The sequence below is a fragment of the Bidens hawaiensis genome, unplaced genomic scaffold, assembly GCF_021521415.1.
Source record: "Bidens hawaiensis isolate Kalapana, Puna unplaced genomic scaffold, B.hawaiensis_p1.1 tig00419403_1, whole genome shotgun sequence".
Classification (NCBI taxonomy): Eukaryota; Viridiplantae; Streptophyta; class Magnoliopsida; order Asterales; family Asteraceae; genus Bidens; species Bidens hawaiensis.
In genome coordinates, this window is record NW_027504850.1 from 484 (window position 1) to 144,662 (window position 144,179).

The 144,179-nt window shown below is 37.9% G+C and overlaps 2 protein-coding genes and 3 pseudogenes across 5 annotated transcripts; all 5 read right to left on the reverse strand.

The window, feature by feature from the left end:
• Positions 1 to 14,594: 14,594 nt before the first annotated feature.
• LOC143608692 (18S ribosomal RNA) lies at positions 14,595 to 14,777 on the reverse strand (annotated as a pseudogene).
• A 6,045-nt stretch (positions 14,778 to 20,822) lies between these two features.
• Positions 20,823 to 23,043, reverse strand: LOC143608689 (putative pentatricopeptide repeat-containing protein At3g25970 pseudogene; annotated as a pseudogene).
• A 4,151-nt stretch (positions 23,044 to 27,194) lies between these two features.
• On the reverse strand, positions 27,195 to 40,334 carry LOC143608682 (uncharacterized protein At1g03900-like). Of its 4 annotated transcripts, none has more exons than XM_077083651.1 (4): positions 39,504 to 40,334; positions 37,406 to 37,897; positions 36,888 to 37,211; positions 33,404 to 33,695 (listed from the first exon to the last, which is right to left on the reverse strand). In XM_077083651.1, exons 2-4 carry the CDS (start codon positions 37,892 to 37,894, stop codon positions 33,621 to 33,623), a joined length of 888 nt encoding a protein of 295 aa, XP_076939766.1. In that variant the 5' UTR covers positions 37,895 to 37,897; positions 39,504 to 40,334; the 3' UTR covers positions 33,404 to 33,620. The 4 variants fall into 4 exon arrangements, with proteins under 4 accessions (XP_076939767.1, XP_076939766.1, XP_076939764.1 ...); XM_077083649.1 differs by lacking the exon at positions 39,504 to 40,334 and adding an exon at positions 38,016 to 38,159; XM_077083650.1 differs by lacking the exon at positions 39,504 to 40,334 and adding an exon at positions 38,016 to 38,148 and having other exon boundaries at positions 37,406 to 37,910.
• LOC143608680 (putative pentatricopeptide repeat-containing protein At3g25970 pseudogene) lies at positions 27,829 to 30,734 on the reverse strand (annotated as a pseudogene).
• Positions 40,335 to 49,661: 9,327 nt separating the features above from the next.
• LOC143608681 (laccase-7-like) lies at positions 49,662 to 53,167 on the reverse strand. The gene is made up of 6 exons (XM_077083648.1): positions 52,839 to 53,167; positions 52,610 to 52,761; positions 52,180 to 52,424; positions 51,937 to 52,068; positions 50,852 to 51,802; positions 49,662 to 50,269 (listed from the first exon to the last, which is right to left on the reverse strand). The coding sequence occupies exons 1-6, from the start codon at positions 52,935 to 52,937 to the stop codon at positions 50,139 to 50,141; spliced, it is 1,710 nt and encodes a 569-aa protein (XP_076939763.1). The 5' UTR covers positions 52,938 to 53,167; the 3' UTR covers positions 49,662 to 50,138.
• Between the last annotated feature and the right edge of the window lie 91,012 nt (positions 53,168 to 144,179).

Sequence of the window (144,179 nt, forward strand, 5' to 3'; positions counted from 1 at the left end):
GCCCGAAGCATCTTTTGATTGGTGGCCTGGTTGGACGTTCCTTGTAAGATTTGAGACGGTTGAGAGTCTCATTTTTCATGTGGTCCAGTTTCACCACATCACCTTCGTTTTCTTTCAGTAACCCTGGTGCTTGAGTATCGACAATCATTTGCACGAACCGTGGGAACTGTAGAAACTTCTCACTTTTCCCTTGCTTCAACGTGATGTTCTCGACCATATGACCGAAAGTCATCTGAGAGAAGTTGTATGGTCGGTTCATCACCAAAGCAGCTACAGTGAACTGCATGCTTTCCCTCAGCTTGTCAAAGCTGGTTCGTTGAGGGCCCAAGCAGTGCATCACAACGTGTGCCAAATATTTGAACTCGGGGCACAAGTTGGCCTTATGAAGCAGACCGGCATTGAGGTCGCCGTCATACTTCATACGTGCGAAACATCCTCTTGTTGCAGCAGGATGTAGGGAGGTCGGGTCTGATTCATCATCTTCAAATCCACAGACTTCTCGAATGACCTGGGCAGATATAACAATTGCATGCCCTCTAACGGTGGAGCGAATAACCGACGGCACGACTGTTTTGTCGTGCGTGGCATTCCTCCAAAACTCTTGTTGGATAGACATGATAGGCTCAATAATCCTAGAGATGGGTCCAGAGATCCTCGACCTCTTCAGAAACTTTATCACCGTTGCAAAGTCTTTCCCGTGGCTCGACTTTTCGTCTAGAAAAGCCACGATGTTGTGCTTGATGGACGTTTTGTACGGGACAACCACTTCTGCAACTTCAGCCATTTAAATCTGTAACCATAAACGTGTTAGAACAAACAGATATCGAAACGACTGAATGCGTTTAAACTTTTCAAATTTTCTGGACTGGTTCGATCGAACGAGTAACACATTCGATCGGATGAGCTATTCATTCGATCGAATGAGATCTGGTTCGATTACAGACAATCGAATGAGATAGAATTTCCCATTGACTTCTGATTCGATCGAACTAGTGATCGAATAAGTCACATTCGATCGAACAAGAGACTCGTTCGATCGAATCAACTGATTCGACTCATTCAAGCAAAATCCAGAAATGAAGAACACCCGAACCCGGAAAACTTAAACGATCAAGAACTCGATCAAAACACGGTTAAAAACATGTAAAACTTACATTTTCGTGATCTACGTGAAAAATCGAATAATATGATCGGATCAAAAAGAGGGTTTGAGGAAAATCAATTTGAGAGCAAAAATCCGTAAAATATTTCGAATAAAACTGATCGATCGAATGAGTTTGAATATTTATACTATTTTTGGACTTATTCGATCGAACGGACTTGTTCGTTTGGACCATTCGATCGAATGAGATTCTATTCGATCGAATGAGTCTCTTCGCAACTGTTTACATTCCTCAACCACTGATTCGATCGAATCTGTTCATTCGATCGAGTTATTCGTTCGAATAGCAACCTATTCGATCGAATGAGGGAAAACATTTGAAAAATAAATTTTTAAATTTCTTATTTCCCGTCCATCGATCGTGATGCCTTTGAACCTGCACGAAAACATAAACTTTTGACACTTGGTTAGTTTTCGTAGACATTTTCCAATCCTGAGAGCTTCGTTCCTACAGAACATATAGATCATAATACATTAGTAACAAATGGAAAAATATCAGGCTCAAACATCTTTGGGTTTTCTTGTCACTTCATTCTTTCTTTCATGCACAGCCTGTTGCACAGATGAACATTTAGCAACCTGCATGAAGTTTTCTTTCATTCCTACACACTGGATAAACATTTAGTAGGAACAGACAGAGATCAGACTACCTGTCATGATGATTTCTCATCGATTCTTAAACAAACAGAAAAAAATAAAATAAATTAAAATAAAACTAAAATCTTTTTGGTTTTTATCAAAATATTTACAGAGAGGGACAGGGATCAGACTACCTGTCACGAGAAATAAATAAAATGAAAAATAAATAGAAATAAAATCTTTTTGGTTTTTATCAAACTATTTACAGAGAGGGACAGGGATCAGACTACCTGTCACGATGATTTCTCATCAACATTAAAGCAGAATAAAATAAATAAAAATAAAAAGATTAATTCAGAATTAAAATTTTTTTTTTTTTTTTTTTTTTTTTTTTTTTTTTTTTTTTTTTTTTTAATATTCAAACTGAAATAAACAACTGTACAAAATTTTAAAACACATTATTTTTGGTTGAGAAGGATCTATAATAAGAAATCATACAGACGTATATGACTGTCTACTGAGATTTTTTTTTTTTTTTTTTTTTTTTTTTTTTTTTTTTTTTTTTTTTTTTTTTTTTACGAATAAACGAAGTTAAACAAGACATAATGAATATTCTTTTTGTGAGAAAGATCCGAACAGGAATCATACTAATTACGTGACTGTCACACAGATCCGTGTTTAGCTGTATTATGACATAAAGAAACAGGTTGTGAGCATGTAAATAACTTAAAATGGTTTTCATCGTTTCTGTGATACGAGTTAGGTTCAATTATGTCTCAAAATTTAAGTGGGTATCAACTCAGAGATTATGATGCCTCCTATCTATTCTCAAAGCGTATTTGGCTTTCCCCAAGTCACCCCGAATTGACCTTGACCCATAGTGTCTGATTAAAGTTGTAAGTGTCTTCATCTGCTTCCCGTTTTCTTTCTTTCTTACTCCATGATTGAGAAGTCTTGACATTGTTAACTCTAGAATGTTTCAATCACTCATAATGTAATTTTTTTTTTTTTTTTTTTTTTTTTTTTTTTTTTTTTTTTTTTTTTTAACATAGACTTCAGAGTAGTAAACAATTGCAAGTCCCGAATCTGGATCACTGCAGTTTCTTCACACACTATCTTTACGGGAATCAGAACACTTATGGGCTCGTGTATGACTGGGTAATCGCTTTTCTGCCTATCATTCGGAAAGATATATATGAAGACATACAAAACTCTTAAGGAGTTTCCACGTAAAATCGAGTAGATTTAGTTTGTATCACATCTACTTTTACGCACCATAAAAAGCTACCATGACACACAATGACCGTTCTAAAGCCTTTTAAGCCTAATAACTTCACTAGTTAAGCACACAGAATCAGTGTATCTATCATTTTCCAAGGTTGGATCAATTTCTCATTTTCTGAATATATATGAATGTCTTTTAAAACATATAACGTTTAAATTATTTCGCCCCGATCAAGTCAAAGTCTTCAGGTAAACGGCTATCCTGAAGATCCAATGGATCAACTGGACCGACCACATACGAGTATGTGTCCTTCTAACTAAGTATAACCGACTATTTTTCAGCGAAAGAATAAAGACCCATCAAAACCCGCCCCGATCACTTTCAGTCATCTGGTTAATGGCTATCCTCATAATCTACTAGTAGAAGTAAGGACCAACACACATCCGAAAATGTGTCCATCAAACTGAGGTAATCGACATAATTTTAAGCGATAGTGATGTATAAAAATTTAATATTTGAAAAATGAAAATAAGCTGTACAGACATAACAAATCTTTTTGATGTCTCAGTATGATAGCGTCTGTGTACTATCACCTTTCTTGTAACAAGATCAACTTCTCAAAATTTTGAAATTTTTTTTTAATGTTTTTGGGTTTTTGTATTTTATATTGTTTTTGGTTTTTCTTGAAACCTTTCTCCCCCTAGAATTTATAAAAAACAAAATCTTTTTGGACTTTTTCAAATTTTTAAGAAAAGAAAAAATGAAAACAATTTAAATGATATCTTCAGGAACATCATCTGATATACGTTTAACGCCGTTGATCTCTAGTAAATATAAAAACCGTGGTTTATCAAATGCTTTAGTGAAGAGATCAGCGCGTTGTTCCTGAGTGGGGATTTTTATCACATCGATTAACTTCTTTTCGTAGCAATCACGAAGGAAGTGATATCGAATTTCGATGTGCTTCGTTTTGCTAAAATGGACCGGATTTTTGGTAATTGAAATTGCAGCAGAATTATCAATATATATGGGAGTAGTAGAACATTCAATACCGTAGTCACGCATTTGTTGCTGAATCCAAATAACTTGAGAACAGCAACTGGCAGCCGCAATATATTCCGCCTCAGCTGTTGAAGTGGAGACTGACGTCTGCTTTTTGCATTGCCACGTTACTAAACGACTTCCAAAGAACTGACATCCTGCTTTTGTTGATTTGTAATCGAGTTTACAACCACCATAGTCCGAATCACTGTACGCATGTAGATCAAAGTTATCATCATGAGGATACCAAAGACCCCAATCTGGAGTACCCTTCAGATAACGCAAAATTCTTTTGACTGCAATCAGATGGGAGACCTTCGGCTTTGACTGATAACGTGCACAGAGACACGTAGCAAACATTATGTCTGGCCGAGAAGCAGTCAGGTACATTAGAGATCCGATGATCCCTCTATAGTGAGTTGGATTGATCAATTCACCCTTCTCGTCAGGATTAATCCCGTGATTAACCTCTAAAGGAGTTCCCTGTGAAGAAGAACTCAACATCTCAAACCGTTTCAAGATGTCATTGACGTATTTTGTCTGGTGAATGAAGATACCGGAATCTTTTTGATCAACTTGAAGTCCTAAGAAGAACTTCATCTCACCCATGGAGCTCATTTCAAATTTTTCTTTCATCACTTGTTCGAACTCCTTACAAAGTGTTTTATTCTTGGACCCGAAGATGATGTCGTCCACGTACACTTGTACCATAATTAGATCTCCTTCTTTTTCTTTTGAGAATAGTGTGTAGTCAATGGTTCCCCTTCTAAACCCGTTGTTCAGAAGGTGTTTGGATAGTTCTTTATACCAAGCTCTCGGGGCTTGGTGAAGACCGTACAAAGCCTTGTTGAGCAGATAGGCTTTGTCCTTGTGATATGGGTCTTCAAAACCTGGAGGTTGTGCCACATATACGGTCTCTTCGATGTGACCGTACAAAAAGGCACTCTTGACGTCCATTTGATATACTTTGAATTTCTTGAAAGATGCATACGCCAAGAACATCCGGATTGCCTCCAAACGAGCAACCGGAGCATATACCTCATTGTAGTCTAGGCCTTCGATTTGCCTAAACCCTTGGACCACCAGGCGGGCTTTGTTGCGAACAATCACTCCACGATCGTCACGTTTACATTTTAGTACCCACTTAGTGCCAATTTTCTTCTGTCCTTTGGGGAGATCCACCAGCTTCCACACACCAAGTCTTTTAAACTGCAATAATTCCTCTTGCATGGCTGAGACCCAGTTGGAATCTTTCAGCGCATCGGTGGTGCTGTGTGGTTCTTCTTGTGCTAAGAAGCATTCATGGGCATTAAGAGCAACTGATCCTGACTCCATCATTTCTGTGTAGAGACCAAAATTCAGCTGTCGCCGAGTTTTGACACCCTGTTGAAAGTCCCCTATAATGTTGTCTTGTGGATGATCACGTTCAGTCCTAACAACCGGATTGTCAGAAACGACAACATTTTGTTCCAAGTTAGTTAAGTTCGGCTCAGGAACTGGAGCGGATTGTGGTGCCTCTGAAGTAGACGTTAGAGGCTGATCTGCATTCGGCACTTCTTGATTTGACGATGAAGGTTGTGACGTAACCTGAGTTGGTGCCGATTGTACATCATCTGCTGGAGATTCATCTTCAGATTCAGATTCGGAAGATTCTTGAACTTGATCGCTAGACTCTGTGGAGGAAGATGATGACGGACCAGGATGAGTTGAAGATTGCAAAGATTCATCAGGAGGTGCATTTTGCGCCTCATACATCATTTGAATAGCAATCTCATACAGATTGAATGACTTGAACAGTTTGTCATAATCAAACAACCAGTCTTCTCCTGTCCCCTTGGCTGGTTCTGTGTAGCGTTGAACATCGACATGGTACCATTCTTCAACTAATTTTGTTGTTCTGTTGAAGACCCTTTTGAGAGGTATGCTGTAACCCAGAAAATAGCCGTTGATGATCTTCTCCTCGAACTTATTATCGACTTGCCTTTTAAGTAACGTGCAAAGAGCCCCGAATGGTTCCAGGTGCTCTAAGTTAGGCCTTCGTCGTTGAAGAAGCTCGAAACTTGTCTTGCCGTGGCGCTTGACGATGCCTACCCGATTTAATGTGAAACAGGCGTTGGCAATTGCCTCACTCCAAAACGTAACAGGTAACACTGAGTCGGCTAACATTGTTCTTGCTGTCTCGATTAACGTACGATTTTTCCTTTCAGCAACCCCGTTCATTTGTGGAACATATGGGGCACTGAACTCCTGAACGATCCCTTTTTCTTTGCAGAAATTTTCAACATTCGCATTTTTAAATTCTGTACCGTTATCTGACCGCATTCTTCGAACCTTCAGATTGTATTGAGACTCAATAGTTGTAACCAGCAGTTGTATACACCCAAACGTTTCTGATTTTACTTTCAAGAAAAACACCCAAGAGAATCTAGAATATTCATCAGTAACCACTAGACAGTATGAGTGCCCAGAGATACTTTTGACGCTTATTGGGCCAAAAAGATCCATATGAAGGAGTTCCAACGGAATATCAATTGAGTGGAAACTCTTAGACTTGTGGGACCTTTTTATCTGCTTTCCGGCTTTGCACTTCACACATGAATCAGGGAGACGAAAACTTCTCAGATTAACTCCCTCAACTAGTCTGCGGTGCACAAGCTTGTTCATGTTCCTGACATTTATGTGTCCCATCCGTCTATGCCATAAGACAGTATCACGTTCGGATGCCTTGGACACGAAACATGTCGCCGTTGGAGACGTTGACCCTGCCTTAGCCATATCCAGAATGTAAAGATCACTCTGGCGTGCAGCTGACATTAAAACCTTGTCTTCAGGAAAGTTGAAATCCTTAGGCAAGATGTGGCAATCTCGGTCGTCAAACATAACTTTGAAACCTTTGTCGCAGATTTGACTTATCGACAACAGGTTGTTCTCCAACTCTTTGATGAAATTTACTTTCTCAAACGAAATTCGCCCATTAGACACCATTCCTTGGGCCGTGATATAACCTCCTTGATTTCCTGCAAAGGAAACTGCACCTCCTTTTATTTGTCTGACACTTGAAAGGAGATTCATGTTTCCAGTCATGTGCCTGGAAGCTCCTGAGTCTATGATCCACATGTTGAATCTTGGATCATATAGAGCAACCTGCACACAAAAACAAAAGGTTTAAATATCATTGGAAACCCAAGCCCTTAAGGTCTTGGGTTTTCCATCTTCATCACGAATGAACAATTCAATCCATTTACCCTCATTAACACTGTTTTCAGATTTGACGTTGTTATCAACAGTGTTAGTTTTCTTAGGTTTCCAAAAGTCAGTCTTCTTCTCAGCATGTTTGAGATAGCTGGTTGAAGACTGAGTTTCACTTGTCGAAGTGGAAATACTTGGATCTGAGGGGTTTGGGGATTGGTGTGGTGAGGTTGGCTGAGGTTTCCGAGGAGAAACCGACCTCGGTGTGTGAAACCGTTCTTGACCTTGAATGTCAATGGTCGGTCGCCTCCTAGGAGGTGACTTGACATACCTCGGATCCGGAGTCGATATGTACTGCTTAGGATCCGTGTACTTATAGCAAAATCTTGCTATATGCCCTACCTCTCCACACGAAAAACAGTAGTTTCTCCCCCTTTGACTTGGTGGAGAGAAATAACTCTGGTTTTGTCTGTTATCATAGTACCCCCTGGATTTGACATTTTGGGGTGAAGTTTGTCTAGGAGGGTGTTTTGGGAAATTATGTTTTTCATTAACGTTACCCTCCTTTACAAACTGGGTACTATGTTCCACATAGACTTTCTCAGATTTAGGATTAAACTTTTTCTTCTGAGAACTTCTTGTTGTTGTTGCCTTTGACTTAGATGGTGGTGGGCCCGATTTAGTTGTGGAACCTAAGTCTGTGGCATCAACATTTTGTTTGGACTCAGGAGCCGGGTCAATGACTTCTTTACCCTTAGACTTAGAAATTTGGTTTGTGTCCTCGGGTATATAATCATTTGATTCATCATCCGGCACAGCTCCTGGTGTGCTTGAAAATTGATTCAGGATCGGGGGTGGGACATTGTTATATCCCACGCCTCTTTCCTTTTTGCCTCGGAACTCGGGAATGATGTGTTCTAATAAATAAGATGAATTTGAGTAACTTTTTAATTTGAAATTCAATGATTCAAAATCAGCTTTCAAGTTTTCCAATTCTTTTTTCAAAACATTATTCTTATTTATGTGAAAATTGATAGAGTCTTGTTGATTCAGAACACATATTTCAAGTTCCTTGTTCTGACGCTTAAGGCTATCAATCTTTTCTTTAAAAACAGACTCTTTCTGCTTCCAAGCCTTATTCTGTGCAAGCGCGTCAGTCAGTTCCATTAAAGATCTTGAGGCTGCTTGTTTGTAAGCCTCGAGATCTTCAATTCTCTCTTTTAGAGATTGAATTTCTTGTTCATACAATTCACATTTTAAACATTTAACATTTTCTGGTTTGGGAGTTGATGGGTTAGAACTTACCTTGGCATTTGATGTCTCTGCCATGAATGCAAAGCAAAGATTCCCAGCTTTTTCCAGAAACGATGCAGAAGTTGCTTTAGACTCTACTTCGTTGACTTCTTCAACTTTAGCAGCCTCTGCGGGAATTGTCGAACATGGAGATGTTTGAGGAACATTTGACTCTTTTTCGTGATCCTCCTTAATCTCCAAAGATACCACTTCAACCTCAGGTTCTCCTTCATGGACTTCAGCAGCTGGTTCATCGACAGTATATTCTTCATTGGTCGAGGAAACAACAGACTCTGTTTCAGAGTTTTCATCTACTACTGTGACATCAGCCATGTTGATGCTCAAGTTCCATGTCTCGCCTTCATCCCCTTGAACTGCAAGAGCAGTTTCGTTGTTGATGTCGACGTTGTTTGCTGCGGTTTGATTTTGAGGGACCAGTTGTCTCTCAAGGTTGACAGTTGCAGCTGCTGCAGCAGGAGTGGATGATGATGAAGTGGTTCGGAAGGGATATTGGTGACCTTCCCTTCTTGGCTTCGAGCACTCCTTGGCAAAGTGACCAAGTTCGCCACAGTTGTAGCATTTTACTTTGTTTTTATCAAAGCCGAACTTGGATTTGTTGTTTATTGAGAGGGCCTGACCTGTTTTCTTCGTCCACTTTCTGGCCCTTCGGAACGCACTGCCAAGAGCCCACATAATGTCTATGCGTTCCATATCATCTTCGTCAAGCTGTTCATAGTCATCGCTGTCCAGATGACTATTTCCTAGCTTACCCGCCACCATTAAACTGTAGGACTCAATTATCGTGCCTAGAGTTGCCATGTGTTCTTTGGCAACCTCCACTGTTACTGTTCCCAAGCCTTCAGTATTCAACGTTGCTTTCTCCGTTGACTTGGGTCCGGAGTTAGTACTTGAGTTTCCAGAAGTTGATAGTGGGACGGAAGATCTCGTTTCAGTCCCCTTTGATTGATTTGACGTTGAGGAGACAAAAGCAGTCTTCATCGGAGCATGATCAGTTGAATCTGACAAAGGAGGTTTTGACATGTAAAGTGATTTGTCAGAAGTTGATCTCGGTTTTCTGGAAGAGGCTCTTAGTTCAGCCTCTTCGTGTCTGATTTCTTTAATAAAATCAGACAGGAGAATCGTCTCCAGCTGATGACTTCTTCTCATTACTGTCAGGAAGGTGCTCCAGCTAGGTGGAAGTCCTTGTGCAAGACATCTAACTTTCTCAGTCCCTGTAGTTTTGACGTTATAGGACTTGAGTTCTGACATTAGATGGTAAAATCTCGACAGTAACGACTCAATATCTTCTCCCGACTCTGGACTAAACAGATCAAATTCACGCTTGAGCTCCCGTGCGTGAATTTCTCTAAGGGAATCAGATCCTTCACATCGGTCAACCAGTGCGTTCCAAAGAGTTGACGCTGTAGTAAACTGGTTAAACTGATGAAAAAGATCAGTGGAGAGTGCTTGTGATAGTAAGGAGAAGGCTTTCTTCTCAGCATCGAAGGCTATCTTTTGTTCTTCAGATAGCCTAAAGTAGCTCAACGACTCACCATCATCATTCGTTGGATGCACCCAACTTGTCTGGACAGCTTCCCAAAGTCCAGGATTTACACCTGTTATATGAATTTGAAATCTTGTCTTCCAGGTTGTAAATTCGTTTAAAGTCATTAGCTTTGGTGGCTTGTTATAGCTTCCCGATTCAGAATCGCTTTCGAGAATCGATTGGATCCTCTTGTTGGTACTCGAACTTGAAGCCATTTTTGATCCTTTGGTTAACTTTGAACTGTTGATCGAATGAGTCTGGTTCGATCGGACGAGTGCCTTATTCGATCGAATATGTTCTGATTCGATCGAATGTCTCTCTGGAAAACCGAACTGATCTTCTGAAAGTTATTCGATCGAATGTGTAACTGGTTCGATCGAATGGGTTAACAGATTCGATCGATTGAGTGTATGGTTTGATCGAACGGGTTCTGACAGTCGAATAAGACAGTGATCGAATGGACGGATCGAATGTGTGACTTATTCGATCAACTGGAGACTGGTTCGATCGAATGAACGAATCTGGTTCGATCGAATGAACTTGGAGTATTTCTAGGCGGGAAAAACTGATTCGGTCCAAGTTCAAACTGGTTCGATCGAATAGGAGGGCTATTCGATCGAATGAGTTCCAAAAATAGACTGGTTCGATCGGAAAATCTGGAAATTCCAAAATTAGGAGATTTTGACGGATTTTCGAATTTTGAACCACAAACACGAATCTTAGAAGATCAAGGAGCAAAGTAAGATCAAAATGAGACTTTTAACACAAAAACAGATGAACACCAACCAAAAAACGGATCAAACACACCAAAATATGACAATTTTAACAGTTTTTGACAAGAACACGACGAACACCAAGATCAAAAACACCAAAAATTCGGAATTTTCCGGCAAAAATAACGATTTTCGCGAGAAAAACACGAATTTCACCACGAATCTAACGTGAATCAAGAACCAAAGGCTCTGATACCACTTTGTCGGACCGGTGCGGGACACGGTTTCCCAACGATTCACGGGGCAACGTGTTAGAGTGCGGAATCCTCTAACACGGCGATTCGGTGGTGATCAACAACGCGCGGTAACGATTCCTAAGACGGTTTGACACCTAGGGACGGAGGAAAGGACCGACACGTGAAGAACGGGCAGAGAGTATTTCAGCAGAGTGGTGGTTCGTGACTGTGTGTAGAATGTGTGTTCCCTTGTGAAATTTCCTAAGTTTCGTTTATATATCGAAAACTGGTTCGATCGAATGAGTCTCTCATTCGATCGAACGAGACCTGGTTCGATCGAATCAGTCACTGATTCGATCGAATCAGTTTCTTTTGACATTTTCAGTCCGTTAACTTAGTTTCACGATCGTTATCTTCATATCGAACCATCCTGATAGAACTGGGGACATACACATGACATTTCATGTCCTAACAGTTTCACTCCACCAGCACTATCCTGTATGACAATGGTTCCCTCATCCCTACAGGTTACAAGGCCAAGCGCTACGGGTGTTCCAGTGGTGGCTACCTCATCTACATTTGGCCTCCCACCCACTACTTTCCGACTTTCGGCTCCTGTGATCGTTTCGTTGCCGCCTCCGACTGTTACTCCATCGGAGGTCGTGGCACGCTTTATTGAGTCGACTGTTGTGGCCACTGCAGGGTTATCAATGACGATACCACCTGCGGTTACGTCTATTTCTACTTCTGAGGTCCCGGTGACATCGGAAATCCCTCCTCAGTACACTCAAGACATTTCACATATGAGGTTCGATTTCGATGCAACCCTCTCAGACTCAGAACGAATAGCAGCACTTGAACAGGTCGTGGCAGAACAATCAAGGGTGAATCTTATCCAGACCCAGGCTATTCAACGCCTAGTTGCAGAGAATCAGATGCAGTCGTCCCTGCTGGTAGAACATGGAAAGATCATAGATGCTCTGAAGGAGTTCTTGGCATCTCAGGGGGAGACGAGCTGTAAAGGCGATGAGTTGAGGACCAAGAGAAGGAATGATAGAGACGATGATCCCAATGCGCCGAAAGATGCAGGTGGTGAGCTACCAAGAACTATTCAAGCTCTTGGAACTTCCACAACTCAGGGGGAGTCGACATCTGCAGCTGGTGGTGATGATGTGGTGGTGGTGGACGTAGAGGAGATGGATGATAGCTTGGCTGGTGATGATGATGTATTGCCAAGTGATGTGATAGAAAAGATTGGTGGAGATATTGTGATTGATACAGAGATTGAAGAGGGAGAGATAGTAGAAGAGAATGTGGAGCATGACATTCCAGATGTTGAGAAAGCCGATATGGGTAAAGAGATGGCAAGTGATGAGTCTGAATGGGAAGAGCAGCCTAGGTGGAAGGAAGGCTATGCTCAGTGGTTCGTCAAAACGAAGAAACCGGCGGTCCCTACAATGTTTAAGAAGAGTTACAACATTAAAGGCTATGCTGAAGCGAAGAAAGGGATTATATGTTGGATCTATGATGAGCAGTTGAGGCTCTTCGTGATTAAAAGGTATGACGGTGTTCAGTATTTTAAAAGAATGTTAAGATCGTTGAATACACTGCCGGAATGTGAAGTGAAAGACTTAGCCAGATTGGGGTTAATCAATCGAAGTGATGATAATATGGCTAGAGTCATTGGGAAAATTGTATGGAAAGAGAGTATAAAAGAGAAGAAGTTTGAGCTGTTGAAGCCACAGAAGGGAAAACTTGTTGAAGACAAGGATAGAGGTTTGAGAGCTGATGGAAAGCCTTGGATGGTCATGAAGTATAAACCGATCTGGTGTTTGAAAGAAGTACCTATGAAGCTTATGCCCAAGGATGTGCTTAAAGACCTAAAGTGGTGGTTTGTAGATTGTGAGACAGCTGAGGCAGTGATGGAAGACGAGGATGAACAAGAGGTACTAAGAGTTTACGATCCGATGCATTTGGTAAACTTATCGCAAGCTGATCTGCAGGTGCTCAATGAGAAGAAAATCTTTTATATTCCTGCTTGGAAAGACGAAGCGCGGAAATATCAAAGAGTTGTATCTGTTTGTGTTCGAGAAGGAGTGCATGAGTGAAGATACAAGGTTGAAGATTACAAGACACGTGTTTGAAGCTAAAGAGATGAAGCTACTGCCAAGGGGGAGTCTGTTGGTGCATGATGTCAGTAGTTCAGTGTCTAGTGTCTGTAATCGCGTTTGTAATGTTTTATGTTTTGTATAAGCGAAGTTGCTAACAAGTTCGCTGATATGGGCGAACTTGTTAGACAAGCGAAGTTAGTGACAACTTCGCCTAAACATGCCAGGCGAAGTTGTCGTGATTATATAAGCCATCTGTTACGGCTTATTCATTAATTCATTCAGTTTTACAGTTTTCGTGTATTCGAGTTAGAGAGAGTCTGTAATCAAGTGATCTTCGTATCACGTGTTTAAGGTTGGTATACAACGTGTTTGATTATATTATCGTGTGTTAATCGTATTGTCTTCTATACTCGTAACGTCTTACGTAGGGATTCCGCACCTGCGTAGTACGCGATATCTCGTGTAGATCCGGCTGGGAACCTACAGATATTATTAGGGTCTGGTCCTTTTTTTCCATACAACCATACATACATTTCTTTACACATACATTTTATTATATACTTTCATGCATACTCCTAACCTTATACATATATCATTCACATACGTTCACATATCATAAACTTACCACTTAAGGTAAGTGTATTAACTAATCACATCGAGTATGCACACAGCCCCGAAAACATAACAAGAAAATTGGGCTAGAAACTCACCTGGGTCCTGTTCTTCTCTGAGTTAATGGTAACACCCTTCCTTAGCTGTGCACGACTAACTGTGTGATAAGTTTAAGTATTAATTAGCTAACTATAACTTTATCAAACTTCTATGTTAGTGAAACCCAAGGCAGGGGTCATTGTTGTGGTTACATACCAGATTATTCAAAATCGCCAACTGACTTGGAATTTTGCATAGGTTACAGATGTTTGGATGAATGGATGGGATCACTAACATGGGGAATACGAAGTCCTAGCTTATTCGGAACTAAAAATCAAGAAACAAGAATTCTAAATACTTCATCATCTAGGGAAGAAATCAAGAACATCCAACAACGATGTTCATTTCATGATTATTGCAGTTCATTTGATATTCTCCTTACTAAAGTAGTTATGAGTGAGGATTATGCTACAAGTCTATTCGTGGAGGGTCTCAAACCTGAAATTAAGTGGTGGGTTAAGTTTTTGAGACCAAAAACACTTGGAGAGGCTTATGAAATGGCAAAGAAACAAGATAAATTTCTTGCCGCTTGCTTTAGCAATAAACAATTTAAGAAGGTAGATGATGATTTGAGAGAAAATGGAAATTATAATAAGACTGCATTAAAGGTGTTTGATGAAATGCTTGGCTATGTTAGTAGTGAAATAAAGGAAGTTTTGGGTAATGATTCAAGAAAAGATGTGAAAGAAACTGATACGAACCGTGAAAGCGTGGCCTAACGATCCTTTAGACCTTCGGAATTTGAAGCTAGAGGTGTCATAAAAGTTACCACAGGGATAACTGGCTTGTGGCAGCCTTGGATGTGGTAGCCGTTTCTCAGGCTCCCTCTCCGGAATCGAACCCTAATTCTCCGTCACACGTCACCACCATAGTAGGCCACTATCCTACCATCGAAAGTTGATAGGGCAGAAATTTGAATGATGCGTCGCCGGCACGAGGGCCGTGCGATCCGTCGAGTTATCATGAATCATTGCAGCAACATGCCTTGGACGTGCCTTGGCCTGGCCATGGGCGTGCCTAGGCATGCCTTTGGCTTGCCTTGGCATGCCTTGGCCGAGCTTTGGCATGCCTTGGACGTGCCTTGGCCTGGCCATGGGCGCCTTGGCCTTTGGCTTGCGGTTCATCCAATGCCACAAAAATGGCACGAGACGAAATCAACTGTAATCAACCAAGACAATCCCATTGCTTAGGTACGCAACGGAAGGCAGCAGGCGCGCAAATTACCCAATCCTGACACGGGGAGGTAGTGACAATAAATAACAATACCGGGCTCTGGTAATTGGAATGAGTACATTCTAAATCCCTTAACGAGGAGCCGAGTTTTGCATGCCTTGGCATGCCTTTGGCCGTGCCTTGGCCGAGTTTTGCATGCCTTGGCCGTGCCTGGCGGGATCCCCCTAGCGGGGTGCACCGCCGACCGACCTTGATCTTCTGAGAAGGGTTCGAGTGTGAGCATGCCTGTCGGGATATAGCTCCATTTATGGTTTCTATTGATAAATTGAATCTACACTCATGGTGTGTGACAATGCTTTGTATACCGATGTTCCATCTGTCGTGTCTGAAATTAGAGCTATAACAGATGCTCCTTACAACCTAAACAATTCAAAAGATTTGTTCCAGATTGAAGTGTGCAATGGTATGCATGGAAACGATGTTTTGAATCATGATACAAGTGTCAAAGTGGTAGTGCTTAATAATGCGAAAGAATTGGTTCCCATGAATCTCTTTGATGTAACAGACAAGGATCAAGAAGAAACAGTGTTGCGAAATACAATTTATGAGAGGGTGCAATTCAGCCCTAGGTTTGATGATAATCAAGTTAAACTTGGTGAAAAGGTTGGAATCTTGGGTTTAACAAAAGAGTTAGGTTTATGGAAAAGGATGAAACAGTTAGATTGGTTAGATACCCGCTAGGTTTGCAACATGGAAGGTAAAGGTAGAGAGATATCCTTCTATAATTGTAGTGAAGATGATGAAGTCATGAAACTGAAGATGGGTTAGATTTGAAACCATCTTGGTATCCACCTGTCAATTCAAAAATAACGGATTGCATGTTGGGTTGTTTCCACCAAGGTAACACGGGTATTTCAAATAATGTTTGCAAACAAAACTATTTTGTTAACAAGTCAGAAGAGGCCGCTATAATCAAAGTGGAGACACCGGTTGCATTGACGTTTGCACAACATATGAACTTTTCCGCCTCATTGGTTCGCCTAGTGGCATTGAGCTTGTCTTTCGATCTACTAAGTGTGGTCGAGTACTGTAGGGGTATGGTACTAAACCCGGCTTACGACCTTAATTTATTATGTTTGGCTTATTTTAGTATATGGACTAATACAATATTATTGGGCTGATGGGGTTTTGTGGAGGTAACCCTAACTGGGCTAGGCCCATTAGGGTACCATGATGGTGGCCATGAGGCTCCCTATATAAGGAGGTCTCCACCTCCTTATTAAAGGTTGTTCTCAAGAAGAGCCACCACCATAACCATTTTTGTGTCTGTAAACAAGAGATCCTCGAGATTTCTTAGCAGTCACCTCCACACCCCCAAAAACCATTGCAGATCTGAGCGGAGGAGAGCGAGATTTGGTTACATCATCCCGTAGAAGACGATCCGAGATTTGGTTAGATCTCAAGCTACCGGAGAAGAAGATCGAGTCGTGGTTCGTTCATCTCGAAGACCGGGGAACATCGTCATGGATCAGGTCAGATTCATTTCATGTTTCTTCATTGGCGCCATCCGTGGGACCGGCAACGAACCACGTCTTGATTTTCGTCTCGGTTCTCAGATCTATCCATGAAATATTCCAAATCTAGGATTTTTTCCTCTCTAGAAAAATCCAGATCTTGAAGTATAAAAAAAATATATATTAAAACTACCTGATTCGGACGGTCAAGCCTCCGGATCTATGATGGTTTTAGATCTTCTCTACTCCAAGCTTCAGATCTGTTTTTACACGATTACAAATCGAGAATTACAGATCTGGGTTATAGATCTGAGTTTTTTGTGTAATGGAGACCAGATCTGATTCAGATTTCTTCATACGCGAGTTTGTTTGAGCAATAATCACGTTTCAGATCTACATTTTTGAAAAAACCCACTGAACTTTGAGTGGTAAATATTCTCGGAGCTAGAAAAGAGGTGTCACCATCAGTATGAAGATATTTTAAAAGGAAGGGTACAACTCGCATAACACATAGTACAACATGCCTATGCTTTGTATCCTATTAAGGGGACAACCTCTGAACCCTTCATACTTTTTCTGCATCGTGACTCCGGAGAACTTTCCCTAAGTCGTACACATGAAACCAACAACGGCGGAATACTCCGATGCCTTGCATGCGCGACCCCGCGGATCAACGACCCGCCATCATGCATGGGCGCCGCCTCGGATGATGTATTCCGCCGCCATGCACAGGCGCCCGGTGGAACAACTAGCCGCCATGCATGTACGCCCACGGATCACCTTTTTGCTTCCATGCATGCGCCGCATCGGAGGAACACTCGCCATGCATGCGCCGCCTTGGAGGAAGCCGCATCGGAGGAACACTCCGACGCCATACAAGTGCGCTGCGGACGAACTCTACCGGCCATGCATGCGCCGCATCGGAGGAACACTCCGACGCCATACAAGTGTGCTGCGGACGAACTCTCCCGGCCATGCATGCGCCGCATCGGAGGAACACCCCGACGCCATGCATGCGCAGTGCCGAGGGTCAAGACTCTATTGCCATGCATGCACGCCACCAGAGATCAAGTCTCTGCTTCCATGCATGCGTACTGCCGAGGATCATCACTCCACCGCCATGCATGCACACCACCTCCGCCGAGGAACCGCGCCTCCCGCTTGTCAGATCCACAAAGTCCGCTATGACCGAAAAAGTTTATACACATGCGAAGGATAGACCCGCTTGTACGCTACCGTCAGCCGCGGGTCATAACCGAGATCCGCGTATCAACACCTGCGGGTTGGCAATGCCACCCGCGGGTCGTAACCATGCTGCGTGCCGCCACGTATCAACACCTGCGGGTTGGCAATACCACCCGCGGGTCAACACCTGCGTGCCACCATGCATGCGCGCCGGCGGGTCCTCTCTCCGCCGCCATGCATGCGCACGGCCGAGGATCAAGACTCCGCCGCCATGCATGCGCGTCACCGGAGATCAAGTTTCCGCTTCCATGCATGCACACTGCCGAGGGTCACTTAACACGGGTCTCTTATGAACGTCGCGGGTCTTTATGAACGCTAAGGGTCACTTACCGCGGGTCACATGTGTGTTCCTTAGAATAAATTCCAAACAGCTGGAGGTCACCCACACACGCATATCGGTGCTCTTCCATCACCAACGGAGCAACTAAAGTTAACAGTCTCGGAAAAACTCCGCCACCGCGGAGATATCCATGCTCCGCCGTGATGCATGCGCGCCCGCGAGTCATCACTCCGTCGCCATGCATGCGCGCCCGCGGAAACCACCATGTGGGTCGGAAGACGACTCCATGCCTTCGGTTTTACGCAGAAGACTCCGCCTCAATGCATGCGCGCCCGCGAGTAACCGCTCCGCCGCCATGCATGCGAACCGCGGATCAAAACCCCATGCGGGTTGGAAGACGACCCCATGCGGGTCAAAAATAGTACAATATGAGCTTGGAAGACGACACCATTCATGGACGTCGTGCTCCGACATAACGAACTCTGACCAAGGCGGGTCACCTGCAAGTTCCGCAGGTAAACACCCGACCACAGTTCATGTGCGCTGATGGGTTTCAACAATACGTCACCATGCATGCGAGCTAAGGATCATCGCGTCACCGTGCATGCATGCGTGTCCCGCTGATCAACTCTGCGCCGCCATGCGTGCGCTTCCGCAGATGAACAATCCGCCGCCATGCATGCGCGCCATGCACATGTTGCACTCCACCGACATGCTTGCGCGCCGCTGCTGATAGTGCACTACGCCTTCATACATCATGCGCGCAGCCGCGCGTCAACACTTTGCCGCCATGCCGCGTGCCGCCACGTATTAACACCAGCGAGTTCGCAATGTCACCCAGGTCACAACCGCGATCCGCGTATCAACACCTGCAGGCCTGCAATGCCACCCGCGGGTCATAACCGCGATCCGCGTATCAACACCTGCTGGCTGGCAATACCACCCGCGGGTCATAAAAGCGATCCGCCTATCAACACCTGCGGGCTGGAAATGCCACCCGCGGGTCATAACCGCGATCCGCGTATCAATTCCTGCGGGCTGGCAATGCCACCCGTGGGTCATAACCGCGATCCGACATTCTGGTGAGTTATAGTTTCGCCAACTTGCAAGCTTCATTTAATAGTGTATCAATGCCCTTCAGCGAGCCAACACAAATTACCGAGGGTCAAGTGTAAGCACTACCGTCGCCGGTCACGTGCACGCCGCGGGTTTCTTATGAACACCGCGGGTCGCTTACGCTGGCGATCCAAAACTAATCAGCGCGGGCAGGTCAGCACCAACTACCGCGAGCTTCATTTGTGCTCTGGCGGGTCCACGCCGACAACCTCGGGTCTCTGACGCACGCTGGGTTAACACTAGCTCCCGCGGTCTACATCCGCGCCATAGCTGAACAACCCCGATTACCATCGGACATCCTTCTGTTGTGTTCGCCATGCTCTGTTTCAACCTTTCAAAGGCAAGTCTGGCTACAGCTGTATTTATATTATTCATATGGATGGCTTGAAGTTGGTGAAGAAGAATTAGTTTTCAAGTTTCATAAACGACCCTCTAAATTTCATGCTCATTTTTTTTTTTTTTGAGGAATAAGTTATCAAAGCAAGGGTTTGATTTATTTACACTCCACCCCTTCATCTTTGTAACAAGATGGAAGTAAATTATGGAAGCCTTCCTCGATCAGATGGTGTCGTTTCCACAAAAAAAAAAAAAAAACGAAAAGTATGAGTATATAGGATTTGCATGAAATGGCACAAAAAGTGCTTATATTAATGCAAAATATATGGTTACGCGCCAAACTTAAAGGTTGGGAATCCTAATAAACCCGCTCGGCTATGCGTCGAATATTAGGTTGGGCACACCTCATAATTCGCCTAAGGATGGAAGACATCCGAATATATAGGTTGGGAATCCTAATAAACCCGCTCGGCTACGCGCCGAATATTAGGTTGGGCACACCTCATAATTCGCCTAAGGATGGAAGACATCCGAATATATAGGTTGGGAATCCTCATAAACCCATACGGCTACGTGGCCACACTTAAAGGTCGGGAGCCTAATAATATCCCACATGGCCACGCGCCAAACATAAAGGTCGGGAGCCTAATAATATCCCAAACGGCCACGCGCCAAACATAAAGGTCGGGAGCCTAATAATATCCCACATGGCCACGCGCCAAACATAAAGGTTGGGAGCCTAATAACATTGCATAAATGGGTTACTTAATGATTCCTAAATTCCATCTAATAACACCAAGAGTAAACTAAACTGAAATACTCATGAATGTATGGAGAATTATATGCAACCATATAGACCTTCAGCAGACACAAAATTATGGGATGGAACAACTTTTTTTTGTCAACGGATCAATTTGTAAATGGGGTGGTGTTCACAAAACTGCTTATTGAAGAACTTTCTCAAGATAATTACACTGCATATATTCACTTTCTGTTAATATTGCTGAAGTATTTTAATTTTGTTGGAGATTATAGTGGTGGGAAACTTGGCAAACTAATGTTCAAGTACAAAAAGGAAGCTGCAAAATAATGGTTAATCATGTGGATTTGGTTATCATATTGCGCATCATACTATGTTCAATTTGATTTTGATACTTTTGATAAGGAATTTAGTTTTTTTCTCTTTCCTATTTTGGATTTTTGAGGACAAAAATCTTTTGACGGTGGAGTAATGTTAGGTATCAACTAGTAGAGGGGGTCAATAGTAATAAGATATATTATAGGGGTTGTAAGTGTAATTAGTATTTGTACTTAAAACAACGTCTCCTTGAATGAAAAAGTAGCTATTGATTTGTGAGTTTAACTCCTTCTATGATTCTTCTTCTTCTTCTACAATTCTTTATCTCGATTACCTTTTATATCGTAACATTGATCCAATGTTTCAGATGTAGACTTTAGAATTCCATACAGCATGTTCCAAATCCATAATATCATTTGTTAGTGTTCTCAGTATTTGGTGTATATCCGAGTTTTGAGTATGTGAATGGCTAGCAGCATTAAACGGATGCACCCGGTTCCCGACCTCTATCCAGCTCCAACCCGGTACCTTCTTCACCCCCTTTTCTTTCATTATTCTCTTCAAACCAGCAATTTCATCCCACCACTTATTATGACCATACAAATCACACAATAGAACATAAGTACAATGCTCATAAGGTTCCAATTCCAATAATAACTTCCCCACACGCGTTGCCAATTCAACATCACCGCACAATCTACAAGCCCCTAACAAAGTTTTCAAAACCATTGCATCAGGTTCAAATGGCATTGTTTCAAGCACATTTTGTGCCTCTTTTAGAATGCCCGCGCGTCCAAGTAGGTCAGTCACACACGCATAATGTTCCATCCGAGGTGAAATTCCATACTTTTCAAAAAAACTGTAACCTTTTTCAACCAAACCGTTGTGGCTGCATGCAGTCAGAACCGCAACAAATGTTATGTGATCCATTTTCACGTTTATTCTTTTCATCTCAGAGAAAAGATCCAATGCAACCTGACCTTGACCATGTTGCGCGTATGCAAACATGATGGAGTTCCAAGTAACCGCGTTTTGTTTACATGAAGTTTCAAAGGTTCTTCTAGCAACCCCAATGCTCCCACACTTAGAGTACATCACTATTAAACTACTGGGTACAAATTCATTAGATTCATAGCCTGATCTTAGCGTCAACCCATGAATATGTTGACCTAACTGTAAGGCTGCCACGTCAGCACACGATCTAAGTACCGCAGAAAACGCGTAATAATCCATCTCCACATTTCCAGAATTCCCGGATTGCATTATCTGAAAAAGCTTCAACGCATTCTCGCTAAACCCATGCTGCGAGAGTGCGGTTAGCATCGAGTTCCAAGAAACACGGTCTTTGAACTCCGTTTTATCAAATATTCTTATCACATTATCCATATACACACCATTAGATCCGCTATACATAGCCATTAGCGAATTAGAAACCGGAGTCAAATGGTCAAAGCCCTGTTTGACCACCAATGCGTGTAAAGATTGTCCTTGGTTTGTAACTTCTTCTTCAAAGAAATTACTTATCATGCTAGTGTAAGTATAAATATCCGGTTCAAATCCCAAAACTTGCATCTCGGAGAAAAGGTTAACCGCGAGGGCTCGTTTATCATGTTCTAGACAAGCCACGAGCATAGCATTCCAAGAAACAACATCCCGCTCACCACTCGCATCATTAAAGACCCTTTTTGCATCTTTAATTGACCCACATCCCGAGTAAGCACTAATTACGGCATTAATCACATAGATATCAAATAATACACCGTGTTTTATAATCACGCAATGAAGTTGCACTGTTAGCTTATATAAATCAGGGTTATCTAGTAATGTCAAAAGGGGTGAAAACGTGCCATCGTCAAGGTTTACGCCTTCTCTATGCATAGATTTAAACAATAACAAAGAACTGAAACGGTCACCGGTTTCAACATATCCCGAAATCAAAGCGTTCCACGAAACAGTATTTCGATCAGGCATCGAATCAAAACACTTATGTGCATCCACGACTCGACCACATTTTGCATGCATGTCCAAAAGCGCACTCATCGAGTAGACATTCCGTTCTTCCCCGTTTTAACAATGCACGCGTGCACTTTTTGTCCAGCAAACAAACACTCATTAGAACCTACACCCTTGAGTATGCTACCAAACGTGTACTCGTCAAACCCGAACTCGCAATGCTTCATACGCGTTAGGACCGCCCATGTGGCTTGGAGAGTCCCGTGGTTGGCGTATCCAGCGATTAACGAGTTCCACGAGACGGTGTCTCTGTGAGGCATTTCGTCGAACAGGTTGTGGGCAAGTTTGAGTTTTTGGGTGGTTTTCAGGTAGCATGTTAATAGGTTGTTGGCGGTGTAAGTATGAGTGATGGTTCCTAACTTGATCAACTGACAATGGGTTGACTCACAAGCGTTGATGATGGTGCGTGATTGCGTCATTTATTTAGTTTACAGAGATGGAGTTTAAGCCACCTGATCATCTGTAATGATAACTGAAACTTGTCAGGGGAAAATTCTCAACAATGTCCATTTTATTAAACGAGCCGAGCTCGAAACAAGCTAAGCTTAGAATTGTAAGCATGATATATTTTTTCATTTATTCCCTTAAAACGGGTCCGCAACAACATCCACAATAAGCATAGATTTGGCTAATGGGTCCTATAGATAGTTTGGTTAAATTTGCTCATTTTCGGGTCAGATTTTAATCCATGGCTAATTAAGTCAAAACAAACATTACTTGTTAACATATTTTAAATTAGGAACAAAGGGCAATATAGGAAGTTCAAAGCTCAAAAAGCATATTTTAGTTAACTAAATGTGCAGCGATTATTCCTTTAACAATCTGGTTTTGTTGGTTATTTGCAAATGAATAGTCCTTTGTTATGAGTCTTGCAGTTTTAAGAGGCTGCCACTCAAGCCTATGAATATTCTTTACATATAGAGTAACAAGATTACGATGATTTTTTTTATTATGATTTGTTGTTTTGATTTATGTTTTTTATTTATTGGTCCTGATGGAGGCTATTTTTGCAATCTTCAATTTAATTCACATCTTAGTTCTTAATGGAGGTATGATTTTTTATAGCTATTTACTTTTATATGCTTGTATGTTGTTTTCAAATCATTTGTGTTTGTGTTTTGAATGAAGCCAAAACAAATTCGTGTGTTGTTGTGTGTGCGTGTTCAAGAAACGACCACTAATGTGTATAAGCTTATGTCTTTTGATATTATCTGATTTGGTCAAATGGAAAAAGTTTAGATTATAATTGAAGTTTTTTTTAATATTAATCATAGCCATATTGAAAATTTAAAAGTTTAAGTTTGACATGAAATGTCAACAGAATAATATTATAGCCATCATAAATGAATAAAAGAGATGTGTTTTTTGTTGTACGTGTGTCTTATGTGCTCTATGTGTGCTTAAGAAATAACTTTCACTCATTTTTAGGGGTGTAAACGAGCTGAATAGGCTTGAGCTCGGCTCATGAGTCATTTTTTGAAGCTCGAGCTTGGCCCATGAGTCGTTTTTCAAGCTCGAGCTTGGCCCATGGGTCGTTTTTCAAGCTCGAGCTTGGCCCATGAGTCGTTTTTCAAGCTCGAGCTTAGCTTGTTATTTATTAATTAATTTATTGATTTTACAAATATATTAGCATGTAAGCTGTTTTATCTGACCACATCTAATGTTATTTTATTATAAACTATGAACATGATATAACTGCATATCTATTTTTATTTTTCCCATCGTTGCTACTAAAGCTAAGAACACAAATTTAGTCTTAATGCTTTCCTGCATTACCTTTACAGATTTGCCAAGTAGACATTTGTCCTTCTATATGCAATTATTATGTTTATTGTTTTTAAATATACATTAGTGAACAAATTTGCTACAAGAGGATAACTAATATGCACTTTTTAGGCATAGCTACTATTTCTCTACGCAACATTAGCTTTAAGAGAGAATATTTTGAGAGTTAATGGAACCAATATACATCCATGGTAATTTACTAATTTTACGTGATTCTCTTCATGTTCTATTAACATTTTATTCTGCAAGTGATGTCATCCGTATTAGTTTCTAGGCATGTAAACTAACTGAGCATGAATGGATTATGTAATATGAGCTGGATTGGAACAATGTATCTATAAAGATCACGTGTTTAATTTGAACAATGTATTTGTCTTTTTTTAATGATTCAATTATTAAAAAAAACAAAGACTAATTAAGATGACGCGGTAAAAGAGACTGCATCAACTATTATTCGGTTTTTCCATTCTTGCAGGTTGAAGGAAAATGCATTCTTGCTCTACGTGAAACACCTTCTGGTGACGTATTCAAGCTACTCGGTTCATCATCTCTAATTCATCCAGTTAGGTACAAAATCGAACTTCCTGTTTGTGTGAATTTATCATATGTGATTGCTCGCCCTGGTCCGTTTAATATACATTTTAACCCGGATAATGTAAGGTTTATAGCTTGTAGGTGAGCCACTTATTGTTTTCTTTTGTTTTTCTCTGTTTTTTAGTTTAGCTTTTTCTGACATTCATAAGTTAAGTATGCGTATCTTGAAGTAGAATAGAGATACCCTTATGGCCTTATTCTTGATTTCATATGTTTTCTAATTATTTTTAGATGCATTTATCGTTTACAGTATATTCTTCGATTTCGAACTCTGTGTTTAACCATGGAGCTACTGTTGAGGTTCAAACAACAATGCAGAGAGGATCCATGTTAAAATCATCATCTGGTTGGTTGTTTTACCTCAAAATATTGCTAGAATACACTCATCTCATTATTGGAGATTTAAAATTTAAATTTGTATATCAAACACACATTGGAATTGACTTGAAGTGATAGCTAGAAACGTCTATTCTGTAGAGTTTATAGTTCAAGTGTTTGTACAAATTTTGTCTGTTAGATTGATTTAGACTCATGACAAGTATATATATTGTATGCCTGGTTGATCTACAAAAAAATGTTCATAATAGATCTTTTATGTACAATTTCCCAAAATTGTCATAAACATGTTGATGTGGTGATAATATTTTCTATATAATGATAAAATCAAATAATTTTATCATCGTATTTTAGTTATTGCACTGCATCAATAGTTTCTCGAAGTAGTTTATCATAATAAACCTTTCTAAAGTATTATACGAATAAGAAGACTAACAAATATGAGTATCACGTTGCAACTTGTCACCCCCGCATCATCGCGTGGGTGCCCTACTAGTATATATATATATGGAAGGGTTATCTTAAAAATAAGTAGTTACCTATGAAGACTATGAATAAATCATAGCCATTGGATCATGTTGATCAATGGTTGAGATTTAAAACTACCAAAAACCGACATAGTTTCCTAGAATTACTCTTTCACCATTATAACCGATATAGTTTCCTAGATTTATTCTTTCACCATAGTTTATAATGCAAAATGTCAAAAATTTGTTGGTTTTTACCATTCCTAGGAAACTCCTTATTCTTATTTGAACCCTTTTCTATACATATATATGTCTGTGTGTGTAGTTTTGAGTGGCAAAAAAACATAGCCACCACCATACCAGTCCCACCTTGGGTTCCTAAAAGATGAAAACCAACCTATCAAAATATATGGTCCGGGAAACAAACCTTAATCACGAACCCGAAGGCGATGGCAGGTCAAAAAACGGCGATAGTTGATGGTTCTTCTCGCCAAAGAAATGGTGTGGGCAGGTGAGGCGGTGGATTATTATTGCCCAATGACATTAGGTTGGGATTATCAAAATCTATTATGTCATACAAATATTTGAATAAATTGATTTAAGAGGCTGTAATTATGGGGTCTTCACGGTCTGGTTTGTCCGGTTCTTATGGAATTCTAGGGTGAACCCCTAACTACGGTTTTCAGAAAAACTAAGCTGAACCAGCTGAGTTGGGTGGTTCGGTCAAAACGATTCGGTTTTGACGGTCTGGAATGTTTTTTAAGCACAGAATCGTACCATTAAATTTTCAAAAGTTTGATACAATGGTAGATTTAGAAAAGAAGAAATGCTTTTATCTCAGGGTATTGAAGGTTTTACGGAAAAAGAATAAAAATAATAATAGCACAAATTTTGGTTAAACTAACAACATGCACAAATTATAACTAAAAATACTAATATTTATTCTAACTAAAAGTATTTATACATATTATGACGGTTAGATTCCTATACGTGAAAAAATTGTATTATTTTTATTAAAATTAAATGAATTAAACTATACAACTATTTATTTATTTTATTAATATTCCAGCCGGTCCAGTTTACTTGCCTGGTTAACCGAACCGTGGAACCCGCTTTTATTTAGTAGTAAACAAAGCTGCTTCACTTCTAAACCGGCCAAACAGGCAGATTTTGCTTGGTCCGGACAGTTCGAGCGATTTCAATGGTTTTTGAACACCCTAGGCTACATGCCTAAAATTTGGTGGACTTTTAAACCTATTTGACCCCTTCCCAAATCGCAAAAGATTTTTTATTTGACCCATTTGAGAGAGAACACAACCTAAAAATAAAACCGAGCATAAATCTTCTCTTGTTTCCAAAAAGTACATATAGATATCCACCATCAATCACATTCTGGTCAGTAAAGAAAACATTTCAAAATAGTTATTCTTAAAAAGCTTGAAGCAAGATTTGAACCTTTGGAGAAAATGTAAAAGAAAGATAGACTGGCCGTACACCATATATCACTTTTGGCTTTATTCTCTGTTAATTCGACTATAGGTGTCATTGCCAAAAAAACCTAGGGTGTTGCTCGAGTTTCGGTTCTATATATTTTACATACACTTTCTTATGAGGGTGGGTCTAACCTTGAGAGCAATGATCAACAAGCTATAACTAAAATTTTTTATAACAATAGTACAAGACACCAAATGATAAACATACCTCAATCTGAGAAAGATCAGTAAAAGCATCTGCAGAACTCCTTGCAGTTTCCTTGTGACTTGTAGATGTCATCCGAACAGCAGCAGGGTCATTGGGTGGTGGCGGGATAAGTGACCTTGGCTTCCGAGTGGCAGCAGGTGGAAGCGCAAGGCTTAACAGCTTAACATTCTCAGTTTCAGGTCGACTTTTTGTGGTGGTAAAAGGCGGTGGAGCAAGGCTTAGTGGCTTAATCTTTTCACCGCCACCAGATAATCCAGCAGCCGAAAGCATCCCAGCTCCACTAGCAGGTTTGTTCTTTACAGTAATCCTAATTGTTTCACCTTCCTTGAATTTGTAACAATTGACATTAGCATTTATGACATTAGGATTTTTATGCCACATCAAAACAGTACGTAAACAGGTTAACCGCGCAAGTAATGTGTTGACCGTTTATGAACTGCACACAGTTACCACAAACACTAGCCCGCTTAACTTCGTATCAAGTTGTATGGCGTTAACAGGCCAAGTTATAGATTGCCAGCCCGAGAAGTACTGTAATTTATGCTCTCAAACAGTAGCTGAAGAAGATTGAAGGCAGAAGTACACAAACAAATGAATACTTATATAAAAATAGTAATCATGTACCAATACAATCCATAAAGATCAGATATTTTGATCCAATGTTTCAGATGTAGACTTTAGAATTCCATACAGCGTGTTCCAAATCCATAATATCATTTGTTAGGGTTCTCAGCATTTGGTGTATATCCGAGTTACGAGTATGTGAATGGCTTGCAGCATTAAACGAATGCACCCGGTTCCCGACCTCTATCCAGCTCCAACCCGGTACCTTCTTCACCCCCTTTTGTTTCATTATTCTCTTCAAACCAGCAATTTCATCCCACCACTTATTATGACCATACAAATCACACAAAAGAACATAAGTACAATGCTCATAAGGTTCCAATTCCAATAATAACTTCCCCACACGCGTTGCCAATTCAACATCACCGCACAATCTACAAGCCCCTAACAAAGTTTTCAAAACCATTGCATCAGGTTCAAATGGCATTGTTTCAAGCACATTTTGTGCCTCTTTTAGAATGCCCGCGCGTCCAAGTAGGTCAATCACACACGCATAATGTTCCATTCGAGGTGAAATTCCATATTCAGATTCCATATTTTTCAAAAAAGTGTAACCTTTTTCAACCAAACCGTTGTGGCTGCATGCGGTTAGAACCGCAACAAATGTTATATGATCCATTTTCACGTTTATTCTTTTCATCTCGGAGAAAAGATCGAATGCAACCTGACCTTGACCATGTTGCGCGTATGCAAACATGATGGAGTTCCAAGTAACCGCGTTTTGTTTACATGAAGTTTCAAAGGTTCTTCTAGCATCATCAATGCTCCCACACTTAGAGTACATCACTATTAAACTACTGGTAACAAATTCATTAGATTCATAACCCGATCTTAGTGTCAAACCATGAATCTGTTGACCTAACTGTAAGGCTGCCACGTCAGCACACGATCTAAGTACCGCAGAAAACGCGTAATAATCCATCTCCACATTTCCAGAATTCCCGGATTGCATTATCTGAAAAAGCTTCAACGCATTCTCACTAAACCCATGCTGCGAGAGTGCGGTTAGCAACGAGTTCCAAGAAACACGGTCTTTGAACTCCGTTTTATCAAATATTCTTATCACATTCTCCATATACACATCATTAGATCCGCTATACATAGCCATTAGCGAATTAGAAACCGGAGTCAAATGGTCAAAGCCCCGTTTGACCACCAATGCGTGTAAAGATTGTCCTTGGTTTATAACTTCTTCTTCAAAGCAAGAACTTATCATGCTAGTGTAAGTATAAATATCCGGCTCAAATCCCAAAACTTGCATCTCAGAGAAAAGGTTAACCGCGAGGGCTCGTTTATCATGTTCTAGACAAGCCGCCAGCATGGCATTCCAAGAAACAACATCCCGCTCAGCACTCGCCTCATCAAAGACCCTTTTTGCATCTTTAAACGACCCACATCCCGAGTAAGCACTGATTATGGCATTAATCACAGAGATATCAAATAATACACCATGTTTTACAATCACGCAATGGATTTGCGTTGTTAGCTTATATAAATCAGGGTTGTCTAATAATGTCAATATGGGCGAAAATGTGCCATCGTCAAGGTTTACGCCTTCTCTATGCATAGAATTAAATAATAACAAAGAACTGCAACGGTCACCGGTTTCAACATATCCCGAAATCAAAGCGTTCCACGAAACAGTATTACGATCAGGCATCGAATCAAAACAGTTATGTGAATCCACGACTCGACCACATTTTGCATACATGTCCAAAAGCGCACTCATCGAGTAGACATTCCGTTCGTACCCCGTTTTAACAATGCACGCGTGCACTTGTTGTCCGGCGAACACACACTCATTAGAACCTACACCCTTGAGTATGCTACCAAACGTGTACCCGTCAAACCCGAACCCGCAGTGTTTCATACGCGTTAGGACCGCCCATGTGGTTTGGAGAGTCCCGTGTTTGGCGTATCCTGCGATTAACGAGTTCCATGAGACGGTGTCTCTGTGAGGCATTTCGTCGAACAGGTTGTGGGCAAGTTTTAGTTTTTGGGTGGTTTTGAGGTAGCTTGATTAACTGACAATGGGTTGACTCACAAGCGTTGATGATGGTGCGTGATGGTGTCATTTAGTTTACAGAGATGGACTTTTTGCCACCTGATCATCTGTAATGAATACTCAGACTTGTCAAAATATTCCCACAATGTCTATTTTATAAAAAAGATTCAAAAACATTCATTCAAAGTCATCGGTGGAGAGTGAAGACAAGTTTTTAACCAAATATGTTATATAGACGAGGTTTGTCCGAGCCAATGAGTTTCAAATCCGTCCTTGCCCCTTCCCTTGCTTCTTCGACCCCCGGTCGAGGGATCTCGGCAACATTCACATAAGGATTCTCGTCTTCGTTGTCGCTTAAGTTGAAGTTTCGAGCATCGGAACTTGCCGTTTCTGGATCAACCGAAGACGATGCTTTAGACCTTTTGTTAGGCCTAAAACTTTCAGTGCCGGCGTCCTTAACGGGGGCCCATTTGGGATGAAAGCTCAGGTGATTTTTCCAACAGCTAAAGTAATTGAAGTTCCCCGACTTATGTTGATACTTTACCAACGCCATTTCCATGATTTTCGCGTCAGAGACACAGCTACGCCACGTTCGAGTCATCCGAGAGTGAACCGCATGGTAACCCGTGCATTTGGTGTTTATGTCGGTCCATTTCGACATTACCGAATCTTTTTCCCGGCACGAGTCCCCTCCAAGTTTGTGGAACAACTCTTTAATTTTGTTACAAAATACGTCTGATGCTTAAAAGTTCGCTAAAAAAATAAAAATATTACAAGTTCAATGTTTGTTTTAAGAAATTTAAAAAAAAATTAAAAATCTTTCCACACTCGGGATCTTCTAATATCATGCACCAAGCGCGAGCAACTAGTTCACACTCATCGGACCCCCACGGTACAGTGGTCTTTTTAGTCTGAGGTTCGCCGGCGGGTTTCTTTACGTGTTTTCTCCCACGTTGGCTCGAATCGCCGCGAGTCTCCGGGACGGGTTGTGGCTCCGGGTTGATTTGTGTCTTCGGCGCCGTCTCGTCGTCGGGTTGGGAACCGGAACCGGCCATCATATTTGTGGTTGGTTTTTGGAAACCGGGCACCGTATTTGGGTTAGGGACTCTGGAACTTAGATATTGTATGTACGAGACCATTTGCGGGTTGAACGGATACGGGGTTTGAGGGATAAGGATTGTTGGCATCGGGATTGTAGATGGGTTCGATTGTGGATTATTTGGGTCGGGATTGTTTGCGTTGCCTTGTCGGGCGTATGCGGCAAAACAGAGTGTTTGGTTGTAGGGAAACATATTGGTTGTTGTTCTTGAATGTATATGTGAGTTATGAGAATTAGTAGAAGTGTGTATAAAATTGAAGTTTGAGTTTGTTTCTATAGGAGATTTGTGTTAAAATTTAAAAAATGGATTTTTTTAATCAAACGATAATATTTTAACGGCTATATTTTTTTGAACGCTGTGCCACTCTTGCATCATACACAAAACGCTAACAAAAAAATACCCAAAAACGTGGGGGGGGACTTATGGGCCATAATGCGGCTATACCGCCACCACTACGGATGGTCTAAGTATAATAAATTTTAATAATGAACTATTAAAGAAAAAAAGAATAGCTAACTTTGGTCGTCCAAAACATATTTCGATCAAAGCTTGTCGGCGAAGACGGATTTAGAACACTTTTGATTGGCTCAAACAAAACTCTTTAGTGAAGCCGGATTTGCTTCAAAACTTTTCTTCACCCGAAGGTTGTTAAATGGTTCTTTTGAAAATATTTAAAAAGTAAGAACATTTTCAGACTCTCTCTTTAAAAGAGACATTTTTGAAATTTTCCCAACAATCGGCGTAAAGGGTTATTCAAAATCCTAAGAACAAGATTTCTGCAAGTTCAAATTGGAAGAAATATAACCTATGTTTGAATGCGTGAAATAGAAGTATGAAAGGAGATGCCATCTAGGCCCTCTCCTTTTTTCAGACTCTCAAAATGGCCGTCCCAAAAGAATTGAGATAATAAAGTTGAACTCAAACTAGTCAAAGGTGAATTTTAATCTCAAATTAGTCGTGAAGATGGGTTTTGATATCAAACCAAGCATGAACATGAATTTTGAAAATTTCATCTAATATTTTTATTATTATTATAATTTACTTTTAACTCTGTTTTTCTTTTGTGATTTTTAATATAACTAGTTTTACAAAATTTTAAATATATTGTTAAGACATGGGTAATTTTATCTACGGTCGGCATAAGTTTTACTTAAATCCGAGCCGGGTCAAGTTTAAATTGAAATTTATAAATTTGACCAAACGTATTATTGAAGAATTTATTTAATATAGTAAATGTTTCATATAAACTAGACCTAACTCAATTTTGAGTAAAATTCATGTCGGCCCGTAGATAAAAGTACACATATCAACAGTATATTTGAAATTTTGTAAAACTTTATATTAAAAGTAAAAAAAAACAAATAAAATATGAGTTAAAATAAATTATAATAATAAAATATTATATAAATTCTTCAAAACTCACCTTCACGGCTAGTTTGAGATCAAAACTCACCTTCGCGCCTAGGTTTGAGATCGCAACTCAACTTTACGCCTAGTTTTGATGCCACGTGTCAGATTCTTATTCGTTGTTGAACCTCATTGTATTCTCAAGCAACTTCATCGTCACGCTTAGTTTGGAACGGGTTTTTTTGGGAATTTGACAAAAGAGAGGACTTACATGGATCTCGCTCCTCCCTTTGGTCATTTTGGGAATGTTCGCTTAAAATATTTAAACGACAACTTAGTTTTCTGATTTTTGTTATGGTTGAGAATTGAGATGGTAGGTTTATGGGGAAGATAGTTTGGTATATGAACAATGGTGAATTCAAGAAGACTCGGTGTTGTGTATATGCAAAAACAATGGTGCTTTGTTCCAGGTCACATCTGGGCCTTGAGCTTAGTCTGGTCGTTTTTTTTCCTTTTTTTTAAAAATAATCCGTAATGAAATCTCGTACGTGACCACGAATTAGTTTGACCGCAGCTTGCAATTGACTCTTTGACCATTTTACAGTCAAAAATTTTGAACATGGCCGAAATGCCTCGTTTCGGCTTTAGACCAGCTTCTTGGAATCAGTACCTCTTAACACTCAATTTTATAACTTAGGAGTCAAAACTATTTTCATAATTTATCAATGAATTATCGGGAAAACCCAAACTAATAAAGAGCCGTCTTAACAGTTTTGGTGCATCGAGTGGTTCAAGTTGATCGTCAAAATCTATACCCTTTACAACAAACACATTGGATTAGTGAGTGACTCGGCTGCTATGATGCAGCATTTGAAATACAGTATTCCTTAAAACACCCGGATATTTGAAATGGAATTACGGTCAAATATTACAAGGATCTTAGGCATGAGTGAAATCGCAATTGCACGTATGTATATGAAACAAGAAGATGAATCAAGTGTACAAATCGACATACTTAAGGTACAATTATTAGTAATAATAGACCGTATTTTGTATTTTACCAAACATACCACAAGAAAAGATTACCGAGTATTACAACCTCAAAATGCAGCCCATCCAGCTGCAGTGTTTTTACTTTGAGTTGATCCAGAACCAATTATGGAAGGAAGATTCTTCTGCATTAACAGCAAAGTGTAAGTAGAGAAATCTAAGAAATTATATGTGGCATGTTAGGCAGGTCAAACTTAATACATGCGAGAGCGGATCAAGCTTTAGTGCATCGCTTTTGTCCCCTTTGTATTGTTTTATGTAACTAATGCTTTAATTATGATTGCAAAAACAATATTATTGATAGAAATTAGGCATAATAATCTCAACTTAATGTCATTGGCATCCCAACTGAGAATAGTCCGAAATTTTAAAAAATCTACTCTAATTAGACCTCCATTAAAAAAACTTAATGGCGTTAAGTTTTTTCTGAATTTTATACTGATGTTTTAGGGTTTTTGATTGGAAGGAGGATACGAATCAATTGATGTAAAACTTCACGACATAAACGCCATTAAGTTATTTTAGAGGAACTCCAGTGAGAGTAGATTTTTTAAAATTTCAGACCACCAGCGGGAATACTCTCAGTTGGGATTATTATTGGCGAATGACATTAAGTTGGGATTATCAAAATCTAATATGTCATACAAATATTAGAATAAATTGATTTAAGAGGTTGTAATTATGGGGTGTTCACGGTCTGGTTTGTCCGGTTCTTATGGAATTCTAGGGTGAACCCCTAACTACGGTTTTCAGAAAAACTAAACTGAACCAGCTGAGTTGGGTGGTCCGATATCGCAAAAGATTTTTTTATTTGACCCATTTGAGAGAACACAACCTAAAGATATAATCGAGCATAAATCTTCTCTTGTTTCCAAAAAGTACATATAGATATCCACCATCAATCACATTCTGGACCTTTCTGGTTATAAGATTGACGATGGGCACACAACTGCTGTCATGTGATGTTATCATAGTCACATGGATCGTGGTACGGTCCGGTACGCGGTACGGAAACTGGTACGCGGTTCGTGCATTTCAAAAATTCGGTACGAGAGGGGGTAGGTTCATTCGGAACGCCAATTCGGTACCTTATAGTCGGGTACATCGTATCATATACAAAACACTTTAAGTAGATTTTTTATAATAGTTTTTATGAGTTTTTAACTTAACTAAAATTTAACTTTAAATAAGATTTATTAATGATTTAACATATTAATAACATATATGTAGAAAATGAGGGGTAAACTTTAATAAAAAATCAAACTTTAAGGGCAAAAAGTGCAAAATTTAAATATAAAGTAACAGGCCATAACCCTAAATCTTGATAACCGCCGTCTTGTTCTCAAATCTCCACTCCGGCAGCCTCTAATCTCCCCTCCGGCAGCCTCAGTCCATAAAAAAATATGGCAAATTTTGTCGGATCTTTCATCACCGATAACTTGGTAACTCTTTATGCACATCTGTTTCTCCGATTTGAGTAACAAAAGTGCTCGATTTTCCCCTGTTGCTGCCGGAACACGTTTATTCACGATCCCAAACACCGATTTCGTTAACCGGAAACGTGAATTTGATGAAAATTGTACGATTATTGCAACAATTGGGAACGGTCAATTTCACCGATCCAGATCGCGTTTCCTTAGCGATCAGTACGATTTTGTACCCGTTTCCGGTACGGGCGATCCGGAACGAAGATCGCGGGAGGTATCACGAATCCTGTGACTATGGATGTTATATATGATGCAAGATAGTACTTAGTTTAACAGGTATTGCTAAATGTATGGTTAACAGACATACATTATGCAAACACCAGAGAATTCTATGATGGGTTAAAACTTAAAATCTAAAAGCTTGGGAAAAGTTTTCAAAAGTGGAGCAAAGGGCAACTTCTATTGTATCTATGAGTGTTTCATGCAATCTTTTTAACATGTTAAAGACTAAATCACCAAATGACACGATCAGTGGCGGACATGAAACGTTGTCACGGGTATCGTAATGTTTGGTGGTTGGATATCTATCAACTTGATCACATATTATTTGGTAAGGGTCGGGTTGGTTCAGACTATTTTGGAAACCAAAACCTAGTACTATTTAAATTCAAGATCCTAACCAACTGTTTCATGACTTCAACTATGTAAATAAATTTAGTTTATAGTATTATAACAATTTTTGGACCACTTCTTTAGTTGATTTTATATTTGGCTTTTGTAAAACATGTCATACGTAAGAAATAATTAACTAATTCGAAAATTTAAATGTTTATAGAATCTTTATACTGATAATAACAAGGAAAATTGGATTGTAATAATCCCAACTTAATGCAGTTGGCCGATAATAATCCCAACTTTAAAAATAGCTGTCACTGGTCCCAACTTTCACACTATTTGTTTTCATTGAACTTCCGTTAAAAAAAAATTAACGACGTTAAGTTTTTTCCAAATTTCAGATGATTTTTTAGGGCTTTTGATCGGAATGAGAATGTGAATCGATTGATGTAAAACTTAACTTGAAATGGTGCTTCAAACAGCTTGATTTTTGTTAATTAAAAGTTTAAACACCGGAATTGAAGCATCTTTTAGTCGTTTGGACCACCGTTTGGAGGTAAGTTTTACATTAATCGACTCGTATCCTCATTCCGATCAAAAGCCATAAAATATCAATTTGAAATTCCGAAAAAACTTAACGCCGTTAAGTTTTTTTTAACGGTGGTCCAATGAAAACAAATAGGGTGAAAGTTGGGACCAGTGACAGCTATTTTCAAAGTTGGGATTATTATCGGCCAAATGCATTAAGTTGGGATTGTTAAAATCCAATTTTCCTAATAACAACAATTCGTATTAATCTGGATGAACTATTAAAAAATAAGATTAAAACAAGAATTTGTAACTAAAAGAAAAACTAAGTTTGTTTAAAAATTAGTGAGTTCAAATAAAATAATAAATAGCTAAAATAAGAGATTAGATAATAATTTGAAAGAATTTGAACAATTTAAAATTGGAATTTGAAATACTTAATAAACAACATTTCAAAATAGTTATTCTTAAAAAGCTTGAAGCAAGATTTGAACCTTTGGAGTAAATGTAAAAGAAAGATAGACTAACCCTACACCATATATCACTTTCGGCTTTATTCTCTGTTAATTCGACTATAGGTGTCATTGCCAAAAAACCTAGGGTGTTGCTCGAGTTTCAGTTCTATATATTTTAAATACACTTTCTTATGAGGGTGGGTCTGTCCTTGGAAGCGATGATCAACAAGCTATAACTAAAATTTTAAATAACAATAGTATAAGTCTACAAGACACCAAATGATAAACGTACCTCAATCTGAGAAAGATCAGTAAAAGCATCTGCAGAACTCCTTGCAGTTTCCTTGTGACTTGTAGATGTCATCCGAACAGCAGCAGGGTCATTGGGTGGTGGCGGGATAAGTGACCTTGGCTTCCGAGTGGCAGCAGGTGGAGGCGCAAGGCTTAGCGGCTTAACATTCTCAGTTTCAGGTCGACTTTTTGTGGCGGTAACAGGCGGTGGAGCAAGGCTTAGTGGCTTAATCTTTTCACCGCCACCAGATAATCCAGCAGTCGAAAGCATCCCAGCTCCACTAGCAGGTTTGTTCCTTACAGTAATCCTAATTGTTTCACCTTCCTTGAATTTGTAACAATTGACATTAGCATTTATGATAAGTGACAAAACCAGAAAAGTAACTAATGACATTAAAAAATGATACCATATAATGTTCAAACTGTCTATGTTCACCCATGGTTTCTTTTTAATAACATACGTGATGCGAACGTTTCACGTATGTTATTAAAAAGAATACTAAAAGCTATTAAAAATACCTTCAATCTATGATTGACAGCAGGATGAATATTAATATGACTCTCATCACTTGATTCACCAGCATCCTTCTCGGTCTCTCTCTTCACATACTTCTCATGATCCGACAGCGCCACATTAAAATCAAACGCCTCATTGCGCTCACTAAACCCAAGCCCTATAAAGGCGTGCTTCCCAGTACCATCCTCAATCTTCAGCACGAAATACCTCGAGGAATCGAGCACGGGCTCCACCGCACTCTCCCTCTGCCCGGGGTTAATAAAACAGGCGGCGAACAAATCGCCCGAATTGGGATCTTCCAAGCGGATATCGCAGCGGTCCTTGCAGGAAACGACGCGGAGCCTCCCGGACCAGATCTTGTCGGAGTGGAGCCACTCGCCGCACTTGTACCCGCCACTGGTGGACCGAGGTGGGATCTTGAAGACGGAGACTTCTCGAACGACGAGCAGCGTGTGCTCGAAGGAGTCCTCTTCGTCTAACTCGATCGACATAGCCTAGATTCAATAACTAACTTCAAACATAAATGTTGTAAATTTAATATGGGCATTTCATTTGGGTGTTGAGATCAGATAGATACCTAGGGAGGGTTAATGGAAGGAAAAATGAACTTACCGTAATGAAATGGAAGTGATCCGAAGAGCAAAGTGAATGAAGAATCAAAGAGACTGATTTTGAAGTTGAATCTATAGCAACAACAGCAGCAGAAGCAAGCGTACGACTGAAGGATATGAGATCGAGAAAGGAAACGGTGGTATATTATTATTCCTAGGTTGACGCGGGTAGCTCTTGAAAATACAATATTTAATAAATAATTAGTATACAAGAAACAATAAAACCGTTAAACACTATTAATACAGTCGTTGTACAATAGTCTTTAAAACAATTTTAAAGTAAGAAATAATTATAAATATCAAATTTTTGAAAAAAAAATCGGAAGTAAATATTAAATTAATAAATTTTGAAACATAAATTTTAAAAATGGTAACTATCATTTTACTATTATAAATTTGTTATAAAAAATGAGGTTTAATGTGAGAGTGACAAGTGGCAAAACTTGTAGCTTTTTATTAGACAGTATAGATTATTATTACTATGAGTGGTTTTCGATAGATTTTGGCCTTGGTCTATAAATATGTAACCAATAATATTATTTAGGGAAAATCACTTACTCTACGATTTAATTAAACTTCCTAACTATGGTAAAGATACCGGAGTCAATGATCGCTAAAAGAAGAAAATTTTTGTGGAGGAATGAAAGTAAGATTTTTTTGGATGGTTTGGAATAGTGTGACAACAACGGTTAACAAAATTAGGGGGGTTGAATTTATTGTCACGGATCAAATATTTAAACTCGAATTGCTTGAATGTATTTAAACGCTTGTTGAGGTGTGCACGGTTTGATTATGTTCGGTTAATGGCAATAATCGACACCATAATTGAACGCTTCCGCTACTTCAAAAATAGCCATTTGGTTTCGGTTAATCGGTTATTAGAGGTTAATTCGGCTCCTAAATCCAAAAACTCCGTTTTTAGCAAAATTGGCTTTGCTATTCAGAGAGGGGTTGCTGTGCAGTTTATTGTCCGTTTACCTGCCATTTTATTGTAATTATTTTGAGTTTAATGAGAAAACTTTGGCCAGTTAATTAACCGCAAAACCCAGACTTTTAACACAGCCTAATTTTGTTGACTTTTGTTAAGAATTTTACTAAAATCAAAACCATGAACATTATAAAAAATTAATTTATGCATATTAGTTCCAAAATATACATAAATGATTACTCGTGTACTCAGTTTAAGTTTTAACAAGTGAAGAGCTAACTATCAAAAGCATTGTATAAGAGAATAAATGCAATTCAAAGTTACCGGCATTCGAAACAAATTAATATATGTTAATAATGTAATGAATATCCAAGATTAAGAATACTATGGTAAAAGAAAATTGGATAAATATAATTTTGAAGTATTCGAACATCGTATCATTAGAAGAATGATGATTGTTACGAATTAAAGTATTGGTTAATATGACATTTCGATCTTCAGATCCCTAGGGTTTAAAGCTCAATATGTAACAAATTCTCGTTAATGGAAAAATCAACTTACTGTGATGAAATGCAATTGATCTGAAGAAGAAAGTGAAGAATGAGAGGGATTAATTTTGAAATTGAATCTAAAACAATAGCAGCACAACAATATCTTGACAGCAAAGATTTCAACCCCTTTCTTCTAACTCTTGAAATTCAAATAGGTCTTGGGTAGAATGATGTTGAAATCTTGAGATCTTTGTTAAACTGGGTTAGTTATGTTTCGCTAATGATAAGATTATGTTGAATTCTTGTAAAATCTCACTAATGATGGAGACGTAAAAATGCATGTTTGGGTTAGAATCTAGTGTCCAAATTGATTATATTAATTTATGAATATATTAAGAACTATGCGAACAAGTAGAGCTTCTTTGTATACTATAATTGTTGGTGAAGAAACACGGGTTCGACCTGGGGTTAAACGAGTCTCTTCTTAGGGTTTGTCGTCGTGGCCATAATCCTTCCTGGGAGATATCTGTGTATGGTCTGTAGCTGAAATGACAAGAAACAAACTATGGTGTGGATTAGAAGGGAAAGATGCTCTAAACTTAGCAAAGCATCATCGTCGCCTTCATCGAGGTCTCTCCATGCATAACTGTAAGCATCTAGAGAATGTAATGTATGGGGATATTGAGAGTACTTTGTATCGTGGTGTGGAGCTCTTATTTATAGTCGCGGTCGTCTAATGTCGATGATCCGCCATTCATCCATGTGTTAGAGTCCGGTTGGGCGAACACTACCATTGCAGCCACAATGGAGATCGTGAGTGCCCATTTGCAACGGTCGCTATCTATCGTACCTTTTGTCTCATGCACGGATGTCAGTGCACCGTTTGGGTCATCTCGAGTCTTTGTAACTTATGTAATTTATATTATATTAATGTAAGGGAATTTTGGTAATTACCAGACCCATTCGTTAAGTTTATCAGCTCATTCGTTAAGTGTGTTTAACAAAAGCTGCTATACGTGTTTATTAGTGTCCATTCGTTAAGGATGTTTAATGAATGGACCTTATCGTTATTATTTAGTCTTCATTCGTCATTGAATGTTGACGAATGAGGTATAACGAATGAGTCATTTGTTATACTCATTAAGTTATGTATTGTATGAAGACGAATGAGGTCGTTTGTTACGGGCTGTATAACGAATGACATTCATCTTCTATATATAGGCTGTTAGCCTTCATAATTTAAGTTAAGTGTTCTAATATCCTCTTTGCAAGCCATTACTTTGCCAATATATTCTCTCAAACCTTTGTTCTAATATATCTATCACCTACACATATCAAATAACTAGATCCTATATATCAATATCGATATGAATTGATTAAGGTAATAAGCTCAATCACAAGCTCTCTCAAGTGGTATGAGAGCGTGGTGTTAGATTGTGTTCGTGAGCTAAGGTATTTCAATGGTAACTGATTGAGAATTCACTAGTTAATTGGAATCTGAAATTGTTTTATCGAAATTTGGTTCAATTGACATGATGAGATGTTTAATTGTTACTGAGTTGATCAATAAATGATTCATTATCATATTTGTATGTTTCGTTGTGAATTAATTGTGTTATTGTTTGAGATTGGAATGGAATTGGATTGGACTTGTTTTCGATTAAAACAGAGGTTTCTGTTTCCGTGAATTTTGGTTCTCGAACTTGGTTTGGATTGGAATTAATGGTTTGGATGTGTTTGGGAATGTTCGCGTGAATGATACGAGTGATTTGAGCTATAGATTGTCAAGTTTGGTTATGATTCGGACGAGTAATTCAATTTTGAATGTTCGTCTGGATTAGTATTTGTATCTAAGTTTGAAGATCTGGAAATTTTATTTTGAAGATTTGAAGATTCATAAGAACCATTTGTTACGATATAACAGATCATTTGTTATACTATAGATAGTCATTCGCTATCAAGTTATAACCGTATTTCGACACGTGTCAAGTTTGTTACAACTGAATAACCGCCCATTCGTCACTTTAGTTTATTCATGATCAGCCATTCGCTACAGAAACACATTCGTGCTCATACATCGTCATCAAGTTTCTGATTCATGAATCTTCATTCGTTACGAAAGCACATTTGTGACAAGATCATTCGCTACAGAAACATTATCCCATACCCTATTCATCATGCCATACGCTTGATCATTCGTGTGTTGATTCGTCATCATTGAATCTTCATTCGTGATAGTCATTCGTTATAGTCATTCGTAGAGACTGTGGTGTCAGTCATCACTTGATAAGGGATACCCATTCGTTACCTGATTCGTTACATCATTCGTGACCATAATCTTCAAACGCACTGGCATCTCAAAATATGTTGATGCAACAGATGATTTACCTAGACGCAGAAATCGGGTCACATTCTAAATGTCCCCGATTGATGAAGTTTAGCAATTTTGCAAAATGGGAACCAAGATTCCGAGCAAATCTAGGGTCCGTACACCTTGATTGTTCGAGATGTCTTGATGATGTGTATATTGCACCTATGCTTGGTGATGTAACGACTGGTTTTGAAGCAAAAGCTTTTTCTGCATACACTCAAGAAGAAAAGAAGGCTTTGGAAATTGAAATAAAGGCTTATTCCACTTTAACTATGGCATTACCTGATAACATTTTTCATCAAAGTGGGAAGTATAAAGATATGCGCATCTTTGTTTCAACACATTAAGATGAGAAGTATGGGAAATACCGAAGAAAGCAAGAAAGTTATGCTGAAGTTTTAATTCAGAAACTTTAATTTATTAAAGGGTGAGACTGTCGAGGAAATGCTGACTAGGTTTAATCATCTCATTGCTGAGATGAATAAACTGAAAATGGAACCATATGAATAAGATAAAATTGATTCTGTTAAGAATGCTTTACCAAGTTCTTATTCAACTACCATGATGGTGTTGAAAGAAAACAGTTTCTTCAAGAATGAATATCTCACTGCTATGGAGTTTATGCAGAAAATGGAAAACAGGGAATATGACCTGAAGTGTCAAAAGTCTTCAAAAGAGACTCAAGATCCAACTTTGTATAGATGTTCTTTACCTTTGAGCAGCACTACAGCTCCAATTAATGCGATCCTCACTCAATCATCTCAAGATGTGCCATCTTCATTTACTGAACCAATGCCAAATGTGTGTTTCATGGCTCCGGCCACCGCTAAGATCTGTCATCGTCAAGCTCCTCCACCGTATTTGCAAGCTCCAGCCACGTCAACCACATATCTTCAGCACCACACAAACCACCGTCAAGCTACGCCATTGTACGCCGTGTTTGCAAGTTCCGACATTTGTTCTATATCTTGTAAATTTAGGAGAGATTATGTTTGTAGAAATCATGTAATGTTAGACTAATTTTAATGAGAAATTAATCTTGTTTTGTTTGATTTTAGACTTTGTTTTGATTAATTTCACTGTCAAGTTCACTTTTTTTAGTATAAAATCTGGAAATAGTCTATGGCAAACTTTCCGGCAAAGCATTAGCGGCGACAACTGGTATTAGCGGCGACAAAAAGCAGTATCAGCGGGGAGGAACTAGTGACGACAGGTCACCGCATTTCTTTTAGCGGCGACTTTAAGGGTCTTTAGCGGCGACTAAAACTCAAATTTCTTGTAGTGTAAGCTTCTTTTATCATTTGGACATATTCTGTTTTGATTCTTTAGCCTGTCTTCACTGATATCTTCCTTTCCCTGCTGAAGCTTCAGCCTGCTTTGTTTTATTTGTCATGCCATGTTGAGCCTCTTGAGACAAATGTGTCTTTGGCCCTTTCCCAGGTCAGGTGCACAGTAGCCCTAAGGTGCTGTTTGTTTTTTCTGATGTAAAACATCTGCATTCTGCAGACCATATCTGCAGGCATCTATAACAGAAGAGGTGGACCAAACATCTGCAGTCTGTAAAAGAAGACTGTTTGTTTTTTTAACGTCTGCAGACTGCTAAAATAAACTGAAATTTAAATAAACTGAAACTTAAATAAAAAAGGTCTTCAACGTCAAATTTAAATAATAGTCAACAACACTGAAATAATATTTATAATACCACAAACATTTTTTAAATCATTTATTTCATACTTTGCATTAATTACTCAGCAATTTCATCTCGTAACTGAGCCATATATTCTCGATCTGATGCGGTGCCAAGTGCTTCAACCTCGTCTTCATCAGCATCAATGTGCCCACGACTATTTCCAAGCAACGCATCGGGTTGATCGTATTGTGTAAACAACTCATCGTCCAAACCCAGTTTCCTAATAAAATTATGTAGCGCGAAACATGTAACGGCAGGGCCGGCTCAACGTCCTCGGAGGTCTAAAACTAACAAAAATGTTGAGGCCTTTTTATTTTCTTTTCTTTGTGCGTATAGCGCTAGAGAGTATACAAGAATTACAAAATATGGATGATATGCCGTGATAATGGATATGAAACAATCATCCTTAGCTTGTGGCTCATCGTTGAGTTACTAATTCTAAAAGAGCTCTACTTTCAAAATCTCAAAATACATATTTTATTTAATATGGAGGCCTAAAGCCGTTGCCTCATTTAGCTTACCCACGAGACGGCCCTGTTTATCGGTAACATTCCTTTGTGTTTCCAATGGAAATGGTGCCATTCTCTTCAATATAGGGAATCTTGCTTTCAAGACCCCAAAAGCACGCTCAATAACGTTTCGAAGTTTTGCATGTGCATGATTAATTTTTTCTTTATTGGTTAATGCGCGTCTCCAACAAAAATCTCCAAGCCAATACCTCACATTACGATATGGAGCCAAAAATCCTCGTATGTGTGCATACGCGGCATCACAAAGATAGTATTTCTCTGTAAATATTTACAATTAATTACAATATTAAACTAACATAGGAATAATTAACAAACAATAAACATACCTGATGGTGGAAATGGGAATGACGCATGTGGATCTGATAATGCCTCTGATAATATTCTAGAATCATGTGCTACCCCTTCCCATCCGGCTACAAGAAAAGTGAAAATCATGTTAAAATCACAAATTGCTAATACATTTTGGTAACAATCACCCTTTCCCTTTCCTCTATATAAATCTTGTTGCCTAGTAGGAACAACAACATGTATCAAGGTCCCATCTAGTGCACCAACCGCTCATTTAAAAATCTTTCGTAGCCTCTTCTTATGTTCCGGAATGTTTGGATTCGGATTGAAAGAAGTTGGTACTATCATATCTTTGGCGAAAAACATCATTTTATCCAACACTTCATAAAAAATTTATGAATTGTTTGCTTTGAGTGTTGAAATCTACGCTTGATAACCACGTAACGTTGATTATGGCTGATTATCATAAAAAACATAGCCATATTCTCCTTAACCGAAACATGTTTACTATCCTTTAACGAATAATTTGTTCTAATATGTGCACATAGTCGGACAAATGATTCACGGGACATGCGTAGCAATTCAATGCATTGTTTGGAATTTCCTTGCAATAACTCTAACGTGTATTTATGTCCCGTCATTTCCAAATCATTGTCTCGCTTTCGTTTCAAACCATTCTTCCAAAAACAACGGACATACAAGTACATAACAACCATTAGAAGTATTGTCTCATCATTATTCATTATGAACCTGTTAATAAAACATAAACAACCTTGTTACATAGCCATAAAAAACAACCATTATCATAAAACATAAATAACCATGTCACATAGCCATAAAAAAGCATATCAAAAAAACCAAAAAGCATACAATGTTTTCAACATAACTAAAAAAATAATGTTTTAAACAAAACAAAAAAAAACATGCACCAAAAGCAAATAATGTTTTCAACAAAACCCATGTTCTTCACTACTTCATAAGTCCTAAATTTTTAGCTGTCATCTTGATCCACCCTTTTAACACATTGGGAATATTTGGCTAGGGTCGTGCAACGGTTTATAACCGCGAGAACCGAACCGGAACCGAAAATGACTAAAAATTAGAACCGGAACCTTTTATAATAAGCCGGTTCGGTTCCAGGTTCGGTAAAGTCGGTTCTCGCTAATCAGTTCTGGCCAGAACCGTTTTCGTTGTATATTTTTCAAATACGTTATGCAAACTTTGCAAATTACAAAACAATTTTATGTAATTGTATGTCTTCTTTCACAGTAAAATTAATTTAGATTACGATATGAACATCCGTTATATTTTTTTATTAAAACATAATTGTTGAAGATAAATAAATCATTAGCAATGATAGATTAAAGGAATATCATATCATTTTATATTAAATTACCTTGAGGCTTAAATCAAAGTTAATCATGGTTGCTAGGTCTTGCACGCAAAAAAGAAGATTTGAATTAAATAATGATTAAATGGATGCGGATTAATAAGTTACTCTATAAAAATGGGTATTGGTAAATTTAGTTAAAACATTTTTAATATTCCGGTTCTTCGGTTCCAAGTCTAGAACCGTCAGTTTTACCCGGAACCGAACCGAGAACCGTAATGTAACACAGGTTAGCGGTTCTGAGGCACCGGTTCGGTTCCAGTTCCGCGGTTCTGACGGTTCCGAACCGTTTTTTGCTCACCCCTATATTTGGCAATGCCATCCACGCCTCTCTCATGTCTGAGGACACTCTAAAAATATGAAAAGCAACTAAATATAGAAGGTCTCTCGGATCTAACCCAACCAAATTTAACTTCTCAGAACATTCAACAACTGTTGTAACTGTTGGGCGTTTTTTTGAAGGTTTTTCTATAGTAAAATGTCGCAAAGCATTTTGCATTTCAAGTGCTAAATCCTCAAGAGTGACAGATGATGATGATTTCAAGGTTTTAGCCCTTTTGGGAGTAGGCTCGGGAGTATGCTAGGTAGTATGATTAGTGCCGGCATCATCTTTTGTGTCGTGAAAAATGTTGTCCATAATCATAAATGGTTGGACCGGTTGGAGCCAAATGACAAGAGGATGATCCAACCACTAATGGTTGGGTTGAGGTCCACTTGTGATTCCTAGTGGCAGTATTACTATCAAACAGTTGTGCACAAAGTTCCGTAAATGCTAATGGAGTTGTTTTTAATGATGCAGCTTCCGGATGCCCATAAAAAATAATGGTAGATATTAAAAAATAAACTAGGGGTGGACCTTAAGGTAGAGGTAGATGTTAAAAAATATAAATATATGAACATACTTTCTTAAAATCTTCCCATTACTCGTTCGTTAAGGTAAAGGTATTTGTTTGAGAATTGTATATGTTGCCGGTTTTGTTTTTCAAATACATCCATCCTACGTATTTGGCTTTAAGAATATCATAAGCGTTTTTCACTTGTTTTTGAGTCAAATTCAACCCAAACTTTTCCTTAAGAACACTTCTTAACTTAACCCATGAGTTTTTATGCAAACTCAACCCTTTTATTACCCACGGTGTTTATCTCTTCAATGCGAAATTCTAATAAACATTTTAGATGCTCAATCGACCATTGTTGTTTCTCTCCCATTTTAATGATAAACTAACAAGAAACAACAATTCTATTAAAACAACAATTCATCGAATCTAAACTTTCTACAAACATTAGTCAACAACAAACTCATAAAAATATTCAACAAACCTAAACTTTCTAAAAACTAATAACAATATAACAAAACTAACAAAAACCTTCAACAATTAACAAAAAACTACAAACTTTATTCAACAACAGACTAATAACATTATTCAACAAACCTAAACTTTCTACAAACTAATAACAATCTAACAAAACTAACAAAAACTTTTAACAATTAACAAAAAACTACAAACTTTATTCAACAACAAACTCATAAAATATTCAACAAACCTAAACTTTCTACAAACTAATAACAATCTAACAAAATTAACAAAAACCTTTAAAAATTAACAAAAAACTACAAACTTTATTCAACAACAAATTCATAACAATATTCAACAAACCTAAACTTCTAAAAACTAATAACAATCTAACAAAATTAACAAAAACCTTTAACAATTAATAAAAAACTACAAACTTTATTCAACAACAAACTAATAACAATATTCAACATACCTAAACTTTCTACAAACTAATAACAATCTAACAAAATTAACAAACTCCTTTAACAATTAACAAAAATTAAAACTTTAACAATCTAACAAAATTAACAAAAAAAACTAACAAAATCTAACAATCTAAAACTTTAACAATCTAACAAAATCACTTATGAAAGAGAGAGAGAATCAAACCTGGACACACAGAGAGAGAGAGAGAAAGAGAGAGAGAGAGAGAGAGGCCGGCGGTGGAGGAGTGGAGGTGGCGACGGTGGAGGAGTGGAGGAGTGGGGGAGGCGGTGGAGGAGAGGAGGCGGCGGCGGTGGAGTGGAGGCCGTTGGTGGCGGTAGAGGAGTGGAGGAGGAGAAGTTAGGGTTGAAGAGGAAAAGTTAGGGTTGAAGTATCTGATGAAGGAAAAAAAGAAGAGGAGGAGAAGAAGTGAGAAGTGATATGGACAAGACTTCTAGAAGAAGAGGACACGCAAACGTTTTTAAAATGAATTGTCTTATAAAAACAAACACACTACAGATCATAATGTTTGCGCGTGGTCTGCGCGGCGCAGATAAAATAGGTGGGGAAGTGCTTTTAATAAAAAACAAACACCCCTAAGATTCTCTCCTATGCTTGGGTGACCCTTATCTTTATTATTGGGCCTCGTTCCTTGGGCCACCATCAACTTTCTTTACTTAATAGGCCGTGGGCCACCTCGAGGCGCCTGAATCTGAAGTAGGCTCTTCAAAGAGAAAGCAATTCAAAAGCTTCCTAAGGAAGCTTTAAATAACCAGCAGTGTGGACCAACTCTACATCAAACACAATAGCAAATTCAATTTGGTGGTTACATGTTTTTAAAGTGAACCAGAGGAGGACACGCAGCAACATGTTTTCATTTATTATAGACAGAATTACAGAAATTGTCCTTTATATTTACACCAGATTTCAGTGGCTGTCCTTTATCTTTAAAAAACGCAATTTGTCCTTTACGTTTCCAAATGTTACACCGTTTGTCCTTTGGCCCTAACCAAGTTAGTTTTTCTCGTTAACTCAGGTCACATGCCTTGCACATGATGGCAACTTAGTAATTTTACCATCTAACTAAAATACTTAAATAAATAAAAAACTAATTAAAAAACTTAACATATATAATATAATTAAAAAAACAAAATATGGAAATCTCTCTCTCTCTCTCTCTCTCACACACACACACACACACTTATTCAAGTTTCATCTACCAGAACCACCACCATTACCACACACCCCCACACCACCACTGCCGCTGGCAAGGTGGTCGGCCACCACCGCCCATTCCAAATCCTAACCCTAGCTGTTGTTTCACAACCTCCATCATCAGCAACCATCCAAAACCCTAACCCAACCAATCTTACATATACATATAAAATCATGTTTATGATAAAATTAAACACCAGTCGATCCCCAATTCAAATTTTATTAGACGGGTCTTCTAAAATTGATGCTTAGAACATGTAATTATCATTAAATCGACCGTTAATTTGAAGTTGTTGTCTACTGTTAGGTAAATGGTGGTAGTTTGTTAATCGGAGAGAGTTCCATTTCGATGGATCTGGTGGGTAAATTGGTAAGGGTTTTCATTCTGTTACGATGGCAAAGAAGGCGATGTTGAAGGAGGAGATCTCTTGGTTAAGGCTTGAATGTTGATGGTGGTTGTCGCGGCGGCCATAGGGTTTAAATTTGGATCTGCATAAATCGATTCAGGCTGTGAGGAATTATGTGACGGTGGTGGTTGAGGTGACGGTGTGGCAGTAAACAACGATGAAGGTTTCGTTGTGGCGATGGTGGCCGGTGGTAAGGGGAGTGAGTATGATTAAGTTTGTGTGTATGTATATAAAAAAATAATAATGTGTTTTTATATTTATTAAATGTTTTTTTAATAAATCACTAAAATTACTAATTTGCCCTCATGTGCAAGGCATGTGACCTGAGTTAACGAGAAAAACTAACTGGGTTAGGGTCAAAGGACAAACGATGTAACATTTGGAAACGTAAAGGACAAATTGCGTTAATTTTAAAGATAAGGGACAACCACTGAAATCTGGTGTAAACACAAAGGACAATTTCTGGTCTTTATTATATAAAAATATTCTCACATATGCTGATAACTTTATACGATCTGCGTCTTAGAAAATGAGACTTTTCTAATTGATGTGACGTGCTAAATTCGTTTATAACTACTTCTGTTAATTACTTTTCTAGAATGACAATAGATTTGGGTGCCATCATATCGTGGCTTTCAATAATTTATCAATTTGGTTTCTTAGAACAATAATAATTATGGATACATCTAATATATATCTACTATTATTTTATAGTTAACAATGAGATCCGAACACCAAACTTATAGAGATAGCACCTTACAATACACTAATTATACATCAGTAATGTAATTAATCTTTGATAATTCTTTTATTCAATATGAAATCTTTATTAACGAACAATATTACACGAACCCTAGGGGTAATATCAAATATCATAAAATTTGTTTTTTTATGAAATAAACCAATGCACATTAAGTATAAGTCAAACGACTATATTTATGATTTAAAACAGTTCTATAAAATCGAAAATATTACAAATCATGCATGTATTAATATACTGCACATCCATTTTTATTAACCGTTAACCACGATCAACTTGTCTCGACAGTCCCTTCTAGCACTGAGGAAAGTCCGCGGGTGGTGGCGGCAACGTTGAGTCCGGTGTGCCTCCATTCTCTACTAAGAAAGCGGTGCCCAAACCCCATGGCAAATGTACTTCCAAATGACAATGAATAAACCACACACCTGACAATATTCATTTTTATAAATAAAGTTGATAAAATACCTCTTTTTTCCTCTTCTACGAATGCATATTTCAAAAGTGGTTTCTAGACTTTTTCTCTCACCAAATTCTCTCACCAAACTAACTATTGACAAGACTACGCGTATTCATTTAGTCTATCATGAATGTATAAGATTTCTCTAAACTTTTTATAGATATACGACCACAATTATAAAACCTTTATTTTATATTAAAGTCCAACAATTTTTTTATTAAGTTTTAATAAGTATAAGTTTGTTAATATTTTTAAATTTACGTTATAAAAATAAATTTTCTGTATAAGTTTATTAAAACTCAGTAATATAAATATTATAAAAACTAAGTTTTCTTAAATTGAATATTTTAAATATTAAAAAAAAGTTATGGGTTTTAGAAAAAAAATATAAGTTAAATTTAAATTATTTTTTGTTTTCTAAAAGTATTAATAAAGATTAGAATCAAGTAACTATTATTATTATTATTATTATTATTATTTCTGGCGTAAGATTATATATATCTGGCATTACATGTTGTAAGATTTTCATATTCAAGGGTGTATGATTTACCAGGATTATTTGCTCGGAATCTGATAACTGCCCAGCCGCCGACGGGGACACCAAGCGTGTTTCTTTCTTGCGGGTTAACCAAATTGAACTTGCTGGTGTCATTTGTCGGATCATAGTTCCCGAAGCCTTGAGCCAACACGTAGAAATTGAAACCATGCAAATGCATGGGGTGGTTTTCAATACCAATCAACGCCGTGTTCTGGAACACTATCTGAACCGTGGAGTTGAACCTCAACCTTTTCAGACTTGTTGATTTTGGTGTCATTATAAGATTCAGATCGAAACTGTTGTTCGCGTTGGTGTAATCAAACACCGACGGCGGTTGATCTGGGAAATCGGTTGTGTAAACCCCGCTAACGTTTCTGTATAGCGCTTCCAAAAGAGAGATACTTGTAGGCAGGACGAACGATCGATTGTTCATGCTTGCGGACATTCGTTGCGAGAATATCCCTCCACATGTTTGGTTGGAACCGCAAGCGGATAACCCCAGCCCTATGGTTATAAACATATTTTCGTCAACCGTCTGTGGAACCGGTGACCAAAATGGGCTTGTGACTAGCCCGGTCAGGTTGCTAGAAAACGTGAAGGCGGTTGGTGTGTCGTTGAAGGCGGGTAGATTGGGAAGTATTGGTGTTGTTTGCGTCGCGTTTGGGTATGCAAGGATCGCGGTGGTGGTGTTTTGATTGAACTGAACCGCTGCTGCGCTTGCGTATGGATGAGCCGCCATGTAATATAACCCTGATACTTGGTTTGCGGTTACTAGGACGTCCGTGGTCTGACCGGGGCCCACGACAACTACGTCTGTCGGGAATGGGTTCGTGTAGGCTGCGTCCACGGCGACCACAGTAAGGTTGTGGTTGGCTATCTTGAAGAAGAACTGAGTATTGAGAGCAGCGTTGATTATTCGCAACAATAAAGTTTGTCCTGGCACCACGTCTAACCTGTATGTGTCTGGGTTCAAAAAAGAACACAAATTAATTATTAGTTAGTTGTTTACTACGGCATCAGAGTCATAAATCATAAATCAACAATAATTGCATTCCAATTATTAATTAAACTTTCAAAGCAGTTTTTGGTCCACTTACTGGTTGAAACACACGAGTTAAACAGATCACCAGGCCACCCGTTAATGGTATACGCATCGGAGTTAGCAGGCACGCTTCCATTAGCTAGCGCAGCGCTCTCAACATCGTTAGGGTCAGCATTCCACCATTCCCCTGAAGTTAATTTCATCATATATATATGATGTTTACAATATTAGAAAAAACGTTCATTTCAGAATCAATAACATGCATACAAGAATGAGAAACTAGAGAAACAAAGTGTACCTAACATAATTGTATCTTCAACATCGGGTTGAGCAAACGGGTAGTTTTGGCCATCTCGGGGGCGGATGATAAGAGAGCCATACACAGTCGCTCTAAGCCATTGCGAGTGTGCGTGCCACCAAAGCGTGCCCACTTGTCCCGTGAGATTGAACCGGTATGTATAGTTACCTCCGGGCCTGATTGGACACTGAGTCACAAATTCAGGACCATCCGCCCATTGAGTTAACCTCTGGAAAACCCCATGCCTGCATATGGTTAATTAATAATAAAATGATGCGTCAAAATCAGTTACTTTTAAGTTTTTAACTAATATTAATTACTTTGAATGATACCATCATATACATGTTTCCATAAAAGGAAACAATAATAATAATAATAATAATAATAATAATAATAATAATAATAATAATAATAATAATAATAATAATACCAGTGAATGGTAAGGTTGTATGGAGATTCATTAAAAACATGAACAATAACTGTGTCACCCTCCTTAACCGTTAAAGCCGGCCCCGGAAGGCTTCCATTGACGGCCGTGACGACTTGATTCTGACATAGCCGATTAGCAGTTAGATTGCCCACCTGTGAAGAATAACATTTTACATTAGCTAAAATGAATAATGAGCTACAAGATATATTAGAAGAAAAGATATGGTTACACGAAATGATGTCTCAACGGTATCAGCAAACGTTATCGAACAAGACAGTGAAAAATATGCTAGCACGAGTCCTGCCACGAAAAACGAGCTTCGTATCATTGTAGAACAACAATAAAACAATTCTAGCTATATGTGATCAGGTGTCAATATATATGTATATAGAGTGGGAAAACTTGTTGAAGAATATTAAGTTGCGTCTGGTAGAAAAACATTTCCATATACATATATATAGTGATTGCTTGAATAAAATGTGAGTTGAATTTTAAGAGGTTTGAATTAGTTAAATGTTGCTGTAGTTGAAAATTTCAACCTCAAAACATCTGCTGTTGACCTTTATGCTTCTAGTTGTAGGCGTTTGTTAATTCTTAAAACAAAATGAATCAACAAGCGTTGGTTAATTTATGGTTTTATAAAACATAAAGGCAATTATATGGTTTTATAAACATAATGGCAATTAACCAAGTGGCCGTCCAGAGTACGTACTAATGTTTTTAAACACTCACTGTGCATGTTTAACCCATGACATTCTGTACAATTAATGATAATACTTATTAAACTAGTAAATATTATAGTCATAAAACCTAGTTGGTTACTATTTATTTTCTTTTATTACATAATCACATAATACTTTAGGCTAAACTTGAAAAGAATAATCTTTAAATAATAACCATGTTTCCTAACTGTTTTATTTGGGTTTCGTTAAAAAAAGGGTTCATATAATTATCCTAGCTATAAAAGCAAAACTAATGTTACAGTATGCTCAACTAGGTGGGCAGAAGTGGTCCTTTTGATTTAGTACGTGTTTATGTAAACTATGATATTAAATCGCATATATGTGTTGTTGTTTCTACGCCATGCATATGCTCTCTTTTTCGACAAAGGATTCGATTTTCCGATGAATTTTGTCATATGATTCCGGTGGCTGCGATAATGGATTACACCTTCGTCGTCTTAATTTTTCTTTTGTCTTAAGGTTGGATGGAGAGATGCAAACAAAATGATGAAATCTTTTTGTTTCGGTATAGGGTTTACAAATGCACGCCTTTGTTTAATGTAAAATCATCAATATATATATATATATATATTTGGTAAATTGCATTAATCTTTATGGGAAAAGGTTAACCGTCAAGTTTGCTTTTATATGAGGGGTAAGGTTAATATAAAAAACAATACTATTGTGAGAAGCATAATAATAAATGTACACCAATGGATCTAGGATCTAATGGTTGAAATTGATAGTTTCTTAAAATTATATAGTTTCATATTTACATGGTATAATGTCCTATGTAGGTGGTTTACTTTATTTTAAAACCTTCTTACCCTTCCGACCGGCACTATGCAGCGGCTCGGGGCAGCCGGTCTAGGGCTTGACATAAAATAATTCAGTTAGTGGCCGACATAAAATTAAAGTCTTTCGTATGTTATACACGAACGAAAAGAAATTTGAAGTTTTGGTGACAAATGTCCGCACCTTTTTTACTTCTTGGTTATTTTATAGTCATATCACATCATTGTTTGTTTTTTTATTTATTTTAAACCTAATTCTGATCTAAGTATATTTTTATGAAAAAAAAGTCATCAAGTAGATATTCAATACCGCGTTGTCATGTAATCACCATGGTTTCGGACTTTTGATCGCATGAATAATTCAAAGCCCTTAATTTCATGTATGAACGAACATCGTAATTTCAACTCAAATATACGTTGTTCTCTTCATAAATAATATTTTAATCTTGGTTTTTCTGCTATAATATAAAAAGATAAAATAAAATTGACCTTCTAAGAAGTGTATGATTGTAGTCGTAAAACACACGGACCCTTGTGTTCTGGAAGGAATACCTTGTAAATAAAGTCATGTAAATGTAATAAGTTTAAATACAATATTTTAAGAGTCCTAGTGTAGTTAATATGTTATTAAAACTGTTAGTGTAACTTCCTTTCACAACATAAAATAATTCCATATAAGATAGATAGATTTATAGGACACAAAAGCAAGTAGCAACGTTAAATCTTGAAATTTTGATTTACTTTAAATTAAAACTTGGGCCCAAGTAGACTTATGTTTTTTTATAGCTTCCTTCTATTTGCAATATAATTTATGCAGGGGAAATTTCTAAAGTGTTTATATTATATATATAGAGAGATTTCGTTTAAGTCTACAAATTAAGAGTTTTAGAAATTACCTCTTTATATACGAAGCCGCCACTTTTCTTTCTACTCACCCAACGTGTTTGTCTTCCAATTAAAAAATGGCAGCTGGCCCGGGACATGTTGTCGCATACGAGTTAATAAACAGGTCGTCCAGACGAGTTTGTAAACAAGTCGTCCCAACGAGTTGTTGAATAAAACAAGTCATTCTAGACGAGTTTTGTTGAACAAATAAGTTATCCCTTAAATTATTGATAACACGTGACGCCTACTTATAAGTCTTAAAAGACGTATTATGGATCCTAAAACTCACTTGAAATCTAATACATGTAATTTTGTGCTTTTAAAAAACCCGTATGAAGATTATTAATATGTTCAATTATAAACAAAAATTACTTTTTGGAAAAACAAAAGATTAAAACATGTTTTAAACCTTAGAAATATTAAACCGAACCTGACAATGGTTTGACAGATACAAACATGAAGGCCTCCAGATTTGGTTGACACCTAAGATTCACATCATGTGAGATTTGCTTAACATGCTTTTCTCTAGACTTAAGCAAACGTTCGAGCTTTATTTTCCAAAGCTCTTAGCTATAATTTTGACTTTTGGATATGCGTGTATCCAATTTCTCTTTGTATATATACAAAATTTATTTCTTATATTATTAACCAAGAATTCAAATTTTGTTTGTTTAATCCGCTAGATATAAAAGGAAGATTAATCAACACTAAATAGCTAGATTAGATTCAATCATTTTAAGTAAGTTAGATTTATAAAGGCTAGAAGATCACATGGTACGATAGTATTTAGAAATAATTATTCAATCATCTTAAATAAGAAAGGCTAGAAAATCAAATTCTACATCTCTATATTGATAAGCATCTAGTATATAGGACATGCATGTTGTGACGGGACTGTTAAACCCAACAAAAAATAGACGTAAGTACGTTGAACCACGCACGTAGGTTGAGAAGTGTTAACTCACAAAATTTAGGTCAGAACGTATAAGATTATCGTGAAAAAAGAATAACAAATTCGAGACGATAAAAACTAACAGGGTAAAGAGCTATCGAAAAAAATTCAAACAACACATTAAGAACACTCTCAGCACGTTCCCTATATATATGTGAGTGAGTTTTGTAAATTATATTATGAGTGGTTGTGATTAGAGTAGAGAGAAAATGCTATATGGAAAAGTTAAATTTGGGGTTTTACTTTTCACACCGCATAATTTTTTTAGTATTTTTGAATGGGCTTGTTAGTGAATTGAAGATAAAATATATAATAAAGTTATAAAAAAATATTTTTAATTGAAAATATGAGGAAAATATGGTTATTTTTAGAGTAATTATATGAATATGACAGGGAATAGTCTAAGAATACTCTAAGAGTTGTATTTTTATCAATAGGAAAATTGAATTTTAATAATCCCAACTTAATGCAGTTGGCTGATAATAATCCCAACTTTGAAAGTAGCTGTCACTGGTCCCAACTTTCACACTATTTATTTTCATTGGACCTCCGTTAAAAAAACTTAACGACGTTATGTTTTTTTTTTCCAAATTTCAAACTGATATTTTAGGGCTTTTGATCGGAATGAGAATACGAGTCGATTGATGTAAAACTTAACTCGAAACGACGCTTCAAACAGCTTGATTTTTGTTAATTAAAAGTTTAAACACCGAAATTGAAGCTTCATTTAGTCGTTTGGACTACCGTTTGGAAGTAAGTTTTACATCAATCGACTCGTATTCTCATTCCGATCAAAAGCCCTAAAATATCAGTTTGAAATTTGGAAAAAAACATAACATCGTTAAGTTTTTTTTAACGGAGGTCCAATGAAAATAAATAGTGTGAAAGTTGGGATCAGTGACAGCTACTTTCAAAGTTGGGATTATTATCAGCCAACTGCATTAAGTTGGGATTATTAAAATCCAATTTTCCTTATCAATAATTAAAAGGATCCAGAAAAGTAAAAGGTATTAATATTCTAAGGGAATAAAATGAAAATTTAACATACTTTAAAGAAAGAAAATGAATATTATGACATAAATAACCAATATGCACAGCCCATAAGGCATATAGTACAAACCAACATGTACAACTAATGCACACAAAATGAAAGGGTAGATGCGATAACCATTCTCAAAATACAATGTACAACAAAGAAAAACAAAAACCAAAGAAATAGTGATAATGTGAGTGTTGGTATGTATGATAAATAATGCATAAGAATGTGTATCCGTATAGATACAAAAATAAGCATAACTATGTATCCATTATAGTCGATTGTGCATTAACATATAAAAAAATTAGGTTGAACCCAAAATTTCCAATCTCTCTCTCTCTTTATATATATATATATATAGGGGTGGATTATTGTACAATAATCAGTTATCGTACATTAGGTACGCGAGCTTTATGAACGTCGATTTAATTTTTGCGCGGTAGCATAATCGTAAATAACCTAAATCTAATTCTACAATCTAATTCATCAATTGATTCATCAGACGATCATCCATATCAATATAATTCAATCGTCGATCCATAACAAACTAATCTACAGATTGACATCAAACTAAATTGAGTTATCTAAACCTAAAAAATGTTCGTTACATGCGAATAAACTTCAAACACAATGGGTTAATTTTCTTTTGCAATTAAACAAACGATTTGTTGTTTTTCTTCAATTTTTCGCCTAATCATACAAATTTGAGCCTTCAATTTTACAGTTGCAACTTATTTTGGATGTTAAACAAAACTGAAGACACTGTACAATTAAACGTTCTGACAAAAGACGAACACCTTTAAACGTTCAAGTTTAGAAGTTCTGTACCAAAACTTTTGAAGTTCTAACAAAAATGTTTAGAAGTTCTAACAAAAACATCAATCGATTGTGGAATTTCAGAAATAACGCACTCAATCGAGCTGTGATTAGGGTTCAAAAATATTATGTTAAACATTCTGAAACAAAACTGAAGACCTTTAAACGTTCTGGCCAAAAAATAACATCTTTAAACGTTCTAATACGTTCGCAGATGTTCTGGGTGTTAAAAAAATGAACATCTTTAAACATTCTAATACGTTCTAAGAAGTTCAGGTTGTTTAAAAAAGTTTAGAAGTTATGATAAAGTTTAGAAGTTCTAAGAAGTTCTGGTTGTTCAAAAAGGTTTAGAAATTCTGATAAAGTTTAGAAGTTCTAAGAAGTTCTCCGGGTGTTCAGAACTTCTAAAATTAACAAAAAAAATTAAACACCTGTAAACATGAAATTGAACACTGAAATCACTTCATATAATCTCATAATCATCAAACAATCGTCAATCGACCGTTAATTTGATCATTGATTCGATCATATAAAGAAAATATGGCATGTTTGCAACTGGGTTTCTGCAAAACTCAAAATTGATCAATTGAAACTTCAAATTGATGATTAATTGGACCAATTTCAAATTTTAATTGATCAATTAGTGCAACAATTTCAATTTCAATTGGTCAATTTTATCAACTAACTTGTGAAAAAGGCGTGACGAGGAAGATGGTGTTCACGACGGTACCTCGATGGTCGTGTCGGTGGATGCAATCATTGGACGTTGACGGTGAAGGTGTACGGAATCGATGGAGCAGTGGATTAGAGTTGATGGGAGCAGAGGATTAGAGCAGTTGAGCATTGGACGGTTGCGTGTTTTTGTAATCGATGGTGTAGAAATTCGCGTACCTATTGTAGGATGAAGGATTATTTTATTGGATCCTTTATCTATCCATCTATATATATATATATATATATAGAAAATGGTTAAAATAAAAAGACATAGTTTTGTAGGAATAGTAGGAATGACATAAAATTTAGAGTTAGTAAACTATGTAGCCTAAATCCTAGATCTTAGGAAATTATTTGGTAGTTTAAAAACTACTAATCTCAACCACTAAACCATAGATCTAAGAGCTTGGATTTATTCTTACTCTTCATAGGAAACTATTTCTTTTTAATTATAACCCACCCCTATATATATATATATATAGAAAATGGTTCAAATAAAAACAATTGTTTTGTGATAAGTGTGAGAAGACTTTAAAATAAAATACACCACCTAAATAAGACACTATACTATGTAAATAGGAAACTATACAACTTTTAGAAATTACCAATCTAAACCACTAGATCCTAGATCCAAGGGTCTACATCTATTCTTATGCTTCTCACAAAACTATTGTGTTTTACGTTAACCCTACCATACACACACACACACACACACTTGTCAGGACCGTGTGCTTCGTGAGAACAAAAATATTGGACAAGAACACACGAAACATAAATATGAAGACCCCTAAATGTAGCCCGTGGAATCAACTAAAAATTGTAAATTTGCTAAAATAATAAAGAATAAAAGATCAAATTAAACTCAAAAGATTTCCAATTCATTAACAAGAATAATCAGTATGTACAATGGATATGTTAGGGTTCGAAGGAATGCCGGATCTAAATACAATGTGCTCATGTGAAAAGTGTTTTAGGTTAGAGGTGTTACATCAATGTGACCTAAATTTTCTATTTATAGGCCCACCTAGCATTGATTCTAGAAACCCTAATAATTTATTAGGTCTTTAAGCAGAGTTCTTCAATATGAGTAGGGCTCCTAAGACCTTGTAATCTTCGAGTGTGCTCGGGACTTTACCTTGAGCATACCAATACTTAGAATATATATATATATATTTTTTTTTTCAAATATTCATCTCAAGCAAGCTTCATCTTCACAAGCACAACAGCTTCTACGAGCATGAATGTTCTTGCTCGAATATCTTAAGTCTTCACTTAGATTTATTTAAACATTCTAAGTTGTAGGTCCCTTGACCGCATGTAACAACAAAACAACTATTACTAGTTATCTTGGATCAACCTCTACACTAGTTAGCGGAAATAACTAATGAGGACCGAGATCTCGGATCTTGTTTGTGTGAGTTTATTGCCGTGAGAGAGAGAGAGAGAGAGAGAGAGAGAAGAGAGAGTTTGTGAGTTTAGAAGATAAGGTTTTGTAAAAGGTTATGTGTGTATGAGTTACACACACTATATATAATGTGTGTGCTCATACACTATGTATTCATTATGAACAGCCCAATGGGCTCAAATACAAATGGCCCCAAACATAAAAAAGATAAGTTTAACAAGCTAACAAATACCCAAACATTACAATATGTACAAATACGAAAGACTAATCTAAAAATAGGCCTTACAATCTCCCTTTAGTCTTTGGTATTTATCTTGTTAGCTCCCATCATCACCCGCACTCGAACTCGTACTCGAAGATATCGTCTTTATCGTTGAAAGGTTGATGTTCAACAAGTAGACGAACAAACTTGTTGAATTTTCCGACAATTGTGTCCGTATTGTCAAGACGGACATCTTCGACAGTACACAGAGGTGACATGACAAGCTTCTTCAGGTCACTTAGTCCAAAACCTACTAGTTCGTGTTCATCGAAGAACCGCAGTTCGTGAGTGCGATCACAATGAATTATGACTTCACCATGAATGTTGTCAAACTCCCAAGCAGTGAAGTCAAAGAGAAAATCTTCATCGAAGGGCATGCCGTGAAAAATTGGTTCACCATGATCGTCTGCCATCTTGCATCTTCGACTCTTGACAGCTTGTTGGTGAATGGATTTATCTTCTTTGACTTGTAGGACCTACCTGGATTGATAGCGAACTTCGGGTAGTTGTTCTTCCACTCGTGCTTCAGGAAACTGTAAGGCCCCGTTACCGGTGCCTCACATTTAGACGTTGGATTTACTCATAAACACAGTTCTAAATATCAGAGTTAATTAAAACTTTACACGGAATATAGAACTTTCAATAACATAACAATAATAAACCATGAATTGTCTTAAAACATTCTTGTCTTTCAAATTTAAACAATAAGTATAAAACATCATTAGTCTTCAGATGCCAGACTCTTATTCTTCTGCCATGTGTCCCCGCTCAAGCTAGCTGTCTCATTATACTCACCTGCGTGCATACTAAAAGTCAGCTACGCTGAGCGAGTTCTAGTTAATCATATATCATATAATACATACTCTTACCTTCAATCATGCATCCGAAGATACATAATGATTACTTCACTAACTTACTTTCATTACATAATTTCATACATACGTTCATAATTTATTACTTTCATACTATATAATTGTTGGTGCATAATGTCAGTAGTTCATAGTCTAGTGTCTGTAATCGAGTCTGTAATGATTAATTATGTTTTATATGTCTTAAGCGAAGTTACTAACAAGTTCGCTGTTTAGGCGAACTTGTTAGTCAAGCGAAGTTATGGACAACTTCGCCTGAACATGCCAGGCGAAGTTGTCGTGTATTTATATAGGTTACGGCTTAGCTTAGAAAAGTAGTTCGTGTGATCATTATCGAAGTTACGAGAGCTGTAACGTGAGGACGAGAGTTCGTGTCTGTAATAGTGATATTGTATCACGTGTTTTGGTTATAATATAACGTGTTTGTTTATCGTATCGTGTTTGATCCATTCGTGTCTTCTACGCTCGTAACGACCTACGCAGGGATTCCGCACCTACGTAGATCGAGATATCCCGTGCAGATCCATCCAGGGAACCTACAATTGGTATCAGAGCTTCGGCTCGATTGTGTAGTTCGGGATATTCACGCGGGTGTAGAAATCGTCCCGTTTCGACTATTCACGGGACGTGTTTTCTGTGTTTTTGTGTCATTCTTACCTCCTACCATCGTATTTAACCCTTTACACCGTCAAAAACCTCGAAAAACCTAGAAATCAGATCTGCATAAACTTAGGTGTTCATCAGGCGAAGTTGCCGTCACTGTTCGTAGGGTTTCGGCGAAGATATAAGGTTAAGCGAAGTTATCCACAACTTCGCCTACCTTCTCAAGTTCGCCTAACTCAAGCGAAGTTCTCTACAACCTCGCCTACTTCCTAAGTTCGCTTACCCTAAGCGAAGTTACACTCAACTTCGCCAAGTCACGCGAATTTAAGAAAGATCCAGCGAAGTTAAGTCTAAGCGAAGTTATCCGTAACTTCGCCTACAGTACTTTTCAGAAGAATTTTTTTTTTTGATTTTTTCGGGTTTCTTAGTTTTCGAGAAAGATGTCATCAATTAACATCTATGAGTTAGTAAAGATGGAAGTAGAAGCAGGCTCAGCTACAAAAGCACCAAGGTTGCTGAAGGGAACCGATTTCGTTGCATGGAAGGATCGGTTCGAACAATATGTCAAGTACCAGGATGCAAAGATGTGGGTATCATCCAGGATGGTTATATTCCACCAACTATGGAGTACGAAGGTCGTGATCAGATCAAGAAGTACAGCAAAATGGAAGATGAAGAGAAAAAGATGTATGAGGCCGAGAGCAAGGCTCATGCTGCTATCACTATGGCTCTTCCACAAGAGATCCTTCATACGTTTAGAAAGTACAAGACAGCAAGAGAGCTTTGGGAAGCTCTTGAGAACCGGTTTGAAGGAAATGTGGGAATCCGTGCTTCGAAGATCAAATTGCTCAAAACCCAGTTCTCAGTCTTCAAATATTTGAAGAATGAATCTCTAGATGATATCATCACCCGATATTATCATCTGATGACTGAACTGAGCAACTATTCAATTTCTTACCGAGAAGAAGAAATAGTTGAGAAGCTTCTTGATGCTCTCCCACCAAAATGGGAGATGTACACGGTACTGATGAGGGAAGACAAAGACTTTCCCCAATATGATCTGGAAACGGCAGTCAACAAGCTCCGAACCTTTGAGCTTAACATGGTTAGAAAGGAGACACCTACGGATCAGGTTCAAGATCCAGGTATGTATGGTGCTAAAGTCAACTCTAGTTCAGGTTCGAAGACTGAATCAGCTGCCTACTACTCGAAGGGAGAGTCGGGTGCCAACTCATCACATGAGGGGCATGTGTCAGTCAACACGAATGGTGATGTTTGCTTTGTAGTAGGTGGATCTAGTGCTTCTAAACCGCAAGCAAGCAAGAGTAGTTGCTCTCCAAGTATTCCTAGCAACAACTACTCTAAGATGCCTATGAGTGTCAAATCTGCTAAAGAGCAGTTTGCTCTCTATGCTTCTTTTATTGCTTCCTATGAGAACTACATTCAGGGGAAGATTGTTGATCCAGCTATGTTGGATGAAGACTATGACCAGATTGATGCTGATGATCTGGAAGAAGTGGATCTGCAATGGCAGATGGCTATGATCGTGAGAAGAGTGAAACGGTTTATGAAAAAGACCGAAAGAAAGTTTGTCGGTGGAAGGCCAGGGTTTGACAAGACGAAGGTAAGATGCTACAACTGTCAGCAAAACGGCCACTTTGCTAAGGAGTGCAGAAATGAGCGTGTAGAACGTGGTCAAGGCAAGTCTACACAGCATAATGGGGGTAGTAAAGATTATAGTGCCATGATTTCCAGAGAAGATGGTGAATATTACTGGAACCTGCATTCTGAAGAAACTTTCGAACAGGCCAATTTGGCGAATGTTGAAACTGCAGGAAGTGAGAAGGCTACAGGAGAAGAAAAAGCTTTCATGGCAGATGTTAAAGACCAGCTCTCCGAGGTATGTTCTAAACCTACTTGTTCTAAATGTGAAAACTTGTCTGAGCAATTAGCAACTATAACTGATCAGTATGTTGGTTTGGATGCTGAGTTTAAAACTTTAAAAGAAGATCATCACTTTACTAAAGCAAGAGAAAATAGATATAAAGTTAAAATAAAAGCTTGTGAAAAGGATATTAAAAGTCTAAAAGCAAAACTTGCTGAAAAAATACAAGTGATTGATCTAAGCTATGAAGTTTTGGAAGAAAAAACCAAGCTAATAGCTGAAAGAGAAAAACAGATTGCTGATCACCAGGTGAAAGTGGTGGAACTGAATAGAAAACTTGAGCAGTTCAGAAATTCCTCTGCTATTCTTGATCACCTTGTTAGTGATCAAGGTTCCTCTGTTAAGAGGGGAGGAATTGGTTATCATGAGGTTCCACCACCTTATAATCACAATTACACTTTTAATCCTAGTGTTCAGAAATCTGTTGACTTTGAGGTTGTTCAGACAGTTCCAATTAAAGTAACTAGTAAAGAACCAGATGTTAGTAGAGGCGAAACAAGTTCGCCTGTTTCAAGTGTTAAAATTTCTGATCCGAGTCCAGTCTCATCAAGTTCGGATAAGTCATCCGAGCCTGGTAAGGCAAAAGAGGAGGCGGTATTGCCAGATAGTGGAGAGAAAGATAAAACAACTAAAAAGAGTTCTCCGCTAAACCCGTATGTCCCACCTTATGTGAGACAAACGGGCGGTAATAATGCCTCGACATCTAAAACACCTGTTGATAAAAAGGTTGAACATAGGTGTTGTTTTAGGTGTAATCAATTAGGGCACCTAGTTGCAGATTGCCCTCTGAAGCAGAGATTCAGAGGTGTGAGGCCTACTAAAACTAAGAATAAGTCTAATGGTAATCATAATACTAGTAAAAATGAAAACCATTCAAAATTCAGAAATGTGACTAATTCAGGTTTTCAAAGAAACCAATCTTAGTTTTACACTGCTAATAACCAAACCACAAGCTATAATTCTTTTAATTCACAAAGGTTTGGAAGGCCTCACAATCAATCTACAAGGAGGTATACTAATAGGACTTACAGGAATTATACAGAGACTAACTTTGGAAAGCCAAGGTTCGGGATGTATAGATCCAAGACCAATTGGTCTTGGGTCCCTAGATTCTAATCTTTTGCTTTTATCGTGCAGGAACAGTTGAACAGGGCTGCAAACAACCTATGGGTTGTGGATAGCGGCTGTTCCCGGCACATGACGGGTAACAAAAACTTGTTACACGATTTGAAACCTGTTCAAGGAGGGAGAGTGAGCTTTGCTGGAGAAAGTGGAGGCAAGATTACAGGAATGGGAACGGTGTCTAATGGAAAGATGACTCTAGAAAAAGTAAACTTTGTCGAAGAATTGAAGCATAATCTGCTGAGTGTGTCGCAGATCTGTGATAAGGAGTACACCGTACATTTTACAAAGAATAAGGCGATTGTGTTACATCTTGGTTTTCAGATACCAGAGGAGTGGATTGTGATGAAGGCTCCACGTGAGAGGAATACGTATATTATGGATATGAGGTCGACTGAAATGGCCACGGAAGAATCATGCCTTATGACAAAAGCGAGCGAATCGGAGTCCGAATTGTGGCATAGGAGAATGGGGCACATTCATCTTCGGAAGATGAACCACATTGTCAAGAATGGACTTGTGCTGGGCGTTCCCTTGAAAAGTTTCAACTTTGAAGACAAATGTCTAGCGTGCAAGAAGGGAAAGCAGCACAAGAAATCCCATCACACCAAGAAGGTCAATTCTATTGTCAGTACTCCAGAATTGCTTCACATGGATCTCTTCGGTCCCGTGAATGCAAAAAGTCTAGGAGGTACTTCTTATTGCTTGGTGATCACTGATGATTACTCACGATATTCGTGGGTATATTTCCTGAAATCAAAAGATGAAACGGCTCAGATGGTGAAGAATTTGATTACCAAAGTTGAGAACGTTATGGATAAAAGGGTTAAGTTCATCAGGAGTGACAATGGAACTGAGTTCAAAAATTTTGAGATGGAGATCTTCTGCCTTCAGAAAGGGATTGAACACCAATACAGCGCTCCGTATACACCGCAACAGAATGGAGTGGCTGAAAGGAAGAATATAACGTTAATTGAAGGAGCCAGAACTATGCTGGCTGATTCGAAGCTGCCTGTGGTGTTTTGGGCTGAAGCTGTTGCTAGAGCCTGCTATATCCTTAATAGAGTCTTGACTGTTAAAAGACTTAATAAAACGTGTTATGAGCTTATGCATGGGAGGAAGCCCAACTTGAGTGGTCTTGAACCATTCGGGTCCCCTTGTTCGATTTTAAAGACAAATTCTAAATTTGGTGAAGTAGCCGATGAAGGAATCTTAGTCGGTTATGTTGTTGGGACTCCCAACAGACGTGTCTTTAATACATCGACCAGCAAGGTTGAGGTGGTGTGTAACACCGATATCACAAGTTACAAACCGCCAAAACCAAGCAACGGACCTGCTGAGTTTTTCGACTATGATAGACTTTTTAAGTCTTTTAACATACCGTATTTGGATAGTGCAGAAGAAGAAGAGAGAGTTGCTACGAAGATGATCCTTGATGAGGAAGAAAATCTAGTGCAAAGACAGCTGTTTGATAAATGTCAATCTTCCTCATCAAATGCTATCGATACCCCTGCTGCCTTGACTGAAGAAGAATTTTTCAATCCGTTTCACTCTCAGCAAGAAACAACCATTGACGAGCTCTCTTCTAACTTGGAAGACAATTTGCATGTCGGTTCTGTTCCGACCACGAGAATTCATAAAGATCACCCTTTGGAGAATGTGATTGGTGATGTGTCCTCCGGTGTACAAACAAGACGTAGCTTGAATGAGCACACCTGTGTTTACACAAGCATTAAGGAGACAGGCATAATCAACGAATGCTTGTACACCTGCTTTATCAGCCAGATTGAACCAAAGAATTACCAAATGGCTCTAAAGGACAGCTCGTGGGTCGAGGCCATGCAAGAAGAGCTGGCTCAATTCAAGAAAATGGAAGTTTGGACTTTGGTTGAAAAACCAAAGAATGTGCATGCGATAGGCACAAAATGGGTTTTTAAGTGCAAGAGAGATGAGAAAGGGATTATTATAAGAAACAAGGCGAGGCTAGTCGTTAAAGGTTTTAATCAACAAGAGGGGATTGATTATAATGAAGTGTTCGCTCATGTGGCAAGATTGGAAGCCATTAGATTGTTTTTGGCATTTGCTGCTTATAAGAAGATGAAGGTATTTCAGTTAGACGTGAAAAGTGCGTTCATAAATGGGAAAGTTGATGAGGTTGTGTACGTTGAGCAACCTCCGGGTTTTCCTGACCCAGACTTTCCTGATCACGTGTACAAGCTAAGTAAGGCGTTGTATGGACTACATCAGGCACCTCGTGCCTGGTACTCAACTTTATCCGATTACTTGCTTGAAAATGGGTTTGAAAGAGGGAAGATAGATAGCACGTTGTTCTTCAAGAGAGAAGGAAGCGACTTCCTGCTGGTGCAAGTCTACGTGGATGACATTATCTTTGCTGCATCAAAAGTCTCAATGTGTCAGCAGTTTGAGGCCGTCATGAAGAAAAGGTTTGAAATGAGTGCTATGGGTGAACTAACTTTCTTTTTAGGATTGCAGGTTGATCAGAAGAAGGATGGGATGTTCATTCATCAGACCAAGTATGTCCATGATGTGCTCAAACGTTTCAAGATGGAGGACAGCACTCCATTTGATACTCCAATCTGCGTCAACCATAAGTTGGGTGCTGAGACAGACAATGACGCAGATGTGGACCCAACTCAGTATCGGGCTATTATAGGTTCTTTAATGTACTTAACTGCTTCTAGGCCTGATATTATGTTTGCAGTTTGTCTTTGTGCTCGTTTTCAGGCAAACCCAAAGGAATCTCACATGAAGGGTGTGAAGAGGATCTTGCGGTATCTCAAAGGCAAACCGAAGCTGGGGTTGTGGTACGCAAAAGGAGGAGACTTGGAGTTGGTCGCTTACACAGATTCTGATTATGGAGGGTGCAATCAGAGTCGGAAGTCAACAACTGGAGGATGTCAGTTTCTTGGTGGCAGATTGGTGTCGTGGCAATGCAAGAAGCAGACTTCAGTCGCCATTTCAACATGTGAGGCAGAATACATGGCAGCATCCAACTGCTGCTCCCAGGTTCTGTGGATTCAACAACAGTTACGCGACTATGGTCTGAATTTCTCATTTACTCCAATTTATATTGATAACACTGCTGCGATCTCAGTAACTAATAATCCCGTAAAACATAGTAAAACTAAACATATTGACATACGTCATCATTTTATACGGGATTGTGCTGAGAAGAAACTGATTGTGCTTGAAAAGGCGAAGTTGTTAAACAGGCGAACTTCTGAGTCGACAGTCGTTGCAACTGCAGGGTTATCAGGTATGATACCACCTGCGGTTACGCCTGCTTCTGATGTCCCGGTTACATTTGAAATCCCTCCTCAGTACACTCAAGATATATCACATATGAGGTTCGATTTCGATGCAACTCTATCAGACTCGGAAAGAATAGCTGCACTTGAACGGGTCGTGGCAGAACAATCAAGGGTGAATCTTATCCAGACCCAGGCTATTCAGCGCCTAGTAACAGAGAATCAGCTGCAGTCGTCCCTACTGGTTGAACATGGAAAAATTATAGATGCTATGAATGAGTTCTTGGCATCTCAGGGGGAGACGAGCTGTAAAGGCGACGAGCTCAGGACAAAGAAGAAGAATGACAGAGACGATGATCCCAATGCATCGAAAGGTGCAGGTGGTGAGTTGCCAAGAACTACTCAAGCTCTTGGGACTTCCACAGCTCAAGGGGAGTCTGCAGGTGTAGCTGGCGGTTCTGGTGGTGAATGAGGTGGTGATGGTAGATGACGAGGAGATGGGAGATGATGTGATCGATGCCTTGAAGGAGTTGGATGATGATATGTTGGATGATGAATTTATGTGTGAAGATGATGTTCTACCAGTCGAAGAGATTGAAAAGATTGGTGCAGAAATTGTGATAGAAGATGATGTTGAAGAAGGTGAAATAGTTGAGGAGAATGTTGAACACGAGATCCCTGAAGTTGAAAAGTCAGATGTATGTCAAGATACAGTAGATGATGATACAGAATGGGAGGAGCAGCCTAGATGGAAGGAAGGCTATGCTCATTGGTTTATCAAAACTAAGAAGCCTGCTGTTCCAACCATGTTCAAGAAAAGTTATAATATCAAAGGCTATGCTGAATCAAAGAAAGGAATTATCTGTTGGCAATATGATGAACAGTTAAAAGTGTTCGTGGTGAAAAGATATGATGGGATCCAATACTTTAAGAGGACGTTGAGATCTCTCAATACATTGCCTGAATGTGAGGTGAAGGATTTGGCTAGATTGGGGTTGATTAATAGAAGCGACGACAACATGGCCAGAGTTATTGGGAAGATCGTGTGGAAAGAAAGTATTAAAGAAAAGAAGTTTGAGTTATTAAAGCCACAGAAGGGAAAGCTAGTGGAAGATATGGAAAGAGGAATGAGAGCAGATGGCAAGCCATGGATGGTAATGAAGTACAAACCGATTCGATGCATGAAAGAGGTTCCAATGAAGACTATGCCTCAAGATGTGTTGAAAGATCTTAAATGGTGGTATGTTGATTGCCAGACTGCTGAAGCCGTGATGGAAGACGAAGACGAACAAGAAGTGCTAAGAGTGTATGATCCGACGCATCTTGTTAATTTATCGAAAGCTGATCTGCAGGTGTTAAATGAAAAGAAGATATTTTATATTCCTGCTTGGAAAGACGAAGCGAGGAAATATCAGCGAGTAGTCACGGTATGAGTGAGAGAAGGAGTACATGCATGAAGACCAAGAGATTGAAGATTACAAGACACGTGCTTGAAGATCAAGACATGAAGCTACTGCCAAGGGGGAGTCTGTTGGTGCATAATGTCAGTAGTTCATAGTCTAGTGTCTGTAATCGAGTCTGTAATGATTAATTATGTTTTATATGTCTTAAGCGAAGTTACTAACAAGTTCGCTGTTTAGGCGAACTTGTTAGTCAAGCGAAGTTATGGACAACTTCGCCTGAACATGCCAGGCGAAGTTGTCGTGTATTTATATAGGTTACGGCTTAGCTTAGAAAAGTAGTTCGTGTGATCATTATCGAAGTTACGAGAGCTGTAACGTGAGGACGAGAGTCCGTGTCTGTAATAGTGATATTGTATCACGTGTTTTGGTTATAATATAACGTGTTTGTTTATCGTATCGTGTTTGATCTATTCGTGTCTTCTACGCTCGTAACGACCTACGCAGGGATTCCGCACCTACGTAGATCGAGATATCCCGTGCAGATCCATCCAGGGAACCTACAATAATTACTGTTCATTCTATCTCAGATATTATTAGGGTCTGATCCCTCTTCCTTTGTCTATCTCAGATATTATTAGGGTCTGATCCCTTTCTTGTCTATCTCAGATATTATTAGGGTCTGATCCCTCTTTCCTTTGTCTATCTAAGATATTTTAGGGTCTGATCGCTTTCTTGTCTATCTCAGATATTATTAGGGTCTGATCCCTTTCTTGTCTATCTCAGATATTATTAGGGTCTGATCCCTCTTTCCTTTGTCTATCTAAGATATTTTAGGGTCTGATCGCTTTCTTGTCTATCTCAGATATTATTAGGGTCTGATCCCTTTCTTCTCTATCTGAGATATTATTAGGGTCTGATCCCTTACTTCTTCATCTTCGTACATACTGTCTTTACCTACCTGTAATATACATACACTTTCTTTTATCATTCATACATACTCATCCGTTATACATATATCTAACATACACATTCAGCTATCATATACATACCTCCCTTGTCAATACGTGCAATATCCGAAGATCGTTCACGTACCGACAAGCTTTCATTCACATTCAAAATATACATACATAAATAACATATAATCATACATGGCATATATTTACCATTTAAGGTAAGTGTATCAACTATCACATCGAGTATGCACACAGCCCCGAAAACATAACAAGGAAATGGGGCTAGAAACTCACCCGGATCCGGTTACGCTCAGAGCCAATAGTAATCCATTTCTTTAATTGTGCACGACTAACTGTTAAATATATATATTTGTTAATTAACCGTATAATTAATTAAGTCTATATTCTATTTAACCAACGTATTCTTCTAGGTTAGGCTTGTTTTTTAGTTCATGATGATGGACTAGTTTGCTTTAGATAGGATATGGTCTTAGCACTTGTGGACTTTGTTAAGTCATGCCTAACTGTCCATTAAGGCATCTGGGCCCAACTGGGTTCAGACCCAAACCAAACAGACAATTGTGTGGCCGAGAAATCAAAAGAGAACCCATGTTTGACCGAGAAATCTGGTTTGACCGAGAACTCAGTGGTTGCACGTGACTGAGAACTCAACAGAGAGCATCAGGATCAAGAACTCTTAACAGAGAACCCAGGTCTGATGCTTTCGACCTACTTGTCCATCTTTTCATTTCTATCATATATCAAAAGGGTATTTCATTAATTATACATCTATTATGGTATTATTTTTAACCCTTAATGTTTCCTTAACCACGTTCGGCCAAATCATGACCCGTGTAACCATAAAGCTTGGACCTTTATGGTTTAAAACATTCTAAGGCTAGATATAGGGTTTATTTCATGAACCGTTCATAACCATAAGTTCGTTAAGTCCATCTTAATCCTCAAGTTTGCAAATTTATGGCATAGCTATACTCGATTTACTATCCTACTAAGTTTCATGCAAAACCGACTTCGTTTACCCGTCCTTTTCACAAACCGAACATTACTCGCTTTACCCGAAATGAACCAACTAACCCGTTTATTATCAAGTTCATTACTTTATCAATAATCATGACCCGATCTATCATCCTACCAATTTTCATGTAAATCCGTTCATGAAAAGTAAGCCTTTTTAACAAAAACGTACCTTTGAGGTTTTTGTCTGAAATCACTCGAGAGGCTCAAAACCATATCAAACAAACTCCTATTTGAGTGATACAAGCGGCCACGGAACCGTTTGTTGTCCCGATATACAAACCCATTAGCTCACCTTTGCTGGAAACAGCTGCTACAGTCGCCGGAATCTTCATTTTTTGAGCTGCTACGGTTTTGCTGATAAAATCCGGACTTCCTGACCTCTGATAGAAGATATAATCAGTGAAAATCTTCATTTATATACTATGAACACTCAGATAAAATTTGAGACTGATTCGACGGCTAGATCTCCGACAATCTCTGTGTCTTTGTGGGTGGTTTTCTCAAAAACGGGAATTGAAGAAGTGTGTGTTTTTGATGGTGTAGGCTATGGTGTAGAGATGTATGAAAATGGAAAGGATTAGGGGGGTATTTATACTCCCTTAAGCCCATGGACCTTAGGCCCATCTTTCTTTTTTGGTCCATAATTGATTACATCTAATTAGCCTACTTATCCTTTCATCTTTATTATTTCACTATTTTTTTTTCTATTTTTTTCTATTAACTCCATTAAACTTTTCCATCTTAAATAAATAATATATTAATTATTTATTCTTAGAAATTTCAGAATGTTATAGAAACGCTTGAACCATGACTCCAGTGTGTCTTTATCATCATCTCGACCTACGGTTTTTTTTGAAGTAATTCATGTCGAGGACTAACAAACTGCGCATATCTTTATATGTGAGATACGTCAGACTGCCATTCGCACGTCGAATAGCCCAACTTTTGCTATCCTTATGCCACTTTGCATAGAGGATTGCATTTGAGTCATGGTACAGCTTTGATCTCTGCATTTGGCTAGCTATCCTGCTCATGCTTTAATACTAAACAAACTTTGAAGACTTTCTTTTTGCAGGCTTAGCAGCAGGAGTGACAACAAGTTTTTCAACAACAGGCTTCACATTCACCCTTTCCGGTGTTTCTGGAACGGGTAAATAGTTTGTTCCATCATCACCATCGTCATTTATTTCCACGGCTTCCTTGACTGGTGACTCGGTACCTGCTGCAGAACAAATGTTAAAAAGAGAGGCAATTTCAGGCTCAATCGCAACATTCGTTTCACGTGTCTTATTTGCTTCACTTGGCGGTTCCTCCTCATCCGCCTTATTTTCTGTAGTGGAATCACCATTACCACTATCATCAACATTACCACCATCACTACCACGAGGATCATCAAAACTATCATACTCGTGATCATCATCGTCATCATTTTTGTCCTCCTCCTTGAGCTCTGACCCTTTCGGCATCAGTGACCAGATTAGCAAGAGCGGTTTTTCGTCTGTTGCTCTGCTCGGTCCTTGGCGCATTTACACGTAGAAACCCATGAAAGGTATCCATGAGATGCATTCTCAAGTTTCCCACATCTTCATATGTTAACCGCATTACCTCCATAACTGCTAGGTAGCGGTTCATCAATGATTCATTTATGAGACCTTGAGAGTCTCGTTGATCCTCCATTTCGCCTTCTAGCTGCTCAATCATGTGACGTAACTTCACACTCACCCATCAACCTATCAACATCCCTGTTGTTTCCACATTCCAATAAACCAACTCTTGAGTCTAGTCGCTCAAACTCAATCCAAACTTTATCAAGTGTAGAGTCAAGTTCCCTCCTAAAGTTGCTTGCATAGTTAGAGGAGGAGGGAAGATCAGTCTTCAGCTTGGATACTCTTGATTCGATTCTTTCTAGCCCATCATATTGATCGTCATTTCTCAATGAGTTACGATTGATCAACTCTTCTTGATTGTTGATTTTATGTTGCAACGTATCAATCCACTCCTTTTAAATTGTAATTCGGGCTTGATCCAAATCACGCTGCTCTTGTAGAATAGCCAATTGATCTGCCAGAGCGTCTCGTTGTCGAGTGACTTCTTGATTGATAGCTTGTTGATCTTTGATGAATTTGATCAACATAAGCTCACGCTTGGCATGGTTTTCATTTGCCTCCTCCAATGTCTTAATCCTATCGAGGACAGTGTCTCGGGACCCGTATCTAATTAAACTGTTAATATGTGTAGGGTCAGCCAAGATGGCCTGTCAATAGCATTTGGTACTTGGACAGTGGCTGCACCTGACACATGATAGGAGACGAATCCTTGTTTTTCGACATTAAATCGTTTGATGGTGGATACGTTTATTTTGCCGGTGATATGGGAGGAAACATTACAAAACAAGGGAGAATGTCAAATGGAATTCTGACGTTCGATGACGTCAATCTGCTGGAGCAACTGAATCATAATTTGCTCAGTGTCTCGCAAATCTGCGACGGATAGTACTCCACATTATTCACTGAGAATGAACGCTTAAATCTTAAACCAGGTTTCAAAGTCCTAGAAGAATGGATTTTGATGCGTACTCCGAGGCATAATGATACTTATATAATAGACATGAATAACTCTTATTCACGTAAGATCGCTTTTTATTTATTATCTAAGGCCTTGGAGAATGACTCATCCATATGGCATAGACGTCTTGGCCATGTGAATTTTATAAACATAAACAAATTGGTTAAATGGGAATATGTGAGGGTATTGCCTGTTAAATCTTTCTCTTGCATTGTAAAATGTATTTCATGCTCTAAATGCAAGCAACACAAGCTCCCTCACAAACCCAAGACGATCAACTCCATAGATTTCATTCTTCAGCTGTTACACATGGATATATTCGGTCCTATCCATCCATTGGCAATCGGTCGAAAAGCCCATTGTCTTGTTATTACTGATGATTTCTCTCATTCCAGCTGGACTTTCCTTCTAGGGCATAAGGATGATACCACTTAGTTTTTGATCAAGTTCATTACACTTGTGGAGAGAAAGAAGAATAAAAAGGTCAAGTGTATAAGGAGCGACAACAAACCCGAATTTTTCAATAGAACGATAGACAACTTCTGCAGTTAAATGGAATAAAACGTCATTTCATGCACTCTATACTCCTCAACAAAATGAAGTTGCTAAACGCCGAAACCGAACACTGATTGAAGCTGCGAGAACAATGTTATCAGACTCCAAACTTCCGCTATTCTTTTGGGGTGAAGCCATCAACACGGCTTGCTTCATTCAGAACCGTGCACTCATTAACAATTGTTTGAATAAGACTCCATACGAGGTATACTACAAGACAAAGCTGCAAGTCAATTACTTCAAGACTTTTGGATGTCCTTGCACCTTGCTCCATACGGGTGCTTAGCCTGATCCTAAGTTTGCTGAAAAGTATGACGAGTGTTATTTTGTTGGGTACGCATACCGCTTATCGAGTCTACAATAAGAAGACCAAGCTGATATTAGAATCCTTTAATGTTGACTGGCAAGAGCTGAATGTTACCGATGCTCGCACGGGACCATATTGGCTCTTTGATTATGATTACTTGTTCAAACAGTTTCATGGCATGTCTATTCCAGCACTTGCAAATACTCAAGTTCCATATTCTTTACAAGAACCCTTGTTGATGCAATCCTTAACCATCACATCTCCCGAAACCTCACGAACCCGACTAGATGAGCCCATGCCATCTATGTTTGAAAACATCCCTTTAACCACCCAAGCCCAATCCTCAATATCCCCTAGGACAACCACACCAGTTACCTCACCAACATACCAATTCACTTCACCTATTAGAAGCACAACATTTTGGTTCTCTACATTCACGTCATCCATATAATCCCAAACCACCACATCCACCATAGAAACCACAACCGAACCTACCAGCCTACCCTTAGCCTTATCCACATCTTTCCCAACCTTATCCCTAAACCTACCCATACCAACCACACCACACTCAACCAATTAAACCACACCTCCCTCAATCCATAAGAGACATATCATAGTTGCCACTCCCATCTCAAGTGGCAAATCAAAGAAGTCTCCAGTGTTCCGAGATCCTGTCCTGGATAGGATTAAGGCATTGGAGGAGGAAAATGAAAACCGTGCCAAGCGTGAGCTTATGTTGATCAAATTCATCAAAGATCAACAAGCTATCAATCAAGAAGTCACTCGACAATGAGAAACTCTGGCAGATCAATCGGCTATTCTACAAAAGTAGCGTGATTTGGATCAAGCCCGAATTACAAGTCAAAAGGAGTGGATTCATACGTTGCAACATAGAATCAACAATCAGCAAGAGTTGATTAATCATAACTCGTTGAGAAATGCTGATCAACATGATGGGCTAGAAAGAAGATGCATCTGACACCGATTCAGAAGACTCATTTCAATCTACAGATAATGTGGAACAACACCAAGTAGATCATGTGGCAGATAATCAAGCAGCTCTAAGTGTGGTAGAATATGTTGCCACACCTCATTCTCAATAAGAAACTGTTCAAGCTGCCCACGCCACCGAAGATCATGCTACTGGTGACTCTGGAAATACCGCATCAACTCCCATGGATGCGATTGCAGTTCCTTATGATGAACATCTTTGGGAAGAGCAAATTTCTCAAGAGAATAGAGTTGATCAGCCAGAATCTATTCTATCAATTGACGATGTTCTTGAAAATGCTCCTCGCATCTTTCATCCCATAGAGACATTGTCTGTTAATATTCAAGCATAACCCATCACCATTGTTGAAGATATTCCTCAATTTCCCATTCATCGACGTCATCCCACAGAAAATATCATAGGATCTCCATCTGCTGGCATCCAAACAAGAAGTAAATCTGATACTATTAACAGATGTCATGTTTCATGTTTTATTCCACAGATTAAGCTGAAGGACTACAATATGGCCTTAAAGGAAAACTCGTGGGTTGAAGCTAGGCAAGATGAGCTGCTACAGTTCAAGAAGCATCATGTTTGGAGACTACTCAAGATGCCAGCAAACAAGATTGGTTGTGAAAGGTTTCTCTCATGTGAAGGTCTTGATTATGATGAAACTTATACACCCGTGGCTAGGCTCGAGGAAATCCGTCTCTTCTTGGCCTATGCCTCATACATGAATTTCAAAGTGTATCAAATGGATGTGAAGACCGCTTTCTTGTATGGAAAAGTGAAGGAGGGTATCTACGTGAAGCAACCACCAGGTTTTGAGGATCCTGATCGTCCAAACTACGTTTACCGTCTTGTTAAAGCTCTCTATGGCCTTCACCAGGCACCCCGTGCTTGGAGTGCTACCTTAGCTGAACATTTGCTAAAGAATGGCTATAGAATAGGAGTTATCGATCAAACGCTCTTTATCAAGAAGGTGAAGGGTGATCAGATCTTGGTCCAAGTGTATGTTGATGACATTATCTTTGGATCTACATATGATAAACTGTGTTGAGAGTTTGTCTAGGTCATGCAAAGCTGGTTTGAGATGAGCTCGTTAGGAGAGATGACTTTCTTTTTGGGTCTTCAAGTTGAACAAAAGGATGACGGAATTTTAATTCATCAAGAAAAGTGTGTTCGAGAAATCATCCAGAATTTTAGGTTCAAAGACTCCTCTCCTTTTCTCACTCTGATTGCTACCAGACCTGTGTTGCTCCAGATCCATCGGGAACTCAAGTTGATCATCATCTTTACAGATCTTTGATCGGACTCACTTCCAGCAGGCCGGAGATCATGTTCCCCGTCTGTCAGTGTGCCAGATATCAATGTAATCCAAAATAATCCCACCTGACTGCTGTAAAGAGTATTTTTCGGTACCTTAAGGGAAAGCCTTGCTTAGGTATTTGGTATCCCAAAGACTCCTCTATGGTGCTGCATGCTTACACCGAAAGTGATTATTGGGGTTACAATCTTGATCAAAAGTCAACATCGGAAGGATGTCAGTTATTGGGTGATAGGTTGATCTCCTGGCAATGCAAGAAACAAGTCACCGTGTCCACCTCCAATGCCGAAGCAGAATACATTGCCGCATCTTCCTGCTGTTCTTAAGTGATATGGATCCAGCATCAGCTGCTGGATTACGGTTTAAATTTCTTTAACACCCCCCATTAAGTGTGATAATGAGGCAACGGTTTGTATTGTCAAAAACCCGGTCCAACACTCAAAGACAAAACATATTGACATCCGAATGCATTTCATTCGTGATTGTTATGACCGGAAACTTGTCACTATTGAACGGGTCCACACTGATTACAACTTTGCAGACCTGTTTATAAAAGCCTTTGATCGTGCCCGATTTTTGTTTCTTGTTGAGTCTTGGGGCATGATCTCTTTTGTTCAAAATTAAGTCTATTTTATTTTTATTTTTATTTTGACTTTATTTTAATTTATTTTTCTTTTTTACTTTACTATATTTTTATTTTTGAATTTTATTTTTTCTTTTATGATAATTTCTTTTATGACAATTTATTTTATTTTTATGTTACTTTATTTTAAAATTTTAATTTAATTATATTTTGTCTTTATTTTATTTTTTGTTTTATTTTTATCTTTTTGTATAGAAAATTGTCAAAATTTTTAAAATATGTCACAATTTTAGAGGGAGAAAATGAGTTAAGTATAACTCACTAAAAAGATTTCCAGTTTAAAAAAAGAAACAAAAATGAGTCACTTGACTTACCAAAAATATTTTATATTTTAAGAAATCAGAAAAAGTTTCAAAAATATATTCTCTCATTTAGAGAGAGCTCCTGTTTAGAGGAAGTCGGATTACTAATATTCTAAAATTTTGAGAAATTGATCGACCTTTAAAAACGATAAGAAATTATGTATTATGATCCAAGCACATGAAAAGAGTAGATCAAAATCCAATAATCATTGCTTGATGTGTAGATATGCTTGACAAATGAGTAAGTATCACAGTGATATAAACTTAAATACTCGCATATGCTAGTGGTTACACTCTCATGAAGCGGTTGTCGACTCCAAAATAAGTCATATCGATGAAGGTAAAAATTTTATTAGTCAGTCATACACGAGCCCGTTAGTGATTGGTCACAATATAAATTATTTCTTGCTTTAAATTCAAATATTGAAAATCAAAAATTATTAAAGCAGAAAAACTACAAAATGCTCAAAAAGTGTTTAAAATCAACAACAAAAATGTTGATAATTTATCAAATAAAAAAGGGTATATTAGAACCACGTAACGTGGGGCAAACAAGCAAGTCTTAAACACTTTATATGAAGGCATGTAAGTCCGTATGGTTAGTAAGTCCATGGTTCAACCTTTAAGAATTATTTGAAAGAAAGTTTGCAAAAATATTTAAATAAGCTAAAAAATGTTTTGATCAATCATTAGGGGTTCAGAGTCAATTTGGGGTGATACTGATGAACACAAACTGTGCTCGAGGTATGATGAAGTTTGTAACATGTCAGACTAACAGGGGACCACACAAGTATTGTGCCTAATTCATACCTTAACGTATCACAGTGAAATCAAAATACTTGTTAAGTTTAAAGTAGACAAAATATATCTACAGTCGACTTTGGGTTCTTGGCATAATAATATCCAAATATAAGTGTGATCTAGAACGTTATAGAAAATGTGATTCCATGTCGCGATCCTTCTCACCAAAAATATGTGTTGTTTAAATTATTTAAGTTAATTAGCTCTAAGATTAATATTTTTAATATAATATTGATTTCATCTTAACTTCAAATTCTTTTGATTTCTTAAGTTTTCATTTTGTTTTTATTTACATCTTAAAATATTTTAACTTGCATTATTTTTAATTTTTATTTTATATTTACTTTTTATTTAATCTAATTTTATTTTTATTTTATTTTCAATCTTACTTTTTAAGTGTCTAGTTAAAGGGGTTAATGTTTTACAGTAAGGTTCTCTATGCAATGTTTGCTAAATGCTGACCCGACAAAAATATATCTTGCATATATTAAGGTGTTTGGATTCGGTGGGTAAATATTTTGCGGTTTTAAATCTGTAAATATTTTCAGAGTTCGAGGGTTGAGAGTGTAAAATCGTTTATAACTCGAGATGTTTTGACCCTATCGCGAGATTGGCTGACCCTATAAATAGGTCAACCCAAAATATCTTTCACTTTATTCACAAATCTTATCCACACACACACTCTCTCTATCTCTTACTTTTCTCTCAAAAACCACAAACACCACCTCCTTCAAACTTCAAGATCTTATCCAGATCTTCAAATCAAACTTCAAATATGCCTCCGTAATCACACTTAAATCTTCATCAAACATGGATTTGTTTCCTGTGGTATAGTATTTTCGTGTTTTAAAAGGTGTTTTCACCCTCCCAAGGGTCGTCACCTTAGGTGAGGTCGGTTCTTTGTTATCAACCGACAACAAGATCATTCACTGGTATTCTATCTTTATATTATTTATGTTCAGTCGTTTGAATTCACTGCACCCATCTCGACACGTTTATTGAGAGTAAAACCGTTCGGTGGTCGTTTTGGGACCTACATAAGTATACTCGCGTATTGTAGACATGCTCGAGACTAAATCATGTTCGGAGTAACACTTAGAATAATTTACACAAACTCCCTGCCGGCATACTTGATATTCTCCTTTATTGAATACATTTCTCGACCCACTAAATTATACATGAACTTAGTTTAAGCAAAGTTATATCAAGGGTTTTCTCGATAGTAAACCATGATTGATACATGATCATACTTTCTCGACAAAGTGTAAGTTGCTTGAACTTGACACTTAGAAGATATTTAAAGTAATATCTTGCTCGGATAGGATATCTTGCTCGATAAAGCATTTTCCATTCTTGAAGTGCATTAACTTGCCCGGATTCCATACATAGACAAATTTGGAGAGGTTGAGAAGATTTCTATCATTTTATATGACCCAACAATCTCCCCTCGATTAAAAGCTCAGATGCACCAAATAACATAATAAATCTCTTATGATTCACACTCAGTGAATTTCAAACATGGATACCCAAGGATATAAATATCTCATTACTTTACAATTCACACTTAGTTAATCTCAAAGGAGTTAATTATGTCATTAACATATATTAATCCACATTTAATGGTTTCCAAGGACCTAAATACCACATTCTTGCGTATTTCATCTTAATACACTCGACACGTTATTCCATGGTCCTCTTATGATGTGGTTATACATTCGATGTCTCGTTTTAGACTTTTGTCAATGCAACAGCTCACAAGTTGTTTCTTATGCAATATTCTTTTTGCATTATCCATTTAAAATTATTCTATTTTAAAAATAAAATTTTTCATTAAAATAAAACTATAACATAATTTTGCACGTCACAATAAATACAATTGTATTTGGTTGTAAAACTGTGTGTATTATCCGAAGATATTGAACACAAAATAATATTATATTTATATATATAATGAATTGTATCTTACACGCATGTCAGATATTTAAACATGTGGAAACGTGGTGTTTAATCAAACTTTTTAAACATATTATTTCATAAAAATAATCATTTCTAACACACATTTTAGGAAATGAAAGATTTACAAAAACTGATAAACCTGATCTAACCCACACGTTAGATTATTAATGTTTTACAAGAAACGAATGATCTACTAAAAACTGTTTCTAACACTATTGTTAGACTTAAACGATTGGAAAAATCGTTAAAACAAAACCAAATAAATCTAAATGGTTTTCCAAGACCGTTTCTATAACTATCGTTAGAATACAAACGATTACAAAGTCGTTTTTAAACCAAGCGGTTGAATCAAGCATTATTTTTTGTAACACGATATAAGATTTAAGATTGCACCATGATCTCTAAAAATCCAAAAACAACAAGTTGTACTACTGATGCGTGCGTGCGTAGCTTGTAAAATTTAATGGATTGGATATTTAGCTTTTGCACAATTTCGTGTTTTAAATTTATAAAAGTGATTTCTACTAAGACTAAACACAAACAAAATAGGCAAGTGTACCTATCGTATATGTAGAATAGTATCGGTAAGAACCAAGTATCGATCCATGGACACAAATGTTTCTAATAATGAATCGTCGTCTTACTTTGATAAGAGGTTTTAATCATATTAGAGTTGATTTTTGAACTTTTTATAAAATATAATTATTTATATATAATATATAGGTGACCAAGACGAGAAATTCTAAACAAGTAGTTCAATTATATCAAGGTTACCATCTAAGATCAAGAATCCACTCCATTGTTCCTTGATGATTATTAAATAAACACGTGATAAACTTGCCGTAAGAATATATGATAGAATAGCCCCTCATTTATAAGTGAGCATATCCTATGACATAAAAGAAAGTAGCATGCGCATTTTAAAGTCAACCCTTTTCTAATGTCATGCTACCACGAGAATGTCAATTTGAGTTGACAAGTAGTTTAGTAAAGTAGAAAGATTAGGATTGACTTTGATTTCTCAAATACCAATTCTAACAACTTCGGGTGGTTATAGTTTAGTCACACAACCTCCTCTTGGTTGATTTAAGTAGGTTATAATTACACATTCCGTTAACATATGATTTCTTTAACTAGCATGAAAACCTAAGCAATCGCGTTAGCGGTGTTATTTCAGAATTACCAAAACTAGAGAAATAGATCATAACTTATATCTCATTATTTCTAAATACAATATAAGGATCCATGTTTCGATAAATTATCAAAGTATTTCTATCTTTCAAGAACTTGAATCGATCATGAACGATTGTCAATATAATTGACAATCACCAACTTTGAATTGTTGAATTAAGATGGTGAAACATTTCTCATCAAAAGATAATTGCAAGATAACCATGTACATTACTAAACTAAATCATATGTTATATATAATCATCAAGTAAAACAAAGCTTCTTCATAGATTTTAGTTGGTAAATGGAGTTTAGCTCATAATGAGCATGGTTATAAACATTAGAACGGATGATGATAACAAAAACATGATTAAACTAGAATAATCTAACCAAATGTGGATGAATCTCCCTTCTTAATGATGATGGTGGATGGATGATGATGATGGTTAATGATGATGGCCTCCAAGCCTGCAAACTCTTCACTAGATCTTCAATATGAGTGCTAGTGAGTGTTTTTATAAGTGAAAATCGTATAGAATTCTCTTCAAGGAACACTTCTTAAATGACACAAGAGTCTCTATGTATAGGCTGTCTGGAGATAGAAGCATGGCCCAGTGTCTACCTGTCCCAGTTGCATGTTGTCAGATCATACATGATGACTCACCATGGCCCCGTGCGTTTTAGTGACGTGTGCTAATTCTTTTTGTCGTTTCTGAAAGGTGGCCACGGCCCCGTGTTTATTGAAGCACGGCCCCGTGTCTAGTTTTCCACTATTTTGTCTTTTATTGTAGATTTTTGTCTTTTCTGATAGGTGAGCATGGACCCGTGTTCCCAGAAGCACCGCCCCGTGTTTCCAGAAGCACAACCCCGTGTTTCAAAAAGCACAGCTCCCTGTTTCCTGAAGCACAGCCCCATGTTCTCAGAAGCACAACCCCATGTTTTGCTGTTTTTCTTTGCACTACGTGAAAATTGACCTTTGGTAACATGAAAAAGGTGTGGCCGTAGGCCTTTAGCCACACACATTTGGTTCAGGTCATATGTGACCAAAGGTCACGACACCGTGGGTATGATATTGCCACACACAGTTTTTAGTGGCCTTATGTGGTTATAAGTGTGGCTAAAGGGTACATGCATTAGTTGTTGGCCATCAAGAAGCCTTTCCAATAAATGTGGCTAAACGGTAGAAAATGGCCACATGACTATTTACTATGAGTGACCATTGCAAGTATAGAGCCACATGAATTCATGTTTCTGCCACATGAATTTTATAATAATGTGTCCAATAGGGTTGTGTTAAGCGTGCATTGTGACCTATACCGTGTAGATATAGCAAAGCAATGGCCACTTAAAATTTAATAATAGTGTGGCTAATTATACCATATAGACACTGGATACATTAAAAGTGGCTAAAAATGTATACTTGCCACTCAAACACTCCTTTGTAGATTATAGTGTGGCTATTGTCTTACCGTTTGTCATACATAATGCTTTTCGAAATTTAAAGTGTGGCTATTGTCAAACTTTTCATCACATATAGTGAGGTATGGTGTGGCTAATCATATCATATAGACACTGGAGGTTATTATCAATGTGGCTAAAAATGTGAACTTGCCAGTCAAACACTCTTTTGTAGTTTGTGGTGTGGCCATTGTCTTACCGTTTGTCACACATAATGTTTTTCCTAATTTAAAGTGTGGCTATTGTCAAACTTTTCGTCACACATAGTGATGTCTTGTGTGGCCAATCATGTCATATAGACACTGGAGGTTATTGTCAATGTGGCTAAAAATGTGAACTTGCCACTCAAACACTCTTTTGTAGTTTGTGGTGTGGCCATTGTCTTATCGTTTGTCACACATAATGCTTTTGTAATAGAAAGTGTGGCTATTATCATACTTTTGGTCACACATAGTGATTTTTTCCTATGACGTTTGATCTTGTTTCGCCACGTAAACAAAAACCAAGGGATGAAAGTGTGGCCAACGGCTAGTGTGGTTATTTTATGCCATTTGGTCACACTTGGTGAAATTTTATGACGTTTTATACAACTCCGTCACACACACAAAAAACTAAGCACTCATGGTGTGGGTAATAGTGATACATAAAATCACGAGTTTCCGGTGTGGCTATGTCACACTTTTAGCCATACATAATTTGTTATCTCCATCAACTTTGCTACCCTTTCGTCACACAACAATGTTTTTGTTGTGGCTAATGGTCATTTATAGACTCTAATTTTTGTAATTTGAGGTGTGGCTATTGTCTTACTTTTGGCCGCACCTATTTAATGTGTTCTATGTGGCCAAATAGTGTGTAATTAGGAAATATATAATTAACTTTATTTTTTGTGCAGTAATATAAAACAGCTGTAAGGAAACATGACAAAACAAAATTAGAAACAAATTATATTAACAATAATATTCACTTAAGCAAATGTATACATGTTTTTGTAAGATATATGCAAAATATCTTACAAATTACAAAATAACGACTACCTATATACTAGCTAAGGCATCGGTTTTCTTGGCACTGCTCCTTGTCTTCTGCTTGGTCACCCTGTCTATCGTTGTGTACTTTGCCTTTGGCTTCTTGCCAGCTCTGTCTGGTTCTTTTGAGGATGGGAGTGGTGGTAGCTGGAACAACAGAATATGAAAAACAAATATGTATAATTAATGTCATATTTTGTAATTGAATAGAACAAAATAGTAGGCCTGCAAACGAACCTAACGTTCGTTGAACTGTTCGTGAACCGTTCGGCGGGAAGTTCGTTTATGTTCGTTTATTTAATAAACGAATGAAAACGAACACAAAATTTATGTTCGTTTAATTAAACGAACGAACATGAACACATGTTCCGTTCGTTCAGTTATGTTCATGAGCGTACGTTCGTTTATGTTCGTTTATCTTTGTTCAATTATGTTAGTTTAGATTATAAACAAATGAACATAAACGAACACAAGTGTTCATTTTTTAAACTAAATGAAACTGAACATAGATATTTGTTCGGTTAAGTTTTCGTATAGGTTTAAAGTTAAAAGGGAACAAACCTCCTGGTCACATAAGATTAGGTGTTCTGGCCAAGCAATAAAAGTACCAGTTGCGTCACCAACAGTCATAATTTCACCTACCTCACAAGGAATAATTTCTTGTTCCTTTATGGCTTCATCAATACTAACTTTATAGCAACCCTCCGGGATTGCTTTTCCATGCAACTATTGTGGAACCGGTGGCCAATTAACTCTACCATGTGCCACCTTGTTGAGCTTGTCATTAGACACAAACGACACTCATACTCCTATAAACAAGCATGGGAAATTAAGATGGCTTAGTTGAAGTCAATATATAAGTACATACCCATGGATATGCCATGTTGGTGGGAAATTAACAATGTTTCACGTAGTACATACCTTTATTTGAGGAGGTCGGGAAGCTTCATCCGTAGATACATCAACTTTTCTTTTACGACTTCTCCGTTTTACCTAAAAACCATTCAATGAATCAGCTTATGGATGGAAATCAATCAACAATTAAAGGGAAAACTGAAATTTCCAAATACTTACTGATGGTTTTTTTGAGCCGTTACTATCCGGAGTGTGGTGTAGTTGTGTTGATGTTTGGTCAACATTGTTCTCTACATGCTTCATTGGTAATATAAAGAAATTGGAATTGTTAGGACTTATTAGGTTATGAAATATAAAAACTGAAATTGCCAAATACTTACTGATGTCCCGCTATGGGGATCGACTACCGTTTGGTCAACATTTTTGTCCACGGACTTGGCCTGCAATTCGGTAATAGAAAATGAGCACACTCACATTGAAAACGAATTATAAAAAGTACCGAAATTGTCAAATACTTACTGATGTCGCGATCTGGGGAGCGAGTACCGTTTGGACAACTATTTTATCCACAGACTTGGCCTACAATTAACTTATGCAAAATCAGCACACTTACATGGAAAGTTAATTATTAAAAAAAAATCTATCAAACTGTCAAACGCTTACCTAAGGAGCGGATTCTTGTTGCACAGCCTCACCTGAGGTAAAGATGTTTCTCACAGAACTGGCTTACAAATCAGTTTATTAGGTTATGGAAAATAAACAATCACATGGAAAGTTGTAATTAACAAAGAAACTGTCAGATACTTACTGGTGCTCGCATTTTGTTTTGCTCCACAGCACTAGTACTTTGGTTAGAACCAACCTGATTGGGAACATGATTTACCTACGAATTGTGAAAAAAACAGTGCCAATTATGTATGTTGAATGCATTAATTAATATGTTTATATGTAAAATACGTCACTTACTTGACTTGCCGACATTTGCGGCAACATTCCTTCAAGATGTCTAAACCTGGCCTCAAATGCTAACTGTTCCTTCTCACGGCTTGCTAGCAGAGCATTCGTGGATTCAAGTAGAGACGTCAACTTGTTCACCACTTCATCTCTCTGCACCGCCTCATACTCAAGTTGGGCAATCCGTTCCTTAAACGAGCCTTTTACCAGACTCACACCCCAATATTTACCTGCTGTCAATTCGTACCCAATCCCTTATTAAAAACCCACTTTTCTCTTTACCAAGCACTAAACATATATAAATATGTACAAAAACATGTATAAATATTCTAATACGCTATTAACACGCTTATGTACAAGAATCAAGTGTTGAGACAAGTTAGACAGACTCAAGTTTGTTTGAATTGACTTTAACCTGATTTAAAAAGTTTAATACTAAAACATACTAATTTGGATGCCACGCCTTCGACAACAGCATTCTTGTATGCACCATCTTTGTCCTCCCTTGCTTTCATCCACATTAATGCACGGCCTGGGATCTCATCCGGTGCAAGTTCCTTGTTTTTGACCTTGTAAGATATTCAAGAGAAAGTATTTGACGGTCATGCATTAGACACATAACCAACAAATCATTGACCTAGAGAGTAAGGTGATTACCAGTTTCTCTCGAAGGTAGGTATAACCCCCTCGTCCCATGTGATGATCAAAAACATTGTTTGCTCGAGCTCCCTTTGTTGAAGCCAAGTGTTTCTTCAACCACACATTTAATTATATTTAAAAAAACATAAACTTTTCTGATAGTGTAGAGGATTTATACCTGAAACTTCCCTGATAGTGTGTACTCAACGAAGCGATCCCAGTCTTCTTTCCTGATCATCGTCCTGTGTCGCTTGGGTATCGCCTTCAGCTTCAGAGGTTTACCGATGTTCGGCATAATGTATTTGGCATACATTTTTCTTCGGAATTTCCGAAGAAGGTGCCCGAGCCGATTCATCACAGAAGGCCTGTGACACGCCTCAATCTCAAAATATTTCTTCATAATATAATGTAGTAAAGGTAAATTACTTCTCAAAATATAAAAAAGCACAAATAAAGATTGAGAATAACCATTATTTGTTCCCACAGTTTATCTCTAAGCTCCTATGTGACCTCCCTCCAACTTAAATGTCTCAAGCCAACTATTTCCTTTACAACATCCCCTAATAAACTTGTAAACTTTGATCTGGTTTGGCCAGTGAACCTACCCAGATTATCAAACTCCAGTACCAGTCTGACACCACCAGAGTTTGCATAATCGGTACGTATTTTAGGTAACCTCGTCAACCCCCTTGTAGGTTTTTTCGTAGTAGCCAAACTGTTGATAGGTTCGATAGCCATCGTCGCTATATCATCGTCGCTGGAGTAGTCTTCAGTGTCGTATGATTGAGCGTCGTCGTCGTTGGCTTCCTCATCAGATTATAAAACCTGTTCTTTTTTGATTGTTTGATCTATAAGCTTCATATTCGATTGTTTTTTTCTGGAGTAGCCTTCAGTGTCGTCTGATTTGTGGAGTGGAAAAGTTATTTAATAATTTGGAGTGTAATTTGATTTTTGGAGTGTTAAATATTTGGAGTTTTTGAATATTTGGAGCCAATTTGGAGCTTTTTGAGTTTTGCCTCCCTTTTAGTTAAGAACTAATAGATTACTGGCATAGTTTTTACGACAGAGAACCTGTGGCTGAAATTAGACAATTTGACAGAAGATGGTTTTTAATATATATATATAGTTAAAGGGGATAAGTGTGTTACTAGCTTACTAGGATATTTATATATGTTTTTGTACATTAGCGTGTTACAAGCGTAATAGACTCGTTTGAACAAATATATAACATATTTTAACCTAATCGTTTACAAAGTGTTTTTTGTTTTATTTTTAGATTTAACAAAGTGTTGTTTACGATTTAATAAGCGTATCACAAGCGTTTTTCACAAAGAAAGAGATAGCCATTAGATGAACCATAAAACATGTTAAGAAAGCATTTTAAGATAATCCATAATTACCATTTATCAACAGATTCGGGTCTAGGGTTAGGATCGAATCTCACTCGTATTCACTCTTGAAAGATGTTTGGACGGATGAGGTGTATTGGGAGAGAGCCTGATTTGATTAACAATCAATAATAGGATGAACAATTGCAATCAAAACACAAACAAGATAGAAATGGTAATATGAAATATTAGCCGAATGATTCTCATTAAGATGAAACACTCATACATACATTCATACATACAATCGATTAAGAAATATCTCAGCCGCCACCAGGAGAGCTCATCCTGGAGGCAGAGACTCTCTCAAAGGGATAAAACCCTAAATCTCACACATACACAATACAGTCACTCATGCTAGACAAATGAATAAAAACATCTATTTATACTAGTCTAGCATGACTTGTTCTTCAAGCCATCCACCCTTGGTTGAGACCAAATAATATATTTGTCACCCACATATAAATTCGATTGCGTCGGTCTAAAATATAAGTACCATTAATTACAATACATCACAAAAAAACCAAGATGAGAGAAGCTAACATCACCATCACTCCGCCTTGTCCACAGTCTTCGACCCCATCTCCTTAAAACTCATGTTGGTTGACACCGTAGTTACGGTGTCAACCAGAGTCCCACACACTGAGTCGTAGCATGCAGATTGTTGTTTCAGATAATCAACAGCCTTTGCCTTAAACTCAGTGTCTGGTTCCATCAACATGAGTTTACATGAGTCGAGGGTCTTTAATTTTTCAAATGTGAGTCTAGCCCTAATCTCTTTGACTGTCTTCAACAAAGTGTCGTCTTTCTCTTTCTCAATATTCATCCTTGCTTTCACCATGTTCTTCACGGATTTTTCAGAAGAATACATTTTTATTATCTTTTTGAAAATGTTAGTGTGATTGAATAACAAATTAGATGTTACGATATATAGATCTAAAATTTAATTTTTGGTAGTTGAGACAGTAATTTAATGTAGTTAAGTTGATTTGTAGCCTATCTAGTAAAATATAGTATATTTAAAGCGTAATACATGCGTGAGATATAGGTTTTTTAAATTTTAATTAATTTGAATGTAGGCTATCATTAGATAAATATTTTTCCAAGATTTTTGACAGGTGAGTAGGTATAGATGTAATTAAGTTCCCAAATTAATTTTGAGGATATAATATTGAAATATTTTTCCCAATTTTGACAGGTTATAGAAATGTAATTAATCTCTAGGTAAAAAAAACATGAGATAAGTGTGAGCGTTTCCCAAGCGCGGGACACCCTTTTGTTTTTTTATTGTAAAGTTACTATTTGCTTACATATTAACTGTTTGGTCCGTGAGCCTTTCGGTTATATATACCTACACCATATTTGTAAAACTCATATACCTACATAATTTTAAATTATTTTTTTAGTTAATAATGGATTGCTCATCAGCATCCACATCCTATAAGGTTGTCCTCAGAAGGCAAATTGAGGATCAAATCGAGGCAGATAAAGCTTGTCGGGAAACTCTTACTGAAGAATTTGTAAGGACTAGCAACAACTTGGATGCCAGAGATGCCATTGTAAAAGTTATTACTCGAATGACCGCTAGTACTATCCGAGATCTTGCTATTTTGTTTATGGTTGATGTAGGACAGAGAGAGCTTGACCAGTTAAAACTTTTAGGCAAGGCAATTCTTGAACTGAATTGCTCAATGGAATTGAAGTTGAAGTTTCTTATGTCACTCAGAGATTAGTAATAATAAAATTTGTATGTTTGTGATGGTGTGTTTGAATGTGTGTTTTGGTAATAATAAAATTTTTATGTTTGTGTTAAAACATTGATTCAACATGTAACATTACAAAGTGGTAATAGAAGACTAGAGATCTCCATAAGTCCATATCATAGGATCTAACAAGTATCTTAAAGTACATAGCAGTAAGTTTTGAAATCATTCAAATTTGTTGTTGCCTTTTCTTAAGTTCAGCAATCAACTCTTCTCCGGTTAAAACAGTGTTGTTATTTTCATGGAATACTAGTGCTTTTTTGATAAGAGTATTTCTGTGTTGGTTTACATCCGAGAGGAGGATTTTACACAAATACTTTGACCTCAACCTTTTTAGCTGTTTTTGTTGTTTAGGGCCTTCCTTGCAAAAATTACACCCCCATGGTCTCTTTCCATCATATTTCTCCATGTGTCTCATAGCAAAAATACCACAATCTATTCCATTATTTATTGTTCTCCATGTCATCTTCAATCTATTGATTGTTGCTACTTGAATTTGCAGAGTAAGGGGGTGTTTTATTGTTTTAAGATACATGGAAAAGACTTTTCTCTAAACAAAATAGAAAGCAATTTAAGTATTTTGACAATTTTTATAACATGTATGTGTGTTTTTTTGGGTTAAAGGTATATATGTTTACCAGTATATCAGGAGTCTTTCCGTATCTTTCTTCAAAATTCTTTCTAATTGCTTTTGATTTGTCTTCTAAGCTTTTAAACTTTTCATCAGCTGGTATTTCTTGATTTGCACTGTTGTCAAGTAATTATATCACTCCTGTTTGAAGATTGAAGGTAACCACAAAGAAATGATCGTGTTGTAGAATTGGCACGGGCACTATAGCAACCTCCTTGAGTGATAGAATTCCAAAAATTTCCATTTGTTTTTCGATGTTGTCTGATAACACATCCAGTCTTTCTTTGTCTATGTAACCCCTTGACTCATATAATGGTCACTTGTCTGTATAATAATTAAAATTCAGACAATTAAAGCGTTTGTTGAGAGTTTTATAATAGTACAAAGAAAGTAGATTAATTTGTACCAGCACAGTGCTTGAAGCAAAGAATTTGAACGGTGATGCTGCATATTTTTTCTTTTCTTCATAGTTCATTAGTTCAATGAATACATTCATTGCATTGGTGGTTATATAAATGCCAGGACAGTAGCTTTCAAAGATCACCTTGAACGATTTTGTGTGAGCGGACTTGTAGACCTCCTCCCAAATGTCTTCAAGACAAAAAAATATATACTCTGAAATTATTTTTTCATCTTCTGTGACACTAGTGGATACGTCAACCTCTCTCAAAATATATGGATATTTCAGTGTAATGATGTTATCACTTGTTGACAATCCTGTGTCAACTGTTAAACATAAAACAACTCATTTTAAATTTGACTAAAAATAATTGTAACTATAATTAAATACCTTCAACCCCTTTTGGTTTTTATTTATAATTAAATACCCTCTTTAGCCCACTCAACCATTATATTAACAACTTTATCAGTATCAGCGCATGAGACATTGTTTTCTTGACATGCATCACCTGCATCATTTTTTACGACAACCAAAGATGTAATATGTTCAACTGTGATTATAATTAAGCTGGTACATATACCTTTTTGAGCAGCCACTGGATCACCAACATCTGAATCAACTGCATCACACAGATGTAATAAGTTTAAAATAACAGCATAAGCGTTTTATGAGCATTTTAATTATACTTATAATTAATTTAGCCCAAATACCTTTTAGAGAAGCCACTGGACCACCAACACCAACATCTGAATCTATTGCTGCAACTGTATAAGTATTGAGATCTTTCAACTTAAACAAAAATAGTTTTGAAATGGGAAAGAGAAACTTGAAAAAAGAAAATATAATTTTTTTCTCACCTAAATTAAAGAGTGATAAGGGTTTTATGGTGTCAGTTTCTTGTGTTTAGGGACCACATAATTAGTGAATCTATTTTCCCATTCATAACATCTAGCAAAGATATTGTAATTTGATGGATGTCTGTCCTTTCCTTGACGGACCAACTCGTTGATCTCTGAGCAAATTTTATCAAATTTCTTCAACTTGTTATCCATTGCCTTATTCCAAGATTGTAAAAAGAAAATATAGTTATTGTTAATTCAAAAACATTTTCAATTTATACCAACCAGTTGTAATGGAGTTAAATAATAGTCAACCAGCTCCTGGTTGTGTGTTCCCAATGGCATTTGCAAACTTAAAGGTGAATAAACATTTACATAATCATCCAAATTTTGTTCAGCTGTTTGATCGGCATTATCTGTTTCAGATGCACTTTGACCATCTATTTTTGATTATATATAATGTTGTTATATAAACGTTGCATTACATGAAATACATATAGAAATAAGAGATATGAGAGTTTTTTAGAAGAAAATAACAAGTTTCTCACCATGTTCTTGTTTCTCCTCAGTTGCAGTGTTTTCTTCAACTCCAGGCTTACCGGCAGATGCATCACCATATGTACCACCACATGCAGTCTCATCAAACACATTCCCGGCAGCACTAACTGTCACAGGTGCAGTAGCAGCAGCAGCCGCATCAGCAGCTTCATCAAGTCCCTTCCTGGCAGCACTAACTGTCACAGCAGCAGTAGCAGCAGCCGCAGCAGTAGTCACATCAAGTCCCTTCCCGGCAGCACTAACTGTCACAGCAACAGTATCAGCAACAGCCACATCAGCAGTCTCATCAAGTCCCTTCCCGGCAGCACTAACGGTCAAAGCAGCAGGAGCAGCAACAACCGCATCAATCCCCTTTCCGTCAACACTAAACGTCACATAAGCAACAACAACCTCAGTAGCATCTTCTTCTAAGGGAGGACCATTATTCTCCAAGTATTTTTCCATCTTATTAAGAGTAGTTGTTATGTAGTTGACTGCAGGCATTGTGACGGGAGTCCCAAATGGACCATATTTTTTCTGGTATTCATGCGTGTAAAGCATCACAAGGAAGCTGATCGGACCGTTGTATTGACTGTTGATATATCTCCAGTGTTCCTTTGTCATTTTCAAGTTTTCAATAATATAGCTGCACCAATCCATATTTGGAATATCCGAGGTTTTATCAATTGCGGCGATGAATCGTTGATTGACTGTTGTTGATTAGGTCACAAATCCTATACAGGTGTTGAACAACACAAGGAAATTAATCTTAAACAGTTCACCAACTCCTTGATCCATGACCAGTTTGTCTTTCACGTGCTTTATACTTATTCTTGGAGTTGAGAATTGATTTTTGAACAAATCTGTAGTAACATCTTCACCCAATCTTAGTCTACTCTTGTCTAAAACAGGAATCTTACCCATTGGTATCCCCAACACTTCATGTACTTTTTGTGGTGTTATCTTAATAACACCGCTCCCAATGTTCAATTCATTTAAACGGTTATTATAGTTCATGAGCAACCAATATCCCAAAGTTTTTGGATTTTGGGTTACTTGAAGCCTTAACATTGACCCGAAACCCATTTCTGCTACACAAGTTTTTTGGGTAGTGGTCATTGCCTTCACTGCATCAACAATATTATAAGGTGCACACCTATTCTTCATTTTTTTGTCTACAAATTCAACAAAAGGTTTTCTTAATGTCCTATCGGTTGGCTTCTTTTCTTTAATGGCTTTCTTTTTCGGACGCTGAAAGTCCGGGTCAGAGGTGCTGTGTTCCACCTCTTTCCGCTTTGACAACAACCTATCGATTTTTGTGTCAAGGTCTGAATCAGAGTCTGCTTCCGCAACATGTTTTGTTTTCACCCTTTTCACCACCGGAGCAACTTTTTTAGTCTTCCTTTTATCTGTATTTTCATATCTCTTCTCGTTCAGATGCTTAGCTTTATCAGTCTTGTTTTTTACGACAACTGAATCACACACATACAATATAACATGGGGGTAGGGGATAACAACACGAATGACAAATAAACAGAAAACGCTTATCAAACATCACATTGATAATTCTCATACCAAATCCATAACACGCTTAGCATACACTTATAACATGCTTTAATATTACACATAGATTTTAAAAAAACAAAGATATGTATTACAACAACAGCAATCAATCAATCAATCAATCATACCCAGTAAAGTCCCACCGACAGCAAAGCTATAAGTAGGGTCTGGGGAGGGTGGGATGTAGGCACACCGTACCTCTATCCAAAGGAATAAAGAGGTGGCTTCCAGAGAGACCCTCGGCTCTAAGTACATGTGTATGAAGCAAAATAAAGGAAATCAAAGTTTAACAGTTATATAAAAACTACTACTACTAATAATAATATTAATAATAAGATCATAGTTTAACAGCTATATAAAAACTAATAATAATTATAAAAATAATAATATATGTAAGAGAAATACCATTATGGTATGTGACCTAAATAAGTTAAGTCTAAGCCCTAAGGTATTCAATTCTCCCTAAAAATCCTTAACTTTAATTCTACTTCTCAACGAATTCCTATCCTCAACCATGTCCTCGGAGAGGTTTAGGTCTATCAAATCATGCTTAATCCTCTCATCCCAAGTCAATTTCGGTCGTCCTCTACCCCTCCTCCCCTCTATAGTAATGTTTTCTACGGATCTAACAGGATTCGTCGTCTGTCTTCTCTTCACATGTCCAAACCATCTCAATCTCCACTCTCTTATCTTGTCTGCTATGTTCGCCACCCCTAATCTCTTGCGAAACACAGCGTTTCTTATTCGGTCTAGCCTTGTGTGCCCACACATCCAACGTAGCATTCTCATTTCTGCTACCTCCATCTTCTGCACTTGTGCCTTCTTGATGGCCCAACAATCGGTTCCATATAGCATTGCAGGTCTAACTGCCACCCTATAGAATTTTCCCTTTAGTTTAGTCGGGAAACTCTTGTCACACAATATACCACCCTATTACAACAACAACATGCTTATTAAACGCTTTAATACATGATGGTAGCTTTACATAAGATAATTTAATCAAAAGCTTTGCAAAACTCAATTACCGATGCTTAAATTCACCGCGATACATTTTAAGAATAATTAAAACTAAAACACTAAAAAAATCATAAATTAACACATGTTCCATCTTTATTTTAAGACCTATCGTGCTTGTGCTTCGTCCTTGGTTCCGTTCCAGAAGTAGATGAGTTAGGGTTCTTCATTTTCTCCTTATGCTTGTGGTTGTGCTTGTGCTTCGACCTTGTGCTTCACAGTAGAAACGAATCGTCGACGGTTTTAAGGAATATTGACTTACGAGGATGTGCTTCACAGTTGAATTTTGGAAATAATTATCGCCGTTAGGGGGTAATTATTTGACCCTTTTAAAAGAAGCTGAGGCGCGTGCTTTTAAATTTTAATTTTACGGTTAGGGATTATTGTACAACATAAAAAAATATAATATTAGTGGGTGGTGGTGGGTTCAGGTGGTCATGATGGTGGTGGACGGTGGCGGAGGTGTGGTGGTTCGTGGTGGAGAATGTGTGGTGGTGGGTGGTGGGTTGTGGTGGCGGAGGTCGGTGGTGGTTATGGCGGAGGTGTGGTGGGTGGTGGTGGTGGCGAAGGTGTGGTGGGTGGTGGGTGGTTTGTGGTTTATGGTTAGTGGTTGGTGCTGGAGGTCGTTGTGGTTGGTTCCAGTGGTTGTGGCGAATGTGGGTGGTGGATGGTAGCAGTAGGTGGTGTGTAATATGATTAGGGGTGTCCATCGAATCGAATAACTAACTTTCAAGTTAATCGAATCGAATAATTTATTTTTTTGCTGGTATTCGTATTCGATTCGTATTCGTTTAAAAGTTGGATTATTCTATTCGTATTCGTATTACATCCCATATTCGAAATTCGATTCTATTCGTGTTTGAAACTCGAATTCGAATCATGAATTCATATTCGATTACTACACTTGAATACGAATTGAATCGAGTCGAATTTCGAATGTTTCGAATTCGAATCAAATTGTGAACACCCCTAAGTATGATTGAGGATATGTAATCCATGAGACGATGACGGTGTTATCCCGTATGATGACCATGATGATTGGCCCAATTATGACGACGACGATGCTAATATAATGATACCCACATGAATACATGGATATGACAACCTGGGTTGGTGGTGATTATCATAATAATGATGTTAACCTATATGGTACGGTTTGCTTACGCTAACCCATACGATGACTACTATAGCTCGTACGATGATCATGACGTCTATGATGATCACACATATATATTATGATGATCAATTATAGGTACCTATATGACAATACGCCACACAGACGCACACACACACACACATATATATATATGTTTGTGATGATGGTGACACCAATGTTTAATGACATGTAACCCGTATGATTAACGACGACCATGTTGACGTATACAATGGTCATTCTGATGGTAGCCTGTACGACTGATGATGTCTTTGATGACGACAACAATTCATAAGATGGTGCTGACAGTGATCGCTAATATTGGGCGTTTTGTTTACGATAACCCATACGATGCTAACTACACCCCGTACATGGCAATAGCTCATATATATGTTGGTGTTGATGATGTTGTTGATGATGATGACACTGATAAAAAGATATACGTTACCCGTATGATCGACGCCGACTACGATAGCCTATACAATGACCACGTTGATTACCCGCACGTCTGATGATGATGCCGTTTCATGGTGACGGTGATCGATGATTATGATGATGATAACCACTATAACACATGATAATGATGATAAATTTATGATGTTGATCATCATCATAACAAATATGGTGATGATGATTACCTAGAAGATGATAATGATACAAAACTACATACTTATTCATTATGATAATGATAACACTAGAATGTTATGAGCTTCTCTATCACGAAGTTGTAAATCTTATCCAGAAAATCTTGTTAATGGTTAAGATAAGATAGTTCAATAATGGATAAAATTTTAATTTTATTTAAAAAATATGATTTTTTAAACGAACTCAATTTTTAACGAAATTTATACAAGAATGTTTATAAAAAAAACTAAATAAGACTATGTTTTTATATTTTTTTAAAAAGTTAAATATAATAAGTTATAAAACAAAAACCAATATATATATATATATATATATATATATATATAATTAAATGTGTAGAAAAAAATAGAAAAATAAAATAAAAATTCAAACCAATCTCAATCTTACAATTTCAAACCATTGATAAAACCCCTTTCCTAAGTTCATAACCCTAAATCGAGTTCTAACTTTCTAACTTCGCTTTCTAGTTAGAATTTAATGTAATTCGTATTTACTGTGATTTATGTAGTCAATGATATTCGTAGACATCGCTTATCCTAGCTATTTTGTTCTGAACATTCAAATGCCACATCTCAATAATGGAGTTAAGTTCATGGTAGATATCGACAACGATTCCATGAGTAGGATGGTATGTTAATGTTATCAACAAATTTTTTTTTATGAAACATTTTACAGTTTTGCAAAATATACATTCTAAGAACATTTTTTGTGTTACTTATAGCTCATTCCTAAAGCTGTTCAACCAATGTTTGCTGACATAAAATCGAATACCGGCTGTTGTTTGATTTATGATCAAAGTGGTAGAACATTTTCTGTAGTTATAATCAAAGTACTTGATGACTTTTATTTTGGAACCGGTTGGACTGAATTAATCAGAAAATGTTGTATAGAAGCTGGAACATATGTTGTTTTTGAGCTTAAATCAAGATCTATGTTGAATATGTTTACTTTCAAAAGAAACGTAAATGATCAATCCGATACTATGATATGTATTCCAGTCAGAAACCGACACGTCCATTACTTGGTAAGTTTTAATTTCTATTTTTTAATGATTGTTTCCAAATTGAAATGTCTATTATTAACATGTTTAACAGGATTTCCCCGAGTGGTACGTGATTCAAGAATTTGGTGAAAATTACATGAATTTGCTTTTCGAGCTTATTGCTCCAGATAGATTTATGTTTAAAGTTTCATGTCTTTGGGATGGAATAGGTTGGTGGTTAGAGGATGGATGGATTGAGATTTTTAAACAAACCAACTTGAAAGGTGGTTCGTTTGTTGTGTTTTAAATCATATCATATATTACATTTCATATTAATGTCTTTCATGAAGATGGCATAGAATTTATCCTTCCTGGTCCAAATCAGTTGTTTGTCAACTATCAATTAAGCAATCAAGGTAGTTCCTCCCAAAACCCAATTCATCTTGATGAGCAAAATGATGACTCTAAAATCGTCTTCCACACGAACGTCACCAAGAAATTGGTAAATTGACTTTTTAAATTTCTTTTTTATTTACAAGTATATTCGTTTAAATTTTAACAATATCATCTTAACTTTATAATATATTTGAAATTTGTTTTCACAGCGTCTTCCGTGTCAAATTGCTACCAAGATTGATGCCTATGATGGAATGCTAATCACTTTGGTCAATCCCGAAGGTCGTAAAAGAAAAATGAAACTTCATGGTGAAGTGTCAAGTCTGAAATTCAGATATTATTTACCAAAATGGAAAGATTTCAAGGAGGAAAATGAATTACAGATTGGTGATAAGTGCATATTTGAATATGACATCAATGAAGGTACTTTGTTAGTTTCAAAAGTTGATTAGTGCAAGAATGCTTGTTGTGTTTGGTGATTTTTGGAACATTTGTGATTTGGAGACTTTGGGAAACATTTCTGATTTGGTGACATTTGTGATTTTTGGAACATTTGTTATTTTCATGTTTAGATGGTTGTATTGATACATATTTTAGTTTATTATTTTGAATGTTGGTTGGTTAGTTTTTAAATGCTTTACTTTTATAGTTTCTTGTAACATCTATTTTGTTATTCACTTTTCTTTTGTTTCTCTCTTCTTTTGTTTCATGGGATGTATTGTAGTGGTGCCTTTTGTATGAAAACTTTTAAAGAATTGTAACTATGGAGTATCTTAATACAAATAATTAAAACAAAAAAAACACTTTGTTAAAAACGCTTGTGATACGTTTATTAAGTCGTAAACAACACTTTGTTAAATCTAAAAATAAAACAAAAAATACTTTGTAAACGATTAGGTTAAAATATGTTATATTTCTGTTCAAACGAGTCTATTACGCTTGTAACACGCTTATGTACAAAAACATATATAAATATTCTAATACGCTAGTAACACGCTTATGTACAAAATCAGTTATTGATTAATTAATGTTTTTTTGATTAATTGGAAACAAAAATCAAAGTCTATTACGCTTGTAACACGCTTATGTACAACAACTCCTTTCTAAACTCTCATATATATATATATATATATATATATATATATATATATATATAGTTTTGTTTTCAATAAAAACTCCTTTTTCATCCCCATAAACACTAAAATAAAACACTTAACAAAACCACAAGGAGTGTAGCTTCACGGATTGAATCAGAAAAAAAAGTGAAGATATTATATTTTATTTGCTTCTTGTTGTTTTGTAGGGCTTTTAATTAGTTTTGTAATCTGAGTAAAAAACTAAGAAACTTTGTGATGATTTTAGACCAACTATTATGATGTATTTTTATGTTTCTGAACGGATTTAAAGGCCTTTTAATGAGTAGTTTAGTTTTAGTGTTTTCAAAAGGAGATGTTTGACCGTAAACAAGGTATTAATTTTATTAAAAAGAGGTTACTATAAAAATTTAATAAAAATATGTTCCTCCTGAGTTTCGAACCCGCGACATTTGAAATCTATGTTTAATCACAAGGGCCTCAACTGGTTGAGCTACACCCTGAGAACATAATAGAACCTCTTCTAATATTTATATAACGAAATTTCGATGTATAAAATTTTCATTTTTACCCGCCAATTAATCGAGTTATCTTCTGGAAGACTCCCAATTCAATTATTGACCAAATAAAATCTCACAATCTCACCAAACCCTAATAAATGATCTGTTAGTGTATTTATTGAACTCTCATCAATCTCAATCCTACCAAACAGCTTCATTAATCTCAGATGAGTACCAAATATTTTTGTTTTTAGTGTCATACATAATAAAATGTCAGTTACATTTATTGTCGTTAATTAGTATATATATATATATATATATATATATATATATATATATATATATATATATATATATATATATATATATATATATATATATCGTTGATGACAAAGTTAATAAAAAAAATTCTTGGAAGATGGATAAGTCTTGGATGTCAGTAGGCGACAGGTGCAGTAAAGCATATAAAGATGGTGTTAAGGCATTTCTAGATTTTGCAGTTCGTAATTGCAATGAGACATCACCACCAATTTCTATTTCATGTCCATGTGTTCGGTATGTGAACCACGTATCTCTTAGTTTAGACGATGTAGAACATGACTTGTACAGGTTTGGAATTGATAAGAATTATACTACTTGGATAAACCATGGAGAAGCCGACACCAACATTCCAACTAATGTTAATAATACTGGGTTTGCATTCACCTGCATTCCAACTAATTATGATAATAGTACTGGGTTTGTTGACACCAACATTCCAACAGATGCCTATGAAACTGTAGAAATGGTAAATGCTACAAAAGACAATTTCAAAGGCGACAAGAAGTATCAACAGTTTCTACAACTACTTGTTGACGCTGAGAAGCCCCTGTATATAGGATGTCTTGACTTCACCAAGTTGTCTGCATTAGTACAACTACTCAACTTGAAGAGCAAGCACGGGGTATCTCATAAGTTCGTTAATGAAGTGTATAAATGACTACATTATTTACTATAAGGATTATAAGGATTTGGAAGCATGTCCAGTTTGTAACAAGTCAAGGTAGAAGGTGGATGAGAAGACTAACAAAACTTACATAAACACGCCCGCTAAGGTATTGTGGTACTTTCCCATTATTCCACGATTCAAGCGCCTATTTCAATCAAAGTCCACATCAGAGAATTTAACATGGCACGCCACGAGTACCAATAAACCAGGTGTTTTACGCCACCCATCAGATTCACCAGCATGGAAAGCCATAGATGACAGGTACTCCGATACCATCGGAAGTGATCCAAGAAATCTTCGTCTAGGGATTTTCACTGATGGGGTCGACATACATAGAGGGAATAGAAACCACAGTGCCTGGCCTATTTTAACAGTAATTTATGATGTGCTAAAATTAGTCAAATAATAAATAACTAAAATTATACTAATCTAGACAATAAGTAATACTCTAGACCCTTAAACTTAACTTAAACTACTAACCGACAAGTGAACCGATCGACTCTAGTACAGCTAAGTAAGTCCAGATATCGAACCCACGAGACTCTATAAATTACAAAATTAGCAAACAAGACTCAACAACAAGACACGACTATTTATTAATAACATTTGAGTGGGAATTTAATACTAATAATTAACTAATAATTACTTAACTTTTAAACTAATAATTAGACTATTAAAACCCTAAAAACCTAATTAGTATAATAATAGTAAAACATAATCATTACCGTAAACTTAATTAATTAATTAATAAACCTCTAACCTAGTTATTTTAACTAATAAACAATCAAATAAACTAAGATTAATTCAGATGACAAAGATAACTACTGTAACACCCCGTAACCGCAGCGGAAACATAAACGGGGTGCAACAGACACGTCTGATATCAACAGCATTGCTTATAAAGAAAACACTACTACATTAATTTACACCATATTATATTGTTCCGAGTTTAGTTACCGTCTAAGCGTTAGCACATAAGTTTTACCAACAGTACATTAACATATTTAATACAAAAAGATAATTAAACTTCCACAAAAAAAAGCATGCATCGTCAAGCATGTAGCAATTATTCCAGTTTGAGGGTACCTAGAAAGCATGTAAAGAAAACGGGTCAACTACGAATAGTTGGTGAGTTTCACTAATTTAAATAAACAGTGACAAATCATTATAATAATCATATATTAGCGATGTAATTATGCTGAGCCCACAAGTGAAACCTCTGACTATCCACAAACAACCCCGTGGCATACTCCGCCCACGAACCTGCCCCAAACCGCTATGCCTAACATTACATAGCAAAATAAATAACAACAAAATAGACATGTGCAACTGGCTGGGAAACATCAGCAAATCCATGCCGGACCAGTTGGGTTTGTCAGACCAATAGTACTATTCACACTCTACCGGCTTTTAGCTAATCACTCGTGTTGCGGGGCCTTACAATGTTAGCAACTCAGACAATCACCATCTTAGTACATTTCCGTACGATTCCCGTACAATAAAATATATATAAATACACGCAAATCCATGCGTTCAGTATGTACTTAAACATTTTAATAGTAACATGCTTTCCGCCCCGAGAAAATATTTAAAAACAATTCAGAAAAAGGGGCTCGTGAAACTCACCTTATCGCAAGCAAGTAGGTAACACAGTACGCAAGCTACTAGTCCGGGTCTGTAATACGATCCCTAAGTTCGTTACTATACAATCACTATTAATATAACTTTAACCGTGTTAACCGGTACATCTGGGGACACTGTTAACCCAGTACTGTACCCTTTCCGGGGGCAATGTTAACCCAGAAACACTTCTCCGGACTCAGATTGTGATATCGTTTAGAGTGCAATAGTCAAAATTACTATTAGTTCGTTTTCCCCGTTTTGCGTGCCTAGCACGGTTATCCGTTTTTACGTTTTAAAAATGAGTTTGGTCACACACGACCCGAAAATAGTTGTTGACTGATAATTTAATTAAAGTTGTGAAATTAGAGCTCGGTTTAGACGCCCCGATTGGCCGCGGGACCCGTTTCCGTCTTTAGTGTACCGGAAACTGTTAAATCGGATAAAATTACCCAAATCATCCGAATTATTTTCGGATGATTTATTTTTACCTGTTTAACTCAGTTATAGGAAAATAGTTCATTTTTAAGGTTTTTATACACCAGTCAGCTCGTTTAGACGAACTTTACCGGTTTACGCGTTTTAAACTTTAAAAGTTTGTTTTTTTAGCACAAATAATTATCCGTTTAATCTCGGAACTTGAAATTTTGCACAAATCACTTTTTGACAGTGGGGAATTTTATAAAAACATTTCCAGAATTAATTTTTATATTTAAAATTTATTTATCTATTTTTAAACACCATTTAAACACTATATATGTCGTAAATACCAAACGACCTTAGAAAAATCCCAAATTTTTCCTGGATGACCCCTACCATCCATATAGTCCCATGTAATTTTCCAGAACCAAAATCTCTTTTTACCTGCCATTTTCACTAAAACCGAGCTAGAAAACCCTAGAACTCGTTTAACCGAAAAACCTACTTAGACTTCTCCAACTGACCTAAAATTTTGTGTGTGACTTTTACATGTTATAAAAAGCTTATATTGAATTTTCCAGAATTTATCATGATATTTAAATATTTTTCACCATTTTTAGCCAAAACCGAGCATTAAATTTACCAAATATTCATCCTTTGTCCAAATATTACCAAATTTTTACAGAACTCATATTTTCATGTGTTTAACACTTCTGTAAAATTTCATGACCTAACTCTAAATCGTTCACAACCTCTTCAAAAACTCATAACCGAACATAAACCGAATATACCTTTTGTTCTCCGCCACTACAAGCTACAAACTCGTCTTTCCGCCTTATCTACCACTAAATACAGAACATACAACCAACATACCACAATACGAAGTAAGTTACACTCACCATCAAGCCTCTTACAATATAGTTTCGGTTATTGTTTCAAAATTAATGTTTAAACCGTAAAAATTCGTTTTTGGTTCGTTTAACTCCTTTCTTGGACCAAGATCCCTTGTATAACCCGTATACATCACTTGATCATGCAAGAATCGGCTTTCATCTCGGGCTTTCACCCTTTTTTTCACTTGAAACCTCATTTTCTTGCAAATAAACTCTAGAAACGAAGATGAAAACGTAAATAACTCGATTTTTACCTTGCTTTGTCTTCAAAATCTTTGGATTTCTAGAGAGATGATGGAGATTGGTTATTTACTTGAGAAAATAAAAAATTATTGTGGAATTATCCACTTATAGCCGTGTAAGGCCCCGATACCGGTAACCCTACTTTCGTGTTGGATTTACTCATAAACACAGTTCTAAATATCAGAGTTAATTAAAAACTTTACGCGGAATATAAAACTTTCATAAAACATTACATATCAATTCATAATCATGTCTTAAAACATTCCTCTTGTCTTTCAAAATCAAAACATAACTTATAAAACATATCAGATCTTCAGATGCCAGGCTTTAGTCTTCTACCATGTGTCCTCCACTCAAGCCAGCTGTCTCATCCTACTCACCTGCGTGCATACTAAAAGTCAGCTACGCTGAGTGAGTTCTAGTTAATCATACAATACCATACAATACCTTATTACATACATACGTACTTAACCTCATAACTTTCTTTCATACACACATAAGTACTCATGCCTTCATTCTTACTTACATACTTTCTTTCTTACTTACATACTTTCTTTACATTCATAATCATACGTTTTAAAGAGCCTTTCGCCCTATAACCTCACAGATATTATAAGGGTCTGGTCCCTAACATCACAGATATTATAAGGGTCTGGTCCCTAACATCACAGATATTATAAGGGTCTGGTCCCTAACATCACAGATATTATAAGGGTCTGGTCCCTAACATCACAGATATTATAAGGGTCTGGTCCCTAACATCACAGATATTATTAGGGTCTGGTCCCTAACATCACAGATATTATTAGGGTCTGGTCCCTTGTTTTCGAATATTAGTAGGGTTCGATTCCCTCTTCGTTACCATACAACCATACATCATACCTCGGGTATTATTAGGGCTCGGTACCCTTTTCGTAACCATACAACCGTCATTTCCTTCCTTTATTAACTTTATTACGTTCATACACATAAACATACATATCATACTTGCCATATTTATAACGTTACAACCTGACAGTACGTGCAATATCCGAAGATCGTTCACGTACCATCAAGCAATCATTCATACATATCACATATGGCATACACTTATCACTTAGGATAAATGTATTAACAACACATCAAGTATGCACACAGCCCCGAAAACATAACAAGGAATGGGGCTAGAAACTCACCTGGATCCTGTTACGTTCGCCGTTGATCGTAATTCCTTTCTTTAACTGGGCTCGGCTAACTGTATAATATTTACACATATCAATTAACTACTACTACTCGTTTTGTATTTCTATCTATATATGACCCACAACGAACGGGGGTCCGGGGGCAGCGCCCCTGGCAGCGGGGTTCTAGGGGCGGCAGCCCCTAGCGGGGTCCAAGGGGCAGAGCCCCTGGCTGGGGTTAAGCTGCCAGGTCAGCTTGGAAAAATTTTATTTTCGATAACTGCCTTAACACATTTTCCATTAGGTTTTTAATTTATTTTCTAAGCGAACTTCACTTTAGGCGAAGTTAAACCTTAGGCGAACTTGGCTTCAGGCGAAGTTAAACCTTAGGCGAACTTGGCTTCAGGCGAAGTTAAACCTTAGGCGAACTTGGCTTTTAGGCGAAGTTAAACCTCAGGCGAACTTGGCTTCAGGCGAAGTTAAACCTTAGGCGAACTTGGCTTTTAGGCGAAGTTAAACCTCAGGCGAACTTGGCTTTTAGGCGAAGTTAAACCTCAGGCGAACTTGGCTTTTAGGCGAAGTTAAACCTTAGGCGAAGTTACCATTTCAGCGAAGTTGCAATCAGGCGAACTTGGCTTCAGGCGAACTTATCATCAGGCGAACTTGGCTTGCAGGCGAAGTTCATCAGGCGAACTTAGCTTGCAGGCGAGGTTCATCGCTTGAAGGCGAAGTTGCCCAGATGAAGGCGAAGTTGTCGCGCTGCAGATCTGTTTGCCCATAACTCCTTCGTTTCTTAGCCAAATAACTCGATTTTGGTACCCACGGAATCGTATGATCGGCGCCTACAAATCCCAACCATCAAATCGGCCTAAAATCGACGTTTTAGGGGTCCGATTTGGGCAGTTGTGTTTCGGGTCCGATTAACCCGTCAAATCCTAACCATTTTCAGTAATATTAGCTTTGCGGGATTAGTTCTTACCTTTCCAACTCAGATCTACCAGCAAAATCTCGGGTCTCGACTTCGGATCTCGGTCGGTTATGTGTGTTTTTGAGTGTGTAAAAGAGAAAGATGGAAATAAAATGATATCTTGGGCTTGGGATGGGTATTTATATCTCTCAAGCCCACGGACCCAAGGCCCATTCTCATTTAACCCATCTTACGTAATCTAAGCCCATGACCCGTTCCTTACTCGACATTAAATAACTAAAACGTGAAATCACTAAACATAACTTTCTTTTATTTAACATTATAAAAATTTTAGGATGTTACAAGCCGTGAGTTTGGAGGGGGTGGGGTGGGGCCCACCTCCTTCATTCTAGTCCACAAGTTTGGATTTCCAATTGTGGATAACGTTTTGGATCAACTCAGTTCGGTTCATTTTTCGTTTAGACGTTTAATTCGGCTTTTAAAAATGCATTTCATTTAAACCGGTTTAATACATTTAAAAGTTTAAACCATAACCCTTGTTTACTTAAAACACCATAATAATATTATTTGCGCATCTTTTTCGGCTTGAATGATGGTATTTTGCTCGGTTTGGTATTCATATTTCGTTTAACGTACCGACGTATCGTTAAATCGAAATTCTTTTTCTGTGCCGTACTTTACTTATCTCGAAGCATCAATGCTTCGTAAAAATCACTAAATATTATAGATATCATCTATAACTGAACCCTCGATTCAATCGGGTTTCAATAACTATCAATTGATTAATCGTATATTGAATACGATAAGTTATCTAATCAAGTATAATCAATTTTGAGAATCATATATCCTCGTATAATCACATCAATAAATCGTGCATTCAATAATAACTATAACGTAAATAGTACATGCCGGTTAGGGTCTACCTGATTTCGTCGGAATCGTTACATTCTCCCCCCGTTAAGAAATTTCGTCCTCGAAATTTTAAGCATCATCCACTTCCTTTCCGGGAAATAGGTGGGGGTATTTCTTTCGGAATTCGTCTGTTCGTTCCCATGTATATTCTGGGCCTCGTTGCGAATTCCATCTAACTTTAACCATCGAAATCTTATTGTGTCTTAGCTGCTTGGTTTTCCCGTCTACTATTTCTATGGGTTCCTCTACAAAATTAAGCTTATCGTTTAATTGGACACCCTCTAATGGTAACACCGATGTCTCCGCCAGACACCTTTTCAAGTTCGACACGTGAAACACATTATGAACTGCACTCAGTTCATCAGGTAGTTCTAATCGGTATGCTACGGGACCGATTTTTGCAGTAATATCGAATGGTCCAATATATCTAGGGGCTAACTTCCACGCCTTTCCAAATCTGACTACACCCTTCCAAGGTGATACCTTCAAATACACTTTATCACCCTTCTCAAACGAAAACGGTTTTCTACGGGTATCGGCATAACTCTTCTGCCGATCCCGTGCGGCCTTCAAATTGTTCCTAATTTCAAGGATTTTGCTGGTCGTTTCCTGGACCAGGTCTGATCTAATAACCTGGGTGTCACCCACTTCAGTCCAGCAGAGTGGTGATCAGCACTTCCGACCATACAATGCTTCGTAAGGCGCTGCCTTTATACTGCTATGGTAACTGTTATTATAGGAAAATTCAACGAGTGGGAGATGTTGATCCCAATTTCCCTTAAAATCCAGTACGCATGCACGAAGCAAATCCTCCAGGGTTTGGATGGTCCTCTCAGACTTACCATCGGTCTGAGGGTGGTAAGCTGTGCTTAGATCAATACGCGTTCCCAGCGCTTCTTGCACAGCTTGCCAAAGATTGGAGGTGAAATGGCTTGCCCGATCGGAGATGATTGAGATGGGTATTCCATGACGAGACACAATTTCATTTATATAAATCTGCGCAAGTCTCTCAGTGTTATAATTATTTCTAATCGGAATAAAATGTGCCGATTTGGTTAATCGATCCACGATTACCCAAATTGCGTCATGTCCTCGGGACGTCTTAGGGAGATGTGTCACAAAATCCATCGTGATTTGCTCCCACTTCCACTCGGGAATTTCCGGTTGTTGTAACATCCCCGAGGGTTTCTGGTGCTCCGCCTTAACTCTCGCACAAGTCGTACACTTACCGACATACGTGGCTATATCCTTTTTCATACCCGGCCACCAGTAGAACTCCTTCACATCCTTGTACATCTTATCCGATCCCGGATGTATGGAATATTTTGATCTATGCGCTTCGTCCATGATTAATTCACGAAGGTCATGGAGGGTCGGGATCCAAACCCGATTTTTGAAATAGAGAATTTCGTCCACACGCTGTTCGAAATTCTTCTCATTGCCGTAAAGTCCCTCATTTTCCAATTGTTCCTCTTTCAACGCCTCACGTTGAGCGACTCGAATCAGGTCCGAAAGGTTCGACTGGACTATCATCCCCAGTGCTCGCACTCGCAATGGCTTAACCCGATCCTTCCTACTCAAGGCATCGGCTACGACGTTAGCCTTGCCGGGGTGATAACGGATATCACAGTCATAATCGCTTAACAACTCGACCCATCTTCGTTGCCTCATATTCAGTTCTTTCTGATCGAATATGTGCTGCAAAGTTTTATGATCGGTGAAGATGGTGCACTTCGTACCGTAGAGATAATGTCTCCAGATTTTAAGTGCGAAGATAACCGCTCCCAGTTCTAAGTCATGAGTAGTGTAATTTTTCTCGTGTACTTTTAACTGTCGGGAAGCATAGGCTATAACCTTATTATTCTGCATCAACACACATCCTAACCCTCTACGCGATGCGTCTCAATACGCGACAAAACCATCGTCTCCATTGGGGAGACTTAAAATCTGCGCTTGGCACAATTTTTGTTTTAACATTTGAAACGCCGTTTCCTGCTCTTCTCCCCATTCATACTTTCGATCCTTTTGAGTCAGGAGGGTTAAAGTTTGGGCGATGCTGGAAAAGTTCTCTATAAATCGACGATAATATCCAGCTAAGCTTGAATTGGCGGATTTCCTTTGGAGATTTAGGCGCTTGCCAATTCTTAATTGCTTCAACCTTACTCGGATCAACGTGTATTCCTTGATGGTTTACAACGTGACCGAGGAATTGCACTTCTTGTAACCAGAAGTTACACTTGGAGAATTTTGCATACAACTTCTCCTGATTCAGAAGCTCTAAAATTATTCTTATGTGTTGCCCGTGCTCTTCTTTACTTTTCGAGTAGATCAAAATATCATCAATAAACACGATGACAAATTTGTCGAGGTAGGGTTTACAGACTCGATTCATGAGGTCCATGAATACTGCCGGAGCATTTGTTAGCCCCAAAGGCATAACTAAGAACTCGTAATGGCTGTAGCGAGTCCGGAATGCGGTTTTTGGGATATCTTCTCCCTGAATTCTAACCTGATGGTATCCCGATCTAAGATCGATTTTGGAGAAATAGCTCGCACCTTGCAGCTGGTCAAACAGATCATCAATTCGGGGAAGAGGGTACCTATTTTTGATTGTTAACTTGTTCAACTCCCTGTAATCAATGCACATTCTAAGGCTCCCGTCCTTCTTTTTCACGAATAATACAGGTGCACCTCACGGGGAATGACTAGGACGTATAAATCCTTTATCCAACAATTCTTGCAACTGATTGGATAATTCTTGCATCTCGGACGGTGCAAGTCGGTAGGGTGCTTTAGCAACAGGGCCAGCTTGAGGTATTAAATCGATTCTGAATTCGACCTGTCGGGTGGGCGGTAATCCAGGAAGTTCTTCTGGGAAAACTTGTGGAAATTCGCGTACCACCGGGATATCTTCCACCCGTTTCTCCTCAGAATCTGTGGCCGTCAAGCTCGCTAGATACGCCACGCATCCCTGGCGTATATATTTTAACACCTTGAGGTGGGATATAAATGGTATCATTGTGCCCGACTTCTCTCCTTGCACTAACACCTCTTCGTCATCCGACACCCGGATCTTGACGATTTTCTTTTCACAGTTTATTTCCACTTTGTTACGTGCTAACCAATCCATTCCCACTATCACGTCGAAACTACCTAATTCTACCTGTAATAAGTCAATCAGGAAGGATTGATCGTTCAGAATAAAAGGGCAATTCTGAACTATCTGATTAACTATCATGGTTTTACCGTTAGCGACTTCTACGGTATAAGGTTCTATGGTTTCACTAATCGGAAGGTTTGCTATCGATAGGAACTTAACGGAGACAAAAATTCTATCGGCGCCCGTATCAAATAATACAGAAGCGTAATGATCAGAGACGAGGAATGTACCTGTCACTACGCTGGGGTCCTAGCGTGCTTCGTTCGCCCCCATCACAAATGCTCGGCCTCTCGCCGGATTGGACGACGATGCCTGACCCACGGTTTGCCTCCCATTTCTTCCCTGGTTCAGTTTCGGACACTATCTCTTGAAGTGATCGGTGCTGCCGCATTCAAAGCAAGCACGGCTGGTGGTCATCATTTGGTTTCCTTGTGGGTTTTGTTGTCGGGCTGGTTGGGTTCTAAGTGGCTGCGCACGGATAGGTTGCGGTTGTCGGTTCAGATTGTTTAGGTTTGTCCTACAACTCGGTGCGTAGGGCCCATTCCTGCCACACCGGTGGCACACTACCCCCTTGCACTCGCCACCATGCTGGTAACCGCATTTCCCACACTTAGGGAGCGTCCCTTTCTGCGATTCTTGCCTTCCGCCTGAACTAGTCATGGCGTAGTTCTGGGCAGCGGACCGAGCACGTTTATTTTGCTGCTTCTCCTGGATCCTATTGTCATACGTACCCCGCTTTCCCCCAGCAGACTCTCCTGCCACCTTCGGTGACCCACTCCTCACGAAATCGTATGTGACGATACCAGCTTGCGTCACCGCACCCTCAAACGTCTTGTGTCCCCCAGAGTTGACTATACTCCTTACTACTGGAGTTAGTCCCCATATATAACGCTCAACCCTCTTTGACTCTGGGGTGACCAACCATGGCACCAATCGCGACAACTCATTAAATCGGTTCGTATAACCCAAGTGGTCTGCCGCCTGCATCTCCAGGTTCCACAATTCGTTTTCTAACTTCTGCAGTTCGTTTTTCGGGCAGAAATGTTCCAGTACAAGGGCCTTGAGCTCTGCCCAGGTCATGCGGTTTGTCGCTGCCTGACCGCGAGTTTGCACTATTGTGTTCCACCATGTCAAGGCATGGTCCGTGAACGTGCAGGTAGCATACTTAACAACGTAATCCTCAGGGCAGTTGCTGATGTTCACAACAGGCTCTATTTTCTCAATCCACTTAACCAACCCATTTGGTCCCTCCGACCCGCTAAATTCTAGGGGCTTGCACAACATAAAATCTTTGATTGAACATCCCTTTGTTGCAGGAGTCGGTTCAGTGCGGTTCGTTTCTAAACTAGGTATAGGGCCATTACTTTCTGTAACGACCACCTTAGGCGGTGCGTCATTACTCGGAATCGGGTTACCGTTCGGTGGAAGGTTAACATTTTGTTCCCCATCATTATTGGTGGTCGTTTGATTGCTCGCAGGGTCTAGATTGGTCGTATTGGTAATACTGGCGGCGATGCGCGATACTATATCCTGTATCGCCGCCTCTAACTGTCGAGCAATCAGACGGTCAACATCGGCTTCTGACATTCGGGCTGATCGTTTTGGTGCCATTCTACACAATATTAAGAAAAATACATATAATTAATACAAATTCCAATCTCGATACACAACACACATTCCATTCATTAATAAACATCCTACACATTACATTCCTGCCATCATCACATAGATTAAGTTTTTATACATTGGTCATACATCGGCATCATTTCGACATAACCCGCTATGGGTCAGTGCTTGAATGATACACCAAAAGTATCTACAATGACATCCCCAAAAGAGACCCCCTATGGGCTAGTGGCTATACTATAACTAACCAAGAATCACTCTATGTTAGCATCACCACTAACTGCTTACACAGAGTATCAAAAAGCGGACCCTGACTACTACCACCCTAACACAACTAAGCATGGTGGTATACCAACCACACCAACACTGCCACCATCGCCACCAACACCGCCAGAAAACCCCAGATCCGTGTCTCCATCCGGTCAATCATCCACTGGGAGTATGCGCCCTCCCTCCTCAGCTGAGCAATCGCATACTGGCTGTCCAGTATGCAGTCCGCCAAGTACCTCCTCCTCTGGATACCCATCGTCAAGGCAATGGTGTGCTCAACCACCTGCTCGGTGAGCACTCGGAGCCATGCAGCCTCGGAGGAGGGACGCTCATCCCTCTCCGGCCTAGGGGTACCCCACACGGGTGGTGGCACAGGCTTGGGCTGGGGGCGGGAGGACTCGCCCCTATGGAAGGTAGGTCTGGGTGGGGTAGAGGTAGGTGGGACATAGGGGACAATGATCCGCGCCGTGAGGCGGGATCCGGGTCTGGGAGGGGTAGGGGTGGCCTGTGGTGCGGGTGGGGTGGGGGATCTGGCAACCCTAGTAGGGGAGGACAGGCTAGTACTCCTACGGCTAGTCTCACTAGGCTCAGTGCTGGATACTAGGCGTAAGCTCCTAGAGTTCCCGGAACTGGTCTCCTCTGGGTCCTCCTCCACTGACAGACTTCGTGATCTCGACATCCTTACTTGTACACAAGTTAGCAGACATATAGTTCCTTCCATAATGTAAATCATAATTAAATTAATATACACATACTTATACAACTTTGCCACATAAAAATATTATCATATACTTACACATATGTTGCCGATTTTACCAATTAATGTTCCCCGTGACTTCCCCTGAATTCCCTCGTGTGGACAAGTCTGTTATTATATTCCGGACCATAATAACTCACTTGTCCATCCAAGTTCATCCAGATCTCGTCACTATAAATTATTAGTTGATATTCAGATCCTATAATACTTGAGCTACTGGCTATATTTTAGGTATCTTTTAAAGACATCATAATTCTTTACAACCAATGGCTCTGATACCAACTTCTGTAACACCCCGTAACCGCAGCGGAAACATAAACGGGGTGCAACAGACACGTCTGATATCAACAGCATTGCTTATAAAGAAAACACTACTACATTAATTTACACCATATTACATTGTTCCGAGTTTAGTTACCGTCTAGGCGTTAGCACATAAGTTTTACCAACAGTACATTAACATATTTAATACAAAAAGATAATTAAACTTCCACGAAAAAAAGCACGCATCGTCAAGCATGTAGCAATTATTCCAGTTTGAGGGTACCTAGAAAGCATGTAAAGAAAACGGGTCAACTACGAATAGTTGGTGAGTTTCACTAATTTAAATAAACAGTGACAAATCATTATAATAATCATATATTAGCGATGTAATTATGCTGAGCCCACAAGTGAAACCTCTGACTATCCACATACAACCCCGTGGCATACTCCGCCCACGAACCTGCCCCAAACCGCTATGCCTAACATTACATAGCAAAATAAATAACAACAAAATAGACATGTGCAACTGGCTGGGAAACATCAGCAAATCCATGCCGGACCAGTTGGGTTTGTCAGACCAATAGTACTATTCACACTCTACCGGCTTTTAGCTAATCACTCGTGTTGCGGGGCCTTACAATGTTAGCAACTCAGACAATCACCATCTTAGTACATTTCCGAACGATTCCCGTACAATAAAATATATATAAATACACGCAAATCCATGCGTTCAGTATGTACTTAAACATTTTAATAGTAACATGCTTTCCGCCCCGAGAAAATATTTAAAAACAATTCAGAAAAAGGGGCTCGTGAAACTCACCTTATCGCAAGCAAGTAGGTAACACAGTACGCAAGCTACTAGTCCGGGTCTGTAATACGATCCCTAAGTTCGTTACTATACAATCACTATTAATATAACTTTAACCGTGTTAACCGGTACATCTGGGGACACTGTTAACCCAGTACTGTACCCTTTCCGGGGGCAATGTTAACCCAGAAACACTTCTCCGGACTCAGATTGTGATATCGTTTAGAGTGCAATAGTCAAAATTACTATTAGTTCGTTTTCCCCGTTTTGCGTACCTAGCACGGTTATCCGTTTTTACGTTTCAAAAATGAGTTTGGTCACACACGACCCGAAAATAGTTGTTGACTGATAATTTAATTAAAGTTGTGAAATTAGAGCTCGGTTAAGACGCCCCGATTGGCCGCGGGACCCGTTTCCGTCTTTAGTGTACCGGAAACTGTTAAATCGGATAAAATTACCCAAATCATCCGAATTACTTTCGGATGATTTATTTTTACCTGTTTAACTCAGTTATATGAAAATAGTTCATTTTTAGGGTTTTTATACACCAGTCAGCTCGTTTAGGCGAACTTTACCGGTTTACGCGTTTTAAACTTTAAAAGTTTGTTTTTTTTAGCACAAATAATTATCCGTTTAATCTCGGATCTTGAAATTTTGCACAAATCACTTTTTGACAGTGGGGAATTTTATAAAAACATTTCCAGAATTAATTTTTATATTTAAAATTATTTATCTATTTTTAAACACCATTTAAACACTATATATGTCGTAAATGCCAAACGACCTTAGAAAAATCCCAAATTTTTCCTGGATAACCCCTGCCATCCACATAGTCCCCTGTAATTTTCCAGAACCAAAATCTCTTTTTACATGCCATTTTCACTAAAACCGAGCTAGAAAACCCTAGAACTTGTTTAACCGAAAAACCTACTTAGACTTCTCCAACTGACCTAAAATTTTGTGTGTGACTTTTACATGTTATAAGAAGCTTATCTTGAATTTTCCAGAATTTATCATGATACTTAAATATTTTTCACCATTTTTAGCCAAAACCGAGCATTAAATTTACCAAATATTCATCCTTTGTCCAAAAATTACCAAATTTTCACAGAACTCATATTTTCATGTATTTAACACTTTTGTAAAATTTCATGACCTAACTCTAAACCGTTCACAATATCTCCAAAAACTCATAACCGAACATAAACCGAATATACCTTTTGTTCTCCGCCACTACAAGCTACAAACTCGTCTTTCAGCCTTATCTACCACTAAATACAGAACCTATAGCTAACATACCACAATACCAAGCAAGTTACACTCACCATCAAGCCTCTTACACTATAGTTTCGGTTATTGTTTCAAAATTAAAGTTTAAACCGTAAAAATTCGTTTTTGGTTCGTTTAACTCCTTTCTTGGACCAAGATCCCTTGTATAACCCGTATACATCACTTGATAATGCAAGAATTGGTTTTCATCTCGGGTTTTCACCCCTTTTTTTACTTGAAACCTCATTTTCTTGCAAATAAACTCAAGAAACGAAGATGAAAACGTAAATAACTCGATTTTTACCTTGCTTTGTCTTCAAAATCTTTGGATTTCTAGAGAGATGATGGAGATTGGTTATTTACTTGAGAAAATGAAAAATTATGGTGGAATTATCCATTTATGGCCGTGAGTTTGGAGGGGGTGGGGTGGGGCCCACCTCCTTCATTCTAGTCCACAAGTTTGGATTTCCAATTGTGGATAACGTTTTGGATCAACTCAGTTCGGTTCGTTTTTCGTTTAGACGTTTAATTCGGCTTTTAAAAATGCATTTCATTTAAACCGGTTTAATACATTTAAAAGTTTAAACAATAACCCTTGTTTACTTAAAACACCATAATAATATTATTTGCGCATCTTTTTCGGCTTGAATGATGGTATCTTGCTCGGTTTGGTATTCATATTTCGTTTAACGTACCGACGTATCGTTAAATAGAAATTCTTTTTCTGTGCCGTACTTTACTTATCTCGAAGCATTAATGCTTCGTAAAAATCACTAAATATTATAGATATCATCTATAACTGAACCGTCGATTCGATCGGGTTTCAATAACTATCAATCGATTAATCGTATATTGAATACGATAAGTTTTCTAATCAAGTTTAATCAATTTTGAGAATCATATATCCTCGTATAATCACATCAATAAATCGTGCATTCAATAATAACTATAACGTAAATAGTACATGCCGGTTAGGGTCTACCTGATTTCGTCGGAATCGTTACAACTACCCAGGCCAGAATCCTCAAAGTTACGGTTATTAATTAAATGGAAAACGCAAGTTATGGAACTGGGATCATAAAATAGACACTTGACAGAAAACCCGAACATGACCCTTGAACTTCAAGAAGACGCCTATGGATTTCTAACAAGTTTTAAGACTCACCAGTTTTATATTAAACTTCCTCACGGTTATTTAATCGCTTATGTCTAAGTATCTTTTATGACGAAAACCTAACTTACAAGTCGGATTTCAAAAGATAGCAATGCAGACCCAATTAATTTAATAGACTAAGCTGACAATCAAACATAGACGGACTCGATACGAAAAAATAAAATATAGCAATCCCAACAAGCAAAGATCTTTCAAAAACCTATCACCTTACAGCTTTCTAGGCTGGCAGTTCACTTTTATCTATTTACTTGATTTTATTGTTTCTACGATTTTAATGCATATTAATCACAAACCAGCCAAGAACACACAGTAAATGACCTAAGAAAACCCTATTTTATGAAACAATCAACAAGGGCAATGTGAAACAATAAATTCAAGTAAACAAAACCAAGCAATCATACGCATCAATTAAATCAAACTCAACCGTTTACTTAGAACATAAAATCCATAACGAAACGAAATCCAAATAAAATCAAACGGAACTAAAGTTCATCACGACCTAGGCAGTCTATGAAATTTAGCCTAGCATCTCAAAGTCTAAATCAAACAAAACAAATAATAATGAAAACATGGTGAAAATCGAAAGAACGGAGAATTAAAGGCAATAAAACCCGTAATCTCCAAACGTGAACGTATAAGTCTTCACCGGCTGTCCTCTTGCCTTCAAAATCACCACAAAGCTCGAAAATATGCTCCAAAGTCTCTCCAAAATCGGCCAAGGGTTTCAGGTTAAGTCAGGTTTAAGTTAAATGTGTTTAAATAACCAAAACAAGGCCCGTCATTAAGCGAAAACGAAATTAATTAAGCCCAGTGTTGCCTAGGCACCGCGCGGAGGGCATTTGGCCTTCCCCCTTCGCGCGGTGCGACGTGCTTTTTATGGGGGCCGGTCAGACCGGTTCTCTGTTCTGGTTCTTCCTGACGCGTTCCAGATCTCCGTTTCAGCTCGTTTTTCGCCCTTTTAATCACGATCAAATCCCGGAACCTACGAAACATAAAAACGTTAGTAGTATACAATTCTTGACTAAAAACGAACAAAAACAATTAAAATATTAAATAAAATAAACAAGGGAAACATATATATTTAGCATTATATCAAATATCCCCACACTTATTCTTTTTTCGTCCCTGAAAAAGTTTGATGCAGTCGGATCAGAATCGGAAAATTACAGTCTAACAAACATATAAGTTAATTTTTAAAGCTCAGAAAAACGCAAAAACCGCGATCACCGATATTGTGGTCCACTTAAATCCATGCCTTAATCTTTACCGGGACAAATATGATCCGACAATTTTTTACTCAGTGGTTTACACAATTAAGACCCGCTTATTTTCAGCTTTTACCGGATCAGACCACCCCAACTTGACTTAAACCTCAAAATTAGTAGATTTTAAACTTTTTGTTGCTCTATTTTTTTATGAATAGTTAAGACGATCAAGGGTATTGTTTATCCACCTAAATTTAAGCATCAAAGTCTACCAAGCAGCTATTAGATATGATTAAGATTCAATTAATTTATAGCTAGTGTTCCCCACAAAATGACATACCTCTGTTATCAAGCAATACACCAAACCATTACCATAGGTGAGTATGCAAAATTTCATCTATAGGGCTTACATGTGGCGTGTCCCTTGTGATCCGTTTCATAATGGGACGCGAGCAAGGGGGCCCCACATGGCTAACAGTGTGGATGATCAAGTCTGTAATGCATTTGTACTTTTGTACATTTTGTGATCATGTTTAAAGACTTATATGGCAGAAATCTGCGGGTTTGCTCTTTTTAGCTTTATTTCAAATATACACAACCCCATTTGGAATTGTGAATACCCAGATGAATAGTCGGCATACAGACCCATGGTCTCCGGACCCGGAGTATCCCATCAATACAAGATTTGAGGTTATAAAACTATACGCCAATGATGTGTAAAACACTAAAACTAGCTGTTTAAGATTTATATCAGAGGCTACACGGCATACGCTAACGTTAAACCTACCCAAGCATCATATGATAACGTATTCAATTTTTTAAACTTTATAATATTTTCACTTTTCATACCAAGAATTGAGGCTTGAGTATGGTTGACTTTTCATACTTATTTTCCACAGACAAAACGCTTTACCCACAAGAGATTTCCGACCCATTTTATCAAATTGCCCTTTCATTTTCAAGGCTGAGCCTACCAACACATCACAAGTTAAGTGCGCTTTCTTTTATTTATCTCATATTATTAGTAGTTTGAAAAACCAATTTCCGATAAATATCATCATCTCCCACTTTAACGCAAAAAAACTAGATTCAAGGGACATTTTAAACATTTTTTCAATTTTTTATATTTTTTTTAATTTTTTATTTATTTATTTTTTTTAAACATAAACTCAATTTAAACTACGACTCAAATATCCTATCCCCACACTTAAATTTTGCATATTCCTCAATGCAAGGATAAGGACGAGCTAAATTAAAAGTAAAATTAAAATTAAAATAAAGTCGGACTACAAAAAACTAAAAACCTAAAAAATAATGTAACATCCTAAAATTTTAATGTTGAATAAAGAAAGTTATGTTTAGTGATTTCGCGTTAATTATTTAATATCGAGTAAGGAGCGGATCATGGACTTGGAATAATTGAGATGGGTTAAATGAGAATGGGCCTTAGGTTCATGGGATTTAAGGGATATAAATATTTCCTAAAACCCCAAACCATCATTCATTCCATCTATTTTCTAACACTCCAAGACACACACACCACACACCAAACACCACTGGCCGGCCGAGGAGAGGAACGGACAGATCTGAGAGAGAGAGAGCGTTGGTTGTGATTAAACAAGTAAACGAGATCCAAACAACCTCAAAAAGGTATGATTCTTGATCTTTGAAGTTTAAAGATCCAAGTTTTATAGTGTAGATACGACCGAAAATGGTTGGGAAACGTAGTGGGTGATGTCGAACCATAACAAGGGTGTTAAAATCGCCCAAAATGCTGGACAGAAATCAAAGCCGTGGCTGATCTGGGCAACTTCACCTGCAACTGGGCAACTTCGCCTTCAAAGCGATAACTTCGCCTTCAAAGCGATAACTTCGCCTGAGGCCAAGTTCGCCTAATTGATAACTTCGCCTGAGGCCACGTTCGCCTAATTGATAACTTCGCTTACGGCCAAGTTCGCCTAACTGGTAACTTCGCCTAAAGCCAAGTTCGCCTGATAACTTCGCCTAGAGCTAAGTTCGCCTGAGGTTTAACTTCGCCTAAAGCCAAGTTCGCCTGATAACTTCGCCTAAAGCTAAGTTCGCCTAAGGTTTAACTACGCTTAAAGTCAAGTTCGTTTAGAAAATAAATTAAAAATCTAATGAAAAAATGTGTTAAGACAGCTCGACCCCAGCCAGGGGCTCTGCCCCTTGGACCCTGCTAGGGGCAGCCGCCCCTAGACCCCGCTGCCAGGGGCGCTGCCTCCGGATCCCCGTTCGTTGTGGGTCATATAAAGATAGAAATACATTATGAGAAGTGATAGTTAATTGATACGTATACTTGTTATACAGTCAGCCGTTCACAACTGAAGAAAGGGATTACGATTAACGGCGAACGTAACCATGTTCAGGTGAGTTTCTAGCCCCATTTATGTGTTATGTTTTCGGGGCTGTGTGCATACTTGATATGTTTGTTAATACGCTTATCCTAAGAGGTAAGTGTATGCCTTATGTGAATGATATGATATGTATGAATGATTGCTTGATGGTACGTGAACGATCTTCGGATATTGCACGTACTGTCAGGTTGTAACGCTATGTGTAAGGTAAGAATGATATGTATGCTTATGTGTATGAACGTGATAAAGTTAATAAAAGAAGGAAATGACGGTTGCATGGTTGTATGGTTACGAAAAGGGTACCAAGCCCTAATAATACTCGAGGTATGATGTATGGTTGTATGGTAACGAAGAGGGAATCGAACCCTACTAATATTCGAGAACTAGGGAACCGAACCCTGCTAATATTCGAGGAAAGAGGGAAACCGAGCCCTAATAATACTCGTGGAAAGAGGGAAACCGAGCCCTAATAATACTCATGGAAAGAGGGTACCGAGCCCTAATAATACTCGAGGAAGGAGGGTACCGAGCCCTAATAATACTCGAGGAAGGAGGGTACCGAGCCCTAATAATACTCGAGGAATGTAGGGCGTAATGCTCTTTATAACGTAAGATATGAAGGTAAGTTAATACAAAAGAAAGAATGAAAGTATGAAAGTATGAAAGTATGAATGAAAGAATATAAGTTTATGTGTATTGTATAGTGTATGATTAACTAGAACTCACTCAGCGTAGCTGACTTTTAGTATGCACGCAGGTGAGTAGGATGAGGCGGCTTGCTTGAGGAGACACGTGGCATTGAACAAGAGTCTGGCATCTGAAGACTTATGATGTTTTAATTTTAATGCTTTAATGTTGAAAGACAAAGGATGTTTTGAGACAAGTTATGAATTATGTAATGTTTTATGAAAGTTTTATATTCCGCGTAAATGTTTTAATTAACTCTGATATTTAGAACTGTGTTTATGAGTAAATCCAACACGAAAGTAGGGCTACCGGTAACGGGGCCTTACAAGTTGGTATCAGAGCAAAGTTCGAGAGATTTAAGCATCCTACATGCTTAGACTCGAATAGAGTATGGGATATAAATAAGAAAGGAAAGAAGATGCCAGTTCAAGAATGCCAAGTTTCGCTCAAGCAAGATCAGTGAAGGTAAAGTGTATGATTAAATGATATATGTTAATGAGAAAGAAAAGATACGTGAACGACAGGGATAGGAATAATTGATTGTTTGATTTGACAAACTGCTTAAATAGGACCAGCACAAATAGACTCATAAAGGGAAGTGTATGGGACACGGAAAGTAACGTGATCAGCTAATCACAACTGGCCACTGTTATTACCTGTTAGCCTTGCTATCCTTGTACTAAATAATTCCTTGAGTGATGATGTTTGTGTTTTCCCTTTTAGAATACGATGGCTGGAGCTGGAGACATTGTTGGAGCTGGAGGTCGCACTGGACGACGCGGCAGGCCTCGTCGTGTCCAGCAACCTTCGGTTGAGACAGCTTCCAACACCGAAGCTGAAGGAAGCACAGCGGGAAGAAACCCGGAAAACAATGAATGAGTTCAACTGGATCCCGCCATTCAAGCAGCTATTGTTCAAGCTGTGGCCACTGCTGTGAAGAATATTACCCCGGGAAGGTCTGCTGGAAGCCGTGAAAGAACTGTTGAAGGGGCAGGTGGTAATGATAGAAAGGATGACGAGAGGGAAAGGGGTGACTCAAGTGAGGTAAGGTCTGTGAAAGATGATGATAGGAAGAGGGGCCGAGGCGGTTGCAACTATAAGTCCTTCAAAGGTTGTGACCCGCCTAAGCTGACTGGTTTAGGAGATGCAATCGCTACTCTTCAGTGGATAACCGCCATGGATAAGGTTATCCGCATTAGCGAGTGTCGTCCCGATCAAGCGGTAGGTTATGCTACTCAATCATTTGAAGATGAGGCTATGTATTGGTGGGAGAGTGTGGAGCAGAGGAAGACCCGTGAAGAGATCAAAGAGATGAAGTGGGACGATCTGAAGGAGTTAGTGATGATGAAGTTCTGTGCTGACGCCGAGGTTGAAAGGGCGGAGATGAAGTTCCTAAACTTGAAAGCTGGGACAATGACACATCGTGAGTACACCACCGAGTTCAATCGAATGTCTAGGTTGGTGCCCGATATGGTCAACACTGAGGCTAAAAGGATCAAGTGTTACATGAGGGGATTACCACAGAGAGTCCGCATGTTAGTCAGGACAAGTAAACCTGCTACTTTCGATTCTGCTGTCGAACTCGCAGAAATAGTCTATGCAGACTTGGCTGCGGATGATGTGGTGGTGGGAGACGAGAAGAAAGAAAAGAAATGGGTCGCTCATTCTAAACGACCCGGTACCCAGATGTGGAACCCTAAGAACAAGCAGCCGAGAGTTTGGGAGAACAGGTCGTGCAAGACCTGTGGCAAGGCACACAGTGGTGAGTGTAGGTGGGGAAAGGGTTCGGATACATGTTATAAGTGTGGAAAGATTCATGCCGGAGAATGTAGATTTGGGTCGAATGTTTGCTACAAGTGTGGGAAGGCAGGTCATTATGCTCATGAGTGCAGTTCTAAGCCAGCATGCTACAAGTGTGGTAAGACAAGTCATTTTGCTAGGGAGTGTACCGAGAGTGAAGCTGGAGGTAGTAGAAGGAAGGATGCCGATCAAGCTAGGCCAAGAACTAGAGCCTACATGTTTACCCAAGAGCAAGCTAGACAGATTCCTGATGTTGTGACCGGTATGTTCTTAGTAAACGGCATTTCTGCTGCTGTATTATTTGATTCGGGCGCAAACAAAAGTTTCGTAGTCAAACCATTTAGTAAACTAGCTAAAATGAAATGTTGCCGAGTGTCTGAGACTCTTATAGTAGAAACCACTAGTGACACTTCGGTTAAAATAATGAAAATGGTTAAGGACTGTAGGATAGAATTGGAGGGACATGAGTTCCCTGTTACCTTATACGTTATGACCTTGGGAGGGTTCGATGTGGTTTTGGGTATGGATTGGTTGTCTGAGTTTGAGGCTCAGATAGTGTGTAAGAGTAGGATGATAAGGTTAAAGTCATTAGATGGTAGTGCGGTGAGAATTTATGGTGATAAAGAAAGTTCTGGGCTTAATGTCATTTCGATGATAAAAGCCGAGGGTTTGCTAAGGCGAGGGTGTTGTGCCTACCTGGCGTATGTCGTCAACGTTACGGCCGAGACGAAAGAAATGAAAGATGTTCCTATTGTGCGCGACTACCCAGAAGTATTCCCTGAGGATCTTCTGGGGTTGCCACCGGAGCGAGAGATAGAATTTCAGATAGATTTAATACCAGGAGCCCAACCTGTCGCGAAAGCGCCTTACCGTCTAGCACCGTCTGAGATGAGAGAATTGATGTCCCAACTGCAAGAACTCCTCGACAAAGGTTTCATAAGACCGAGTGTTTCCCCGTGGGGCGCACCAGTATTGTTCGTGAAAAAGAAGGATGGAAGTATGAGAGTGTGCATAGACTATCGTGAGTTGAATAAGCTTACGGTAAAGAATAGATATCCGTTGCCAAGGATTGATGATCTGTTTGACCAACTGCAAGGTTCAAGTTGGTTCTCACGAATAGATCTCAGATCAGGCTACCATCAGCTGAAGGTGAAAGAGGCAGACATCCCTAAGACAGCGTTCCGAACGCGGTATGGACACTACGAGTTCCTCGTAATGTCATTCGTTCTAACCAATGCTCCTGCAGCATTTATGGACATGATGAATAGGGTGTGTCGACCGATGTTGGATAAGTCGGTTATCGTCTTCATCGATGATATATTGATTTATTCAAAGAGAGAGTCTGACCATGCCGAGCATCTGAGAGAGGTATTAGAAGTTCTGAAGAAAGAGAAGTTGTACGCCAAGTTTTCGAAGTGCGCGTTCTGGTTAAGAGAAGTGCAATTTTTAGGTCATGTGGTTAATCCGGAGGGGATTACCGTGGACCCAGCTAAGATTGAAGCGATAACGAATTGGAAGACTCCGCAGAATCCGACTGATATGCGAAGCTTCCTAGGGTTAGCTGGCTACTATAGGAGATTCATCGAAGGTTTCTCCAAAATAGCCGCACCGCTGACCGGTATGACCCGAAAGTCGATAGTATTCAGTTGGGGAAAGTTTCAGGAAGAAGCCTTAGAAGAATTGAAGAAGAGACTCACGCAAGCTCCAATCCTTGCTCTACCCGATGGTGACGAGGATTTCGTTGTTTGTGCTGATGCCTCGCATCAAGGGTTAGGTTGCGTGTTGATGCAACGAGGGAAAGTGATAGCTTACGCGTCTAGACAGTTGAAGGTCCATGAGAGTACTTATCCGACGCATGATTTGGAGTTAGCAGCTGTAGTGCATGCTCTTAAGATATGGAGGCATTATCTGTATGGTACTAAGTGTACTATCTATACCGATCACAAGAGTCTAAAGTACTTCTTCGAGCAGAAAGAACTGAACATGAGGCAGAGAAGATGGTTAGAATTGATAAAGGATTACGACTGTGAGATTAAATATTACCCCGGTAAAGCTAACGTGGTCGCTGATGCGCTATGTCGTAAGAATGAGGAAGTCCTTGCAGTAGTGAAGTCATACAAGTTGATCATGAACCCGAGTCTTTTTGAAGAAATCATCAAGGTGCAGTCAGAGGTGTTAGTAAAGAAAGAAAGGATTTATGGCCAGCAAGACGAGTTGATGGAAAACACTCATGGAGTTAAAACTAGGTTCGACCGTATGTGGATCCCACGCCATGGTGATCTTAGAAGTCGAATCTTAGATGAAGCTCATAAGTCAAGGTACTCAATCCATCCTGGAGCTACAAAGATGTACCAAGACTTGAAGAGAGATTACTGGTGGCCAGTAATGAAGAATGATGTAGTGGATTATGTTAGCAAGTGCTTAACTTGCTTACAAGTCAAAGCCGAGCACCAAAAGCCTTATAGGAAAATGCAACCGCTAAAGATACCTGAGTGGAAATGGGAACACATCACCATGGATTTCATAACTAAGCTACCTCGTACAGCTAAGCAACATGATACCATTTGGGTGATTGTGGACCGCTTGACCAAGAGTGCTCACTTTCTGCCCATACGAGAGGCCATCTCGTCAGAAACGTTAGCAAGCTTGTTCATCAAAGAAGTTGTAACCAAGCATGGAGTACCGTTATCGATCGTGTTTGATAGAGATACACGGTTTACTTCGAGGTTATGGAAGAAATTCCATGAAGCTATGGGGACGAGGTTGAACATCGGTACGGCGTATCATCCTCAAACCGATGGACAGTCTGAAAGGACGATCCAAACCCTTGAGGATATGCTACGTGCTTGTGTTTTAGATTTTGGTGGAAGTTGGGATGATCATCTGCATCTGGCAGAGTTCTCCTATAACAACAGTTACCATTCAAGTATTGGTATGCCACCGTTTGAGATGCTTTACGGTAGACGATGTAGAACCCCGGTGTGTTGGGGTGAGATTGGTCAGAAAGAATTGGGAAGCCTAGAAGTGGTTCAAGAAACGTCTTCAAAGTTCGATCAGATCAAAGGAAGAATGAAAGCCGCGCAAGACAGACAAAAGTCTTATGCAGATAAGCGGCGACGACCAATTGAGTTTAACGTTGGTGACAATGTGATGCTCAAGGTCTCGCCTTGGAAGGGGATTATCCGTTTTAGGAAAAGAGGAAAGTTGAGTCCGAGGTACATTGGACCGTTCAAGATTGTAAATCGTGTGGGTGAAGTAGCTTATAAACTGGATTTACCCGATGAGTTAGAAGGAATTCATTCAACCTTCCATGTTTCTCATTTGAGGAAGTGTCTAGCTGATGACACGTCTCACGTGCCGTTGATGGACATTGAGGTTGATGAACAATTGAACTACATCGAGCAACCGATAGAGATCGTTGATCGCAAGGAGAAGCAGCTTCGTCACAAGATTATACCTCTGGTAATAGTGATATGGAAACACCGCAAGGGATCAGATGCTACTTGGGAAGCCGAGGATGAGATGCGCAAGTTTTACCCTAGTTTGTTTATGTAATAGTTAGGTTTCGGGGATGAAACCTCTTTAAGGAGGGAAGACTTGTAACATCCTAAAATTTTAATGTTGAATAAAGAAAGTTATGTTTAGTGATTTCGCGTTAATTATTTAATATCGAGTAAGGAGCGGATCATGGACTTGGAATAATTGAGATGGGTTAAATGAGAATGGGCCTTAGGTCCATGGGATTTAAGGGATATAAATATCCCCTAAAACCCCAAACCATCATTCATTCCATCTATTTTCTAACACTCCAAGACACACACACCACACACCAAACACAGCCGGCCGGCCGAGGAGAGGAACGGACAGATCTGAGAGAGAGAGAGCGTTGGTTGTGATTAAACAAGTAAACGAGATCCAAACAAGCTCAAAAAGGTATGATTCTTGATCTTTGAAGTTTAAAGATCCAAGTTTTATAGTGTAGATACGACCGAAAATGGTTGGGAAACGTAGTGGGTGATGTCGAACCATAACAAGGGTGTTAAAATCGCCCAAAATGCTGGACAGAAATCAAAGCCGTGGCTGATTTGGGCAACTTCGCCTGCAACTGGGCAACTTCGCCTTCAAAGCGATAACTTCGCCTTCAAAGCGATAACTTCGCCTGAGGCCAAGTTCGTAAGGGATTACGATTAACGGCGAACGTAACCGTGTTCAGGTGAGTTTCTAGCCCCATTTATGTGTTATGTTTTCGGGGCTGTGTGCATACTTGATATGTTTGTTAATACGCTTATCCTAAGAGGTAAGTGTATGCCTTATGTGAATGATATGATATGTATGAATGATTGCTTGATGGTACGTGAACGATCTTCGGATATTGCACGTACTGTCAGGTTGTAACGCTATGTGTAAGGTAAGTATGATATGTATGCTTATGTGTATGAACGTGATAAAGTTAATAAAAGAAGGAAATGACGGTTGCATGGTTGTATGGTTACGAAAAGGGTACCGAGCCCTAATAATACTCGAGGTATGATGTATGGTTGTATGGTAACGAAGAGGGAATCGAACCCTACTAATATTCGAGAACTAGGGAACCGAAACCTACTAATATTCGAGGAAAGAGGGAAACCGAACCCTAATAATACTCATGGAAGGAGGGAAACCGAGCCCTAATAATACTCGTGGAAAGAGGGTACCGAGCCCTAATAATACTCGAGGAAGGAGGGTACCGAGCCCTAATAATACTCGAGGAAGGAGGGTACCGAGCCCTAATAATACTCGAGGAATGTAGGGCGTAATGCTCTTTATAACGTAAGATATGAAGGTAAGTTAATACAAAAGAAAGAATGAAAGTATGAAAGAATGAAAGTATGAAAGTATGAAAGTATGAATGAAAGAATATAAGTTTATGTGTATTGTATAGTGTATGATTAACTAGAACTCACTCAGCGTAGCTGACTTTTAGTATGCACGCAGGTGAGTAGGATGAGGCGGCTTGCTTGAGGAGACACGTGGCATTGAACAAGAGTCTGGCATCTGAAGACTTATGATGTTTTAATTTTAATGCTTTAATGTTGAAAGACAAAGGATGTTTTGAGACAAGTTATGAATTATGTAATGTTTTATGAAAGTTTTATATTCCGCGTAAATGTTTTAATTAACTCTGATATTTAGAACTATGTTTATGAGTAAATCCAACACGAAAGTAGGGCTACCGGTAACGGGGCCTTACAAATAAAAACAAAATTCAAAATAAAAAAAATTAACAAGCTAGATAAAGGAAAAGACTTAGCTGGTAATATGTGCATGAGATATGATGCCAAAGTCTTCTTCCATGAATGCCCTCCAACTACGAACGTGCTCAGCAAATAGTAACTCCTTCTCTCTCACACGAACGCAAGCGACAAAACAAAACAAACATATCTAAAAATGTATCTTATCATAATGATAGATATTAAGCAATTAAAGTGTTTCACATCAACCGACAAATAAATCATGAATAATTAGCAGCAAATAATAAATATAAAGTATACGTTTTAGCTGCTCCATCATCCCCACACTTATCTTTTGCAATATACTCTTCCTTGGGGATCGTTTCTCTAGCTCACTCAAACTTCAAACCAGCAAAACTCAAAAAAACAAAACAAAGTCGAACTACAAAAAACTACGTTAGTGACTCGATGAATTATACAAACTCCACGAAACCTCCCCACACTTGAACTTAATCAGGAGGTTTCTCCTTGATCTGGACCCTGTCCAACCCTTTCAGTTCCACCTGGAATTTATCAAACAGTAATATATCAATGGTGGAACCGCAAAATATTAAATTAGAATTAAAAATCAATAACGGGTCAGACCACCTATATTTAAACACTCCTAGCAAAAGCCGAATGCGTTGTATGTATCGAGAACACAGGTCGTGTTTGACTTTTAATGGCTTTTTCACTCACGTAAACCATCTTCTAAAGTATACGCAACTTCGGTTTTCAGGTAACCTATCATCCTTGGCCTTATCCCGTGGTTTTGATTCCTGATCATCATTAAAACATAGTCCACGGGCCGGCAATGGTGTTCTTCCTCCAACACCGCATCCTCATATATAACGTCCTCTACAAGTAGGGCCTCGAAAAACGCAACATCCCCATTAACGTCCAATGTGTCTCCCTCGTCATACTCTGACAATCCATCCAACTCCAGATCAGGGAATTCATCTTCCTCACTCAATTCATTCACAACCTCTTCCTCAACGCCAAACATCAACTCAAGTGAATCTTCCAAATCCACGTCATCCTCTATCTCTTCTTTCTTCACTAACGACCTCTGATAAGCAGCCCACTCTTCTTCATTTATCTCATCATCAGAGTCACTCCCAAAATCAATAATAGCATGTGAAACCGGAGGTGGGACTTCAACATCTATTTTTTTCTTTGTTACTTGAATGATTTCCTCATCTGACTGCTCAACATATTCCAAGGATCTCAACCTCTCCATTTCATCTTCTTCATCCAGTCTCGTAGAAATTTCTTCTACTTGACGTTGGAGATCTGTAATAATATCTTGGTGATTTTTGAAGATGGTATCATGCTCAACGAACATCTTTTGGGTATCTGTAGCCATGTATTGAACCAACATCTTTTCTTTCCTACCCATAGCAGCTACATCCTCATCAGAAAGGCTTTTAGAAAATTGATCATAACACTGCTTCTGGTTTTGCTGAGGTTGCTGATACGAATTATCAAAATAATACGGAAAAGGTCACTATGAAAAATTTTGCACCGGCTACACAGAAGGGTTAGTACGATTATATGGACATGCACGAGTCATATGACAACCAGCGCATCTATAACAAATAAATCTAGAACCCTTGTATGTACAATCATAGGATAAATGAGGTTCACCACACGTATCACAATTAAGGTTACTATAGTATGGACATTTAATGGTAAAGTGCGGTCCATTACAAATTTCACACATAATTACAAGAATAAGAAAAAGACACGGACAATTAGACACCTACGACCAAAGAAAAAAATAAACACGCAAAAATCTAATTAACTAAAACCCTAAAAACTCAAAAGCAAAAACACAATCGCACGTATATAGCAAGTAAGTCCAATCAAAGCTAACAACGCAATCGCCAAGAGTCCCCGGCAAAGACGCCAAAAACTTGATGTGCTAAAAGTAGTCAAATAATAAATAACTAAAATTATACTAATCTAGACACTAAGTAATACTCTAGACCCTTAAACTTAACTTAAACTACTAACCGGCAAGTGAACCGATCGACTCTAGTACAGCTAAGTAAGTCCGGATATCAAACCCACGAGACTCTTTAAATTACGAAATTAGCAAACAAGACTCAACTACAAGACACGACTATTTATTAATAATATTTGAGGGGGAATTTAATACTAATAATTAACTAATAATTACATAACTATTAAACTAATAATTAAACTATTAAAACCCTAAACCTAATTAATATAACAATAATAAAACATAATCATTACCTTAAACTTAATTAATTAATTAATAAACCTTTAACCCTAGTTAACTAATAAACAATCAAATAAACTTAGATTAATTCAGATGACAAAGATAACTACCCAGGCCAGAATCCCCAAAGTTACGGTTATTAATTAAATGGAAAACGGAAGTTATGGAACTAGGATCATAAAATAGACACTTGACAGAAAACCCGAACAGGACACTTGAACTTCAAGAAGACGCCTATGGATTTCTAACAAGTTTTAAGACTCACCAGTTTTATATTAAACTTCCTCACGGTTATTTAATCGCTTATGTCTAAGTATCTTTTATGACGAAAACCTAACTTACAAGTCGGATTTCAAAAGATAGCAATGCAGACCCAATTAATTTAATAGACTAAGCTGACAATCAAACATAGACGGACTCCTTACGAAGAACTAAAATCTAGCAATCCCGACAAGCAAAGTTCTATCAAAAACCTATCACCTTACAGCTTTCTAGGTTGGCAGTTCACTTTTATCTATTTACTTGATTGTATTGTTTCTATGATTTTAATGCATATTAATCACAAACCAGCGAAGAACACACAGTAAATGACCTAAGAAAACCCTATTTTATGAAAACAATCAACAAGGGCAATGTGAAACAGTAAATTCAAGTAAACAAAACCAAGCAATCATACGCATCAATTAAATCAAACTCAACCGTTTACTTAGAATATAAAATCCATAACGAAACGAAATCCAAATAAAATCAAACCGAACTAAGGTTTATCACGACCTAGGCAGTCTATGAAATTTAGCCTAGCCTCTTAAAGTCTAAATCAAACAAAACAAATAATAATGAAAACATGGTGAAAATCTAAAGAACGAAGAATTAAAGGCGATAAAGCCCGTAATCTCCAAACGTGAACGTATAAATCTTCACCGACTGTCCTCTTGCCTTCAAAATCACCACAAAGCTCGAAAATATGCTTCAAAGTCTCTCCAAAATCGGCCAAGGGTTTCAGGTTAAGTTAGGTTTAAGTTAAATGTGTTTAAATAACCAAAACAAGGCCCGTCATTAAGCGAAAACGAAATTAATTAAGCCCAGTGTTGCCTAGGCGCCGCGCGGAGGGCATTTGGCATTCCCCCTTGGCGAGGCGCAGCGTGCTTTTTTATGGGGGCTGGTCAGACCGGCCCGGTCTGACCGGTTCTCTGTTCTGGTTCTTCCTGACGCGTTCCGGATCTCCGTTTCAGCTCGTTTTAGCTCGTTTTTCGTCCTTTTTAATCACGATCAAATCCCGGAACCTACGAAACATAAAAACGTTAGTAGTATACAAATCTTGACTAAAAACGAATAAAAACAATTAAAATATTATATAAAATAAATAAGGGAAACATAAATTTTTAGCATTATATCAATTTACAACCTTCCACCTTGGATGTGTATGAAAAGAAAGTTCATCATGCTTTCTTTATTAATATCCAGAGTGCCAGGAAACAATATTGATGTGTTTTTACAGCCTTTAATTGACGATCTAGCATCTGTATTTGAGGTCGGGGAGCCAACATATGATGCATATAAACAAGAAATGTTTACACTACGTGCAGTTGTGTTATGGGAGATTAATGATTACCCTCCTCTTGGTACACTATGTGGTTGCCCTTACAGTGGATTTAAAGGTTGTGTAGTGTGTCGGGGCGACACTCAGTGTGTTCGAATTTTTCACACAAAGAAGCAGAGTTATGTTGCCCACATAAGGTATTTATCACATGACCACCCTTTCAGAAAAGAAACAAAGACGTTCAACGGAAAAGAAGAGATGATAACCGCTAAAGAGCCTATGACAGGGGAAGAGATATACGACGAGGTCAAAAACATTAAGAATGAATGGGGAAAGGGATCAGAATCTCTAAGTGGGAGTAAGAGAAAAAGGGATAACACAACACCGTATCCATATTGGAAGAAGTTCAACATATGATACCAACGGCTCAGCTATTGGAAGTATTTACCTGTCCAACATTGTATTGATTTGATGCATGTTGATAAGAATATGGCAGAAAGTATTGTCGGGGCGTTGATGAACATTCCAAGTAGGACAAAAGACGGATTGGCAGCTAGAAAGGATTTGGAGTTTTTAGGGATTAAAAAGGAGTTGCAACCGAAAGCAAAAGGCAACAATACAGAACTGCCTGCAGCATGCTTCACATTATCAGCACAAGAAAAAGACATGTTTCTTGAAACATTGTATAAACTGAAGGCTCCACTAGGGTATTGTTCTAACTTCTCTAGTTTGGTGAATCTTAAAGAAAGGAAGCTACAAGGCCTTAAATCACATGATTATCACATGCTTATGTAACAGTTTCTGCCCCTTGCGATACAGTCCATCATGCAATAACCAATGAGAAATGCTATAATCAGACTGTAAGGCCCCGTTACCGGTAACCCTACTGTCGTGTCGGATTTACTCATAAACACAGTTCTTCAAATCAGAGCTTATTAAAACTTTTCGCGGAATATAAAACGTCAATAATTTGTTACAAAACATTAAATCTTTTCCTTGATACCATAACACCAAAACTTTATATTTAAAACATCTTTACTTCTTTCTTCAGATGCCAGCCGTTCAATCCATGCCATGTGCCATCCTCATGCTAACTCTATAATCAGCTCACCTGCGTGCATACTAAAAGTCAGCTACGCTGAGTGAGTTCTAGTTAATCACATAATCATACAATACATTCTTGCATTTCATACTTTCTTACCTTCATACTTTTATACATTCATATATTCATACTTTTATTCATTCATACTTCTATACATTCATGTATTCATGCTTTTATTCTTTCATACTTCTATACATTCATGTATTCATACTTTTATTCTTTCATACTTCTATACATTCATATATTCATACGTTTTAAAGAGCCTTTCGCCCTATAACCTCACAGATATTATAAGGGTCTGGTCCCTAACATCACAGATATTATAAGGGTCTGGTCCCTAATATCACAGATATTATAAGGGTCTGGTCCCTAACATCACAGATATTATAAGGGTCTGGTCCCTAACGTCACAGATATTATAAGGGTCTGGTCCCTAACGTCACAGATATTATAAGGGTCTGGTCCCTAACATCACAGATATTATAAGGGTCTGGTCCCTAACATCACAGATATTATAAGGGTCTGGTCCCTTGTTTTCGAATATTAGAAGGGTTCGATTCCCTCTTCGTCACCATACAACCATACATCATACCTCGAGTATTAGTAGGGCTCGGTACCCTTTTCGTAACCATACATTATCATTTCTTTCTTCTATTATCTCTATCATGTTCATACACATAAACATACATATCATACTTACCTTACACATAGTGTTACAACCTGACAGTACGTGCAATATCCGAAGATCGTTCACGTACCATCAAGCAATCATTCCTATATATCATATCATTCACATAAGGCATACACTTATCTCTTAGGATAAGCGTATTAACAAACATATCGAGTATGCACATAGCCCCGAAAACATAACACATAAATGGGGCTAGAAACTCACCTGGATACTGTTACGCTCTCCGTTAATAGTTATTCCCCTCTTGAGCTGTGCACGGCTAACTGTATAATATTTACACGTATCAATTAGCTACTACTACTTATGTTGCGTTTCTATCTTTATATGACCCACAACGAACGGGGGTCCGGGGGCAGCGCCCCTGGTAGCGGGGTTCTAGGGGCGGCAGCCCCTAGCGGGGTCCAAGGGGCAGAGCCCCTGGCTGGGGTTAAGCTGCCAGGTCAGCTTGGAAAAATTTTATTTTCGATAACTGCCTTAACACATTTTCCATTAGGTTTTTAATTTATTTTATAAACGAACTTCGCTTCAGGCGAAGTTAAACCTTAGGCGAACTTGGCTTCAGGCGAAGTTAAACCTTAGGCGAACTTGGCTTCAGGCGAAGTTAAACCTTAGGCGAACTTGGCTTCAGGCGAAGTTATACCTTAGGCGAACTTGGCTTCAGGCGAAGTTAAACCTTAGGCGAACTTGGCTTCAGGCGAAGTTAAACCTTAGGCGAACTTGGCTTCAGGCGAAGTTAAACCTTAGGCGAACTTGGCTTCAGGCGAAGTTATACCTTAGGCGAACTTGGCTTCAGGCGAAGTTATCCTTAGGCGAAGTTACGCTTGAAGGCGAAGTTCATCAGGCGAACTTAATCTTGCAGGCGAAGTTGTCGCGCTGCAGATCTGTTTGCCCATAACTCCTTCGTTTCTTAGCCAAATAACTCGATTTTGGTACCCACGGAACCGTATGATCGGCGCCTACAAACCCCAACCATCAAATCGGCCTAAAATCGACGTTTTAGGGGTCCGATTTGGGCAGTTGGGTTTCGGGTCCGGTTAACCCATCCAATCCTAACCATTTTCAGTAATATTAGCTTTGTTGGATTAGTTCTTACCTTATCAACTCAGATCTATTCAACAGAATCTCGGGTCTCGGCTTCGAATCTCGGTCGGTTATGTGTGTGTTTTTGAGGAGTGTAAAAGAGAAAGATGGAAATAAATGATATTTTGGGCTTGGGATGGGTATTTATCTCTCTCAAGCCCACGGACCCAAGGCCCATTCTCATTTAACCCATCTTACGCAATCTAAGTCCAAGACCCACATACATTTCCCAACACTAGCCCGACCCATACCAACTCCTATTCTATTATTTATTTCCTGATAACCCGAGTAATCTTTCCCTCTATTGTTAAGTAATATAATTAATATTATCTCGAAATTTCGGGATGTTACACAGACTTTGTTTTTTTTTTCAAGTCAATTTGTAGCAAAGAAATCATTGTAGAAGAGCTTGATAAGATGCAGGAAAAGCAAATAGTTACACTGTGCCTGCTGGAGAAGTACTTTCCTCCATCATTTTTTGATGTCATGGTTCACTTAACCGTGCACCTTGTCAGAGAGATAAAATTATGTGGGCCACCATACTTTCGTTGGATGTATCCCTTTGAAAGGTGTATGAAGAATATCATAGGGCATGTGCGAAACAAAACTTATCCAGAAGGGTGCATTGCTGAGGAGAACATTGTGGAAGAAACAATCGAGTTTCTCAGAGAATACCAAAAAAACATCAAGAGTACTGTTGGTATTCCACATGATAAGCATGATGATAAATGGGAGACAATTCCTGTCATAAGCGCTAAATCAGTTGAAGTTTCTCCTGATCTCTTCAAGAGAGCACATTTCTATGTGCTGCAGAATACGCCTGAAATAGCGCCGTATATCGAGTAAGTATTACTAACATATATACTCTAGATTATATATATATATATATATATTAATTCACAATATATTATACTCCTACTTGCAGACAACACAAAACCTCTTTAAAAACCAAATGCCTGGTAAACGACAAGCATTGCTGGAGAAGGAGCATACTTTAAAGTTTGGTGAATGGTTACGCGACAAGGTAGATCAATTTATTAAGTCTTCTATAATTTTTAAAAATATTTTATAGTTTCTGCAATGTAGGTGAAGAATCTAATCTTTATAATGAAATTCAGGTTGAAAGAGAGCTAGCGGGCTCCCCAGGTTCTATATCGGAAACCGTAAAGTGGATTGCACACGGAGCACACCGCAACGTATACAAATACGACTCATACGACATCAACGGTTTTGAATTTGGTACAAAATCTCATGATGGTAGAGTTTATCAGAACAGCGGGGTTGGTGTAGAGGCGGATGACATGCACATAAAAAAAGACGTGGTGACCTATGGACAAAACTTTTATTTTGGGGTTTTGCAAGAGATATGGTATCATACCACAAGAATTCCGGTCTTCATGTGCCGATGGGTTGACCGTAAACATGTCAAACATGATATTATTGGTTACACGTCTGTCGACCTAAACAAATTTGGCCACAAGGATGACCCGTTCATATTGGCCTCGCAAGCATGCCAGGTGTTTTATGTTCAAGATCAGTTGGATAGAAAAAAGCATGTTTTCCCCATGACTCCACCTAAGAATTATAGGCATTCGTATGACGAGGTCGATGAGGAATTTAGTACGGTAACTTTCCCTCATGAGGGTAATACATTGCCACTTGTACAACCAAATCAACTACTTCGTAATGAGTCCCCGGATGATTACTAGAGGCCCAGGAAAAAGCTTACAACTATTCTTAATAGAGATTGAACCTTGCAAAGAACTGCTGGTTACAATAACTGAGGGTTCCAGCACACATTTTATGGTGATTGACGCCAATGTCGGGGTTGTCGACCCAGCAGTTGTATTCGTTCGCCTAGTTAGATGTAAATAATGTTTAAATTTAGTTGTGATACATGATATCACCATTTTTTACTTTGTACTTATTAATTCAAACTAAATACATATTGGTTGTTTTTAATACTATTACTACTTATACAGGCCGGTTTGTTGAATTCATTTCATCTTCTGGCTATTTTGGTCAATTGGTGTCAAGTTCAAACATACATCATGTTACATCGATAAAAGTCACAACTGACTTGTAGTGTATCATAGGTACAATTTGAGCAGCAGAAAATAAACGATTCAATAAAGTCATTACACTCATAACTGACTCGTGCAATATCAAAGTTACATTAATAAAAGTCATTCACAGTTTTTTACCAAGAAATTATTATGAATAAAACCATAATACAAAGAAAGCCCAAAAATGCATCATCTTGTCTAGGGTGTTCATGGTTCGGTTGGAAACCGAGAAACCGCCCAAACCGGCCATTAGTGACAGTCATCATTTCTCGTATGATGGTTTTGTTTCATGCACAACCTCAATTTGGTTATGTTTCAACATACTTTTCAAAAGCTGGTTTCATGCAAAACATTATCAACTCATTTTATAAAAAAAGACCATTATGCCCTTCTTTTCACTAACCTGCATACCAAAATTGTACCCTCCATACTCAGATCTTTGACCAAAGCAACTGTGGGTCTTAGACTTTGAAGAAGTCTTTGAACAAATAAAATTCAGTTTTGAAAAAACCCTTCCAAACTCAATGCCATCACCAGTAACCTAATTTAAGATTTGGTGATGGCATCGATTTTTGGAAGGGATTTATCAAAATATAAGATCTTTGGGAAGTTTAAGATCTGTGGAAACCTTAGATGTTTTCTGCTTGGCCAAGTTTGGAATTCACATAACATATATATAAGGGTAATAAATTTCAGTCAGAAATTTTATTGCAGTCATTAAAGTCAAAATAGTTGGTTGTTGAGTAACTGCATACTACCTGTCAAAATGGTATCCACACACTTTGGAAACGCTCGAATGCTAATTAATTTTGGAAATTAAATACATTTATGCCTACTACTTGTCAAAAATCTTGGAAATATATTTATGTTGGAAATTAATTATATTTATGCCTACTACCTGTCAAAAATCTTGAAAATATATTTATTTAATGATAGTCTACATTAAAGTTAAATAAAATAAAAAAAACTATATCTAGCACGCTTTAAAAACGGTTACTAGAAATATTGGTTGTTTTAATACAATTACTATATCTATTATGCTTTAAATACGCTTACTAGAAATATTGGTTGTTTTTGTTTTAATACTATTACTATATCTATTACACACATTCAAACATCAAGTGTAATGCAGAATAACCAAAAATATACTACCTAAATTACATTACATTATAAAAAAACTAACACCTAGCATCAGATTCCATTTCTGAATCTACATCAATATTAATATTAATTATTAGTTCTATTAAATGACAGGCTCGTTTAGGCTCGCGAGCCGGCTCGAGCTCGATAACTGATATAAAAGACATGCATGCAGCATCATCAACACAGTTAATTATAGGATAACCAAAATATATTAATAATTAATTAATTTAGATGCATTACAATATACTAGTCAGGTGCCCGCGCTATGCAGCGGAGTACGTGCGCAGACCCGATGATGGTGCGTTCGTAACTCGAAATTGGACGCGTAACACGTGCAAAGCCAGTACGTGTGTAACTGACAGTTGAACACGCATGACCGGCACCTGAATGCATGTTACATGCATTAAACATGCTTAACCGACATCATATGTGTAACTCGCGTTGATTATTTGTGTGTTACGTGGTGTTGGGCGCTTACCAAGGTTGGGTAATGCTCGTTACGTGAAGTTGGACACGTGTTTATCGGGTATGGTACGTGTAAACAATGTCATCACGAACCTGATGCCGAAAATGTACAAAAATTTCAAATAAATCGATTTCAAACCAACCTGTTTTGACCCGAAACCCATCTGGACCGGACACCGTTTTAACTCGAAACCCGTTTCGACCCGATACCCTTTTGACAGGACCCCTTTCGACCTGAACCGAACCAAATTAACCAGCTTTTGTATTAACATGTTCCGACTCTAATTCATTTTGACCCATGATTCGAACTGCCTAACCTAACCCATTGTCGTTACAAACCGGTAATCACGTAAATGTTAATTTTTTAAAATTAATAAACTCTAGCAATATCATACTCAAACTAAAGAGAATAAAATGTTCGTTTTTATAGAATGATTTTTTTAAAAAAAAATATTAACGTGTGAAAAATTATGAACGTTTAAAAGTCGTGGAGGTAGTTTGTTTTAAATATGGGGTAGATGTGTAATTATTCTATAAATTAACAAAATTTTATTAAAGTTAGAGGATTAAAATTGAAACTATTATGTAAGAAACTAAAGTAACCGTACATGTTGTGCTATAAAGACAACATTACCCTTAAAATATCCTAAATCTATGCATAGCATGTTGTACAATAAGCAACAAGTTAGGTACCTCTTAAAATTTAAGGGGTCCGTAACTCATGCTTTATATATAGTAGAGATAGTAGTTTACCCGGGCAATGCTGCGGTGATGACAATATATTTAAACAAATTTTTAATAGTTACAACTTTTTAAACATATGGCACGATACAGTTTTTTTTAAAAAAATGAATGTTGCTTTTTGTACTTTACAATTACTATACGAATCATAAAAAAACAAGTTTTGTATGATCGAAAATCATTTTGCTGTGAATTTTTACCTGAACCAAATCTATTATGGTAGTCCCGATTATTTTGGAAGTTTTTTGAAACTTTCATGCACGACCAAAGATTTAACGTTCACCCATAGGTAAAATTGATATTTCCTTTAAATGACACAAATTTGTTTTGCATATAATTATTATGACGCAAACCAAAAGCTTTTTTTTTAAGATATATCGAAGTCATTATGCTTATAACATGTTTTAACCAGAATCATAGTTGACAGTTTAATTTTAATGTCCCAAACTCATTTTACTTATTATCTATCTTAATCTGAACAAAACTTTAATTTTTTTTATAATGGCCTAAATCCATTTGGCTTACATCCCATTATAACTCGAACGCATTTTAACATATTAAAGTCCTCGATCATTAATCCGAAAAAATAAAAATATTAGAAAAATGATGGAAACTCAGTTTGCTGGGCATTTTGACCTGAACCAATTCCACTATGTTAGTCACGGTTATTTGGGAGTCTTTTGAAACCTTCATAAACGACCAATGATTTAATGTTTACCCAAAGCCGAAATTGATATTTTTTAAATAACTTGGATTCATTTTGCATATAATCGTTTTGACGCAACCCAAAACCATTTTTTAAGAAGACTCGAACTCATTATGCTTATAACATTTTTTAACCATAACCATAATTGACAATTTCTTTTCTTAAATGACTCAAACTAATTTTACTTATTGCCTGTTTTGGCCTAAGCAATATTTTAAACTTTTTTTATACTGACATAAACTCATTTGGCTTACATCCAGTTATTACTCGAAGGCGTTTCGACCTGTCAAAGTCCTCAATCGTTGACCTGAAACAATAAAAGTTTTTTTAAAGAAAATGATCAAAACTCATTTTAATTTTATTTTGACTTGAACCAAAATTGATAGTTTTTTAATTAAAACGAAATCATTTTGGTATAAGTTTATAACATGCGCACAATTATTCTTACATTGGAACGTCGATAAAAATTAACACGTTGTGATTGCATGTTTGGAATTTATTAAAACGTATTATATTCAAATATATAAATAAAAAACAAAGGAAGAGAATATAGATTATTATATGGGTAAACTTAAGGGGGGTGAAAGAGTAATTATTGATTAAATTTACAAAACTTGAGTTTAGTTGAAGGGTAAAATTTGTAATTATATTTTAGGTTCATAATTGCATATTTGAGTTGTACTCTTATGCTTAATTGACTTGTACATTATAATCAACACCTTAAAATAAAACAAAATTTATATCAAGACGTCAACAAAAATAAGCATATTGCAATGGTAAGTTCGTTTTTGTTTAAAACACAATATATTAAAAGATATTGAAGGGATAAAAATTTTAAATGAATTTGTCAATTAAATGATTAAAGATAAAGGGTTTATGTGTAACTACTTTACAAATTAACAAAGTTGTATTGAAGTTGAAGGGTCATTTCTGTAACTATTTTCTAAAGTAAATATTCTTAACCGTACATGATGTCAAAACTACTATATTGCCCTCAAAATTTCAAAATCTTATGCATTAGTGATTGCATATTATGCATTAGTGATTGTACCTCTTAAAATTTGAGAGGTCCTTCACTCATGCTTTATATATAGTATAGATATTAATATAAAAAACTAATTACTAATTATGAAAACTAAGTCCTACCATCAGATTCATATCTGAATCTATCATCTCTTCTAGAGTCCGAGAGGGCATGGTCCTCTCCCACATGCCGTTCGAGGTGTAGGTGGAGTCCTTTAGCCTTTGCAGGTGAAGGTGCACCTCGGTACGGAATGTCCCATAAGTGGACACAGCCTTGAAGTCCTCGATTCCGTTCAACCCAATCCAGGCGACCTCGATGCCCCGGGCTTCCATCACAATGCTGAAATAATCAACAGTGGTGTACCCAAGAAACCTAATCATTCGGTTAAGTTGTTGGTCCCGGAAGGTTAGAGGGTTGACATAGTCAACATACCTCACCCTTTGATTCTTCCGGACGGCGTCGGAAGAAAAGTGGAAAACAATGGTGGAGAAGGTGGGGTCGTAGTAGATGGGTGGAGCCTCACCCTGTTCACGTACAATCCAATTTTCCGGCGTCATATAATATTTTCGGAAACCGAGAAGAAGATGGTGAAGAAGGCGGTGTGTTGATTGTTATTTACTGGAATATTGGAGGCGATGTGGGGGAAATTGGAAACCATGAATGGTATTTAAACACCATCATCGGAAACCGGTAAATCTCCCTGACAATTTGAATTTGGCGGCACAAGAAACTGGAAAGACAATGATGACCTAGCCACTCGTCAAATCAAAGTGTGGCCTGTTGGTTATTATATTTTAGACCGACACATCGAATCATTACTCGTTTATAATAAGAAATTAATGAAAGACAAAAAGATATTATAAGGAGTAATTGAAGCATTTCGGGTGAAATATTATATTATATTTTATTCCTTTGGTCTTATCCAAGTGGCGGTGGAGTGAAGACCAAGGCACAAGACTAATATAAATAGATGATTTAGGTCATTTGTTTATGTCATGTGTGCATTGTGAGATTTTTTATTGTGTTGAGAGTTTGCCCCCGGGGAAGAGCTCTCCCCGGGTGGCCATTCCTCTATGATTATGTATGTATGAATGTATATATGAGGGTTCTTGATGAGAATCATTCGGTTAATGAAAATCATACTTCTACATCAATCTATTGTGTTTCGATTACATACAATTGTTCATCGTACTTTATTGATTATTGTTAATCGAAACGAACTCCACATCCGTCTATTATTATCGTTCAAGAGTGAATACGTGTTACGATCCTAACCCGGATCCGAGCTCCACTGTTAATACCGATTATTCACGCTTCCGCACTAGGGCTCGGTTCTCACAATTGGTATCAGAGCGAGGTTACCGAATCATTTAGAGTAACCGCTGAACAATATTCAGTTCGCTCTTGAATCCGCCATGGACGTTAAACTTGAAGTTTGTTGAAGTTTTTGTTGGTTTTTGCATGGATTTGGATGAACTTTGATGATTGAAGGATTATAGATGTGGATTGATGTTTGGGTCGATGATTAGTTCGAAGATTCAACATCAACTTCATGTTTATATTTTCGGTTTTGTCCAGATCTACAATATTCGGTTCGTTTTTGGTCAAATTCGTTTATATTTGATGCTCTAGATTTGAGTGTTTGATGAAATTGATGTTATACTGGTAATAGAATGATGATTTCGAGATGATATGGACTGATTTTAGTGGTTAATTTCAAGTTTAATTTCTGATCTAAGAAATTAGGGTTTGTATGTCAAAATTAGGGGAAAACGATTATTAAGTGTTCGAATGAATGTTTGTTGATACATGTTTATTGTTGGTGATTATGTTCATGAGTGGATGATTGTTTGTCACACCCTCAAAATCCACTAACGGAGTTTTACCGTCAGAGGGTGTGAACTAACAGGATCGAAATCATTAGTTATAATCAAACCATAAAAACGTTTAAATGAAATTAAGTGCGGAAGCGTAAAAAAACAAAAGAAAAAAGTTGCGTCACGCAGAACGACTTAAAAGCCCAAGTAATAATAGTTAAAAACATGTTTGCATATCAGAATGTTCAAAAAAACCATGCATGATCCTATACCGCGCGCCCGCCTCGGCTACCTGAGAATATCATACTAAAAGTGTCAACACAAGGTTGGTGAGTTCACAAGTTTATATAAAATAAAGCGTTTAGCGTCTTGCGTTCAGCGTTTTGCGTTCAGCGTTTTGCGTTACCAGATAGTGTTAAATCAATTATATATCGATAGGTAGCTAGCCTATACAACAAGTATTACTAAGTGTTCGACACCGAAGCTGACTGTTTATCAAGTGCCTTGCCACCAGGTCATCCAGACCATGGTATGTGTTAGCCAAAATTACACCCGCTCGACCTCCAGTCGAGTTTAGCGTTGGGTGGGGTTTGTCAAACCCAGTAGTACTACTCAACATTGACTCGCTATTCCAAATATTAACCGGTTCGATGTGTAGGACTTCAATTGTTTCGTTTGCCACTTAGCCTTTACAAGTGATATATAATTTACTAACAAAATCTTAAATGCGTTTTCGGAGTTTGTTATCTCCCCCAAGTGAAAAGCGTTTGAAAACAGTTTAAAGGGGTAAGTGAAATTCACTGTTTGCGAAGAATTCCCAAAATAAATCACCAAAGGATGCGCGTCACAGAAAAACTCTCTCTAGCGTTCTAAAACAACAAAGAGATTTTTCTAAGTGTCGGAACTATTATCGAGTCTCTAGACTCGGCACATAATACCTATGCACACAATATGTTTCGTGTTTCGTTTGTGAATCGTGTGTGACTTTAACAAGTACATTTGTGATACATTACATGTGTGAGCAATTATTTACGTGTCATGTATTAATAATGTACATCACTAGCAATTACTCCCCGTGAGGGCAATTTGGTCACACATAACAATTAACTAGCAATTATTCCCCTCAAGGGCAATTTGGTCACTTAACTAGCAATTATTCCCCGCAAGGGCAATTTGGTCAAAACACTACAATTAATTAGCAATCATTCCCCTCAAGGGCAATTTGGTCAAAACACGACAATTAATTAGCAATCATTCCCCTCAAGGGCAATTTGGTCAAAACACGACAATTAATTAGCAATCACCATGTTTCATGTAACTTTTACAAAATTCAGCAACTAGTTTCTTAACGACAGAATTCTACTTGTAAAACTAGTCTATTCCACCGATCATAGAATCTCAATTAATTTACCAAAAATCATCACAAAAGCATATATGTGTTAGGTTTCCAGAACATATTTTGTTGTATTTTCATTCCATATATGTTTCTCACAATGACCAATTTACCACAGCAAACTCACAACAGTCAAATTTATGCGCAACAGAATGTTATTTGAAATTTCCGTTAAACGAAAAATCCAACACATGCAAGACCACTTGGGTTAGGTTTCTAACTCAACAGTCAACTTCCAGAAGTGGAACCAACCCAATTGGTCTCGTATTTCATGAGATATAACATTTACAAAACAACCTAACAGCAGGTCTAACAACTCAGCTTTGCACAACGTTTTTGTAAAATCATAAAGGTTAACTTTTACACGTCCAAAAATTGCAAATTTAAATTCTTTAGAAACTAGACTCAACCTAGTTTACTGTAGTATCAATTATCTCAACCAATTTTTACATTTACACCCCGTTACAGTCAATTGAACATCAACAACACAATCTGTCCAGAAACT

Excerpts from the sequence above, each read along its gene's own strand:
- LOC143608682 (XM_077083651.1), bottom strand. The coding sequence starts at position 37,894 with ATGTCGATCGAGTTAGACGAAGAGGACTCCTTCGAGCACACGCTGCTC. Across the intron at positions 37,212-37,405 it reads CTGTCAATCATAGATTGAAG|GAAGGTGAAACAATTAGGAT; the intron begins GTATTTTTAATA and ends TACAAATTCAAG. Across the intron at positions 33,696-36,887 it reads CTGATCTTTCTCAGATTGAG|AAGAATCTTCCTTCCATAAT; the intron begins GTACGTTTATCA and ends CTGTTAATGCAG.
- LOC143608681 (XM_077083648.1), bottom strand. The coding sequence starts at position 52,937 with ATGATACGAAGCTCGTTTTTCGTGGCAGGACTCGTGCTAGCATATTTT. Across the intron at positions 52,425-52,609 it reads TACAACCTTACCATTCACTG|GCATGGGGTTTTCCAGAGGT; the intron begins GTATTATTATTA and ends AACCATATGCAG. Across the intron at positions 51,803-51,936 it reads TAACTCGTGTGTTTCAACCA|ACACATACAGGTTAGACGTG; the intron begins GTAAGTGGACCA and ends TTTTGAACCCAG.